The 141,037-nt window shown below is 46.6% G+C and overlaps 1 protein-coding gene across 6 annotated transcripts; it reads left to right on the forward strand.

Moving 5' to 3' along the window:
• The first annotated feature begins 5,978 nt into the window (after positions 1–5,978).
• On the forward strand, positions 5,979–115,410 carry LRRC25 (leucine rich repeat containing 25). 6 transcript variants are annotated; one of them, XM_078668229.1, is made up of 3 exons: positions 5,979–6,105; positions 109,400–110,327; positions 112,732–115,410. In XM_078668229.1, exons 2-3 carry the CDS (start codon positions 109,405–109,407, stop codon positions 112,880–112,882), a joined length of 1,074 nt encoding a protein of 357 aa, XP_078524355.1. In that variant the 5' UTR covers positions 5,979–6,105; positions 109,400–109,404; the 3' UTR covers positions 112,883–115,410. The 6 variants fall into 6 exon arrangements, with proteins under 6 accessions (XP_078524355.1, XP_078524353.1, XP_078524357.1 ...); XM_078668227.1 differs by having other exon boundaries at positions 6,073–6,145; XM_078668231.1 differs by lacking the exon at positions 5,979–6,105 and adding an exon at positions 60,022–60,235.
• The last annotated feature ends 25,627 nt before the right edge of the window (positions 115,411–141,037 follow it).

Consider the following 141,037-nt stretch of genomic DNA (forward strand, 5'->3'; position numbering starts at 1 on the left):
CCGCCGACCTGCACCATCCGCGCGTTCCACACCTGGGTCTTCTTACAGTCCAAAACAAATGCAGGGAAACAGGCAGACCCAAGAAGGAAACAAACAGCAGGCGGGTGTAACTTGTTCCCAGTGCACAAAGGTTTTGGGTTTTATCAGTTTTGGTCTTTTCAATTCAATGCAAAAGTGTATAGATCAAAACACGGCAGGTACAAGCAAAAGACCGCTCAACCGGCCCCTAACGCGCCATGAGACCCAAAGCTGAAAACAAACAAAAAAAAAGCCCTCCATGCACGCCGCGCGGAGACCGGCAGTAACAGGCAAGCAGCCGGCAGGGCAACAGTGGCAGCAGCGGTGGGCTGGAGGCGGTGGCGCGAACGTGAGCGTGGACTTAAACCGGCAGCCGATACAAGGAAATCGGTGAAAGAAAGGTGAGTCTAGCAGAGGAAAGTAAAGCTGAAAATGTGCCGAAGAAACCTCATTTAAAAAGCGTCTCAAAACAACATTTACGATAGCCTGCTGCAATGGTCGATCCACCTCCTCAGCCTCCTCACGCAACACATCTCAGGAGTTCAGGAGCACTCTGGCGCGGCCGTTCGCTACCGGCCGCCATGTTCCCCCCGCCATTCATTAATTTTAACTCCAATTCATCCCTCTTTCAGTCATGATCTTTATTAACTTTAGTTTTGTACAGCTCTATTGTGCTTCCAGTGCAAAGCTGCACCCTCTGTTCAGACTTCACTACATTGAACACCTACAGCTAATTGTTAATATCTCACTGTGCTGTCAGACAATGCCCCCTTTTACGGCCAGCCCATCTCTTATAGTGAATACAGCCTCATTAGTTCTCGTCCACAGTTTTCTTGCTGTTTAGTCCTGAAGAATTGTTTTGGACAATACCAATACTTACAGTGGGATTTGTGTCTGCCCATTGCTTTCCATTGGCTAGATTCTTTGTCAATCTCATGTGCTTGCTTGTTAGTCAATAATTTTCCTTCCTTTCCTCTTCCTGTGCATAGCGTCTTCAACATCCTTTCGATTGAATGACTTGTGTCCTTCCCTATACTCTGGGGACTTTTTATTTTTATTTTTTTTATTAATACTCCACATAGATTTCATGTGTTTTCTTGCTCTCGCTCTGCCTGTTCTTCCCACCATCAAATCTGTGTGCTGCTCAATTCTCCATGTTGTTTTTCTCTGAGAATCCCATGCTGCCACCTGCCTCCTGCTCTTCTGTTGCTTCCAACTCCCCTTACTGTTTGGCTTTTTTCTGCTCTGTCTTAATTTCATTTTTAAACAACCTCTGTTGCATTACTGATGCACTTGTAGTTCCTGCTGCTGGCCCCCGGTGACCTGCAATACGCCATCCCATCATCCATTCGGGTGTTACTTCCACCTTCTCGCCACGTTCTTTATTTTAAATTTGGTTTGTTTTATTTTGGAGGGCTCAGCAGTTGCAATTTGATACCAATGAGCTCATTTCACTTGGATGCGCCTGTACACATTTTTTTTTTAACTTACCACTCTAAGATTGCAATACGTCATCTTTTAAGGTACATTAAATGTATTTTTTTTTAATGGCCTTTGTGTCACAACGCTTGTTTGTGTACATGTGTTGTAATGCCTGTGCGCATATACGACGTTACGTTGCAGCATCTTTTTATATTGTTTTTGCCGATGCTGTGCCGCAGCTTTGAGTATCAAATACAGAATATTCAACTCTCTCTAAAGTATTTTATTCTCCTTTTTTTGCCAAAATCGTGTTCAATTGGAATTTACTTTTGGGGATAATGAAAAAAAGGACAGAATACCATTTCCATTTGACAAATATAACAACTGGCCTTTCCGATAATGTTTTATTACCGCTTTTCCATATCTTCAGTTTTGCGTAATTGTTGGTACGTCATTTTACTTGTCGTTTTTAGGTTTCGCCTAGCGAAGGCTGCGCTTGCGCAGTCTCCGCTGGGAGAAAACTGATGTTTTAGAGAACTGGGCTTGAACCCGCCCCTCTTCTCCATTGGCTGGCCTCGTAAATGTTGGCCAGCCATTGGAGGAGAGGGGCGTCACTCCGTTCAAGCTCCGTCTTTTTGGGATTGAGGGGTGTGTGTTTTCATTTCTTTCTCTTTTTCTTCCCTTTGGCTGGAATTTTACATTCCAGCCAAGTGGAGAGAAAGAAAAACATGCCCCTCAATCCCGAAAATGACGGGCGTTTCTCCGAGCCATTTCTGAATGACCTCGGAGAAACATGGTGGTGTGGAGCGCTCCTCTCTTGCCTTCCGATCTCCGGAAGGCAAGAGAGGAGCGTTCCACCCCACCATGTTTCTCCGAGGTCATTCAGAAATGGCTCGGAGAAACGCCCGTCATTTTCGGGGGGGGGGCGAGTGCTTTTTTAAAGTGTGTTTCTCAAAGGCCTGTTTCTATATAGTGTGCACAAAAAACGGCACTGCGTGTTTTTATCCACCTTAGGATAAAGTGGTTGTATCGGAGTCGGGCTGCTGGCTGGGCTGTGATTGCCCAAATTGCTTTTTTGAGGAAAACAACTGGGAGGGACTGCTAGTTGTTTCTTTGAAGTGTTCAGTAACTAGTCTGCTGACTTAGAGGAGCTAAATGACCCACCCCCTGGGCCGGGTTTTCGTCCAAATCCCTGATGGCATGGCTGCTGCCTTTCATGAGCCACCATCCCTTAATGACCAAAAGCAGCTTCTGGGCATCTTAAACAAGCAGAAAAACAAATAATGTCCGAGTGATCAGACTGTCCCGTCACAAGGACCCTCCACTGCTTAAAGCAGGACTTGGGCTGCATTTGTGAAGGCTATTATAGGCTCTTTCTGCAGGCAACACTTCCGTTTGGAGTTGCACTTTAAAACTTTCGGTATCGTTCTCGACGTCACATTTGTTCTCCTTTTATCGACATCGAGAGGATGAAAGACCGGTTCAGCCGCATCCACATTAGAAGCTGGGAACCCATTGCACGGGGTAACTACAGTATTCGAGTTTTATATTCCTGCAGCAATTTTCTGTGGGATAGCCTTTTTTTTATTAATACATGGGTCATGTCGTCAGGCTTGGTAGCCAAGATACACCGGAGTGAGGAATTTGACCAACTTATAAAATGTAGTAGAACAAAGTAAGTCCCCTTGGTTTACTGTCTTCTCATTGGCTGCCATCCCTGGCATTCGGGTGTTTTTAGATACTCCTCTTTTTGTGTTGCCAGTGTTTGCAGCAAGCACACACTATAGCTAGTTGAATGCATGGTGCTAAGTAGCATTGACTCTTAGAAATGTCATCGTATTCTCGCTAATCCCTCAACAGTTTGGTATGAGGATGCACATCAGTGGGCAGGCGCTGGTCCTGAGAGTCAGGTTTCACGTCTCTTCCTCTGCAGTGGAGCAGACAGCAGCTAATAGGTGAGCACCCCTGAGAGAAAGCTCTCAGCAGCTCTGTCTGCACCAGGCAGGCTCCATCTGGTCAGCAGGCTGGCAGCATGGCTAATTACCTCTAGGCGGAGCCCACTAGACCTGCAAGGGCCCCGCAGATGCAGGTTCAGGACTGCACCTACCGGCCTTCGGTAGTGATTGAAAGCTTTTGATGATTTAAGCCCGTTCTGATCAGGTCAGGTTGTATGCCCCCCAATGTTCTTTCCTGCCAGATATAACTACCCATTAGAAATGCTCTCTGTGTGTGGCTCTCTGTGTGTGGCTCTCTGTGTGTGGCTCTCTGTGTGTGGCTCTCTGTGTGTGGCTCTCTGTGTGCGGCTCTCTGTGTGCGTGTGGGTCTGTGTGTGTGCGTGTGGGTCTGTGTGTGTGCGTGTGGGTCTGTGTGTGTGCGTGTGGGTCTGTGTGTGTGCGTGTGGGTCTGTGTGTGTGCGTGTGGGTCTGTGTGTGTGTGTGCGTGTGGGTCTGTGTGTGTGCGTGCGTGTGGGTCTGTGTGTGTGGGTGTGGGTGTGTGTGTGTGGGTGTGGGTGTGTGTGTGTGGGTGTGTGTGTGTGGGTGTGTGTGTGTGTGTGGGTCTGTGTGTGTGGGGCTCTGTGTGTGTGTGGGGCTCTGTGTGTGTGTGGGGCTCTGTGTGTGGGGGGGCTCTGTGTGTGTGTGGTGGGGCTCTGTGTGTGTGTGGTGGGGCTCTGTGTGTGTGGTGGGGCTCTGTGTGTGTGGTGGGGCTCTGTGTGTGTGGTGGGGCTCTGTGTGTGTGGTGGGGCTCTGTGTGTGTGGGGGGCTCTGTGTGTGTGGGGGGGCTCTGTGTGTGTGGGGGGGCTCTGTGTGTGTGGGGGGCTCTATGTGGGGGGCTCTGTGTGGGGGGGCTCTGTGTGTGTGGGGGGCTCTGTGTGTGTGGGGGGCTCTGTGTGTGTGGGGGGCTCTGTGTGTGGGGGGCTCTGTGTGTAGGGGGCTCTGTGTGTGTGTGGGGGGGCTCTGTGTGTGGGGGGGGCTCTGTGTGTGGGGCTCTGTGTGTGTGTGGGGCTCTGTGTGTGTGTGGGGGCTCTGTGTGTGTGGGGCTCTGTGTGTGTGGGGGGCTCTGTGTGTGTGGGGCTCTGTGTGTGTGGGGCTCTGTGTGTGTGGGGCTCTGTGTGTGTGGGGCTCTGTGTGTGTGGGGGGGCTCTCTGTGTGTGTGGGGCTCTGTGTGTGTGGGGGGGGCTCTGTGTGTGGGGGGCTGTGTGTGTGAGGGGGCTCTGTGTGTGGGGGGGGCTCTGTGTGGGGGGCTGTGTGTGGGGGGCTCTGTGTGTGTGGGGGGCTCTGTGTGTGTGGGGGGCTCTGTGTGTGGGGGGCTCTGTGTGTGGGGGGCTCTGTGTGTGTGGGGGCTCTGTGTGTGTGGGGCTCTGTGTGTGTGGGGGGGCTCTCTGTGTGTGTGTGGGGCTCTGTGTGTGTGGGGGGGGCTCTCTGTGTGTGTGGGGCTCTGTGTGTGTGGGGGGGCTCTCTGTGTGTGTGGGGCTCTGTGTGTGGGGGGGGCTCTCTGTGTGTGTGGGGCTCTGTGTGTGTGGGGGGGCTCTGTGTGTGGGGGGCTGTGTGTGTGTGAGGGGGTCTGTGTGTTTGTGTGTGGCATTTGCGAGAGATTAAGCTATTGGCATTGTAAATGACAATGCCATTTATTTATCTGTTTTCAAAAACAACACATAAATAAAAAAAATGGCATTTACAATGCCAATAGCTCTAAATTTTGCAAAGGCGAGATCGTTGCATTGTAAATGCTTGTTTCGAACTTGTCCTCCAAATACAGAAAGAAATAAAATATAGATCATGCCACGTCTCTGAATACCTCCATTTGATAGTCTTCTAAATTGCTCGATACTGCCTCTAGATGGCGTTCCAACACTGTGTATGCATGTGCCTTCAGATTGCCAGGAAAGGAGCATTTTTGGAAATTTGTAAAATAAGTTTTAAAGCCGCATCGTCACTTCCATTTTTGGGAGCCGCAAAGTCAGTACAAGTTAGGTAACCGATATATTCCGGACCTAAATACGTATTTCAGGGACACTCTTCCTGGAATGAATTCCGTGAATCTGCAGTATCATTTCAGCGCGCAAACGTGTAATGCTTGGAAATGCACAGATAACCGGTTCCGATACACTAAAGTAAGGCCTGAAAGCAGTTGGTTTTGCACGCGAGCTACATAGCGACCATAATGTAATTTTGTGCTGTGACTAATTTACTAATTTGTCACACTGCAAAATGCCTAATGAGGTCCTGCCTCATTAATATGTATGAAACAGAAGTAATTTTACGACACCATGTGTAAGGGCTGTAAGTGCAGACATGAGTGCCTTCGATGGACAGCCAACCTCCATCTCTGCTGTGTAAATCACTGAATGCCAACACTATCTTCAAAGCAGTCCTTTAAAGGGGCAAGACTGTTTTCAAAACTAAAACTTAGTTCAGTGAATGTCATATTTTGTGTTCTTGTTATCAGTCTTCTTTCTCTCCCTTTTCTGTTTCACCCTCCCACCATTTCCTCTCTGGTCTTCTGTGCACACTTTTTTGTTCTTTCCATTGTCTTTCTAAACTGTTCTTTCTCCGGTTTTCTCTCCAGCATATACCACTCGCTCTAGGAATATGGACACAAGATGTTTCACGCACTTTCGATTTTATTCTATCCTGAATGTATGTAAAGATGTGGAGTGAAAAACAGGTATCACACTTTGCACGCACTGTGAAATCTAAACTCCCAGGTAGAATTTGGGGCCTATGTAATTAACTAGCTTTTAAGTTTCGGGTGAGAAATAAAGGCTATGTATATTCTGTAGTAAAGCAAAATTCCTAATGTTCTCCTTCTTAAGAGATGAAAGTGTACCAGCCCCCACCCTTAGATTAAACAGCTCAGCAGAAGACTATTTATCCTTGGGAGAGCTTTGGCTTGCAAAAGAGTTCTTTGTCCTGAAGAAACGCAGACTCATTCTGTAGACAATAACTGCTTCTGTTTCACAGAATGAGTCAGTTCCGAAGAAATGTAATTGCATGCTTCGCTTCTATATAGTTTAGTAAATGTAGCCTCCTGCATAGTATATTAGAGCTCGTCTCCTTATATCGCAAATTCTTTCCTACAGAAAAACTGGCCAGTTCTCACTTGCATAATAATCCTTTGAAACTTAAAAATGTGTGGAAAAATTAAGAGGATATCAAGGATCCAGTGCTAATGAATCCACATGCTACTTTTCTGTAGTTCTCAATGATAGTTTATTGGGGAAAAATAATTTTTTTTTTGGTCCATTAAAGAGGGGGAGTAGCCAATGCTTGTTGTCCCTGGCCCCAATCTTTCCTAGGCCCATGCTGCCACTGCTAAAAGTACTTACATATCACAAATGCAGGCCTGGAATGCTTTTATGATGATTTCACGATAGGGGAGGGGGGCATATGCTGTAGCTGCCTCCAACAGGGTCCCATGGCATTATTTTTATTTTGATCTCGGTGCTCCTAGTACCAGAAAATCAGAGATGGGCCCTGCAAGACTCTTGTGAGTAGTTCCACACGAAAGCTTTCGGTCGGCCTACTTTTTGGTTTTCTCCCACACCCTCTGTTATTTTTCCTTACAATTTTGATGTACATTTATATGCACCGAAGCCAAGTTACAATGACTGCAACTTATGTTTCCTGTGTCTACTGTGGCTCACATTTACTAAACCATATTATCATGTCTTCACCATGTTGCGCATGAGTAGCATGCTAGTGGAGGTATCTGTGTAATATGTGTATGCTAAATAAATTGTGCATGGTGGGCATGACAAAGGCATGGAAATATGCATAGATAATTTAGTTTGATTAGTCGCAGCAAAAAGAGTTTTTATTAAGATCTGCATTTATATGAAATTTGGGGTGATTCACATTAAAATGGTCCAAATTCTGGTTTAGGTCTTGGGTTAATGATTTCATTTTTAACCGGCTCTTTCTTTGAGCAGACTAGGGTTATTTTTTAGAAAAATTATAAACCTGCGCAAATGGGGTGTTGCTGCAGAATGTACTTGAAAAACAAAATATTGCACCTGTGAATGCCAATGGGCCCAATGTACTAATCTCATTTGGATTCGCAAATCATTTTATTTGCACAATTACTTGGTTTGCAAACACAAGAGTGTAAAGTACATTGTACTAAACCCATGTTTTGTTTGTCGGATATGGCGTTCGGACTAGTAAAATGTGTTTTATGATCCATTCTAAACTGCAGTTAGAGGGTGTGAAGGATGGCGACCTTTGACCCTGGCACCAGGCAGGTCGCTCCCCCCATCCGCCACGCAGCCCCCTGTGGGTTGATCCGCTGTTGCCGTTTTTCCTCCTGTCTGCTCGCTCCCTCTTTTTCTTGTACCCCTGCGCTTGGCATCCAGTGCCACCTTGTTGTATTTGCTTTCTCTGCCCCTGCTTTTGCCTTCTGTACCCCTGTGCTCTGTTGTCCCCCCCTCCTGCCATCTTTTCCCGCCGTTTCCCTGGTTCTTCGCCAGCCGCTGAGCCCCCGCGGCCCGCCCCCTTCACTCCCATTGGCCACCCCGCTCCCAGCTGCTCCTCCCTCCCTCTGCCCTCATATAGAGGCCGCGAGGCGGTGGTAGAGAGCGACCTTTGACCCTGGCACCAGGCAGGTCGCTCCCCCCATCCGCCACGCAGCACCCTGTGGGTTGATCCGCTGTTGCCGTTTTTCCTCCTATCTGCTCGCTCCCTCTTTCTTTTGTACCCCTGCGATTGGCATCCAGTGCCACCTTGTTGTATTTGCTTTCTCTGCCCTTGCTATTGCCTTCTGTACCCCTGTGCTCTGTTGTCCCCCCCTCCTGCCGTCTTTTCCTGCCGTTTCCCCGGTTCTTCGTCCGCCGCTGACCCCCGCGGCCCGCCCCCTTCACTCTCATTGGCCACCCCGCTCCCACCTCCCAGCTGCTCCTCCCTCCCTCTGCCCTCATATGGAGACAGCGAAGGGGCCTTGCAGCGGGCGCGCCGAAGGCTCGCCAAAGGCAAGCCCATCCGTGCCGGGACTGCGCCCAGCGCCAGGACCCCTGGCCCTCGACGATGCCAACCCACCCGATGGACTTTCAACGCCACCACCCTCCACGCAATCAACCCCGCCTGCTACCAAGCCATCCCGAAACGCACCCATGGACCGTTCACCTGCCAAGCCTGCAAATTCACCTGCCTCCGAACCTGCACCGCACCCGCCAAGCACCAGCAACAATCACCTCAAGTGCATCCTGCTCAACACCCGCTCCGTCCACAGGCATGCCGTCGAACTCTGGAACCTCCTCGATACAACATCACCGGACGTCGCCTTCCTGACGGAAACCTGGATGAACGCCTCCTCAGCCCCCGACATTGCCATAGCCATCCCGGAGGACTACAAGATCACCCGGAGGGACCGCATCAACCAAACCGGAGGAGGCATCGCCATCGTCCACAGAAACACCATCCGCATCACGACCAACTCCGAAGACACCCTCACCGCCGCTGAGCACCTTCACTTCCAGATTCACACCGACCCCAAGACCACCCTCAGAGGCATCCTCATCTACAGACCACCGGGACCACGCACACAATTCAGCGAAGCCATCGCAGACTTCGTCAGTCCACACGCCCTCACCTCCTCAGACTACATCCTCCTAGGGGACCTCAACTTCCACCAATGACAGGAACACCGCCACCCTACTGGACAACCTCGCCAACCTCGGACTCAAGCAACTGGTGAACACCCCCACTCACTACGCCGGCCACACGCTTGACCCAGTCTTCTCAGCCAGCAAGCACATGTCCTTCAGCCACTCCACCGGACTACATTGGACAGATCACAGCTGCGTCCACTTCAACTTCAGGAAACCCACGACCCACCACCACCCGCAACTGACTCCCCGCAGAAGCTAGAGCAAGATCACCGCCGACCAGCTCACCACCGCCCTCAGCCAGAACCCCCCCGCCAACACGACGGACCCCAACGAAGCAGCCCGCAACCTCACACAGTGGCTTACCAACTGCGCCGACGACCTCGCACCACTGAAGAACACCCCCAGCAGACCCGGCAGCAAGAAAGCCGCGTGGTTCACCAACGACCTCAAAACTCCAAGAAAAACTGCCGCACCCTCGAGAAAGCCTGGCGCCACGACCAGACATCAGAAAACATGACCGCCCTCAAGAACGCCACCTGCAAACACCACCAGCTGATCCGCACCACCAAAAGGACAACATTCAGAGAACGACTGGACAACAACACACACAGCAGCAAGGAACTCTTCAGCATCGTTAAAGAGCTCTCCAACCCCAGCGCCTGCAACAAGGACATCACACCCTCGCAAGACCTCTTCGACTCACTCGCCTCATTCTTCCACCGCAAGATCGCCGACATACACAACAGCTTCGGCGCACAGACCACGCACCCAACCACCGAAACAACGCCCACCACCACCCTCCGCACCTGGACCCTGGTCAGCACTGAAGACACCACCCGCATGATGAACACCATCCACTCTGGCTCCCCAACCGACCCCTGTCCACACCACATCTTTAACAAAGCTGACTCCATCATCGCACCCCAACTCCGGGACATCATTAACAGCTCCTTCGCATCCGCCACCTTCCCGGAGAGCTGGAAACATGCCGAGCTGAGCGCCCTCCTGAAGAAACCCACCGCAGACCCCACGGACCTCAAAAACTTCCGACCCATCTCGCTCCTCCCTTTTCCTGCCAAAGACAGCGAGAAGACCGTCAACAAACAACTCTCCGCCTTCCTCAAGACAAACGGACCCCTCGCTGTCCGGTTTCCGAGCCAACCACAGCACAGAGACCGCACTCATCGCAGCTACCGACAACATCAGGTCCCTGCTCGACAACGGTGAAAACAGCCCCCCTCATCCTCCTGGACCTCTCAGCAGCCTTCGACACTGTATGCCACCGCACCCTGATACAGCGCCTCAGCAACACCGGCATCCAAGGATCGGCCTTGGAGTGGATCATCTCGTTCCTCGCCGGAAGAACCCAGAGAGTCCGCCTCCCCCCGTTCCGATCCGCGGCCACCGAAGTCATCTGCGGTGTCCCGCAAGGATCCTCGCTCAGCCCCACCCTCTTCAACGTCTACATGAGCCCCCTCGCAGCCATCGCACGCCAACACAACCTAAACATCATTTCCTACGCTGACGACACCCAGCTGATCCTCTCCCTCACCAACGACCCCGCCAGAGCCAGCCTCCAGGAAGGAATGAAAGACGTCACGGAATGGATGAAGCTCAGCCGCCTGAAACTGAACTCTGACAAGACGGAAGTCCTCATCCTGGAACCATCCCCCTCGGCCTGGGACGACTCCTGGTGGCCCCCTGCCCTGGGCACCAACCCCAAACCAACGGACCATGCTCGCAACCTGGGCTCCATCCTGGACTCCTCCCTCAGATGACCAAGCAAGTCAACGCCGTCTCGTCATCCTGTTTCCAACACCCTGCGCATGCTCCGAAAGATCTTCCGGTGGATCCCCACCGAAACCAGGAAGACGGTCACCCAGGCCCTTGCCACCAGCCGACTGGACTACGGGAACACCCTCTACGCTGGCACAAGAGCCAAACTCCAGAAAAGACTCCAACGGATACAGAACGCTTCTGCACGACTCATCCTGGACATCCCCCGTCACAGCCACATCTCTGCCCATCTGAGAGACCTGCACTGGCTCCCCGTCAGCAAGAGGATCACGTTCAGACTCCTCACCCACGCACACAAGGCTTTCCACGACATGGGCCCCAGATACCTCAACAGCCGCCTGACATTCTACACACCCACCCGCCAGCTCCGTTTTGCCAGCCTCGCCCTCGCCACCGTCCCACGTATTCGCAGAACAACCGCCGGAGGAAGATCCTTCTTCTACCTGGAGGCCAAGACATGGAACTCCCTCCCCACCCACCTACGGCTGACCCAGGACCACCTCTCCTTCAGGAAACAACTCAAGACCTGGCTGTTCGATCAGTAAAGACTCCCCCCCCCCCCCCCCCCCCCCTCCCAGCGCCTTGAGACCCTCGCGGGTGAGTAGTGCGCTTTACAAATTTGTATGATTTGATTTGAATGGTCGCTTATATCAATGATTTACATCTGCAAAGTGGTTTCAAACCATTGATCAGTCACCTGAAAGGAAGTGGGAACTGATTTGCAAAGCAAAGGCGTCTCTAGGGTCACCTTCTCCTTTCTGAATATTGTTGGGTCACCACTGCCTGCCCCCGCCCCCCCCCCCCTGTATTTAAAAAAAAAAAGAAAATCCTGTTTGTGACTTGAAACACACGAATGGTGCTGCAGTTCTTTGTAGGCCACTTTGCTTGTGTTTGTAGTTAATCACAGGGGATCGCAAACTGTAATCTGCCTCATTAATATTCATTAATTCTGCAACCTCTTGTGACTTGAGATTTTGTGACATGATCTATTAGTATGTAGGTGCATCACAAAATCAGAGACAGGCCGCAAAAAGATGGTGCATAATTTCCAACCAGTTTTTGCAACTTGTCCCATAGAACATTGGCTAAAGGCCCTTTAAATAAAGAACATCTGAGACAATAAGCTTAGAGAAATGCTAGTCCTGGGTCTTCCTCTCTATTTTGGTCTTGCCTACATGGCATCCTATTCCATTGGATCCATTAATGGATGAAATGGAGCAGCACTCACCAACCTTTCCATTGGGGACTTCGCCGTCATTCTCCATCTGGGCTCGCTCTCTTTGAATCACTGACCTGACTACTTTCTGTCCATCTGTGTATCCTTATCAGTTTCCTGATCTGTAGGAGCCCCTTTCAGTGAACATTTTGACTGTGTGAAGTGCCATGTACAGATGAATTGCTCTGGTCAGTTCCAGACAATTCTGTATCCCTCAAAGAAATGTTCTGTAATTGATTGCAGCCCAGTTGGTGCCAATACCTGTGACCCACACCTTCAGCTAATTATATCCCAACCACCCCATCCAGGGCAACACCATGAGCTTTATCCTACTCTATATCTTTCTACCATCTAGTGACATTTTGTTGATTGTTCATTTGACCTTTGTGGCGATAATGAGCTTGACTACTAGTGCTAGTTTAGGGGGTACCGTGCATTGGGAGAACGAGGGGATATCTGAGATGTCGTAATGTTAGGCTCCGCAGTGCATGGGCAATGATGCATGGTGGAATTTAAAAGTAACAATGACTGTCTTAAGCTTGGATGTTGGACCAAGAAGCTCGTTGGTAAGACATGCATTGGCCGTTTGTGGAGGGTCTGCCATGTGTGACTGGAATACCAATTGAGCCTGACATAGCTTTGTGGGGTTGGTACGGCCATGCCTGTATTGAGTTAGGTAGTGCAGGAGCATATTGTGCCTAGATTCCGTGCCTGCACTTTCATTGTGAATGGAGCTACAAGGCACTGGATGGTTGTCCATGCCGATAGAGGACTTGTCTGCAGGCAGAAGAGGTGAGCATGTGTTAGTGACAATTTTATCTTACACAAGAGATGAATCATACAGCTGGTCAAAGTGTGCTGTGCATTAGTATCTCTGTGGACACAACAGAGTGCCCATCAGGTACATTATATAAGCTTCTTAGATCACATGGATGTTCCAGCAGATAAACACCCCATTCAGATGCATACCCCCAATTGGATATTTGTGTCTAGACTAGAGGCTATGCTCTACCAAAGTCTGTCGCCCATACACGTGTGATATTTAGATTTCATTCTCACCATGTTGATGGGCCTTCTGATACATGTGCCTATTTAGTATGGCAAATGTGCATAGCATGGTTAGATGCACATCTTCTTGGTTTTACCAATGGCAGAATGGGCTATTTCAAACTACACCCTGAACTGTAGGATTGGGAGGTATTTAGGATGACTGCCCGACTCAAGGCCATTGCAGACACTGTCTGCAGTCTGTTCGTTTAATTAGTGCATTGGAAGCAAAACAAGACTACAACACCCAAAATGCATTGGGCTATCACACAAAGTCCAGGACTGGAAACATTGTCTATAATAACCTGGCACGAGGTGGTCATCATATGGGTATTATGAAACTGCACTGTCCTAGATGTTCCTCAGCTGCAACCCCTCCTAACCACCATAGTGAGAAGAGGGCTCTTTACTCAGGCTTCATCATCAGTCTGACAACCCAGTGACAAGAATTTCACCATACCTACTTACAGTTTTTGTCTGCGTGTGGGTCATTTATGGGTCCAAGATGCAATGCCACTGCCAAGGAAATGAGTGACTGAATTTATTGAGCAGGTATTTAGCACCTCTGAAAGTAATCGGCTCAATCTGCTGTAGGTTTTCATTGTAGGTAAATCTGTTGAAGAATGCTTTCCATTGCACTGTCCTTCTACGTTGCTCTATAACAGATTCTGTCCCTACCCATGCCACAAATACACGGTGTATGGTGGCAGTTCCATGATGATGCACCAGTAGGCCAAGGCCACCAAGGTACAATTGTATAGAGGTAGTTGTGAAGATGTGCCTAATACCTTGTGCCTTGTAAAGACCACGCTGTCTTTAGACAAATGGGTTTATAAGTATACGGTTCCCAGGTGTAGAACCCCTCAGATTAAGTTAGGAAAGGAAGGCACTCCATTGGGATAATAAGAGGGGAGACTTCTGGCACACTTTGTCAGCAGTAATTACTCAAAAGTGGATGGACTGGAAGCCTTTCATAACTAATGGTAAAGCCTCAAGGGCTATCACTCCAAATGAGCCATCTTTAGCTCAATGGCTGAGCATCTGGCCTTTTGGCTTTAAATAACTAGTAGATTACAGAAGTGAGTATGACTGGAGACAGCAATATGTATACATTAATTGAATGTCCATTGCCAGAAGACCCAGGACTGTTACGCTCCACCAGGTTAGACATGTGTGTCCTGCCAGCTTTTAACAGGTCCTACTCATGTAGCCTTGTTTGTTTCTGTTCCATTTTCAGTGATTGATTACTTCTGTCCTTAGATGTGTTACTCTCTTTTGTAATGCTTCTTCTACATATACCCCTTCTCCTCATTCCAGTCAGTTTGACCCATCCTAAAAAACAATGTTCCTCAATGCACTCTTGGTCAGACAGTGTTATTAGAAATTTGACTTGTATAGACTCCTCCAACTAGCTGCTGACCAAGCTGTCCCCTTGATGGGAATGAAAAGCTTATTCAATCCCAAAAGTACCACATTTTGCACAAAGAGCAGTTTTTACGTGTCAGCTGCATCGAAACTAAAAAAAGAAGAACAAGTATGTCTCGGCTGCCTAACACATCCTATTTAAATTTGTGGCTCACTAGGCTTGATTGTGGTTTATTCCCTCTCAGAAAGTAGTCATAAAACAGAGCAGTGAATTAGTGTAGATTTGTGTTGGTCTTATTCACCGCTTGTAAAGACTATAAGCAAACGTACTTGTCAGTTTGTTTAATCGCGTATCTTTGGTGTAACAATATGACTCCTCATCATTGAAACTGCTGCTAGATCACATATGGAAAGCTCAGCATGCCAGTGGTTGTTTACCATTTCACCTGTTGCACGCTCAACAGTTCCGGCCTCTTTGTGGTGGTTAGTTTTTCTCCTACACACATGGAGGTTCCCTGAATTAGTGCCCCTTACCGCACACCCCATTGACAATGTTTAGCCAGCTCTACACTCCTTTCACCTTCTCACCCAAGCCGCTGAAGTATTATTCGATTCTGAAGCCCAAGTGGCCTTCTTTCCATTTCCTCGTCTGTGGGTCGCACGCCTGCTATATGATTGTCATCTCCTTGTGTTTGCTTTGTTCGCCCTAAGTTGGCGGGGTATGCCCAGACATGGGTCCCTTGCTCACTCATATAGCTGGGTCTGAACTGAGGTGTCGAAGTGAGTTAAAGAATGATGATGGATTCAACCCAGATCTGTGACTGGGGGTGAGTGTCTAAAAAGTTTTAGCGCTCCGTCCATCATATCCTTGTGTTTGCTTTGTTCGCCCTAAGTTGGTAGGGTATACCCAGACGTGGGTCCCTTGCTCACTTTGTCACTGGATTCAAGCTAGCCTGGCTGATGAAGGGTGTTACCCAGAAACCGGTCCCAGGATGCTTGTTTCTGGTTCATGGAAGACCTTGGCAGTTCAGGCTGGACTGTTCCCATGAGGCACAGGGTCAAGACTGATTTGCATATAGCTGGGTCTGGACTGAGGTGGCGAAGTGAGCTAAAGAACGATGATGGATTCAACCCATATCTGTTACGGGGGTGAGTGTCTGAAAAGTTTCAGCGCTCTGTCCATCATCTCCTTGTGTTTGCTATGATTGTCTCTGCCACCCCTTTTCTTAAGCCACCACTGCCTACCAGTGCCTTGCATAGGTGTATTTTGCTATTACACTATTAAGAGTTATGTTCACCTCTACTCCTGTGTCTCACCGCTGCCCCATAACACCCTTGCTTTTCCAGACCAGAGTCCTGCATATGCAAGTTTGTCAATGCAACTTGACTCCAGTATACAGTAATCCTAGCAGTCCCATTACTGGCATATCCGAGCTCTACCAATACTCTGCACCTTAAATGTGGTTTGTGGTACCCCCTATTTGTTCCAGTAATGAGATCAACACCTCATTCAGCTAGCGTAATGTAGGTATTCGAATGTACCTCAAGTGTCGCCTTCAGCACTCCTGTTAATCTACTGTTGGCATCATCATATAGATCTTCCGAAGCAACTTATCCCTAACCAGTGGCAGTCTTTCCATTCTAAACACAGAACCTAAACATGAAAACTCTGACAATGCCTGCCAGTTGTGCCTTGGTGCGCCCAAGCGATTCCTCAACTTTCACCGACATAGAGATGTTCCTGCGATGACATCTCTTTGCTGGGACCCACATGCAACCAGTACACGTGAACCCTGACCTCGGGCGCCCATGACATGGCGAAAAAACACAACTCTGCCTTTGCACCTGCTCCCTGATCTGCAGGCACCCCTGCTGTACCAGCACAGGCAACAACCCACAGATCTTCCAAACCATAGCAGTCATGCCCCACTGTAATCTATTGTTTTCAGCAGCTAACCTAGATAAACCAGCTCTACCAATGCTCTCCATCCTGCCTCGCCAACCTCATACTATCGCAATTCTTTTACTCATTGCCATCTCTTCAGATGTACCTCCATCTCAATAGCAGCACCCGGGCTGTCACAGCAAATCTATCAATGCACCTCGATCCCGATGCACAGCGATCACTTGTGCTGCTTATTCTGAGACCGACAAAAAGTTAAGACAAAGCAACTGAATTTTGATCTGCAGCACCTGGCTATCTCTTGAAACACTGTGTCCAAAGTAGCTGTGACAAAGCACTTCAACAATGACCTACCCAATAAATTGATATTTCAGTTTTGTAGCACACATGTGAAACTGAACATGCACCCCAGTACTACCCTGTCTCGCGCCACATCTTTTCTACTCACCTGCAAGCCCCAAGCCTTTTCTTTTATTCAATGTATTTTATTACATTTTGAATTGGGTGTGCATATCAGACATCTTCACAATAAGACACATTATGAAAAGGAAAGAGTTCTCTCTCTCCCTAGAAGCACATTTACATACTTTTGATTCGATGTAGAGAGCTTCTCAAAATGTAAACGCTTGGAGCTAAAGATTTAGCTCAACCCTGACTTGCAACAATCCCTGCTGTTTCATTATGGATGCCCTTAACAAGGACGGCCAGTGCATCTTATCCTGACCTGTGGCAGTCCCTGGTAGTCCAGAACTTTGATCAAGACATAGCTCTGCCAATGCACCTCAAATTCGCCCATGTTTAGTAATAATGATAATCATTTGTTTTTAACAGAACTCTTCATACTGCACTTTTAATTTCTCTCAGCGCTCTAAATAACAGGTGTTACTATTAGCCACTTTAATGGTGCTCAGTTTACCGGCCTCAGAGGAATGGGAGGCCTCAAAGTCCTCGCTAGGAGTAGAAATGTTGATTTGCAGATATTGGTGCAAAAGTGATTTTTTTTGTACATGTCGGTACACCAGCCGACACGATAACACAGCATGTGGACTGTACTACTGAATATCGAGGCTATGAATATCATGGTACAAGAATATTGTGGCCAAAGTACTGAGGACCGAAATATCGAAAAGTAAGTGCATCTAGAGTAAGTATTGATTTACTATTCCCAACACCACATTTGCGTACCTTGAAGATATATGTATCTTCAAAGTACATAAATGCGGAGTTAGGTATAGAAGATCAATACCTACCTTTCGATATTTTGTTTTCCATATGTTGTCCTCAATGTATGTTTCCCTTGATATTTGCCTTCTTTGATATTCCATCTTTGATGTTCAGGGTGTACAACCTGCATATACAACTCCTGTCACCCCACTTTATAATGTTTAAAGATATCATATCCCTGTATTTAATGTTCAAATTTGGTCTGATCAAACTCACATTGCCTTTTTGTCTACCTTTCTCCATATCCGATACGTATTCACCTGCACCTCCTTACCTCTTGCTTGTGCCTTACTCACTAGCTCTTGGGGCCATCCAGAAAAAGGGGGACTGGCTTTCCAATTGCTACTATACTTATATGAGCAGCAGAGCTGAGAATACTGCTACATCACTAGTAAGGGTCACACTGCAATGTAACGCACAAAACAGTGCACACAGGGTGGTGCTACATTAAGGTTCATGGTGGCCACTGCCTTACTGTGCCACTACAAGAAGTGGTTGTATTGAAACATGCACACTCCAAACTGTCCCTGTTGCGAATGGAAAGAAAGCACCTAGGGATCCCAAACACATTGCACCTGAGCTTAGTTTGCACATCTGTCAGAACTGCTCTCTGCGGGGAGTGGACCTGGTTGGAGCCCACCAGAAGTAGTCCTGTCATCCTTCTCTTATTCACTGTCCTCTATATCTAAAATTTACCACATCACTTGTTTTTTTTTGCCTGTCCAAGGTGGCTCCTGTCAATCAATCCGGGATTTGTTGAGCGCACTACTCACCCCTGAGGGTCTCAAGGTGCTGGGGGGACGGGGGATTCGGGCAGCTCCAGTCATTCGAAGAGCCAGGTCTTGAGGCTCTTCCTGAATGCTTGCAGTGTGGGGCTTCGCCTGATGTTGAGGGGGAGTTTGTTCCAGATCTTGGCCGTGACGTAGGAGAAGGATCTTCCTCCCGTTCTTGCTCTGTGGATCCAAGGAATTTCGGCCAGGGCTAGGTCAGCGGAGGTTTCTTTTGGGAGCGTAGAAGGAGATTTGTTCGTTGAGGTATGGTGTTGTGGAGGGCTTTGTAGGGTCTGGGTCCCCAAAAATCTGGAAAGAATGGCATTAGAGGGCCACCTGTCGATTGTGATGCCTCTTTGATGCATATTTAATGGGGAGATCAGCACAACTTCTTCCCAACAACAGATGCTGGTGGTGTCTCCACCACCAGGAAAACCACCGTCTCCTCCACGCAAACTGAACCGGGGGTGGGGTGAGCAGCATAGTCGCCTCCAATATTGTTGGTGGTTATAGCGTTACTGCCCATCTCTAAATGTGTGTCTTAGTTTGATGCCTACCTGATGAATGGGGTCTTGATGTAAAGCCAAGGGGAAACATCCTTTACAATGCACAAGTTACAACGCGTGTCATTACAACGCATGTCATTACATCGCATAATCCATTACAACGCATTCCCCAAAATAACGCCCAAGCAGAGTTAGAGTAGTAATTGCGTTGTAATGGATTGTGCGTTGTAACGACATGCGTTGTAATGGATTTTGCGATGTAAAAAATGAGTTGTAATGACACGTGTTGTAACGTGTACGTTGGAAAGTGTCCCATTCAAAGCCAAGAAGAAGCCTTTTCACAAAAGTCCCCAGAGAGGCTTGAAAAAACTCCCCAAAAAGTCTTAAAATGTTCATGATTTTGTATCAGTCCATGGGCCGGTTCTGAGTTTGTGCTCGCCTTGCGAATGAGTGAATCATACTCACAGTGAGAACTCGTGCCTTTATTGCCTAATAACACGGTTCAAATTCTTTTTTTTTTCAAAAACCACACTGCAACTGTTTTAGCACAATTTTATCAGATGCATTTTGTGTGGGAAGAATAAGGAACACGCACTATTGCTGACTGGAGAAATGTTTAAGCATTGCGACTCATCTACAGTCGTGTTGGTCACGGGACATTTAATCTCTCCAATAGAAACATCAAAGTGGCGCCTAGCCAACAATCTTTGGGACTAGACTGTAACTCTTGAAAACTCTTTTGAAATGGTCAGCATTCATTATTTTTTATTTTTAAGATAAATCACCCTCTTGTGGGTTTATAAAAACGCTTAATAGAGGAGGGGGAGAGTACTGTAACAGACCAACCTTGTATGGTGTTGTATTTTCATGGTAGAGGAGCTGCAACAGAGACAGTTTATGGTGTTGCATTGTATTGCATTTTTATTTTGTCTCATACCCCTGGCACGGCCTCAGGTGCATGTTTGTGGGTAAGCAGCACTTTTCTGTATTTGCTGTGCCTGGTTCTTAGACTGTGCCTTGTGTGGGACGCGCCTTGTGGTGGTGTGTAATGACCAGCAGGGCGCTTATATCATTTTGCTGTGCTTACCAATGGTGTGTTATTAATTGTGCTCAAATCTGCTCACTTGGCAGATTCTGGGTACTCCAGGGTGAGGGTGTCTTACTAAGTAGAGAATACTCACAAGCTTCCAAGTTTATAGGCATTACACAAGTTTAGTAGGCAAACCCTTACCCTGGTTGCGGCAAGAGATTTACTCCAATCAAGGGTAGAAGTAAATCCCTAATCTCTCCCACCAAATAAAGTGTGCTCTATAGGACTTCACTAGAGCGGAGAAAAAAAATGAAAGTTTGCAAATGCACTCATGCATGAGTAAACGAGTCCCTGTTACATTTGTGTACCCGTAAGTATGAGTGCACAGATGAGTACTCCTGGAAAGTTATGACTGTATTCCCTTGATAATTCAAATGATTCCACAATTACTCAGCAATTTACGTTCATAGGTAACTTTCTGTTTTTTTATCTAAACACCTGGTGCTTCTCAAAGCTCACAAACAGAGCCAACCTTAAACTTTTCTCCATGGCCAAATGCAGATGCAAGGCCGGCAAACCAAACACACTATTGGAACAGCTGTCTGAGTACGCACCGGCTCATAATATGTGAGTGAAATACATCTAAAAGACGCCTCGAGGCCTGCTGTGTCCTTTCTACCTGAATGCTATTCCTTACTCAGACTTATTCCATAGTTAAGTGGACATAAGGCTGCAGCTTGCCGACATTTTTCGAATTGCCTGTAATAATAAATAAATAACTACTGTCTTACTTCATGACTGCACTTAGCATGCAAAGCCGCTCATCTATTTCTGGCAACAGGTAGGTTTGTTCATTCTTCACACTGACTCATTGCACTGCTGGCCTGTTCTAACAAGCATTTGCAATGCAATAGGTCTCGCATTAGGAAAGTTTGAGCTATTGGTCTTGTAAATGACAATTTTTTTATTAATGTGTTGGTTTTTGAAAATATCGACATTAATAGCTTTGTCATTGACAATGCCAATAGTTTTAACTTTTGCAAATGTGACACCTATAGCATTTGTACTGCAATATGTGTAGTATTTACGTGACTTAGATGTATTGATATTACAAATAACAATGGCTTTTAATTTTTTTAAATAATTAATACTTAAATGAAAGTTATTGTAATTTATAATGGCAATAGCTTAAACTTTTGTAAATGACTTTTGTGAAGATTATGTTCAGTGTATTTTATTGTGACGAAAATCCAAGAACAGAAGTGAAATATTAACATCTTTTTGTGACATTTGTAATAAAGCTTGAAACATTGAGAGAGCATTTTCGAACCAATTGTTGTTATGGAGAGGGAGGGGGGGTGGGCTGCCTACTAATGCGTGTGGCAACAGAGAGAGACTGGGGTGTGCGCTGGAGAGGGAGGGGGTGGGCTGCCTGGTTAGGCCGAGACCTAAAAAGATGGATTTATGCCCAGATCTCTGTACTGGGGTGAATGTATGACATTGTCCTGCATTCTGTCCTTCAACTGTTCTTTTCGCGATAGATATTCTACGACATCGCTCACCTTACACAAACTGAATGTATCACCAGGGAGAGTAATTGGATGCTGCCTGCCAAGAGTTCTGGAAAACATTAAATGCGAAATGAATTCACAAGGGTGAGAGAGGGTGGAGCGTTCAAGGTTCCATGTTACAATTCTACTCAAGGTTACAAGCAGGCAGTTAGGATGAAAGTTTCTCTCCAGAAGATGCAAATAAACGTAGCTAGTATTTTCAGAGTTTCAAATGCGGGGGTGGGGTGGAGGGATGGAGAGGAGGGGTGGGGGGTGGGGGGTGGAGGGAGGAGGGATGGAGAGGAGGGGGGGGATTAACACCAAAGCAGGCGAACGCGGCAACACGTTTTATGTTTGTAGACACGCTCCGTCATACTTCCAATGGCCTGAATGAGCCAGTTTCCACCTTAAATATGATGAAGCCTTGTCGTATTTGTTTGGGTAAATGCTACGGGAGAGCGGCGATTACTGTACGGGATATTCCCAAAAAGAAGTTTGGGCGGCAGGCAATTTAAATGCAGCTAGCTGTAAGGAGGCTGAATCACCTGAAACATTAAGGTCTGCATTCTTGTGGGGTCGTTAGTATATTAGTCCCTAAAATTGCTGCCACTTCGAATTAAAACAATTTTTTTCCTAACTACAGAATTAAGATTGTTTATTTACATAAAAAAAGATAATCTGAGACCACAGTCTTTCTAATGCAAACATATTTTTCTTCTGGGCTTCTTTAAAAGGAGCAAGCTGAAGTCAGATTAATTGCTGCATGCTGTAAGAGGGGAGTATGAATAACCAGGAAACGCAGCCGCCGGCCCTTTAAAACAGTATCCACGCTGTATGCACAAGAACACATCTTCAGATAGCAAAGATTGCATCTTTATATAATATTGCTTGGCGTTCTCGCAATGTGGCGCCTAAACTGCAGCCCTCCGCGCTGCTGAACTAGCCACAGTAAGAAATGCCAACTGAGAAAGTCACTGGCCAAACTCCCATCAGACGCTGTAACCTGGTCATATATAAAGCCTGTACCCACAGCGATCGCTGTAATAGAACTGCCTCAGAGTTCTCTGCGTGACACATATACGGCCCTTTGGCACGCATTCGAAAATAACTGCTTTAATGAATAATTCAAAGAGGAACAATATTTTTAGCAGCCTGGTCACCTCACCCTTTGGCAGGGGATCCCAGGCAGTGCACAAACACTCTGGAAAAATAGCAACTAAATATTTTGTAAGTTATTAGTACACTTTACAGATGTTAATAAACTACAAGGCCCCTTTCAAAAATGCCAAAGGAAATAGTAGAGCAAGTGAGATCGGCTAAGGCATATTTCTTTAATGGCCAAGTCATTAAATACAAAAATTGAAAAATCTTACTTGGATAGCATGAGCACATGCACCAAAACTATAAGAATAAAATCGCCGTACGAAGACGATCGCAGGTAACACAGCGACAAGAAACACATTCATGTTTTAAACAAGGGCCCGCTGCCAAGGCCCGGGGGAGAGCTTTCTGCAAGAAACAGGAGGAGGATGCTTCGGGAGACGCGCTCGGGAGCCAGGATCAAAGGAGGGCCCAAAATATGCAGGAATGGAGGAACCAGGGGGCGGAGTGCGGAGGGAACCATCAAAGAAAGGGTTCAAAAATGCAAGGTCCCAAGCAAAGGCTTGACAAAAGCAGAGAGCCAGGGCAGAAGGAAAAGAAAGACACACAAATTTAGGGACAAAGGGAGGAAATGAAAAACAAAATGCAAGGTGCAAAGGGAGCGAGGGAATAAAATGCTGCGCAATGCGAAGTGCAGCAAACAATTGATTTCTCTAAGCGAGAGCCTACCTGGCTGTACTGTGGACGGGAGACGCTGTGCCCGCCTCCCTGCTCGGGGCCGCGCTGTCATTGGCGGCCGCCGAGGCAGGAAGACAGGCAAACACGGAGGAGACGTGAAGCCACTTCCTTTGGGCGGGACTTCCGTCTTCTGAAGTCCCGCGCACGCGCCCACGGAGTACCTGAGAGCGGGGCTCCCATGCCCGAGGGAGAGCTCCGGCTACCAAAGTCCCGAATGGCGGTAAGTGGGGCTTAGTTCTATGGGGGAGGGGGGTGCGCTTGTGTGTGTGTGTGTGTGTGTATGTGTGCGATGGCGGCGGCGGGGGGAGGGGAGTCTTTGTATGTGTGCGTGTGTGTAGGTGTGCTGGTGTGTGTGTGTGTGGGGGGTCTCTGTGTGTGCGTGTAGGTGCGCTAGTGTGTGTGTAGGTGCAGCAGCGACGGGGGGGTGTGTGCCTGTGTATGCGTGTGGCTGTGTATGCGTGTGGCTGTGATGTGCGCATGCGTGAGTGTGGGTGGCATGCACGCAGTGTAATCCAGCCGAAGAGGAGCGCGTGGCAGTTTCTTGTCCTTCATTCCCCCGAGTCAGCTAGCTATAAGTCTCCACCTGGACGCATCGTTTGGATGGCAAGAGGTAGTTTACATTGCAGTTTCACTGGTTTAATTGGTCTGAGTCAAACACGATTAAAGATCACCACTTGGCCACTCTGCAAAACGGGTTTAGAGTGATTTTATTCATCTCGAGTACACAGAGGACAGCCACCAGCAACAGCATGCTGCTAAACGCTTCAGACAGACATAACCTTGTTTACCTCGAAGGACTTTCAGAAGACCTCGTTTTATGCAAATAAACGTTTTATTTTCCCCTTCACCCTGCAACTCACACATATAAGCATCCATACATAGCCTTAACAAATTCTTCTTAATATTATTAAATTAAAAAAAATCTGCGGGTGGAAAAAGCTATAGCTAATTCTCAAGGAAGAAGGAGCTCTTGATAAGTTTCTTGGGTTGATAATCTTCCCTGAGCTACTTCCGACACCACCGGGCTCATTAGCAGAGAGTCGCAGTTGCAGAGTTTGGGCAGCTAATGTGTTCGTTTGGTCTGCTGAGGTGTTGGTTTCGGGGATTGTGAGCTCACATCCGAGTGGCAAGTTCCAGGAGTGACGCCAACCCTCGCCCCCTCGGGGAGTGACACGGGGAGGGCCGGACAATGCCGCCGGTCGCCTGGTTTGACAATGGCCGATGGGCTGTCCGCATTTACATGTTAATCCAGACAAGTATCTGGAGGGCCGCTTTGAAATGCTCAATTTGTCTAGGACTGCCTGTGAAGTACGCCCCACACAGGTCGCCAGCACACGGCACCCGCAGGCCACCACCCTTTCTTTGCATTATTACCATGTAAGGTTGCCACACGCCACTAGTGCAGGTGCACATCACCGCTTATGGGTGACTAGGCTCCTTTCTCCCCTGCGCCATTGTTTCACTTTTCAATATCTGACGACATGGTGCCAATGTCAATCCAGGTTTACCGCCTTAGCTGCCATGTTTGCCCACTAGCTCTCTGCACGCACCGCAGAGAGGTGCTTACGTTAGGCTTCCATCTTTCACGTCAAGCTTGTATTTACGGGCTCTCATTTTCTTCAGGTCTCCCTTCACCAGCACTTCTCAAGATGGCCTATTCACCCTTGCCAGCCTTTGGCCCAGGCTGGGCCTACTGCACTCACGTCCTCAATGCACGATCCATCTTACATCTGCATTGGTATGTACCCCTCTGTTTTATTTACCCCACCAGGGCCATGCGTGGTCTGTCATTATGCCTGTTCCGCCTCAGAAGCACCACGGAGTCATGTATCCAATTGTATATGACAAGCGCATATGGGGTCCCGTAGGCAATCAGCTGTACATATCCTCTGTAGCCCTTTGTATGTCATTACATCACTCAGTGCCACCACAGCATTAATCTGTGCACCCATTCAACAACAACTGGTTCAAATATGTTCTCTCAATGTTTGAAGCTTCATTACAAATGTCACAAAAAGATGTTAATATTTCACTTCTGTTCTTGGATTTTCGTCACAAAAAAATACACTGAACATAATCTTCACAAAAGTTAGTTACAAAAGTTTAAGCTATAGCCATTATAAATTACAATAACTTTTATTTAAGTATTAATTATTAAAAAAATGTTTAAGCCATTGTTATTTGTAATATCAATACATCTAAGTCTCGTAAATACAACACATATTGCATTACAAATGCTATAGGTGTCACATTTGCGAAAGTTAAAACTATTGGCATTGTAAATGACAAAGCTATTAATTTCGCTATTTTCAAAACCAACACATAAATAAAAACTTTGTCATTTACAATACCAATAGATCAAACTTTCCTAATGCGAGACTTATTGCATTGCAAATGCTTGTTGGTTAAGCACTCCACGAGAGTGGATGTGTTTTCCAGCTGTCTGCCTCATGTACTTCTCTTCCAGCCTTCTCTGAGGTCTGTGCCACTCTCTTATGCCTCTGTGCTTTTACCCCACCACCTCCGTGTTGTGCTCGTCCTCTTGTGCATCCTCCCTTCGTTGCTTTCTCGCTTCGTTGCCTCTCTCTCAAATGCTGCTCCCCCTCGCCCGTTTTTCTCCCGTGAGTGCAGCTTCTACCTCCCACAGACTTATATAGTTATTAATTTTTTGTGCAGAAGCCCAGACAGAAAATTGCTGGGGGCCCGTCCTTTTTGAAGTACATGTGCACTACTTCTTTTTCTTTTATTTATTTATTACCAATCCATCTTGGACCGGTAAATAAAAACATGACACCCGTTTCAATATGCTGCAAAGCATCTTGCCAATGCTCTACAGCATGGCTAAAAGGCATTCACAAAGCCAATAGGTTTGCCAATGCTTGTTTTTATCTAACAGAAGGAAGCATACAATGCTTCGCCCCGTAAGGAAAAAAACGTCCCGTCCCCAGTCATATTCCAGCCAGCAGACACCCCGCACCATCTCCCTCACCACACACTCGACGCCCTGCTCCGTGCAGGCGGTAAATATATGGAGGAAAAGTCCATGGGATGGTATAAAGCCCCTACCCATGGCAATTCCCCATTCCATGCGGTTTGGCTTATAATTGCCCGGAGCTGGCCAGATTTACTGCATGGTAAAGGTAAATTCACATGCTGATTTATTATTAATATTGCTGCTTATAGACCACACGGCTACCTCCAATGGAAGTGTCCCGGCGCTAGCAGCGGATGCAGAGAGGTATGGGCTGGAAGCATTGCTTTAAGGTAGGCCAAAAAGCCAGGTCTTCAGAGCCTTCCTAAATGTAGGTTCTGACTTGGCTTTCCGTATGTGCTTCGGCGTGGAATTCCAAAGAAGGCGGTTTTAACGGAGAACAATCGGCCGCCAAGCCTGGCTTCTGTGAAGCGGGGAATGACTAGGAGTTCCTGGTGATCAGGGCACAAGTCCTAAAAAAAGAAGCGGGGAGACGCTACAAGTTAGGTGGTGTCACTGGAAGTGATGTCACAACAGGAAGTGACATCACGAAATTTGCCTGTCTCCGTCTAAAATGTGTGAGTACATAGAAGATACAAGTTGAGGGTTAATACTGCAATAAGTGGCAGTCACTACACAAGAACACACTATACACAGGACCCATTCCTCGGATAACACGGTTAATACAGACTCTGGCTGAGGCACTATGGGCATATGTTGGGGTCCTGGAAGTGACATGCTCGGCGTGTTGACAGCGCATCTCCTTGAAGCCTTGGCGTCTCGGCTGTGCTCTGTGGAAGGCTGGCAAGAGGGCGTGAGGTGGAAGGGGAGATTAGTCTGAGCCTCTGGTACAATTGAAAGGCTATTATTCGCGCGTAGGTGCAGACTCTGGTACCGGTTCCATCTTTTGGGCAGGGGCGACGGCGTCCACCCGGTAAAAACCTGGTAAAATAAGCGGAGGGACGCCGTCTAACCGCGTGGTACCCCGACTCGAGCCCTGCTGGTGAATTACAGAGCGGTATATCCACTCCAGTGGTACGCTGCTGATCATTAGGGCCTAAGGGTTGCTGTATTCAACCTTGATAGCTGCTAAGATCTTACCTCCACTCTGATCTTTCGTATTACCTGTAGCAAATATGAAGCTGTATTCGGGGCTTTAATTGGGGCAGGTCTTGCCAATGTGACCTCCTAAGCCCTGTTCATGGCCTTTTAGCAAAAAAACACTGTAGCTGGTAGAGATACAAACCTTTAGTGGCAGTAAGAAAGGGGTTAGGTGACTCCCCTCACACATTGAGATAGCTGTGATGCTCGGAGCTTTTTAAATGGGCGAGTATATCCTTTTTAAGTGCTAGTGTTAGCTTGAATCTTTTTTTTTTTCTTAAAAAACTTAAGGGGGGGAGGAGCCAAGCCGGCGACCATGATGGTCGCGTAGAAACTCTGCTCCGCCGATCTCCGCTCCCATGCTATATATCCTGTTGACTATCCTGCACTCAGAAAACATTCCCTGCTTTGGGAAACGAAGCGACGCCTGTGAGTGGTGCCCCGGATCGCCTCGGTGCTTCAGGTGCAACGTGAGTCCGTCTGGACATTTGGGGCCTGGTCGGGTTTAAAGCCGGGACCTCTAGTGATTCTAAAGCCCGCCATCCAATTAAATAACAACGGGGGTTGTGGACCGGAGTGGACAGGTCCGATCCGACAGTAAACTTTGTTACCCCCGGAGTTTTTACGGTGTCCCGCTGCCTTTGCATGGACGATTGCTGTGCGGGAGGAGCAGCGCGGGCGACTCTCACTCTCCGCCCGGCTCCGGGAATAAATTGCGAGACTCCGAGGCGCTGTGGCCGTCTCGGATCACGTACGGCAGAAGGCGGTACAGGCGGGCCCCCCGCACACCGAATATGAGCAGAGATCACTATATTTTGCCCCCGGACCTTAAAAGACTCCACCCTGATTGTTGCGGTGATACCAAGGCATATCTGCATTATTAAATGACCTGCGTCGCCCCGAGACTCCCTCTGATGCTGGTGACCCGTGCCTAGTGGAGGGGCTCTCGGGAGGGGGCCAGAGGGAGCTGCGGATTGTGTCAAAGGTCTAATAACTATCGGCCTCCCCTTGGCCTGAATGAAAGGAGCTTCTTTGTGCTCTGGGAGCTGCGGTGCTAGAACCCGAGAGGGTCTACCGAATTCCTGTTTTGGGCTCGCCGACCTGCCGCCTAAATCTGTGACGCACTCTCCGGCCGGACGAAGAGTTGCGAAGGGGTCCTTATGTTGGAGGTGACCTGGCCGATACAAAATTGAATAACCCTTAGCATCCCTGTTTACGTCCGAAATGTCGTGAAGGTGCGGGACCGGGTGAGCGGATCTGGACTGAGTGGCGCCAGGGAGGGCTGTAGCAGTGTGTTACCTGCCGAAGACCTTCTGGGGAGACGGAGATATTGGTGGCCCCTTTTTTTTTGCTCAACTAATTACAGACGCTGTAGTCAATCACAAGTGAGAATTCTAAAAGGTTTAGTTGAGTTGTCCAACAAAGAAGATAATAATGTTATTTGCTCTGGCACAGTTAAAATTAATTCCTCCTGCCCGTGCGACACTACATATGGGTGTGATATACGCATCCAAAATTAATAGGTAATAATATTTGACAAATACCTTAGTATAAAATTCTAGAACTGTAGAATCTCCTAGAGAGACCAGTCTATGAAAAATGTTACGCCCTTTTCTATTATATGAGCATCCTCGGGATTTTTCCCGTGTTTTTTGTCAAATGTGAGATTTATCAAATATGTCAATGTTTTCCAACTGTGTGTTTTTACATCATTGTTGTTCTTGGATATAAAGCCTGGCTATGTAAAGAAAAAGGAATTTTTTATATAAAAAAGAAAAGAAGAAGCATGCTCTAAACAGAATCATCGCTTATACATGTGAATAGCTGCACTTGCAATGTACTGTTATGTGGTTGTGATTTTCTTTTATCTTTTTTTAGAAATAATGGCTGCTATCAACCTGTCCTGAGGAAGACAAATGTGTTTGTCGAAACGCGTAGACTTACAGCCTTATACACTTCCCACATTGGAGAAATTATTTTTAAGAAAAATTCTTCTAAATCAATTTTTATGTATACTGATATGTTTGTTTGATATGTATTATTCGAATTAACCCATGTCTATTTATATCATGCAATTATCTTTTTATTGAATCGGATGTATCCTCATTTATATATATATTTTTTATAATTATATTAAAAATCACCCCCTTTTGATATCATTACAGTCTATTGCTTTTTTAATGAGTTGTCTATGAACATATGTCTCTTTCAATAGCCTCCGCTTGTCCCTAATTGTCTGCCTGGGTTGATACCTTCGCACAAAAAAGATATTGGTGGCCCCACCATCGGGCGCAAATTTACTCTGATTTGCTCTTGGGAGAACCAGCGACACAATGGCGATGAGACCGGAATCGGACAGGTCCCTACCACAGTCGTCTAGGGGCCCTAAACCCATTCAATCAAATAAACTGGATAGATATACCTTACCTAAGGGGACCCCGGGAGACTCTAAGAAAACACCGTCGGTGGGTGAAGAAGTGGAATCTGCCCCTACAGAACCAACACTAAATGATCTTATGGTGGCTATCAACGGGGTACAAATGTCGCTGGGCCAGAAGATGGAAGCCCTGGACACCAAATTAGATACTGTCACAATTGAGATGGGGCTACTCCGAGCAGACCTAGCAAAGACTAACGAAAAGGTAAAACCACTTGAGCTTAATTCCGTGCAGGACCTTGGGGCCTCACAAGCTCTCACAGACCGCAAACTGGACGAATATGAAGGGAGAGTAAGACGTAATAATATTCGCATTCTTGGAGTACCTGAGAAAACAGAGGGCCAAGCACCGGATCTGTTCATTGAAACTCTAGTCCTGGACCATCTCCAGCCAAAAGGCCTTAGTAACTTGTTCACAGTTGAACGAGCACATCGAGTCCCGGGGGAAAGCCGAGGCCGGGAGCGCCCCCACGTCCCATGATTGCAAGAATCCTTAATTTTCGAGATAGGGACGCGATTTTCCAGGCTGCAAGGAATGACCCTCTTTGAAGTATGACAATGTGACTCTCCTTTTTCCCAGACTTTACCCAGATGGTTCAGAGAAAACGTCAAAACTTTTTAGCAGTGAAGAAGAAATTGAGGGATAAAGGCTAAAGTACGCCATGATGTTTCTGGCCCGTCTCCAAGTTGAACTGAATGGGAAGGCTTGGTTTTTTGACAATCCTAAGGTGGCTGCGGATTGGCTGGATAACGTGACTGCGGCGGAGAAGGAAGGCCGCAGCCGGGACAAGACGGAGGAACAATGATGACACTTTGCCCAGATAGTTCAGACACAGTGTCAACACTTCTTCTTCGTAGAGGAGAAATTGAGAGACAAGGATCTAAATATGCGACAATGTTTCCAGCCTGACTCTGAGTGGAACTCAATGGCAAGGCCTGATTCTTTGACAGTTTTGAGGTGGCGACGGATTGTCTGGATATTGTGGCTGTAACCGAGATGGAGGGCCAGAATAGGGGCTAGACTGTACAAAAATAATATAGCGTAGATGGTGTCGCTAAGCTTAAAAAGTAATACATTTTTATTGAGGAGTGACATGGATAGGTAACGTTCTTCTTGATCCGCCACATCTGTAAATGGGTCGCTTTATATTAACCTGAAAGGTCGTGGCGGCGATGGAGCGGGGTGGGGTGGCGGGCTGTGTGGGTCCTCCCTCTGTTTTCTACTTCTAGTTAGTTGTAGATTAGTGTTGGGGTGAACAGGGGCGACAGGCACACTGCTAGTTGGGGATGCGTGTAAGCGATATGCAGGGGTGAAGGGTGGGAGGAGAAGGGTTGGGGGATTTTTCGTATTATTGTTTGTCACATTATTGACGATTTATTTATATGTTTTAAGGTTTTGTATGTTTGATCGCATCCGTGCATTGTATTTGATTAACATGAAACAGACACAGGAGGAACACTTTTCTATGACGATGGGGGGTAGTGAGCTCAAAGTTTTAAGATTGAATGTGAATGGATTGGGGGACAAGGTTAAACGCAGTGTGGTGCTCCAATATCTCAAGCACAAGGCACCAGACGTGGTCATGCTGCAAGAAACGCATTTAGTCGGGAATTCATGTATGGCGATGCATTGAATGGGGTATAGGTTGGTGGCTCATGCAGGGTTCACGTCAGGCTCCAGGGGGTTAGGTATCCTGGTTCGGAAGACGCTCCCCTTAGTTATAGATGCTACATGGACGGATGATAGGGGGAGGTATGTCGGGATCTCAGGTCGCTGGGAAGGGCATGTACTTACTCTTGTATCAGCCTACATCTCCCCGGGTTTGCAGTCTACCTCATTTTTTGATCTAGGGAAAATGTTGCTCGAATTGCAGGAGGGGCTTTTAATCCTAGGTGGAGATTTTAATGCTGTGGTTTCGGGACTCCTAGACAGATATCCCCCCCCCCCCCGAGAAGTAGGTCGGGCCCAGAAATGGATGCCGGAATTTCTTGATGCAATGGGTCTTGTAGATGGTTGGCGACTGTACCACCCAGACAAGAAGCAATACACATTTCACTCGGGTGCACACGGTAGCCTCTCCCATCTGGATTATTGTCTGGTTCTAGCAGCTCAAGCATCTTATGTAACTGAAGCGGTTCACCTTGCGAGGGGTATTTCCGATCATTCCCCACTTTGGATCCGGTTCCGTGTTGCTCCGTGTTCTGCTGGTAGGGTCGCCCCTATTAACCCCTGGCATATGCGAAATCCCAAAACCAGAAAATCTCTCAAGGCCCTAGATGACTATTTCACAAATAACGAGGGATCGGTGTCCTCATCGGTGTCTCTGTGGGAGGCCTTCAAAACGGTTGTTAGCGGTCAAGCCCTATCATTGATAGCTGGAATAAAAAAAAGAGCGGAATAAAGAAATTGTGGAAGCAGAGATGGAGATTGGTAGACTAGAGGAGGAATTGGAGCAGGGGGTGACGCAGGCTAGCTTGCATATCCTGAACCTTAAGCAACACGATTATAAATCATTAGTCACTGATATGGCAAGCGCTCTTGGAAGGGAGCAAAGGGGCAGGCTTTATGATCTAGGGGATAAGGCAGGGAAGCTTCTTGCTTGGTTGGACAAAAGAGATGGTGCCGGGCGTATTGTTCCGGAACTTATTTCAGATGAAGGAGAGTTGATTACCGACCCCCAGAGTATTGTTGATGCCTTTGCAGGGTATTTTCAAATGGTCTATACCTCGGTCTCAGATAGGCCTGAGGAGGACTCCCATTTGCTGCTTCGAGATATACGACTCTCCTGTCTGTTCAAAGAGGATTGTGATTTTATGAATAGCGATCGGACAATAGATGAAATAGCCCAAGCCATCCGTACTTTGAACCCGGGTAAGACGCTAGGACCCAACGGGCTTCCGATTGAGCTTTATAAGCTCAGACCGGACAAATTAGCTCGGCACCTGAAGAATATGTTCGAAAAGGCCCGGGAAAAAGGAATTCTGCCCAGGGATCAGAGAGTGGCGTCGGTAGTTGTAATCCATAAGGAGGGTAAGCCAAAGGCTAAATGTGCCTCATATAGGCCTATTTCCTTATTAAATGCTGAACCTAAAATATTGGCTAAGCTTCTCTCAAATAGGTTGGTAAAAGTGATTGGTGGACTCATCCACCCGGACCAATCGGGCTTTATTCCCCATTGAAATACGGCCCTGAATCTGCGCAGACTGCATGGCGTAATAGCAAAAACGCACACTTTGCATGAACCAGCTGGTTGATACCGTAGAATGGTCCTATTTGTGGGCGGTGTTGGCTAATTTCGGATTCGGATCTGATTTTATTGGATGGGTGCGTCTATTATACGCTGAACCACTCGCTCAGGTAGTGGTTAATGGTCGGGTCTCGGCGCCGTTTTGTCTGAGTCGGTGCACTCGGCAGGGTTGTCCCCTCTTCCCCCCCTTCTTTTTTCACTGGCGCTGGAACCCCTGGCGGCTGGGAACCATCGATCCGGGGAATACGGTGGTCCCCTGAGTGGGAAGATAGGATTTCCTTGTATGCAGATGATATCCTGCTTTACCTGACCTCCCCGTGGAAATCCCTTACGGTGGTATGCGACGTCCTGGCCTCCTTTGGTAAAAACTCCATCCTCTCCATAAACTGGGGGAAATCTTTGTTATATGTCCTTATAGGGGAAACGCCAGTTCCCCTCAGTAATTGCCCTATTCAGATCAATACGACTGGATTTAGATATTTGGGTATTTTTGTATCACTTGATCTGGCAGCTAGATATAGTGAAAATCGTCTTCCCTCCTTGCAGAGGCTCAGGAGTGTTTCCGCTCACTGACGGAAACTTCCGATCTCTTTGTTGGGCTGAGCGGCCCTCTTTAAGATGATGGCCCTACCCCGCTTTCTTTATGCCCTTCAGAATACTCTGGATGCAGTCCCTGCCAGTTATTTCTGCGAGATAGCCTGTTATGGGAAGGAAAGCCCCGTATTGCTTTGGCCAAGCTGATCCTCCCATGGTATGATGGAGGTATTGCCCTCCCAGATATCAAACGATATTATTGGTCTTCCCAGCTGGCTGCAATTAATCATGCAACATACGGGCCCGCAGCTGATCCAGGGTACGCAATGGACAGGTGGCTTCTTCCGGGGGGCAGTTACAATAGGGCGCTGTACTCCAAGCCAACGAAGCTGAATTTGACAGGACCAACCAAGCATGCAGTGAAGATCTGGCATGATGCTACGAACTCCTTGGGATGGAGGGACATGTTGACACTGGATACCCCTCTTTTTGACTCCGAAAAACTGGGCAAGCTGTGGAACACAAAGGGCTTTGATAAATGGGAACTGATAGGAATCTTGACTATTAAGGATGTATGGAACAGGGGGCGGATTAAAACATTCGCGGAAATGCAGGATGAATTTGAACTATCCAGCTCTGAATATTTCTGCTACGTGCAAGTTTGGCTCTCGTTGCAAACGGCCCTGTCTGCAGAGGTAGAGTTGCCGGAGGCGTCACCCCTTGAAGATAGAATCTTAGATGGTCATCTCCCGGATAAAACGATTTCCCTGATTTATAAAAAATTAATTAATAATAGAACTGATCTGCTTAGGGATTTGAGAGATAAGTGGATACGAGATGGAATAGAACTGGATGATGAAGACTGGCAATCAGCCAGGTAAGGCACCGCATTACTGTGCGCAGCGCTTGGCTTTGTAGGCGCTTCTTGCAATTTTAAATACCCGTTTTCTCTTCATTATTTTAATTGTGTTTGAAAATTATCCCCTGATTTTAAAACTCACCCGCCCCATTCTTGCACCTTAATAGTGCCCTGCACCGCTGCTTTGGCGGACTGCCCAGCGCGCCTTCCTCGAGCTTGAGCGCCATCTTGGGGGGATTCAGGGACGCTGACGCCTTTCATTGAGCGCTCTAGCAGTCAGGTTGACTGGCTAGAGGCAACTCGGCGCACATATTTAAAAGCCTGAAAGAGGTAGGGTCTGCCTGTAAGGCACCGCATTACTGCGCGCAGCGCTTGGCTTTGTAGGCGCTTCTTGCAATTTTAAATACCCGTTTTCTGTTCTTTATTTTAATTGTGTTTGAAAATTATCCCCTGATTTTAAAACTCACCCGCCGCATTCTTGCACCTTAATAGTGCCCTGCACCGCTGCTTTGGCGGACTGCCCAGCGCGCCTTCCTCGAGCTTGAGCGCCATCTTGGGGGTTTCAGGGACGCTGACGCCTTTCATTGAGCGCTCTAGCAGTCAGGTTGACTAGCTAGAGCCCTATATAGCTCCGGTATTATGGCGCGCAGCGCGTGCGTGCTGCGTGAGTGCCGGAGCGCCGCCAGAGTCACGCCAGAGTCACGCCAGAGTCACGCCAGAGTCCAGCCCGTCTGCGCTGAGGACGGGCTGGACGGCTGGTCGGCTGGAAATGCTGATAGTGATTCCACAGGCTTCAGGTACTCTAACCACGACCTGCTAAAGCTAAAGCCATCTGTCCTTCCATGCCATTATAGTTCTACTCCTGAGGTTCTTTTATTTCAACATCTTTTTTTATTAAGTCCCATTCTGAGACACACATAATAAAAGGGTCACATTGACACAGCGGTAAGCCTACAACCCTCATGGGGCCGGCCGCGTTGTATAACTCGTGGCGTAGACTCTGCGTGAGCTGGTACGTTCAATCATAATCGTCGTCGTGCGCATCAAGGTCAGTCCAGAACCCCAGTAAGTCGCTTAAAGGGGAGGTCCGTAAGCGCAGTCCACCACGCCCCAGTGATACCCCGCCTTATACACCACCCCGAAAGGTGGGCCGGTACGAACCGTTCAAACAGAAACAAACAACGGGCCGTAGAGGCCCAACACTCAACCAGAAGCCTATCAGAAGGCAGCAAAAAGAGTAGAGACAGAGACTAGAGGGAGCAGAAAGGAAGAGCAGAGGGAGCTAGGGGGGACAGCCAGGGCAGCGAGGACGAAAAGAGCCCAGGGAGGGGGGGGGGTGGCGCAGCCAGCTGAGCACCCTTCAGAAGGTCCACTCCAGTGACACAGGTTGCGAGGGGTAAAGGGGAGCACCGCATCCTCCACCAGCTGCAATGCTCGCAGCGCCGGGGGCATATTCCTAGCATATTCGCTCCTGCAAAGATAAGTCACTAGGGGCCGCCAAACCTTATCAAAGCGGGTCGTGCGAGACTGTAGCCTAGCCGAGAGTAGCTCCATAGTGATGACCTGCCACAATCTGCCAAACCATATAGCTAGAGGGGGAGCCTCCATCTTCTTCCAATACAGGGCGATAAGTTGTCTGGCGGCACCCAACATTTGCATCGCTATGGTCCAGTCACTGCGGGTCAGGGCCAGCAAGTCGGCAGGTTTAATTCCCAGCAACATTGTACTAGCAGCATCAGGCAGAGGAAATCCCAGCACCCCCCGAATGTGGCTCAACACCTCCTTCCAAAAGATAGCGATCACGGGGCAAGTCCACCAGATGTGTAGGAAGTATCCAGGCACATGATGGCACCTCCAGCAACCGGGCGGCACAGAGGGGAACATCCTGTGCAGACGTTGTGGCGTGTAGTACCACTGCGTCATTACCTTATATGCGTTTTCTTGTTGTGGCACGCTGCGATATATCTTAGGGACATCCCTCCAGAGGCGGGCCCATTGTGCCTGATCGATATCAGAGCCCAGCATCTCCTGCCATCGCCGCTGATACGGATGAGCAGGGGGAGTATGCGGATGTTGCAGAATTCGATAGATCTTAGATATAAGGCCAGTCGTGCCCGCACCAGAACGGGCTAGCCGCTCGAACGGGGTGAAGGCCCGGGTGGCCCCCGGGTATACCGCATCCGATAAGGCCCAATGACGCAGTTGGAGAAACTGCAATTCGGCCTCTGGGGGAAGATGGAACTCGTCCCGACAATGGGCAAAGGACTTAAAGGAGCTTCCATCAAAAAGATCCGTAAGGACTTTGCAGTCCTCTCGCGTCCACCTGCGAAAGGCGGTAGTGTGGTTGGCCGGTGGAAACCATGGGTTATCCTCTATGGGGGTGTGTGGTGAGGGAAAAGTCGTCAGGCCTCTCCGTACCGCCACCCCGTCCCACACGTTCAGAACCGTCTTCGTGGGGGCCGCCAAATAAGCACTAGGGGACCGTCCCGCCCTATGGATCCAGGCCAAGTTCCAGATGGTGCGACCTGTGACCGCCCGATCCAGATGTAGCCACCCCTTCTCACTCCGCCGAATACCCCACTCAATCACAAACCGCAAGTGAGCAGCCCAATAATAGTCCACCAGATTTGGGCATCCCAGTCCTCCGCGATCTCGCGGGGCCATAAGGAGTGCCTGAGAGAAGCGGGGTCTCTTGCCCCCCCAAATGAATTTAGTACAGTCCCTTTGCAAGGCTTCAATCTTCGGCAGAGGGATCGGCGTAGCAAGGCATTGAAACAGGTAGAGTACTTTGGGTAGTATAGACATTTTGATTGCGTTCAATCTACCCAGCCAAGAGGGGATAAGAGGCTTCCACTGCTGCAGATCATTGAGGACAGATTTGCGACATTCTGCCCAGTTGAGTGCCGACCAACCCTCCAAAGAGGGAGTCAGGGAGAGACCGAGGTATCGGATATGTTGGTCCGTCCATCGATAGGGGCACAATCGCTCTAGGAGAGGGATATCGGCCCGAAGGATCGTAAGGTTGAGTACCCTATTCTTATCGTGATTAATTTTCAAGCCGGAGGCGCCTTCGAAGGAGCAGAGCACTACGTGGAGCGCCGGTAAGGACTGTCGGGGCTCCGTGAGAGTGAGGATGAGGTCGTCCGCATATAATGCCACCTTATGGACTTGCCCACCCATCCGAACGCCGCGGATGTCTGGGTTTCGCCTGATCAAGTCCGCCAGAGGCTCAATCGCCAGAGCGAACAGCAGGGGCGAGAGGGGGCAGCCCTGCCTCGTCCCTCTGCCAATGGCGAACGGTTCCGTCAACCTCCCATTCACCCTGACCCGTGCCCGCGGCGCAACATAAGGTGCCATGATCCTGGCAATCATCTTTGGACCGAGCCCCATCTTCCAGAGGACCGCTTGGAGGAACACCCAGTCCACGCGATCAAACACTTTCTCAGCGTCCAATGACAGGAGGCACGCCGGAATGTGCCAGTGATGCACTTTCCCCACCAAGTGTGCCAATCTCCGCACATTATCGGCCCCTTGGCGGCCCCGGATGAAGCCCACTTGATCAGGGTCAACAAGGTCCGGCATGTGGGGATCAAGTCTTTTAGCCAGCACCTTCGTGTAAATTTTAAAATCAGTATTAAGCAGCGCAATCGGGAGATACGACAAGCAAAGTGCTGGATCTTTCCCAGGCTTAGGAACTAGAGCTATTTCCGCCATCCCCATGTCCGGGGAGGGACCCTGGCCCTCATCGAAGGAGGCAAAGAGTCTGAGAAGATAAGGACTCAATAGCCCCTGGAAAAGGCGGTAAAAGGAGAGCGGCAAGCCGTCAGGGCCTGGCGTCTTCCCCAAGTTCAGATCTTTGATGGCCTCAGTCACCTCAGCAAGCGAGAGTGGCTCTTCTAACCGTTCCGCCGCTTCGGAATGTAAGCGCGTCCCGCCGTAATGCTCCAGAACCTCCTCCGACTGGGCAGGGGCCAGCGGAGCCGCCGCGTACAAGGAGGCGTAGTAGTCTCGAAACGCCTCCATTTTAGTCTCCATCGCCGTCGCCCGGGACCCGTCTGGGAGCAGCACGTTCGCAATGTGGGATTTGGCCGCCTTGACCCTCAGTCGTCTCGCCAAAAGTTTCCCCACCTTATCCCCCCCGTCAAAGTGCAAGCGCTTCAGTGCCAAGAGAGATTTCTCCGCCCGGTTCGCTCATAGCATGCGCAACTGCCCCCGCAGATTAGCCAGGCGTCTCCGCGTCGTTAGTGTGGACTCCTCCTGATTCTGCGCCTCCGCCACCCGCAGGTCCGTTACCAGGCTTTCCTCCACCGCCCTCCTCTCCCGTGCCCTCGCAATCTCGAGGGAGGTGATATGGCCCCGAATTGTAGCCTTAAAGGCGTCCCACACCACTGGGAACGGCGTTTCCGGCAGATCGTTGAACTCAAAGTAGGAGGTAATGGCCATGCGGATGTCGTCAACCGACGCTGCATCTCTGAGGAGGTACGGGGGCAGATGCCATTTCCGTTCCCTAGGAGGGCCGCTCCGCAGATCTCTAAGAAGCAGCTCCACATGCGCATGGTCCGAGATGGATATGTCCGACATCTCCACATCCACCACATCACAAAGCAGATCGTGAGATATGAACATATGATCGATGCGGGAGTAAGAGCGGTGAGCACCAGAATAAAAAGAGTATTCCCTTTTTTCGGGGGAGAAGTAGCGCCACGCGTCGAAGAGACCTAAGTCGCCTATTTGCTTGCGTAGAGCCGAGGACATCGCCCCTGCTCCATGAAAGGAGCCCGCACTCCGGTCCATCGTAGGGCACCATACCAGGTTAAAGTCGCCCCCGAGAACAATCGAGGGCCCACCCCGGAGGACGTGATCGCGCTGAAGATCCCGAAGGAAGCGATCCTGTGCCAGGTTGGGCGCATACACATTGCACAGCGTAAGACGGCGGGAACCCACCTCGACCGACACCTTGAGGAAACGGCCGTCACCACCCCGGAAGAGCTTGTCAGAACCCCGCCTGATGCCAGCCTTGCACAAAATTGCCACCCCTGCCGTTTTCGTGTCCGCAGCCGCCCAGTATTGGAGGGGGTATCTAGGGTGCGCCATGCGCCTTGTATCAGCCCGGAGAAGGTGGGTCTCTTGTATGAAAATGATGTCCGGGTCATGTCGCAGGAAATAATGCCAGAGCTGTTGGCGCTTATTAGGTGAATTAAGGCCCTTAACATTGAGTGATAAAATCTTAAGGGATCTGGTTGCATCATTCATCATCGTAGGGATCCCTGAAATAGGAACGCAAAGCTACGCGCAGCAGAGCACCCACTGGCCAAGAGCCCCACCCAGAGAGCCCGCCCCCCCCACCCCACCACCCCCCACCCCCAGCCCCCATAATAGACAGAAAAAGGAAGGAAAGAGAGAAAGGAGAGGAGAAAGAAAGCCAAATGAAGAAGCCAAACTTTCAGCAGCCTGTAGGGCTGACGGCATAGACCGTTAAGGTGTGGCCAACAGGGCCAAATTACACTGTCTCCAGAGTAGGGCATCCTACACCCACGGGTTTGAATGTCCATCGGGATGTCACTCCCAGGAGACAGTTCTGGTAGAACATGACTGGCCGGAAACACTAGGAGGTATGGAGCCCCCACCCTCCCAGGCCCGGCACAAGGGGATCAGGAGTCCAAGCAACCTCCCTCCCGCCACACAGCCATCCCCTGCCCGCCGGAGGGGTGTGAGGGAACAGTACCTCAAGTAGTGTGCCGCATGTGCGCTGTCCATCTCACGGTGTAGAGGGCCGCCCCGCAGGGGAGCGTTCCGCATGGTCGATCTCCGCTTCCTCTAGCGCTCTAATGTGGGCGATAACGTCCTGCCTGGCTTGGCTGGTTGTTGGTGCGTCAACAGGTGACGCTCGCTGTCTCCTCGGCACCGTGGTCCAGTCCGGGTCAAGCGGTGTCCTCTTGCGTGGAGGGTGACGAGAGGGGCTCACCGGAGGAGAGCCCGCAATGTTGAGGAGCCGCGCCGCCTCGTTGTAGGACCGCAAGAATTTACGCTTACCCTCCCATTGAAAGATAAGTGCAAAGGGATGGCCCCATTGATATGGGATGTTCATGGACCGCAGCTTCTCCGTTACTGGGCGAAAAGCGCGTCGTCGCTTCAGAGTATTGGGTGCTAGGTCTTGGAAGAGTTGTATCTTGTGGCCCTTGTATTGTAGGTCCGGCTTGTCTCGTGCGCGCTTCCAAATCTCCTCCTTCTCCACAAAGAAATGCACCCGCGTAATAATGTCCGGGAGAAGCCCCGATCTCCCCACAGGCGCCGCCACCCGGTGAGCCCGGTCTAGTGTGGGAGGTGATACATCCTTGTCGCCCCGCACCTCGTGGAGGAGTTGCGCCACAAAGTCCATTACGTCCTCCCCTTCTTCGCCGAGTGGCACGCCGCGGATGCGGAGGTTGTTTCGTCGACCCCGATTCTCCAAGTCCTCCTGCTTGATTTGGAGTTCAATATTTTGTTCCTCCAGGGCGGTTAAGCGCTGCCATAGGTGTTCCTGGTCCTCGGTGCGCGTGTCCGCGGTTCTCTCCAGACTGTCCACGCGGTCCCCCAGTTCCGCGACCTCCTTCCTGAGTTCTGTGACGCAGGAGTGGACCTCTGTCCTCAGGGATCCGATCTCGGCCTTAAGGTCAGTCATGAAGGCGGCCATGAACGCTTGTGTGACCGGAGGGGAATCCACCATTTCCGCAGGTGGGCCCCCACTGGCCGCTGGTACTCCCACTTTGCCCCACATGGCCGTCACCGGGTTTCCCTTGGGGGTCAGCGCCGGTTCCGCCTTGCTGCTCCTGTTCGTGCGCGTCATCCTCCGCGCGGTCTAAAGAGTGCCGCCTAAGCCGTGTCAGGGCCCCTGCCCGTTGTAGGTCGTGCGGGCAAAGTCAAAAAAGGGGGGGGGGAACACTGGCGCGAAATCCCAACGCACCCAGGGGTTCCGGGCTCTGCACTGTCACCCCCCGCAGCGGTGAGCTCCCTGCACACCCCCCGTGGCAGAGCAGGTAGACCAGGGATCACCAGGCAACAGCACCTCACTTTCGAACGCACCGACGCGGATCAGACCTTCCGCAGGAATCTTCCAGCTCAGGGGTATGCCTCAGGTATGAGAGGCCGGTCAGGCCAGGGAACAGACCTCCCTCAGCAGTGGGGACCCACGCAGTGCTCGCATTCAACTCCCACTGGTAACGGTCAGAGGAGGTCACTATCTCCCCAGGGGGGGGGCCGGCACCGGATAGCGCCACCCACAGCAGTTCCAAGTCTTCACTCACCCCCAGGGAGGAGCCGCTGTATTGCCGCGCTGTCACGGCGTCTCTATGCGGGCCTGTATCGTGGCTGGCGCCGTCCGCTCTTCAAAGTGCCCCAGGGGCACCGTCCGCACCAGAGCTCCGCTCCGATCCTCACCGCCGCTCCCCGCCGCAGTTCCGCTTCTCCTCCGCAGCACGCTGGGGAGGCGAGATCAGGAGCACCTCCGACCCCCGTTGGGTCCGGGCAGCAGGTCCCGCTGCCTCCCAGCTCCGCCTTGACACGCGGGGGCCTGAGCGCACCGGACACAGAAGCCACCCAGGGGTCTCAGCCCGGTCACCACCTCTCACCTCAGCGGCCACAGGTAAGGGCGCGGTAGTCTCCCCGTGTGGGAAGGGCGGGGGTAGCTTCAGCTGGTGGCCGCCGACGCTCACAGCGTCCGCTGGGCTCCGCCGTAGGCCGCTCCCTCAGGGTCGCAAGATGGCGGACGGGCCGGCCGGTCCCGCCTGGAGTGAGCCGTCCGCTCGCTTCTGCCTTCCACTAGGCGTAGCACGGAGGCACCAAACACAAAAGTACTGCCCAGCTTGTCGGGGGCTCCGGGGAGGTGTGTAGCGGGTCTGGACACCCCGAGATCCGCTTTAATCGCCAATGAAAGGCCCAACGGCGGCGGGAGCTCCGCAGCAGTGCGTCAGCTCACATCGCCGGTCAAGCCACGCCCCCCTGAGGTTCTTTTAAATATACCCCGTTGTGGTTGCTTCCAGGAGGGCCATGGGGTTTCTGGTTTTCCCTCGGCTCCTTGTCAGTCGGGACAGAGCCGTAACATGGGAGGTAGTGTCTTGAGGGAAAATGGTTTCCTTATCAATGCTCGTTCTTTAATTAAGCACAATGTCGCTTTTAGGGATTTTGTTCTAGACAGAAAACCCACTTGGGTTTTCGTCACAGAAACCTGGGCAAAAGATTCCTCGGGTCCAGACCTAGTGGAAGCAGTTCCAGAAGGCTACTTCTTTGCGAGGCTGGATAGAGCAGGACGTAGAGGAGGAGGGTTGGGCATCCTATATAGGGATAGTCTCCTATGTCACATTTCACCGCTATCTGACCCTCTGGATGCTGTTCAGGCCCTACACTTTTCTTTAAAAGGCTCCTTTGAGATTCCATTCACTGGGGTCCTAATTTACCGCCCCCCTGGGTCTAGAACTGAGTTTAGACATACTATGCTAAATATCCTAGAACCATATTTTGGCTGCGAGCATCTTATGGTCCTGGGAGATCTGAACTATCATCTAGAGAATTTGGAGTCCAGTGATACCATCTCCCTGCTCGATGCTCTGTCTGCCTGTGGGCTGAACCAGCTTGTGAGGGGTGCCACCCATCAAGCGGGCCATACGCTTGATGGAGTTTTTTCAAACGATGGAAGGTTGACAGTTAATGATCCTTTCCGCCTCTCATGGTCTGACCACTATGCTGTTCCAATAGAAATGTCCTGTCTTACTATGGATAGCAATGCAAGGGGTTTAAGTAAGATGGAATCTCGGCGAACCCTTAAGAACATCTCTAATAGCACCCTTGCCCCTAGGATTCCCAGTATGACAATTTCTCAGGAGGAAGACGTATGTCTGGCGGTCTCTGAGCTAGAAAAGGCCATCACTACGGCGCTTGATGAACTTGCCCCCGTCCGCATGCGTTACTCTGCCAGGAAAAAGCCGTCGGCCCCTTGGTTCTCAGAGCCATTAAGACTCCTCAGGCAGGGAGTCAGGAGGCAGGAACGTCTCTGGTTGCCCAGTTGGGATCTGAGGGAAAAAGAGGCTCATAAAATCCTATTGAGGGGCTATAAGGCGGAGGTAATAAGAGCTAAGCAACAATATTTTACTGCTTGTACCACCTCACTTTCCTCCCCGAAAGAGCTCTTCAAGATTGTTGATTCCCTGACTTCCCTTCAGATTCCTGATCCCGTTATTGGCTCTCAGCAGCTGTGTAATAACATTGCCTTTTTCTTCCAGGCCACGATTGCTGATATCTATTCGGCCCTAGAGCTTCAGAAGGCCTCGATCTCTGATTCCTCTGGTCCCTCTGTGTCTGCCCTCGGGGCGCCTGGCCTCTTTTCCTCCTCTTTTACTACTTCAGGAACTAGAGAATCTTCTAACTAAGACCAGATCAGGCTCCCCCCTGGATCCTTGTCCTCTTAAGCTCCTCAAGCAGTGTAAGGAAACTCTTCTGCCCCCCCCTTTTAGATATCATGAATAGGGCAATGAGGGTTGGCACTTTTCCTCAGCAATGGAAGAGGGCAGTGGTAAAGCCACTGCTTAAGAAGCCAACATTGGACCCAGGGGTACTTAAAAACTTTCGCCCTATTTCGCTGCTCCCTGCCCCAGCGAAGATGCTGGAAACACATCTCAACAAGCATCTCACGGCCTTTCTGGAAAACTCTGGTCATTTGGATCATTCGCAGCACGGATTCAGGAGGGAACATAGCACCGAGTCGGCCCTTACCATAGTGGTGGACAACATCCGCACCCAAGTTGATAAGGGCCAGACCACCCTCCTCATCCTGTTAGACCTTACGGCTGCATTTGACACCCTTTCTCCCTCGGTTTTAATATCTCGCCTGAGGGAGATTGGGGTGGAGGGGTCCACTCTTAGTCTGCTGACCTCCTTCATTGACCAGAGGGAACAGAGAGTGAAGCTTGGGGAGTTTCTATCTCCATCCCTGTCTGTGCACTGTGGGGTCCCTCAGGGGTCGGCATTAAGTCCGACCCTTTTCAACATCTATGTGACCCCACTTGCCAGACTGATAAGATCTTTTGGGATGGAGGTAGTCTCCTACGCCGACGATACCCAGATCCTGGTCTCCCTCTCCCAGCCTGTCAGCGCGGCTGCCTCCAATTTTAGATTCTGTATGGAGGCAGTCGCTCAATGGATGATTCACAATTCATTGAAACTTAATGGTGAGAAGACGGAGATCTTGGTGTTTGGAGGAAAGGAGGATATCTGGTCGGCAAACTGGTGGCCCGTTTCTCTGGGTGCCTGCCCGGTACCTGCTGCTCTGGCTAAAAACCTAGGAGTCTTGATCGACCCTACTCTCAGTATGCGTCAGCAGGTGAATAGAACAGTCTCCACCTGCTGGGGCATAATTCACATCTTGAGGAAGATTAAACACTATCTATCCCAACAGGCGAGAAAGCAAGTTGTGGTTGCACTCATAGGCTCCCGACTTGATTACTGTAATGCGCTGTATGCAGGACCCAACAGGGGGTTGCTGCAGCGTATACAAATGGTCCAGAACGCGGCGGCCAAGTTTGTGCTAGATTTACCCAAACGTGCGTCAGCCACTTCCGCAAGGAAATCGTTACACTGGCTCCCCATTGAGGACAGGATTTCCTTTAAAATCATGTGCCTGACCTATGGCGCCTTAGCGAGAAATAGGTCAGCAGGGATTGGTGCTCTCCTGGCCCCCTACAGCCCTTCTAGAAATTTGCGTTCCGCCAACAAGTCTCTGCTATCAGTACCACGCATTCGCAGAGCTAAATGGGGTGGCAGAGCTTTTTCTACCATAGCACCAAAAATGTGGAACGCTCTTCCTGTGGAAACTAAGTCCCTTCCCACTATGCAGTCCTTTAGAAAGGCCCTGAAGACTCGGCTATTTGCTAAAGCATACCTGTAGTTCTGTTTTGCCTTTTTTGTGATTTATTTTGATAGGCGCCTTGATGCCTTCGGGTTTTAGTTGCGCATTATAAATTTTCTTTCATTCATTTCTTTCAGCCATCTCTTTCCCGAAGGTTGTTGCTATTCCCGCAAGGTTACAGCTCATACAGTTGAAGATTTTACACAGGGTTTATGTCACCGGCCCCCGATTAGTTCAGATGGGGTTGGCGGATGAAGGACTGTGTAGACGCAAATGTGGTCTCATGGGTACATTCTCTCATATTATTTGGGAGTGCCGAGAAATAGCCCAGTATTGGGGGGAGATTCACAATATTATTCATGAAGTCACGGGTGTAGCCTTGCTGCCAGAGGCGCGTAGATGCCTCCTTAACATATGGGAACCCACTGATCTTACTACTGCGCAAACACAATGGGTCACATTGGGCTGTATGGTAGCTAAAAGAAATATTGCCAAGAAGTGGTGCTCGGACTCGCCGCCCACCCTTAGGGAATGGAAACGGACATGGACTGGAGTATGTTTTGAGAAAAAACAGTGTATGTGGCGAGGGGACACCCCCGAAAATGGACATTAATCTGGGGTCAGTGTAACGAGTACAGAGGGGGGATTTGTGTACCACATAGAGATTCTGTTATTGATGTTTCCTCATCCCCGTGAAGTCTCTTGGCAACTATGCACTTTTGTTCCTCACCTCCCCCCCCTTCTACAAATGTAATGCTGAATGTAATGTGATTTTTCCGTATTGTGTCTTTTGTTGATGCCTTGTTCAATAAAAAGAATTGTAAAAAAAAAGACTCTTAAAAAAATATTCGGGGTATTCATTCTGGCCTTGTCACCCATCGGTCTGTTGTAGAGTCATTCACATTGCTCTTTCACTCAGCGCCGAAACCACATGGGGAAATAGGTCTGCCCACTTCAGCCATGGTTCCCTTCCGTGTAAGTGATGGCACGATGCCCAGCACAATGTCATCACCCACATAGGAAAAAGTCCCCTTCAGTGCGACAATCGGTCCTCTTTTTAAAATTTTTTTTTTTTTTTTTATATTAACTACTTTATTGTGCAAGGGCAAATAGCTCCACAAACACTAATACTGGCTCCATGCACCGCTTTGAAATGTGATACATCCTGTGCAGTCACTGTAAGTGTCACACATCTTTGCTCACACACAGGTGGCCTTCTTTGAATGGTTTTTGGGGATGATTTTCATCATTCAAAGATTGCCGACACCACGTACATGCACCGGCAGTCATCTTTGAATGGTTTTTGTGATGATTTTCATAATTTAAAGACTGCCGACACTATGTACATGCACCAGCAGCCATCTTTGAAGACTGCTGACATCATCTTCATGCACCCCGCAGCCATCTTTGAATGGTTTTTGTGATAATTTTCATCATTCAAAGACTGCCGACACTGTGTACATGCACCGGCAGCCATCTTTGAATACGTTTGGCTATACTGTAAAAACCATTCAAATTCAAAGACAGACGTCCTAACTTGGTATTTTCTATGTGGGTGATAACATTGTGCTTGTGTAGAATGTGCACGCACAGGTGGCCATCTGTGATTTTTCTTGTTTTACAAAAGTAAGACAAAAATGTTATTGTCCCACCTTGCATATAAACCTTCATTACAAAAACCATTCAAAGATGGCTAGGCATGCATATGCATGCACGTTCACACATGAACCTCCATCATTGAGTGGTCTTTTCAAAAACGTTTTACAAAAACCATTTCCAAAGAAAACGAACATCGGCAAATACAAATGGTAGGCAGCCAACTCAAAACCTACTGGCTTTGCCAGTGCTTGTTCTTGATGTTTTGTTAGTGTTGTTTTGTTTTTCACCCAACACATGACTCTTGTATATCCCCACTGTGAACTACGTCCCCTCTTGGTAGTAGTAGTAGTAGAAACAGCTTTATTTCGATATATTGAACATATCTTAAAAAGCATTACAGAGCAAAATAAGAACATTAAAATCACGATACAATCAGAGAGCACTCTGTTCCTTGATACAAATATACAAATTAGTCATTGATTAATACCATACAAATAAAACATTGGCACAAGTACAATAGGTATTTATGGGAGACTCAGTAGCCTAGAGGATCTAACCCGCCACGCCCAACCAAGGAATTTGGCCAGGCAACAGGCAAACAGGGGGCGGGGATCTAATCTTAAAATTCGTATGGCCTCCAGATGAGATCTGGTGCCAAGGGTCCTGCAGAGTGGCTTCAGCCAAACGCGGCGAGGGACTGCATAGACTGGGCATTCAAACAGTAAGTGAGAGACTGTCTCGGGCCTATTTACACAGAAAGGGCAATTCGATGTTGTTTGCGCCGGTATTTTCCAGCTGACAGTCAATTCCCCCTCTGGCAGTGAGCCCACCCTGAACTTGAAATAAAGTGCCCTATCCCAGGATTTGGAAATCATATCTAAGTATGGTTCGCAAAAGGGGACCTCCTTAACCATCAAAAATTCTACAGTGGTTCTGCACAGTTTAGAGCTGCAGTTCCTGCCATGCGTCACCCATGACCAATATAGCTTCTTTAGGATCTGTTTAGGCGGGGCAGTTCTATTAGCCCAGGAATCCTCAAGGCCCAGGTCACAAAGAAGGCACTTAACTTCTCTTAACCACCGGACCTTATACCAGCCAGATGTTGAGAGTAGTTCACTTAGGCCTTCGGCATAACTAGATAGTTCAGGTACCCTCCAGATTCGTGCCCATAGGAGGAGGGGGCGCAACCTCGCCTGATCACTTATTGGGCGAGTGCCCGCATCTAAGAGAAGTGGGAGAGATGGTGTGCTATGCGGTAAGCCCATAAGATCTTTGTGGAATTTATTTTCAGAGTGGGTCAGAAAGTCTACTTTCTGAACACCCCGCAGTTCAGACCCATACAAAGCTGCGCTCACCCCCCTTGCCCTGTAGATGTCCAGAACAGGACCAACGGGTTTAAGTGCAAAGGTACGTTGTTCCTTCAAAAGTGCCCCTACCACCCTCTTATGAGTCAACAATATCTTTTGGTGGTGAGGTTTCCAACTCATGGAATGACATAGGCGAATACCTAAATAATCGAACTCTTTTACCCTCTCGAGTGGGACAGAGTCCAAGGAAGGTGGAATAACAGTTTTCCTTGGGGGGTTTAGGACCAGGAACTTAGTTTTGCCTACATTAATAGCAAGACCCCTAGATTCACAGAAGTCCTTGAAGCTGGTGAGTAGGCGTTGCAAGCCTACTGGGGTTTTTGAGATCAGGAGGGTGTCATCTGCAAATAGGAGGGTGGGGATTTTCCTACCAGCCAGGGTAGGTGCATCTGCTGGTTGGTTGAGAAGGTGCTCCACCACTCCATTTACATATAGTGAAAACAGAGTGGGGGCTAGCACACAACCCTGGCGGACACCCCTATTTACAGGGATACGTGATGTTTTTTGACCCTGATCACCCCACCTAATCTGTGCAAAGTTGCTCTCGTGTAACTTTAGGAGCAAATTTAGTAGGTATGGAGGGATTCCCAGTGCTTCGAGGACACTCCACAATTGGACACGCGGAACCAGGTCAAAGGCAGTCCATAAATCTATGAACGCAAGGTACAGACTGCCCTTGCCCAGTACAACCACTTTCCAGTAGATCATTAATAGCCGGAAAGTCTGTTCAATGGTCCCCGTTCCGGATCTGAAACCAGCCTGGTAGTCTGAAAGAATTTGTTTTTCCTCGACCCACTGCAAAACTCTTCCTAGCAAAACCTTGCCAGCTACCTTCTGCGTGGAGTCCAGCAAGCTAATTGGGCGGTAGTTTGCGGGATCGTCCTGGCTCCCTTTTTTAAAAATTGGGACGACCTCCGCGCCCCTCCATGAGTCGGGCAGGTGCCCACCCAACAAGACAGCGTTTAGAAGTAAGGCAATAAGTCTGCTCCACTCTTCTGGGTTAGCCCGTAGTAGGTCACCTGGGATTCCGTCGGGTCCCGCAGCCTTATTCGGGACCAGGCACTTAATCGCCCCCTCTACTTCCTTGGCAAGAAAGCAATTATCCTCATTATGATGATCAGGACATTCAATGTACGGCAGATCCAACGGACTGACTGGAGGACCCCCAGATAGGGAGTAAAGTTGAAGAAAATGGGCGTACCACGCCTCCTCAGTTATATTACATGTCAATAGGGAGTCCGCGGGTTTATCCCTTGCTCTCATCAATTCCCAGAAGCCCTTCGAGTCTTTCTTGGAGCTGGCCGCCATTAGATCATTCCAGAATTTAGTTTCGTGGTCGGCCCTTGCCGTGACTAGTGCTTTTTTGTAGCCTTTCCTAGCAAGGCTGATGAGTCCAGCAACTTTGGATTTCACTGCTCTGATGAGTTCACGTTTTGCAGAGCGGCAGGCTGGGGAAAGCCAACTCGCGCCGCTCTTTGGCACGCCTCTTTTCTTATCCCTTGCACCTGTTGAGTGGATAGTGAACAATTCACCTAGTGCTTTAGTTGTATCTATAAACAGTTTCGGGGCATCAGAACTACTGAGTCCCGGGGAGTCCAACCGCACCTTCACAGAAGACATTATAGATTTAGCTAGTGTCATCCTTCCCTCATCCGCAGCAACCTTCTTCCATTTTAGCCGCCTACCACAGTTCGAGGGGCGTACTTCATGCGTTGATTTCCATGTATGTGATGGTGGAATTGGGGTCATACCCTTCCAGGGGGGGGTCAGAATCAGGGCTATTGGATTGTGGTCACTATCAGTAGTTGGCAGGACCTCCATGTCATGGAAATGTGCCCAAAGGCTATGGTTCAACAATATATAGTCGATCCGTGAGGTATGGCCCACCCTGTTGTATGTATGAGCCCCATGGGAGTCGGACTTGGATCTACTGTTAGTTGCTCTAAGGCCAAATTCTAGACATAGAGCATTCAGATCTATGGCGCTCTGAGTCCATTTTTTGATGGGGGAGAGAGAGAGCGCTGGAATACCTCTCGTAGCATCTTCTTCCCAGATATCTAGGATATCCTCACTGGCAAGTGGTTCAAAGGAACAGTTAAGGTCCCCCGCCAGTAGAACAAGGGAGTCAGCCTTACAGGATCCGAGCTCCTCCTCAATACCTGTAAGTGGTAGCATGGAGACACCACCCCTTGCACCTCTTAAATAGATGTTAAAGACTTCTAGCTTTTTCCCCCCATGGCATTTGATTGAGACTCTCTGTAGATCGGGAGATTTTGTGGGTATGTGTCTGGTAGTTAGCCCCAGCGAAATACTAACCCAGATTAAGAGGCCACCGGACGGGCGGCCTTTACTTCCAGGTGGTTGGGACGCAGGCACAAAGTAGGTAGTATAACCCACCCTGTGTCTTGGTTCCAAGCACCATGTTTCCTGCAACAGACAAATCCCGAAGGATTCGACAAAGGAGTTCCAGTCAGGAATGTCGGTGTTACGAGCAAGTCCTGCTACATTCCAGCTGAGAACCCTCAACGCTGGCCTACTTACGTCCCTCGACCCTGATGTGGAGGCAGACACAAGGGGTTTGGGAGCGGGGCTAGGACTTCTCGCTACAAAAAGCGACGATGGGTCCTCATCATCTTCCCCCAATAGGGATTGTTTTTCCTTCACCCTTACAAAATTAATTTCCTGCGGATCATAATCACTGGCAACATTATTTCTATGGCCAAATAGGGAGACTAGTGACTGTATTGTTGCGGAGGTCTGTAGCAAAGTACTTGGAGCATGGGCTGCCTTGTTAGTAAGGTGAACTACGTCCCCTCTTGGTATCTTGGTGAGCGTGTGGTGTGAATGGGTGTTCATGACAAGGCGCTTGAAAGCCCTGGTGGAGAGGCGGGAAGACAGTGTGAGTGTCTCAAAGGGCCTGTCCCTGAGTTACAAAGGAGTTCAGTCCACATGCTCATTCAGTCCTTGGCCTTTTGGTAGAGCGCATAGAGCGATTGATACATATTTCTTAATAGTTGTTATGAGTGTATTGGAAATTGTATGATGGGGATACAAAGTTATAGTATACTCTATTTCACCCTTTCTTTCCTATTCTCTCTCTTTCTATCATCCTTTGCCTAATTTTCCAGCAAGTCAATGTAGAGGGGATTAGCTAAACATGTACACCAATGTACCTGTATTTACTGCAACACAAGTTAAGTTTGGCTAAACCTCGTAACAGGAATGCTAATGTACTTGTTTATAAAAATCTATAAAATACTTTGAAATTAAAAAGAAATATAACCGGTACCAACAAAAAAGAAAATGCTTTGAGCCATTTAAAAAAATTTAAGTGTGGGGTTTAGAGGGACTGCCCAAATGAACCAGGACAAAAATGAATACTGCTCTAAGAGAGAAGGAAGCACCACAGTATCATGCCCTTGCCTGTTACAAACATCCAGGGTGGCATAGCAGACAGACAGGGTCGCAGGAGTGAAACGCAGGCCACCCCAGTCTCAGCCCTGCAGGGGGCCCCCCACAACCCTTCAGCGGGCCCCAAGTCATCGGAAGGCCCAAATTGGGCTCAACTCCAGTGAATATCTACGTTACCCCATTGCAGGGTTAGACTGACACAGAAAATAGGCACAGGCACTAACAAGCATTTGCAATGCAATAGGTCTCGCATTAGGAAAGTTTGAGCTATTGGTATTGTAAATGACACATTTTTTATTTATGTGTTGGTTTTGAAAATAGTGAAATTAATAGCTTTGTCATTTACAATGCCAATAGTTATAACTTTTGCAAATGTGACACCTATAGCATTTGTAATGCAATATGTGTTGTATTTACGTGACTTACATGCATTGATATTACAAATAACAATGGATTTTATTATTTTTAATAATACTTAAATAAAAGTTATTGTAATTTATAATGGCAATAGCTTAAACTTTTGTAAATAACGTTTGTGAAGATTATGTTCAGTGTATTTTATTGTGACAAAATCCAAGAACATAAGTGAAATATTAACATCTTTTTGTGACATTTGTAATAAAGCTTGAAACATTGAAAGAACATATTTGAACCAGTTGTTGTTGAATGGCTGCACAGATTGATGCTGTGGTGGTGCTAAGTGATGTTGTGGTGGCGAATGAGTGATGCTGTGGTGTTCAGTGATGCTGTGGTAGCGCATAGTAATGTTGTGGTGCCCCTGAGTGATGCTGTGGTGGTGCTGAGTGATGCTATATGCTATGCTATGTTTTGTTTTGCTATCCTATGCTTTGATTTTGTATGCCATGCTGTGTTGTGTTATACTATGCTATGTTTTGTTTTGTCATGCTATGTTTTGCTATGCTATGCTTTGTTATGCTGTGCTATGTTATGTTATGCGTACTATGCTTTGCTATGCTATGTTTTGTAATGCCATGCGGTTTTGTTGTGTTTTGTTATGCTATGTTTTGTTGTGTTTTGCTATGTTTTGTTATGCTATGTTTTGTTATGCTATGCTTTGTTTTGTTATGTTATGCTATGTTGTGTTATGTTATGCTATGTTTTGTTCTGCTATGTTTTGTTGTGTTTTGTTATGTTATGCTATGTTTTGTTATACTATGCTATGTTTTGTTTTGCTATGCTTTATGTTATGCTATGCTTTGTTTTGTTATGTTTTGTTATGCTATGTTTTGTTGTGTTTTCTTATGCTATGCTATGTTTTGTTATGCTATGCTATGTTTTGTTATGCTATGCTTTGTTTTGTTATGCTATGTTTTGTTATGCCAGCTATGTTTTGTTGTGTTTTGTTATGCTATGCTATGATTTGTTGTTTTTAGCTATCCTATGCTTTGTTTTGTTATGCTATGCTATGCTATGTTTTGCTATTCTATGCTTTGTTATGCTATGCTGTGTTTTGTTATGTGTGTGTGTGTTTGTGTTTGTGTGTGGTTGTGTGTGTGTGTGTGTTTGTGTGTGGGGTTTTGCGTGTGTGCGGTTTTGCGTGTGTGTGGTTGTTTTTGTGTGTGTGGGGGTGTGTGTGGGGGTGTGTGTGTGGGTGTGTGTGTGTGGGGGTGTGTGTGTGGGGGTGTGTGTGTGGGGGGTGTGTGTGTGGGGGGGTGTGTGTGGGGGGGGTGGGTGTGGGGGGTGTGTGTGTGGGGGGTGTGTGTGTGGGGGGGGTGTGTGTGTGGGGGGGGGTGTGTGGGGGGTGTGGGTGTGAGGGGGCGTGTGTGTGAGGGGGCAGTGTGTGAGGGGCAGTGTGTGAGGGGGCAGTGTGTGAGGGGGTTGTGTATTTGTGTGTGGTTGGGTGTGTGTGGTTGGGTATGTGTGTGTGGTTGAGTATGTGTGTGTGGTTGGTTGTGTGTGTGGGGTTGGTTGTGTTTGGGGTTGTGTGTGTGTATGGGGTTGTGTGTGGGGGGGTTGTGTGTGTGGTGTTGCGTGTGTGTGTGTGTTTTGGTGTTTGTGTGTGTGGGGGTTGTGTGGGAGTGTGTGTGAGGGGGTAGCGTGTGAGGGGGCAGTGTGTGGGGGCAGCGTGTGAGGGGGCAGTGTGTGAGGGGGCAGTGTGTGTGGGTGTGTGTGGTTGGGTATGTGTATGGGGTTGGGTATGTGTGTGGGGTTGTGTGTGTGGGGCGTTGTGTGTGGGGCGTTGTGTGTGGGGTTGTGTGTGTGGGGGGTTGTGTGTGGGGGGGTTGTGTGTGTGTGTGGGGTTGTGTGTGGTTTTGCATGTGTGTGCGGTTTTGTGTGTGTTTGTGGGTGGGGGGGTGTGAGGGGGCAGTGTGTGAGGGGGCAGTGTGTGAGTAGGTTGTGTGGGTGTGTGTGTGGGAAGGTGTTGGGGGGGTTGTGTGTGTGTGTGTGGGGTTGTGTGTGTGTTTGTGGGGTTGTGTGGGTGTGTGTGTGGGGTTGTGTGTGTGGGTGTGGTTTTGTGTGTGTGGGGTTGTGGGTGTGTGTGTGAGGGGTTGTGTGTGTGTGTGTTATATAGCTCCTATATATCCTTATATCGTGTTAAGTTAGCATAGGTACATTTGAGATTTAAACGCCATTTTTCCTTTCTTGCAACTTCTGCACACGACCCTTAATTGTTGACTTAGCTTTCAACCTAGTTGTTTGCCGTGGTGTATGTGAGAATAATATGTTATTGCTCTGATATCAGTTTTGTTTAATAAACCATGTCTGCACGGAGAGTGCTGAAGTTTCAGGAGCAACACGATATGGAATTGTTATGAGGTCTGATCTCCACGCCTTCATAGTCATAACACAAGTGCAGCCTTTGCCAACTTGGGCTTGAGGCGGGATTGATATTGCTTTGCACGAGAATTGTTAACACACTTGATGCGGTGCACATGCAGAGAGAGCTGGTGTATGCTGATGTGATTCCTTCATGCTAGGACACTACGGTATGGGCCCGCCCTAAAACAACCCAAAGAGACCTTCTTAGCTAATAATATAATATATGTGTTAGGGAGGGTGAGAGATAAGTGTTGTTAACTCTTATTCATTACAGCATGTTAACATGCTGTCACCATTCGCTTTTTATGTCTTAGTAACTATGCTGATAATTTTGCTACTGATAATAAGTATACTTGTATTATCTAAGATACTGCGCCTGAGAAGACGGCATTAGTAAATAAACATTTCAAATGCACATGTGTCTTCTTTACTCCATGTTCTGGTTTGTAATGATAATATAACGAAAGAGTGTTCATGAGTTCCACGTACCCTGAGGTACTGTAAGTTCATGTTCTGGTTTGTCTAAACATTGGGAGTTTGATATGTCCAATGAGACACTGTAGCTAGCTCGGTAAGGGGTGAGTTGGTTGCTAAGGTAAGTTTTGGGACACCCTAATTTGCCGAGGTTCCACTCCTCTGTGCACAGTTCTGTGTGAGTACAGAAACCCTGCAACATGGCGCCCAACGGTTTCGGTGGTCTTGTATCATGACACTCGAGTAGTTTATCGTTCATGCCTTAACCCCTTCACATCCGTTTCCGGAAAACGGGGTGTCGGTGAAACCTACCTATTTTTTGAAATAGGTCTTTATTCAAGCTTGATTCTTCCTTAAACGGTTTCTTTGAATTACTACCCAGTTGTGCTACAAAGTGTTCTTTGTGTGTTCTTGTTTCCAGTGTTGTCATGGCGGCGGTGGCTATTGCGCAGCATAGTCGCGTAGCGGTACGCAACCATCTTCAGACGTACCAAGTCCCAGTAGATGGGATGGCTGTGATTTTCGTGGTATGTGCAGATCCGGCGTTTCCTTACGAGTTGTTTTACTCTTGGGTTACGTTTCCGGCTGTGGACGCTAATTCTGGTTTGTTCCACTCCTACACCGCCTCGGATGTCCCGGCTGAATATACGCCGTACAGGGCATTGGAAATACCTATTGATCATTGGCAGCATCGAGTTTGGTTTGATGGCGCCCTCCCCCACTCTTTGTCCGCAGCGAGGTTAGGTCCGCTCTCAATTCCAGGTACGAATTGGCCTGCGTTGGGTGGCTTTACCCCGCACCCGAATCACGGGGCTTGTACCCTAGCTGAAATTCGCAGGTTACATGTTGTTTCAATTTCCGTGATTCGTGCTTTAGTGCAATACATCGGTCGACATCTTCCTGGTGGTCCCCAGGGGGGTGCGGCCGCTCCCATGGAACGAGGCGGAATGCGTCTCAATCCAGTGATGGTTAATTCGGTTTTTGGTGCGCGTCCAGTTGACAACGATGACTTCCCATTCTGGCTAGCAGAGAAGTTTGATCAACTGGAGGCGGTTTTTCCGAATTCTACTCCTGCTGATAAACATAGAATGTTAACGATTACTCTACCGAAGGATATAACTCCTGAACTTGTTGACTGTGAGAGCTGGGGAAAAACATTTGCGGCAGTTTATACAAGGTGCTTCGGCACCCCGTCTATGACTGCCCTGCCTGAAATAATTAGACGTGTTCAGAATGATCACGGTCCAGAGGCAGCGGTTGAATTGGGTATGCGCCTGTGTGGTTCTTTTGAGATTGTAAGTGATCTCATTCTCTCCAATGTTGAAGGAGATGCAGTAAACTTTCAGGTGTCGAATGCTTTGGCTGCTCTGCCCGATGCCGACAAACCCCGCCAGTTAGCAAAGATTGTGGTGGCCGCTTATAAGACAATTGGCCGCACAAGTAGAGGTCTGAAATATTTTCCAGTAAAGGAGAAAAAACAACCTCAGGGACAATCTGCAGTGACAGATGTCCAACCCAAGTCCAAGAAACAAAATTGGCCTAAGAAACAAACTCAGGGGAAGACGAATACACAGACTCAGGATTCTTTTCCTGCAGTACAAGCACCTGCGCCGCCGGAAAAAGTTTATGATTTGCGCGATCGCGCGATGATTAAATCACCTGATCGATTTCAGGGTTCTGATCAACGCTCTCCTCGTTCCTTTCAGGAAACATCGGCCCCGAAGACCGGTGGAGGAGGAGGGGGTGGACGTGGACGTGGTGGCCAACAAGGACGTGGTCAGTCCCGCCAGACGGACGGCGCAGTGAAGCAGGAGGATTCTACGCCTAAGCGTCCGCAGTTTGCGAAGAAGAAAGTCGCAGCCTTAACAGCGCATAGATATGCCACAGATAGTGAGAACGCGGCTTCGGAATCTGACGTGGGCTCTGACCTTGCTGGACAGCGCGGCGGAGATTACCATAGTCAGGGAGGCGCTCCGTCCACTACTGAGGGTGACAGCGACTGAAGTGTTTGTTGTAATAGAAACAGCCGATACGAGATTAGCTCCCCCTGAAAGACTTTTTGAAATTGTCCTGTTAATTGAAGGTGACATACAACGTACTGTCAGAGGGGTATTTTGGGAGAACCTTTCGTCTACGTACGACATTTTGCTTTCCGAGGCTGACTGGCCCCCACCTTTTGTGCTCGCAGCGCCGCGAGGGGAGGAGGTAATCCTTCCCAGTTTCGCGCACACTGTCTCGACTGAGCATGCGCAACATTTTGCAGAAGAGTGGGCTCTGGCTCTTGCACCGGCTCTCTACCGCAACCAATGTGGTTGGGACAAATTGTCCCCATGCCACGAAATTCCTTTGCGGTCTGAGCCGCAGCCTCAGCCTCAATATCCCATACGGCGTGAAGCTAAAGCTGCCGTCGCAGAAATCCTTGAACAATTGGAATATCAGGGAGTTATTGAAACGTGTGTGTCACCAATGAATAATCCCCTTTTTACTGTGACCAAACCTGACGGATCATATCGTTTGGTATTGGATTACCGGCATTTGAACTCGCATTGCCGTAACTGTGCAGTACAGAATACTCACGGCTCTGCCCTAGTGGATAGTCTAGTGCGTAAGCGTTTCAAGACAACGCTTGACATTTCCAATGGTTTTTATGCCCACAGACTGGATGACTTTAGCTCCCAGTGGACAAGTTTTACGTCCGCTGGGGTGCAAAAACGCTTCCGGCGACTCCCAATGGGCTACAAAAATAGTCCTGGAGTCTTCACCTCCAGAATAGTCACTCTGTTGGAGGGAATCGATCCAGATGCATGTTCTTATGTGGATGATATTTATCTCACAGACGACGAGATTTGGATGCATCTGTGTCGAGTGAATTCTATAATTTGTACCTTTGCTGATATGGGTTACAAATTTAATTTTGCAAAATCGCACATTGCAGAACACACGGTGTTGTTCCTCGGCTATGAGCTGAACAATGAAGGTAGAGGCTTGGCTCCTCACTTCTTGGAGAAATGCGCACAATTGCGCGCTCCTACAACACTGAAAAAATTACAGTCTTTGCTGGGTTTTTTTAATTTCGGCAGAACTTACATTCCGGAATATGCCCAGCGTATCAAGCCTTTGTATGCTTTGATACAACCAACTTTCTCAAAATCATGCTGGCTGCCTGAGCATTCAGCCATTTTGCAATCCTTGCAGGCTGATCTGCTCGCTTCTAAATATTTACTGACTCGTGATAACCACACCAACCTGGTAATAAGAATAATTCCTGGGACGGTGGGTTTCACTTACCTCACTTTTAATGAAGGTGACACAGTACCTATTGCTTACAAGTCACACTTGTACACTTCGGCTGAGATGCGGTTTCCCACAGTGGAAAAGGTTTTAACTGCTGTACAGATGGCAATTCTTAAGGAACGAGCACTGTCTCAGGGGAAACGCATGCTAGTGGTAACACCCTGTCCTCACTTGGAGGCAGTCACAAAAGCCAGTGTACCAAATTCAAAAGCTTTGCACCCTCGGTGGATTCAGTGGGCTGCGTCATTGTCATCCACGGATGTCATGTTTATTTTTGACGCCTCCTTACGGTCGCAAGAGTACTTGCAGTATGAATTCGTTCATCCTGCTCCTCTGGCTATGCGACCTTTGGAGGACTTCCATTGCATCATTTACACTGATGGGTCGGCGCAGGTTGCGCATGGCTCTAAACATGCCTACGTTTCCGCATGCGCCATTGTGGTAGGTGCAATGTTGGATGATGAGTTCATTTCCAGGGAAGTGCACACGTTGCCCCTGGGCGATTGCACCGCACAATTGGCAGAGCTTCGTGCTCTCTTACTAGCTTTGGAGTACGCAGATCCAAGTGTTACTACTCTAATTGTAAGTGATTCTTACTACTGTGTCCAGTCTTACAATGAAAACTTGTTCTTTTGGATTCAAAATGATTTTCATGATTCCAAGGGTAGCACAATAAAACATAAAATGATCTGGGTTCGAGTAGCAGAGCTTAAGGCTATGTTGCCACTCGTTTATGTGATTCATACTCTCGGTCATCAGCGCGTAGGAGTTCACGCTGTTGGCAACTCGCTTGCTGATGAAGCAGCGAAATCAGCAGTATCTACATACTTAGTTGCAGCAGTTACTAGGTCTAAAACCAAGATTGATAGCGACATCTTGGCAGCGATTGCTGCCTCTGAGAAGGGAAGTAAACATCCTGCGGGATTCCCTTCGAAGTATAAATACCACTTAAGTCCCGAAAAGGTTCCTTTTGTGACAATTCCTGATGTTGGGGAACGGCTGATTCCCAACTCGGATCGCAGAGCAGACTTGATTACAGCGGCTCATGAAGGTGTGGCGTCTGCGCATGCGGGCGTCTCAGCCACTGTAACGCAACTACAACAACGTTTCTGGTGGCGGGGACTGTACAAACAGACGCGTGATTATGTCCTTCTTTGTGACATATGCCAGCAGATTAAACCTTCAACTGCTGCGCGTCCGCCACAGACTCAGTTGTACATTTCTAATAAACCACTGGGCTGTGTTTATTTAGATCACTGCGGTCCTTTTTCATCTGATACTGCGTATAAGTACATCTTAGTAGCAGTTGACTCATGCACACGCTTTGTGTGGGTATGGCCACATCGCAGCGCTGATTCACGGACTGTCATTAGAGATTTGCGTATCTTTATAGGGATTTTTGCCTGTGGTACCTTCCATTCGGATCAGGGTCCGGCTTTCGCCTCTAAGGCGTATAAGGATGCCATGACTTCGATGGGGGTCCAAGTCAAGTTTTCGTCACCCTACAGACCTGAGGGTAATAGTGTAGTTGAACGAATGAACCGTGATTTAAAGCAATCTTTGACAGCCCGAGTTATAGGCACTGGCAGAAACTGGCTGGCTCACCTCTATGGCGTGCAGCGTGCTCTTAATAATCTCCCTAGAAGGTCTCTGGGTGGGCGGACCCCATACGAAATGCTCTTTGGCATCAAGATGTACGTCCCTGACCTTGACGGTCTAGACTCTGTGGTTCGCGCCACTTCCTTTGACGCAGATGAACATTGCAATGTTTTACAGAATCTACAAAAGACCAGAGACAGTCTTGCAAAGGAACATTTGCCCTCCACATCGGATGATGCGTTGCAGATCCCGGTGGTTGGCTGGCTACCCCAAGTTGGAGAACTGGTTCGAGAGAAGATCGACAACAAGAAAGAGTTTGGTCCCTCCTATCGAGCTCCAGTCCCAGTGCTTGGAGTGAAGGGCACAAGAACAGTCATTTTACCACCACTTCCAGGTCGTAAGGAAAACAGGTTTATTTCTATTGACAATGTCAAGATACACAGAGTGGCCGATTCTTCTTAGCATGACACCAGCTGTTTCCTGTCCTACCATTGTGAGAAATTCAATTATGCCCACTGCTTCTAATATTGAACCTGAAGTGGCCATCGAATTACCTGCTGTTTCCAGTCCTTTATTAAATAATTTACCAGGAACTAACATTGATGAGACAGACTATAAATACCCCACTGATTTGTCCATGCCTGACCTGCAAGCTCGTTTAGCCACGGAATCCAGATTTTCATTTGACTCTGCTTCCCTTGCCTCGAAAAAACCCTCTCAAATTGCGGTATATGCTAGCCTGTTTAAAAAACATTTTTTGATTCCTCCTTGGATATACATTTGGCTGGTCCTTTTTTCGGTTTACCTTTTTATGTCAATTGGTTTTGTGTTTTATTTTTTTTGAATTATGAATGGACACTATGTCGAGGAGAGAACTTGCATTACTCATTTAAATGGAACTTTGGCCCCACTTTCCTCTTCACATTCTACACACAGATTAAAAAGAGACTTGACTTTGGTTAACATCACAGCATGGCCAGTTCTGGATGGAATCGCGTGGGATGCAGTTCGATTTCAAATTCATGGCCCAACGGAAGTCGTTAATGTTCCTAATGTGCTTAGAGTGAATATGGGGGATGTGGTGATACAAAACATTCGTTCTGATGATTGGGATGTTAATGCTGTGGAAAGTTTGTTTTCTGATTTGAAGTACTATGCTGCTTTTGATGCTGAGGATTTATATTTAGAATCTGCTAATTATGGTGAATTGTTCTGTTACCAACATTATGGCAATCACTTCTTACACAAGACATCTTCCCGAAGGGATGCTGTTAATTTTACACAGTGGGAACATTGCCCGGCACCTACACAAGGGAGTTCAGAAACGTTTCTTAAAAAGTATACTTATTTCACTGACTTTAACCAGTCCAATCCCGAGTCCTTTTATTTTAAATTTCACAAACAGCCACTGTCCAAGGTTAGACTTACCGATACAAAATTGTTGTATTCGAAGGCCTTCCTAGATCAATTAGTTACTGGGGGCTATGAGTTATGGAAGGAAACAATAGACCTTAAATCGGTTTGGGGTTCAAGGGCCTGGCAGGTACGAGGCACTGAGGCTTTGCACCGTGCATGTCTCATCCCGAATCATATGTTGTTTTTAAATGAAACCATTTCCCAGACCACATGCTTGGGATTGGCTACATCTAAAAGGTTAAACACCCCGTCTTTCCCGGAGTTGGAGGAATATGAGGATTGGAGTAATTTTACTCAATTGTCCATTAAAGATATACAGGCTCTGCTTCTTAATTCCTCCTTTAACATTTCCAGTATGAATCCCAAGGGTTGGCTGCTTTGGCACCGTAGTGCTGATTCTTGCCAAAAAAGGTTTTTAAATATAACTGACGGTTTTAAGACTGTTAGATCTGATCCCCGGTTTGATTTGAGTCATACTGTCACCTCTTACTCTGTGGGCAAGTTGTGTCAAGCTTGGCTGAAACATTCAACTTTACCTGCGGTTAAGTATCACCTTTCCAAACTGAATGCAGACGTGGATTTGAATGATTTCATTAAAGGCCCAGCTAGTGGCAGGTCGAAAAGGTGGTTATATGGGGTTTACAATGAAATTTGGAAACTCTCACAGATTGAGGCTGCTTCACGCCTTAGGGCTATTGATCAGGCGAATCTTGAGAAAGTGCTTGCAGTTGTTGACAATAGCATTAACGTGCTTTCCTCTAGAATTTACACATTAGATAATATTGTGTCGTCTGTTGTTGATATTGTGCATGATGAAGTGTCAGTATTATACCATGGTCAAAATCAATTACGGTCAATCATGCAGTTTGCATGGACACTTCAGACTCTGAAAATGGGTAAAGTTCCCTGGGGATACATGAACGTTTCCTCTTTATTTGCACCGTTTAATTTGACAGACAAACAACGCTTGCTTTCAATGCGTGATGCTTCCTTTTCTATGCTACATATTGAAAGGTTGGAATCTTTACCTTTTTCTGTGGCAGAAGCCACTGCTGCTACGTGGCTTATCCACGGTTTAATAACACTGCCTTTTGCTTTATATAAGTTTTCAAATTATATGAAATATGTGCCAATAGGTCGTTTTGAACCCTTAGGTAGCGGTTTTCTTCATGAGGTCTGGTCACTCCCATACACATACAGATGTTTCAAGGATGAACAAGAAGTTTATCTAACAGGGGATGAGTGTACTGAGACGCCAGATCATTCTTTAATGTGCAGACACATACAGTTACACGGTTCATGTAACAAGGACCGACCGAATATGGCTTGCGTTTTACAGGGCACGCCAGTTCCTGCTATCATCCCCACGTTTAAATTGTTAGAGAATGGTAGTTATTTAATGCTCAATAATGAAAACTGTTGTGGTTTAATTAAAGGTATAGCTTTCATAGTAACAGTAAGTGAGCGAGTTATTTGCTGCAGAAATGTTCTTTATCCTCCCACACGTGAACATAGGGAGTCTTCCATTTGGCCACAGATACCGACCTTGGGAGCAGAATTCAGCGGCATGGCTAGAATAAGAGCTCTATTGTCCCAGAAAGAGGTGGCCTTGAGCTCGGCCCGTGAAACTTTCGTGCTTCACATTGCTAACACACGTACGGAGGTTCAGGCTCTTTTAAATACTGATTTGCCTTTGCATTTCGGAGCCATGGTTCGTTCTATCTTTAACGCATCCTCCACAACGGGCCTAGCACATTTTTTTAAAGTTGTTAGCGGTGGTCTCGTGACTTCCTTTGAGAAGATTTTTGGAGTCATCCCTGCCTTCTTCCATTCTATTTTTTCATCCTTATTTGGAGGGTTCCCGTTTTTACTTGCATTAGCGGCTGGCGCTTTAGTGGTTTTCTGCCTTTTTAAATATGGATGCCCTTCCTGTGCAAGACCACGCTCAACTGCTACTGACGCGGTTTCGCAACCGCATGCTTGATTATTATGGCACACTGCCGTTGGCGACTCTAAGCACGGCGTTTGGATTATCTTTTCGGTTCTCCTATTTCACCTGTGTCCAGCCTGTATTTCGCTGCCTGACCTGTGATTTCCTTTGGGCCATTGATTTGTGTCTCTGCGGACCGATTTCTTCTGACGTCGATTTTGATCAACTGATGAGTCCTATCATTGCTCACGAGTTGGTTTGTTCTGACGAAAGGATTATGGCCTTGGCAGTGGCACATGGACTAATGGGTCCCTGGGATGTGTTGTCGGCAGCGCAAAATTTCTTGGAACGGAGTTTTCTTGAAAACCCACCGAGCTGTCCTCTGATGGTTATAGAGGATCCGGTGCTGGGAGATCACGTATGTTCCTTTCATCTTTTAAATTGGATGGCTGAACTGTTTTCGGATGAGGACAGTGACTTCCTCCTGGAGGCTGTTGCAGCTTACTTTTCATATACAGTCTTATCATAAACACTGCCTCGAATTGACATGCTGATTAATAGCATTTCCTTGATTTTATTGACTTTTGGTCAAGACATTTTATTTTTGCTTGCCTATTGGCTTGAGCCACATTATACTTGTGGGCTATTTTTTAGCATTAGTTTTTATAATTGAATTTTTATTCATGCTCGTTTATAGTTGGATTCTGCTCTCATGTGATGGCACTTCTGTTATCTTATTTAGTCCGTTCTCGGATCATGGGGAGGTGTTATATAGCTCCTATATATCCTTATATCGTGTTAAGTTAGCATAGGTACATTTGAGATTTAAACGCCATTTTTCCTTTCTTGCAACTTCTGCACACGACCCTTAATTGTTGACTTAGCTTTCAACCTAGTTGTTTGCCGTGGTGTATGTGAGAATAATATGTTATTGCTCTGATATCAGTTTTGTTTAATAAACCATGTCTGCACGGAGAGTGCTGAAGTTTCAGGAGCAACACGATATGGAATTGTTATGAGGTCTGATCTCCACGCCTTCATAGTCATAACACAAGTGCAGCCTTTGCCAACTTGGGCTTGAGGCGGGATTGATATTGCTTTGCACGAGAATTGTTAACACACTTGATGCGGTGCACATGCAGAGAGAGCTGGTGTATGCTGATGTGATTCCTTCATGCTAGGACACTAAGGTATGGGCCCGCCCTAAAACAACCCAAAGAGACCTTCTTAGCTAATAATATAATATATGTGTTAGGGAGGGTGAGAGATAAGTGTTGTTAACTCTTATTCATTACAGCATGTTAACATGCTGTCACCATTCGCTTTTTATGTCTTAGTAACTATGCTGATAATTTTGCTACTGATAATAAGTATACTTGTATTATCTAAGATACTGCGCCTGAGAAGACGGCATTAGTAAATAAACATTTCAAATGCACATGTGTCTTCTTTACTCCATGTTCTGGTTTGTAATGATAATATAACGAAAGAGTGTTCATGAGTTCCACGTACCCTGAGGTACTGTAAGTTCATGTTCTGGTTTGTCTAAACATTGGGAGTTTGATATGTCCAATGAGACACTGTAGCTAGCTCGGTAAGGGGTGAGTTGGTTGCTAAGGTAAGTTTTGGGACACCCTAATTTGCCGAGGTTCCACTCCTCTGTGCACAGTTCTGTGTGAGTACAGAAACCCTGCAACATGTGAGGGGTTGTGTGTGAGGGGTTGTGTGTGTGTGAGGGGGCCGTGTGTGAGGGGCCAGTGTGTGAGTGGGTTGTGTGTAAGTGTGTGTGTGTCTGTGTGTGGTTGTGTGTGTGGGGGGTTGCATGTGTGTGTGGTTTTGTGTGGGTGTGTCTTTGTGTGTGAGGGGGCAGTGTGTGAGGGGGCAGTGTGTGAGGGGGCAGTGTGTGAGGGGGCAGTGTATGGGGGAGCAGTGTGTGAGTGCGCAGTGTGTGAGTGCGCAGTGTGTGAGTGCGCAGTGTGTGAGGGGGCAGTGTGTGAGGGGGCAGTGTGTGTGTGCAGTGTGTGAGTGCACAGTGTGTGAGGGGGCAGTAGTTGCAAGCAAGCTGGATGGAAGGGTGAAAAGTTTGCCAGGTGAAAGGGTGAATAGATGGAATGACAGAAGAATAGACAGATGGGGAAACAGTGAATGAGAGGATATATATATGTAAGGATGAATGGACGGAGAAAGGAACAAGCATTGAAAATGCAATAGGTCTCGCCTTAGATTAAGTTAAAGCCATTTACTTTGCTAATGGTATTGAATTGTAGCTTTGCATTATTTAGTGTACATTTGTGATATGTGCATATATGTGCACATATTTGCTCTTCCCTCGCCCCTTTTGTGTGTCTTTTGCTATTGTAATCTCACTACGAAATTAACACACATGCTATTCTTCTATTCATTCACCTCCCAAATCTGAAACACTGCTCTTTTCCTAATAACGCTATGCTTTAAACTACAACACAGCAATTTTAACTACATACAACTACATCATATCCAAAATATACACTAAATAATGCAAAACGAGAATACAATACCATTAGCAAAGCAAATGGCTTTAAACTTAATAAAAATCGACACCTATTGCATTTTCAATGCGTGTTTATTAAGGCAGCTGCCCCCAGTCAGTTCTCTGCTGCTCCACATTTACTGCCCAACTAGAATGTTAAGATCCGCTGATCTCAACCTAGCTGCTATTCTACACTTCAAGCTGGCTAGACAGGGAGGTAGGTAATGCCGCGTCTTGGCTCCCAGACTCTGGAATAAAGTTCCCATTTACCTAAGCAACGTCCCTAACCATCTCAGTTTCAGAAAACAGTTAAAGACTTGGCTGTTCTAGGCGGGAGTACCTGTTTTAGTGACTGAGGCTTCTGACGCGATGGGAAGCACTTGCCTGGGCAGCCATTAGCAGTGTAAATTATTATAGCATAACATAATTGTCTGTCTGTAACTGTGCTGGCAAGCCACACCATAAAAACACCCCAATGTCATGGCAGAAATTCAATAAAATATGTTATGAAAAAAAAAAACCAATACAAATACCCGTTCAAGTCTGTTTTTGCATTTGATTGCTACTTTTGCTGGAAACAATTAGGAGTAAAGTCGGCAAACGTTTTTGGGACATTTTTGGGCACAGCTCTACTCTTCATGATTGCATGTCAGCATGTTACTGAGGGGAATATTGTCTGACATTATATCCTAAATAGGGTTTACAGAGATATTGTCCCAACGGGTGTAGATTTTTTATGAACTCAAATGGGGTGAGATTTTGGTAAATTATATTTGGAACCCAATATTAATGACAAATAATATTCTGACACTATTGTTGGACCACACCCCCTTCACACAGATTTGCATGCTGTATCCCGTAGGTGGATCTTGCAGCAATGGCCTTCACAGAAATTGTGAGAGTGACAATCAAACCAGACACGTAGCTGGGAGAGGAGGGGCAGACCACCATGGGTGGCACTTTTTGGGGGGCGGTGGCGGGCGCAAGCTAAGTTTTCTTTTTTTTATATTTTATTCTGTCTCATAGTCTGTTGCCTCCCGCCGCTCGTCGTACTCTGTCAACCCTCCCCCTCTTACCTGCACAGCTGTCATAAGCAGCCAAATGAAAGATCGACCCAGCGGCAAAAGCTCTAGCTACCCCACCATATAGAACTGTGCTCCGAATTGGCGCAAAGTGCAAAACTGGGGACAAAAATATTTACGATCATCAATTCTCTATGCGTCAATTTTACAATGAGGCAATAAGCCCACAAAATGGGTAATGAGCCCACAAAATAAGTGAAAATCCTTCCAAAATTCTAGGCATGGAAATTTAAAATGTCTCCTCTCAAAAAGACAATTGAAGTTCTTCAAAGTTTAAGCAAATGTGAAGACAAACAAGAGAGCCAACAAAAAGAGAGAAGAAGGTGAACAAAAGACAGAGCAAGGCAGAAGGGACAAAATACGCAGCAATATGGAGAGGGACCGGAATGTGATAAAGAGATCCGGAGAGACGGCGAGAAACCTGCAAAGCGTATAGCGGGAAGGAGAGGGGCTGCAGAGACATCGAATATTTATTTATAGGCAGCACTTTTACCCAGAGGTCTCGAGGGATGTGAACCTGGAGAATAATTACAGCTGCATCCACACAGTAAGAGACACAGCAGGAGCAGAGGCTAACCAAGGTGCGGAAAATACCGCAATCATTAACTGCGAAAGGAAGCCACGGAAGGGATAGAGAGGGCAGGGAGGGTCGGGTGAGGGAGGGTTGACGGATGGAGAGAGACGGGGACGGAGGGGGTAAACAGAAGAAGAAAGCGAGCTAGAGGTGGGGCGAGAGGTTGACAGATAAAAAGCAGGTGGCACGAGTAGACAGGAATTTGGTTTGAGGGCTAAATGTACGGAAAACGAATGAAGAGGTAGGGAGAAAGATTGGCAGATGACAACATATGAACAAATGGGAAGAGAGCGGGAGAGACATGGATAGATGTAACGAGGTACACATTGAGAGAGATGCGTGAGACAAGGAAAGCGAGAGAAAGACTAGGGAAAGGGGTAGAAAGAAAACAAGCTCGGCATTGCGTGGCGGGAGGGGGCGGGGGGAACGTCGGAGGGGGGGAGGAGAAGTCTGGGCAGGCAGGATGACTCAGGGGAGGGGGCGGAGCGGGGCAGAGCGGCATGTGGGTGTGAAGAAGCCGGCCCTTTGAAGTGAAGCTAAGCTTCACTTCAAAAGGTGTCGGAGGAATGCGGGCGGCTGTGCACGCGCTTTTAAGCTCAATGCACATGCGCATTGAGCTTAAAAGTCACGGGCACTGCAAGGAATCGCCACGATTCCTTGCAAGTTAGATAAAGTCTGGATGAGCCCCTATAGTCTCGCTTGCTCGATGCGCATGCGCATCGACAGGCGAGACCTAAAAAGGTTGGATGGGGCAGCGGGTGGGCTGATAGAAATGTGAAGCAATGGCAAATAGATTAATAGATCAAAGGGTGAAAGCAGTGATGGATGAAAGGAGTGACAGACTTACTCGCATTCCGAACTCGGTAATATTTTTATTTTCTGACTAGTGCCCTTTGTAGCTTTAATTTACAGACACGAGCATGCACAAATGTTGCATTGAAGCATGCACTTACCAGAATGATATGCTGTCTGAAAAACGTATCGTGGCACAACAGCTTGAAAATAGCTAACACTGTTAGGAAATGCAATATTAAGGAAAGTATGTGAAATATAAATACGAATGACATAGATTACCTTTTTTACATGCACTTTAAACAAAAGTCTAAACCAGACAAAGTCGATAGACTGAATCACCTTTATTCCTCCACTGTAATTCGCTTGAATGAAAAACAAAAAAAGCAAACACATGGGCCCGGAATTGGACTCATGTGGACGTGCCATCACTCTGCTCCTCCCTTTCTGCCTCCTGCCCCAACCTTCAAGATCTCCCTTTCCATTGTCAAATGGACTCTCTAAATAATTGGCTCAGTAGAGGCTTCGATCAGGTGGCCCCTCTCAGACGAGTTTCTGCCAGGCGCAATTATGACGCCAATAGGTGTTTCAATACCGCATTGAAAGAGGAAAAACTGACCCTCCGGCAAGCGGAGCGTGCCTGGCGACGTGCCTATTGTCCCACTCTTAAAACTGAGTACACAACTCGTCTGAACCAATATAAGAAGTCCATCCTTCTGGCCAAAATGGAGTACTTCTCTTCTAAAATCTTGCTTGCTGAAAATCAGCCTAGAGAAATTTTCTCTATTGTACAAGATCTGGCCTTCTCTGACAGAGTAACCCTCAAGCCCTCCCCTTCCCAGACCCTCTGCGATTCACTTAATAGCTATTTTTTAGACGAAGTCTTAGCTATTAAGTCTAACGTTGTCCCTCCCCCTCCCCCTCCCTCTTACTCGGATCCACAGCCCTTCTCTCCTCAGATGCATCTTGATCACTTTCCCCGTCTGACTACAGAAGCTTTCCTGTCTTTCATCTCGACGGTTAAGTCAGGCTCTCCATCTGACATCTGCCCTGCACACATTTTAAAACCAATTTATCTGGCTTGTCCTTCCCCTCAGCTCACTCTTCTTAATAACTCCCTGGCTCATGGTGTTGTTCCCCAGACTCACAAATCGGCAATCATTATTCCCATTTTAAAAAAGCCTGGTTCTGACCCGTCCTCACTTACTAACTACCGCCCTATTTCCCTCCTCCCTTTCCTTGGTAAAATTTTGGAACGTCATATCACTAGAACGCTCAGTATCTTCGTGGAGGAGAACGGCTGCCTAGCCTCTCGTCAGGCTGGGTTTCGCCCGGCGCACTCTACAGAGTCTGTTGTCCTCTCTGTGCTGGACAATCTCCGAGAGGGCATGGATGCTGGCCGGCCCCAGGCTTTGGTCCTCCTTGATTTATCCGCCGCCTTCGACACGGTGGATCACTCTATCCTTCTCTCCCGTGTCGAGGCGGTCGGCATCAGGGGGTCCGCCCTGGCCTGGCTTGCATCCTTTTTAAAGGACCGCACTCAGGCTGTCCATCTGGCCAATTTCTCTGCTCCCCTTCAATTGGTCCACTGCGGAGTGCCGCAAGGTTCTTCTTTGTCTCCTTTATTGTTTAATCTGTACATTTCCCCTCTTATTTTTGCACTTCAGCAGATGGACGTCACCATCTACAACTATGCTGACGATCTCCAATTGGTTTTTAATTTATCCTCCTCCCCTGAGTCCATTCACAATTTTCACTCTACTATGTTGTTTATCAGGGACTGGATGAGCTTTAATCATCTGAAGCTTAACCCCGACAAAACCGAGCTGGTGTTGACGGGAGGCTCCTCCAGTCCCTGGTCCTCTTCCTTTTGGCCTTCTTCCCTGGGTCCCCCTCCCACCCTTTCTTTTTCGGTTAAAACCCTAAGGATTAAACTCAATGCGCACCTCTCACTGCACTCTCAGATCAGTTCAGTTGTTTCTTCGTGCTTCCTCACTCTTCGCACTATCCGTAAGGTGTCCCGTTTTTAGGTTTCGACCTGGCGATCTGCGCAAGCAGTTCGCGCAGGCGAAATCTATTGTTTACAATATTGGCTTCAGGAACGTCCCCCGGCTCCCATTGGCTAGCTCCATAAATGGAGGCTAGCCATTGGGAGCCGGATCTGTCCGTCAAGGCATGACCAGATTCGGGGGCGTTCCCGCAATTTTTTCTCCCTCCACCTCTGCGATGTCGTCATCGCGGCGGTGGGCGGAGTTTCGTTTTTTTTTTTCTGTTTGTTTTGGTCATTTCATGCCTGCCGACCACGGCCGCCGGAGGAAGCCCAGGTGAGTGCTTGTTCTGTGTAAACAACAAAAGCTGTCTGAGAAGGCGCAGATTGTCGAAGCTGCTCATTGCAAGGTGCTGCGAAGCCCTGGCGGCAGCACAGCGCCTGCCCCTTGCTCACGGATGTGTCGTTGATTAAACACTGTGCAATGCTGAGGCTGCTGACACTGTGCAGCGAGGCTCAGGGGTGTCATTGTGAAGATGAAACACATATTTCACTGGGAACTGAGAGATGTTTCCGTATTTCGTAGGTTCTGTGAATTATCTGTGCAATGTGTGTAATAAAAGTACCAACACGTCACGTGTGTGCGCATGTATGTGCCTGTACTACAAACACGCAGACATTATGTGCATTTTTTGCTACTTTTGTCGCATGGAAACAGCACTTTGTATAGACACATTTCGAGAGAATGGCGCCTTAATTCGCAGAAACTGCAATCCTGCAAATTCATTCCATCAGGACCCAAGCTGCAATCGTTTTTTACCCCCCCCCGTCCCTCCCTCACCCCTCAGGCTAGTTAGACTCCCCCTCCCCCCCCCGCACCCTTACGCAATGACGCCCAACCCCTACGCTGCACGTCACGCCTGCCCTCGTCCACAAACCCCGGCCCAAGCGGACCCTCCGACGACTACAACGCAATCAGGGACGTTGTTAGCTCTCGCAGCCCCAAAACCCCTTCTTCGCTCCGTAGAGCTGGCCCAGTCCAGATGTCTGCAGCAGGAGAAACTTGACACAGTTTGCGAATTTTCAATTTAACGAAATGTGCCCTATTTCGCCCCCTTCATTCCCCAGGTGAAATGCCCCATTACAGCTCCTCGAAGCCTGACTGCGGTGGAGCGCCTCGGCCAGAGACGTTACTATCCTCGAATGAGACATGTCCTTCTCGGACCGGGCTCCTGCCGGTGTCTCACGTGACAGTGAAACACCAGCAACAGGAGACGCCGGCAGCAACCGGATCACGCAGGTCCGACTCCAGCAACCACATCACTCGTCCTTTTACACAGTGTCAGGAAAACGATTCAACACAAAATGTGATGAATTTCGCACACGCACTAATTAAACGAGCCCTTCTGGACAACATAAATATCCCCCTTACTTAATCTGTTAGATACTAGGACGTTCAGTATTGTACTTTCTGTAGTTTATGAATATTCGCCTATTTGAAATGAAGCGTCATGGCTGTGGGTTTGGAGTGCGTGTGATATAAACAGATAACGTCTGACACGTGTAGTATAGCGCAACCTAACCATCTACCGCTTTTGGGGCCACCATCACCCTCCATGTGCTTGGATTATTTCCTTCCTGTGAATTGTGGGTTTTGAACCCACCGCTTTTAGTAGAACAGAAAAAAATAACTATGTTAGAGATATGTGTACATATGTGTGAGTATTTATACATACATGTGCTCACTGGTGTGTGCGTGTGAAGTGTGTTTTTCTTTAAATACTAAACTATGACCTCTAAATCCCGGATATTATCTGTCTTTGATCACACGTGCTCGACAGACGGCGCTAGCTCCAGTGTCCGACTCAAGGCGCTGGAGCACACTTGTAGTGTGTTTGTAATGGTGCTCCGGGATTTTTACAGGGTGGGAAGAAAACAGGAGAACAACCACATCAGTGAAAGGTATCGGAATAATAACACAGCATATTAAGAACAACGAAACCAAGAACATTAACGACAACAAAGACAACCATCATGGTAATAATTGCATTCTCACAAAAGTGCTAAAAATTACTATAATAATACAATGCTGTTCATATTGTTTCAAAGTCGAAGCTTCTCCAGCATGGGCGCCTTGCAGCTGCTTTAATGAAGATTTACATCTCGCAGACTAGGGAGTGTTTGCTTTTCAGCAGTAACAATAAGTGTTGTCATGGCGGGGCTCATTGGTACGCATGTTATCTTTCCTAGAAGCATGAAAGGCCGTGCCAACCTCGTATGACGTGGAACTGTCAGTCCTGCCCGTTCTCTGCCTCCGGCACAAAACACACCGAGTAGGAGCAGAGGTCGGGGTGTGATCATCCAGATTGGACTATGGAAAATGCCTTTATTATTATCTTGGCCTGTCAAAGTACCTAATTAGACGTCTTCAGATGGTACCAAATGCAGCTGCGAGACTGATTCGGCGTGTCCCTCTCCGCAAACGTGGCTAAAAGAATCGAGTCCAAGGCCTTGACGCTTGCGTTTCGAGCCACACATGGTAAATGCCTCAGCGACCAAAAACAAAGACTACACGGTTACACGCAGTCTAGATCCTTACGGTCCAATTCGCCAAAGCTTCTCTGCGCGCCTCGGTTCAAGAAGGCTCGCATGGGGCAGATCCTTCACGGTCGGGGCGGCAAAATGATGGAACTCCTTGCCAAGTGATTTCAGCAACATAGATACAGAACCCCTTTTAAGGAAAATGGTTAAAACTTGGCTCTTTAGGGCAGAATAATTGGGCGAGGACGTGGCTGTCCGGTTTGCTATCTACTGATCGCTTTAGCGTCGGGACACCTCTGTTTGAGGTAGCTGTCGCGCTCTTTAAGTGTCTGTATTATTATTATCATCATGGCACCTACCCATCCGGGGTCTAATGTGACGTCACAGCATGAGACTGTAGCCTGGGTGTGACGTCACAGAGCATGAGGCAGCAGGCCTAGTGTGACGTCACAGAGCATGAGACTGTAGCCTGAGTGTGACATCACAGAGCACGAGGCTGCAGGCCGAGTGACGGCACAGAGCACGAGGCTGCTGGCCGAGTGTGACGTCACAGAGCACGAGGCTGCACGCCGAGTGACGGCACCGAGCACGAGGCTGCAGGCCGAGTGTGACGTCACAGAGAATGAGGCCGCAGGCCAAGTCTGATGTCACAGAGCACGAGGCTGCAGGCCGAGTGTGACGTCACAGAGCATGCGACTGCAGGCCGAGTGTGACGTCACAGAGCATGCGACTGCAGGCCGAGTGGCATGAAAGCGAACAAGGCCACAGGTGGAAAGTCACTTCACAGAAGGTAAGGGTGTTTCAACTCAAGGAGGGCGAGGCTGAGTGTGACAGGTGGGGCAATGGGAGGCAGGCAGACAGACAGACAGGCCAGCAGACAGGCAGGTAGATAGTGGTAGACAGGCAACAGGCAGATCGACAGGCAGACAGACAAAAAGGCAGTCAGCCAGTCAGTCATTCGGACAGACAAGTCAGACAGACAGGCAGGCAGGCAGATAGAGATAGACAGAGAGGGAGGCAGGCAGTTAGAGATAGACAGACAGACAGGCAGGCAGGCAGGCAGATAGAGATAGACAGAGAGGCAAGGCAGGCAGGCAGATAGAGAGTCAGTCAGACAGAGAGGCAGGCAGATAGATAGATACCCTTCGTACAAGAAGCTGTACTCAGAGTGGCACCCTTGGTTCTGGTGGTCAGAGGGTAATAAGGGGTTCTTCACTAAGTGTGACGTTCGGAGCCTGTCACCTCTGGGTTCTTGGGGGCACCTTCCCGCTGACTCTCAAACTGAGCCCGAAGTGCACCCCTTTAGACCCTACTCGCGAGGCAGAGCCGTCGGGACCCCCCAGGAAGGGTGTGTGGGCTGGAAACTTAGATCTCAGCGAATCACACAACAAAACGCAATGACTCAAAGTCAGCCGCTGACTTTACTTGGAAAAAATCAAATAATATATATTTAATATACATACATGCAGCTGATCAGTAAACATAAAATACAGCTCCGTTTCATTTAAAGCAGGTCCTTCTAGCCTCTTCCTAACTCGAGAAAAGTCTTTGACACTGTTGAAATCCATATTAATTCACTTCAAACCTTACCTAGTCTGTGTGGCCCAGTGACGGGTCGCCCCTAGCTCTCTCTAGCCTTTCCCTAGCTAGAGATCTGGCTTCCTGCCTCAGAGACAGTTGAAAGTTTCAGCCAAATCTGGCTCCTGCCGGCAGGTGGAGACTCTGCTGGAAGTTTCAGTCACATTTAGCTTCTGCCAGCAGGAGGATCCACTGCTGGAAGTTTCAGTTACTTCTAGATTTGGAAAACCAGGAGGTGACACTGAGAAAAAAAATGATGCCACTTCTGACTTCTGTCAGCAGGCTGAGACACTGTTGAGCGTTTTAGTAACTTCCAGCTTGCTCCAGCAGGTGGCGACGGTGTCGAAAGTTTTAGTCACTTCCTTTTCCTGCTTCTGCCAGCAGGGGGCAACACCGTTGAAAATTTCAGCCAAGCAAACACAACGCTGACCTTACTGGTTACTATGCCACTGTTGAGTCATTGATATTTATAGAAGCTTTCCGAATATTGGATATATATATATATATACTGTTGAAACTATACGACCATCTAATGAACAGATTTTTAGGTTTCGCCTGGGCCGGAGCACTAGCTCCGCCCAGGAGAAATCTTATGTTCCTACAGTGTGGGGCTTAGTCCCGCCTCTGCTTCCATTGGCTAGCTCCATAAATGGAGGCTAGCCATTGGAAGCTGGATCTGTCCGTCAAGGCCGGACCAGATTCGGGGGCGTTCCCGTGATTTTTTTCCCTCTCCACCCTTTTTGCATCGTCATCGGGCGGTGGGCGGAGTTTCGTTTTTTTTTTTTAGGTGTTTGTTTTCGTCATTCCATGCCGACCACGGCCGCCGGAAGAAGTCCAGGTGAGTGCCCGTTCCCGCCCCCCTCCCGCTGACCGTGTGCTGTTCCCGCCGCCCCCCCTCCCGCTGTCCGTGTGCCCGTAGGTGCTTGTTTTTATTTCATTTCGCCACCGCTAATGCTTGTTTCCAGAGCTGCCCATGCTGAAGCCCGGCCCTGCCCTTCCCACACGTTTCCCTTTAAGTACTCGTTTTGGTTTTGGTTTTAGCTGAACTGATGACTGGCGCTTACCACAATCTGATTACAGGGCCTGGCATCGGGGTCTGGCAGAGAGGACGGCTGCGGGGCTCTGCTACTGTTCCCATGCTCCCCTGCTGCCCGCTACCTGGTGCAGCACAGAAGGCCACCTTATTTTCTGAAGTGCAGTCACAACACACATGGATTGCAGTCTCTGCTTCGGGTAGCCTGCAGGGGAGACAGCACCTCGCAGCACAGGTACTGAAGTATTCGGATAACACACTAACACTCTGATGAGCTCTGTATATTGCGAGAGATATTTGAAGTTACCACGCGAACAACTGCAATGCTTTGTGAAGTTAGCAGATTAACATCGACATTACTGGCCTGGCAAACGTGTAATTCAGTTCATTCGAGTGCAGCCTGAAGCACAAAGGTCTGGAGTATGAGGACAGTCAAATCCAGACCACCACCCCTTGACCATCGCATACAGGAGAGTCACTCGAGTGTTCTTCAGTCCTTGCCGGTGCCTAATATTTTATGAAAAGGTGAATTGCTCACTTACTGTTTTCACCCATACTAAAAGTCGGGGGTCCTCGTTGTTAGATTCCTCTCTGTGCGCACCCTGAGAGATCCCTGTGAGTCTCTGCTGTAGTGGTCTCCATACTGGGGGTTGTGGCCACTCTGGGGGTCTCAGTCCATGACAAGAACCCGTGCAGCATGGGCAGCCCGTCTGCTGATGAACCAAACCCCTGCTGCGCTTTACACTGCGAGTGGTATAGTTGAACCCTACTTTTAGACAAATGGTCATTTACTGGAGGCCCCACGTCCCAAATACATGCATTTTATATTTGTTTAGTTAATACCTTATGCTGGTGCAGCTCTCCATGTAGAATATTTAAGATAGTCACAATACAATGACCTTACCCCAAGCAATAATGGACAACAAAGAAATTAACAGGTATTTAAAAACGGATATCAATTTCATCAAACGGGAAGCTGCCAACAAATTCCAGCATGGCTTCACTTGTTGGGTAGAAAGTCTCTTCCCTTAAAACAACTAGTAGAAGCAGTTGTTCCTTCTTTACGAAAGTACAAAAATAATCACTTCAGCAGTCTCTGTATAGAAATAAAATTTACGAATCTCAGGGACAGCATAGGTCTATGTTCGTTTATTTACGTTCTTTTTTCGGAATCTGTGTTTCCGAGGTTATTAGCCTTTCCTGTACTCTTCCCCCACCCTTGTGCTCCGCCCGGCGGCCGGGCTTTGCTCCGTCGTCCGGCTGGACACAGCCTGGTGTTTTTACCTCCTTGATTCACGGACCGGAGCTATCTCCCGTTTGGTGAATCCTTTCCCATTGGCAGTGGTACAGATCCAGAGGTGATCTTGCGTGAACCAGAGGTGGTGTGTTTTCAGGACGCTACTACATAGAATCACGGTAACAGCGTATTACGCTGCCTTAACTTACCTTATGTTGGGGAGATTATTGGGACGTATGACTAATATTACCAATTATATGTAGATGACCAGAGCAGACAGCAAGATAGAGACTCGCACTTCTCTGCCCTCTGTCTCTACAATCGCAATCTGCCCGCTTTTCCTCTCTCACCCTCTTTGGTTATTTTACTTCGTCCTTGCCTTCTCTTTATTGCCTTTTTCTCTCCCACTCCTTCTTTTCCCTCTTTGTTTGCCTGCAGTCATTCTGTTCTCTTCTCTCTCCTGCCTCCCCTCTCGTGCTTTTCTTTGCCTCCTACTTTATTCCTCTCTTTCTCCCTCTCTCACTGCCACACGGGCCTGTGCCTCCTTGAAGGGCCCTACTTGACACACGGCTCTGACGGTTGCAACACACAAAACCTCCCCCTTTCAGTGGAAAAGACTAAGGTTTTGTTCCTAAAGCAGAAGGGGGGTCTCAAATCTATGATTTCGCTTTTATTTTTTGCAAGCTTAAGATAGTCAGCGGGGTGGGGTGACGCCGGCGTTCTTCTAATACGGGCCCTGAAATGATAGCTCTGTTCTGTGGTCGAGGCCTCCTGATTTGCATGAAAACGCCTTGTGGGTTTTAATGAGTGTCTGGGCTCGCGGGCCTCAGCCCTGGAAACCCCAAAGTGCACATACATCTTGTAAGGAGAGATTAAGCTAATGGCAATGTAAATGACCATGACATTTATTTATCTGTTTTCAAAACCAACACATAAATACAATTGTTGCCATTTACAATGCCAATAGCTCAAACTTTTCCAAAGGCGAAACCATTGCATTGTAAATGCTTGTTTTTCTTTCTATGCCCTCAAACTTATTCTGTCTGTGATGGTGATCTCCCGCTTGGACTATTGAAACACCTTGTATAACGGTGTCCCCGCCTACCATCTTCGGAGACTCCAACTAGTGCAGAATCAAGCAGCCCGACTTGTCTACAATCTGTCCAAGTCCTATCATGTTACCCCGCTGCTCAAAGCTCTGCACTGGTTGCCTATCCGGGAGCGTGCCTTGTTTAAGATGGGCTGTATCACCTTCCAGGCAAGGGCAGGGACAGCCCCTCACTTTATCTCCTCTGAGATCAAGGCATATTGTCCTAGCAGAGAGTTGCGTTCCTCTTCACAATCTCTTCTGGTTGTCCCTCGTTTTAAGAAGAAGAGGTCAGGTGGCGCAAAATTCACTACGCTTGCGCCTACCTTTTGGAATGCCCTTCCTCCCTCCCTTAGATTTTCCACTCATTACTCAGAATTTCGCAAATCCTTAAAAACATTTTTGTTCACCCAAGCTTTCCCATGTTAGTTGGCCGGTTCTTCTCTCCCTCCTGGTTTTATGTCCTAGCGCCAAGAAACCGCGTGGTGTATGTGCGCTTTATAAATATTTTAATTTCAATTTCAATTTCAAGCAATGTGTTATCTTGGGCTAATCAGTTTGTCAACTCCCTCATATCTCAGTGACTTTGGTAGCGCCAATATGGGGCTGCGAACTATATATGTACAATTGTACATTACCTTAACAGTGAATCTATATTCGGGTAAACTCTGGTGGGTATACAAAAAGTTCCTAGTTTTATAAAAGAGGCCCTTGGTAATAAAATGGATCCCATTGCCTGAGTGTTTATTTCCAGCAGAGAGGTGTCAGGGGGGTGGTGTGCTCCCTGAGTGGAAGGACCTCTGCTGGGGAGGGGGGATCAGCGCGTGCTTGTCATAAGGCAGAAACAAGCGGATGACACGAAGCAATACATTCAAGAGCGGTGTCTGCAGCGTCAGGGACTGGGGGTGAGCATCACGGCTCGGAACCCTGAGGGAGGCGGGGGTAGGGGCTTCACAGAGAACAGCCGGTGGAGAGAATTCAGGATGGGGTGGAAGCAACAGTATCAGGAAAAGAGGGGAAGAGAAGGGGTAGAGTAAGCCTGATGTGACGAGGGGGGTGGGGGGGGAACACGAGCCAGGTGGGGGAAGGGGAAGAGAGGTGAGCGGTAGGAGGTGGGACCGGAGCAGAGACATTGTTGGGTGAAGGAGAGACGGGACTGGTTGCAAGACGGTCTGAGGCGGACAGTGCTTAATGTGTAAACAAGTGAACCACGCAGCTACGGGTCACCCACAATTAATTAAGAGGCAGAGGGTTCGGATGTCAGTGTTGAGTTGCGGAAAAAAGGAGGATACAGAAAACTCACAAGTTGCACTTTAACTACAGTAGTCGTTTCCTGTAACTCATGAAGTGAATGAATGAGTTCAGTGCTGATTCGCTGAGGTGCTTTGAAGAAGGAATTCCGTTTTACAATGAACAAATTGTATCACAGACATAACTATGTACTGTCAGGACTTAAAAACAACACGTTGTTTTCTGTATAAGTGAATGCAATTTCAACAAGCATTGGGGTGGGGGCGGGGGAGAAGGGGAGTGAGCGAGTGGGAGGGAAGCGCTGGCTCTCGGCATTGCGTGGGCAGGGGGCGCATTCCTTTGAAGTATGAAGCAGGCAGGCGGTCCGGGGAGCAAATGTTAAGCGCGTGCACAAGCACATGCACTCTAAGAAATCCGCGATGGTTTCAGAGCTTGGATGAGCCTCTATACTCTCGTCGTATTATCGCTTGTGCGATTAATAGGACGAGACCTAAAAAGTGGCCCCATTAGTGAATCAGATAGCTAGAAAAGTGGCCCAAATTTGCAAATCAGGTTGATTTTAAACTTGTATGTGTGAGTGCAAGGACCTGTGCTCCCTGCAGGCAATGTTTGTGGTAATATCAGAGAATTCAACAGCAAAAACCGGCAAATCAGAAATTAAATCAGTCCCCGGGACAGCCAGAAAACACAGCCCATCCAGTGATCTGTCTGACCATCCCTTCCGGCACCGCCTTGACCAGTCCATCCTGCAGACAGCAGGTGTGTAAGACCCCTCACAGCTGAGCCGGCCTCTGCAGCACCTGCCAAGTCTTACAGGACGAGAGATGCCCCCACTGCTGACGTCACCAGCCACTGGCCCCTAATCACTGTTTCTGGTGGTAGAAAAGCAGAAGTCGGACTTGCTTCACTGGCTGTTTTGGCTTCTCTGTTTTTTCGAGGCGAGGGGGGGGGGGGGGGGGGGGGGGGCGAGGGAGGGCTCAGATGGGAAGTGATAGCCTCTCTCTCCCTCCCTCCCTCCAAGGGTATTTTGTTTGTGAATTTGCATCCACAGCCACTAAGCGTGCAGCCAGGGCAGGCGGCTGGCCACGGGTGCGAGAGGTGAGTCTGCCCTTTTATCGGATTTCACTGTCCTTTCTGCGGCCTCTGGGTTCACGCGGGGCCACAGCGTTTCACCCACATGCAAGGTTTTGGGGTGCTGCTGTGAGACCTTTCTTTCAGGCGGTGAGCCTGTCCTCAGGAAGTGAAAGTGACAGAAGGTGTGGATAACAAGACTGAAGGAGAGAGATAACGGAAGCGAAAATAAGTAAGACGGGTATAAAATCTATTTTTATAGTTTTTGTCTTAGTGTTTTGTGGGGTTCACAACACCTTAAAGGGAAGCAAAGAGAAGAACTTGAAATAGAGAGCCGTGTGTGATGTGACTTACAAAGGGAAGGGGGCACACACCACAGTGGCAGACAAGTGAGTAGGGGAGATTGGGAGAAAAGAGGGAAGGGAGGTGGAAATTTAGAGCAAATTCAACTAGAAAAGTGTTACGGCCGATGTAGTAGGGCGGTGCGTATTCTTGCGTGTGGTGTTGAACCTTGCCGGACACTTGAAATCCCAGCTCTCACACCTGAGCGCAGCGTGTGATCCTGGGCTAGCATTCCCGTTGATGGCAATACCTTATCTCCCCAGATTGGGAGGGCTTAACAAATTTACCATCTAGTGTGAAGGAAAGTATTAGCACCTACTTGTAAATAGGTTTGGCATTATGTTATCAGGGAATCATTCTGTCTCTGAAAACAGGTCTGGCTAAGGTAAAACTGACATATATTGATGTTACTGCTTTTGGCTATACACCGTTCTCGGGTATTCTTGCCGAAAGCTTTTTTTTGCTTTCTTTTCTGGTGCAAATAATTCTACCGTTTTCATTTTTTTAAGCCAAGTGTCGGACAAGCATCTTTAGACTATATAAGCTGCAGGAGCACGTGCGCGGCTGCCCCCCTCTGATTTACTTGGGCGTCATTTTGTAGTTTTATAAAGCGCTCAAAGTGCACGGCCACTGCCTCACGGCGCTGAGGGACTGCTGTTGTATTGCGGTTAGCTTGCAGTGGTTAAGTGCTGCTCCAGCTCTTGGTTCCCAGGCTCGGTCCGGTATGCAAGACAGCCCTGCTGTTAAAGCGATACACGATACAGCGCCAGAGCGCACGGAGCTGTTTCTAGGCGCTTAGCGGTGTTATCGTGACCCATCGCACTGGTACTTCCTTGTACCAACCTTGGGATGATGAGAGGATGAGTGCAGCAGGTTGGTTCGGACTACACCCTGCACTTTGCTATTTTGCGTAGTGTCAAACTCAGCTCTCCACACTGTGCGCTTTGTGCAGGGGTGAATGTTCACGAGGAGGGGGCCGGAGAGACCCCTACAGTCTGCATTCCGAGGTTGGTGTCTGTTCTGGGGGTTTCAGTAGTGTTTGCCGTTACTGGCTGCGCTGGTGCATGTAGCCATGAATAGTGTATGTGGTCTTTCTGACCAACCGACCCACCCCTTCCCCGGCCCCTTAAACAAAAGGAAAACAGAGCCAGTGACACGTCATTTGTGAGGTGCCCCTGTGTCGGCTGATAACGTAGTTCCATGCATAGAATTCAATGGAGCCGAACCAGTGATGAACTCGTGATGCAAAGGTTTGTGCCCACTAGGCCCTGGAGGGAAATCCTTCCAGGGGGGTTATGCCAGCCTCCTGGAGGCTAGGGCCTCTGCAGTTCATTGAGGTCAGCCATTGTTGGACTGAGGTCAGTGGAGGTGAGCCATTGTTGGACTGAGGTCAGTGGAGGTGAGCCTTTGTTGGACTGAGGTCAAGGGAGTTGACCCATTGTTGAACGGAGGTCAGTGGAGGTCAGCCATTGTTGGACTGAAGTCTGTGGAGGTCAGCCATTGTTGGACGGAGGTCAGCCATGTTGGACTGAGGTCAGTGGAGGTCAGCCATTGTTGGACTGAGGTCAGTGGAAGTCAGCCATTTTTGGACTGAAGTCAGTGGAGGTGAGCCATTGTTGGACTGAAGTCAGTGCAGGTGAGCCATTGTTGGACTGAAGTCAGTGGAGGTGAGCCATTGTTGGACTGAAGTCAGTGGAGGTCAGCCATTGTTGGACTGAGGTCAGTGGAAGTCAGCCATTGTTGGACTGAAGTCAGTGGATGTGAGCCATTGTTGGACTGAAGTCAGTGGAGGTGAGCCATTATTGGACTGAAGTCAGTGGAGGTGAGCTGTTGTTGGACTGAAGTCAGCGGAGGTGAGCCATTGTTGGCCCGAAGTCACCCAGACAGGATACAAGAAAACTGGGGGTAAGTTTTATATGAAAGCCCAATAGGAGGACAGAGACAATTACTGACAGTGTTTTGTTAACCCCTTTGCTGCGGCGGCAATTCCGCCGCAGCGCTAGGGGTGCGGGGGGGCCGAGCGGCGCTCGCATGCTCGTGACGGAGCCGCTCCGTCACGAGCCGAGGTTGAGCTGTGCTCATGACGGAGCGGTTCCGTCATGGCCCCGCCCGCTCAATGGAACGTCCAGCGCAGGTGCGGAATTCGCGCCGCGCAGGCGCGCCGAGCGGGCCATGACGGAACCGCTCCGTCATGAGCACAGCTCAACCGAGGCTCATGACGGAGCGGCTCCGTCATGAGCATGGAAGCGGTTAAGGCGTGATTTATGTTCTTTTCTGTCTCCTTTTTGCATGTGTGGTTTTAGAGACTGACACACTTGAGTTACACAAGAGGGTCACTGACCCTGAAGATTAAAGGTAGGGAAGGTGAAATTGAGGGGCGCTGATTTTGGTGTGGGCTGTGTTAGAAAAGATCAGAAATGCCTAAAATTTAGTTTGTCTTGTTTTTTCTGTAGAGTCTGTTGGTCCTGAGGAGAACCCCATTAATTCTCGGGTTCGAAACGCGTCGACCTGGTCCCAGGTCACATAAAATAATTTTGTAAATAGGAGGGCAAAATTTTGATTTGGATCATGTGGTAAAATACGCAAACCTAAGGAAATTGTTGTATTTGAAAATCTGTTTTAGTCTCTTGTTTTGTTGACACTGGGACCTTTATGTAGGATGGTTGTTTGATGTTTGAATGAGGATTGTTTGTTTTGGCCAAATTTGTGGAAAAGGGATGTTGTGTCAGTGTGTCGATTGAGGGTAGTCTGGATTGAAATTTATATATTTTTTCTGTATATAATCTGTTTCAAGTGCTTTCTTTGTATTTCCATGCACACAAAATCACGTTTTTGGCAAAAATATTGAAGACAAAAAAAGTTGAATAAACCATTGGATGGTGCAATTTAAAAAGTAGACTATTATGTTTTATTCATAAAGTCGTTTGAAAAAGATTTCCAGGAGTTGAGCTCAGTATTGGCAGTTGTGTTGTTCTATTGTTGGACTGAAGTCAGTGGAGGTGAGCCATTGTTGCACTGAAGTCAGTGGAGGTGAGCCATTGTTGCACTGAAGTCAGTGGAGGTGAGCCGTTGTTGGACTGAAGTCAGTGGAGGTGAGCCGTTGTTGGACTGAAGTCAGTGGAGATGAGCCGTTCTTAGACTGAAGTCAGTGGAGGTAAGCCGTTGTTGGACTGAAGTGAGTGGAGGTGAGCCGTTGTTGGACTGAAGTCAGTGGAGGTGAGCCGTTCTTGGACGGAAGTCAGTGGAGGTGAGCCATTGTTGGACTGAAGTCAGTGGAGGTGAGCCGTTCTTAGACTGAAGTCAGTGGAGGTAAGCCGTTGTTGGACTGAAGTGAGTGGAGGTGAGCCGTTGTTGGACTGAAGTCAGTGGAGGTAAGCCGTTCTTGGACGGAAGTCAGTGGAGGTGAGCCATTGTTGGACTGAAGTCAGTGGAGGTGAGCCATTGTTGCACTGAAGTCAGTGGAGGTGAGCCATTGTTGCACTGAAGTCAGTGGAGGTGAGCCGTTGTTGGACTGAAGTCAGTGGAGGTGAGCCGTTGTTGGACTGAAGTCAGTGGAGATGAGCCGTTCTTAGACTGAAGTCAGTGGAGGTAAGCCGTTGTTGGACTGAAGTCAGTGGAGGTTAGCCGTTGTTGGACTGAAGTCAGTGGAGGTAAGCCGTTGTTGGACGGAAGTCAGTGGAGGAGAGCCATTGTTGGACTGAAGTTAGTGGAGGTCAGCCATTGTTGGACTGAAGTCAGTGGAGGTGAGCCGTTGTTGGACTGAAGTCAGTGGAGGTGAGCCGTTGTTGGACTGAAGTCAGTGGAGGTGAGCCGTTGTTGGACTGAAGTCAGTGGAGGTGAGCCATTCTTGGACTGAAGTCAGTGGAGGTGAGCCGTTGTTGGACTGAAGTCAGTGGAGGTAAGCCGTTGTTGGACTGAAGTCAGTGGAGGTGAGCCATTCTTGGACTGAAGTCAGTGGAGGTGAGCCATTCTTGGACTGAAGTCAGTGGAGGTGAGCCATTCTTGGACTGAAGTCAGTGGAGGTGAGCCGTTTTCGGACTGAAGTCAGTGGAGGTGAGACGTTGTTGGACTGAAGTCTGTGGAGGTAAGCCGTTGTTGGATTGAAATCAGTGGAGATGAGCCGTTCATAGACTGAAGTCAGTGGAGGTCAGCCGTTGTTACACTGAAGTCAGTGGAGGTAAGCCGTTGTTGGACTGAAGTCAGTGGAGGTGAGCCATTCTTGGACTGAAGTCAGTGGAGGTGAGCCGTTTTCGGACTGAAGTCAGTGGAGGTGAGACGTTGTTGGACTGAAGTCTGTGGAGGTAAGCCGTTGTTGGATTGAAATCAGTGGAGATGAGCCGTTCTTGGACTGAAGTCAGTGGAGGTGAGCCGTTTTCGGACTGAAGTCAGTGGAGGTGAGCCATTGTTGGACTGAAGTCTGTGGAGGTCAGCCATTGTTGGACTGAAGTCAGTGGAGGTCAGCCATTGTTGGACTGAAGTCAGTGGAGGTGAGACGTTGTTGGACTGAAGTCTGTGGAGGTCAGCCATTGTTGGACTGAAGTCAGTGGAAGTCAGCCATTGTTGGACTGAAGTCAGTGGAAGTCAGCCATTGTTGGACTGAAGTCAGTGGAGGTGAGCCGTTGGTGGACTGAAGTCTGTGGAGGTCAGCCATTGTTGGACTGAAGTCAGTGGAGGTGAGATGTTGTTGGACTGAAGTCTGTGGAGGTCAGCCATTGTTGGACTGAAGTCTGTGGAGGTCAGCCATTGTTGGACTGAAGTCTGTGGAGGTCAGCCATTGTTGGACTGAAGTCAGTGGAGGTCAGCCATTGTTGGACTGAAGTCAGTGGAGGTCAGCCGTTGTTGGACTGAAGTCAGTGGAGGTCAGCCATTGTTGGACTGAAGTCAGTGGAGGTCAGCCATTGTTGGACTGAAGTCAGTGGAGGTCAGCCGTTGTTGGACTGAAGTCTGTGGAGGTCAGCCATTGTTGGACTGAAGTCTGTGGAGGTCAGCCGTTGTTGGACTGAAGTCAGTGGAGGTCAGCCGTTGTTGGACTGAAGTCTGTGGAGGTGAGCCGTTGTTTGACTGAAGTCAGTGGAGGTCAGCCATTGTTGGACTGAAGTCAGTGGAGGTCAGCCGTTGTTACACTGAAGTCATCCTCTCTTCTACAACAGCAAGCCCACCCCCCCTGCCAGGCTGAGCAGATCTTACCTCACACCCCAGGAGTACTGAGCTGCAGACATTCTACACCTCCTGCCCTGGCCCTATTCTGGTGCCCGCTTCCGGCCGCACTCTGCGGTGATGGAGGTTTCCAGGGTCATACATGAATGGCGTGTGTGTCTTCATGCATGGAGGGGTGGAGTATTTTTGGCAGCAGTAGGTTGGAATGGAAATGTAGGTGGACTGATGACGTAGTAATGCCGACTGAGAATGTTTTCAGCATTCACAACAGCGAGCTATTTCCCCTGAAAATGGCTCTTTACTGGGCCAGGATTTTTTTCAAGGAAAATATGTGCATAATGTTTGCTGTCAGACAACTGAAATAAAGAGATACAGTGCGATTTTCCAGTTGTAAAATTTTTCTCGGCTGGACTTTAGGGATACGGGGGCATCACAAGAGAAAGTGATCAGTGCCGGTGATTGTTGCGTCATCGTAGCCTCGTCTTCTGTCTCTTGTTGGGACACCATTTCCTGAGTGAGGTTCATGATAAATGATTGCTTATGGAGTCACGTCCTTCTTGGTTACTCACTGCTGCACGGTACTCTGGCAGGGAAGTCATTGACTCACTTGAGGTTTGCCTTTGCTATCATGAGATCTTGTTGAATCTCCTTTACTAGTTAAGACATCGACAGAGATTTCCGATGTCCAGAAAAGGGCAATAATGTGCTACGGTTTCTTCAAAGGCTTCTGCAGTCCCATTTTACGGTCAATGCATTGAGCAAGACAGGAGTGTGAATCCAAGATAGAAGGCTTAGAACTGGGGTTTATATTTTCCCAACTGGAGAAAGAAATGCCGAGCCCAGATGAGGCTACAGAACTTTGGAGGGAAAAAGCTGATGAGAGACCACACAATAGATCGATAATAGTATAGTATACAAAAAGAAGAGTTCATTTAGCCAGTGTTGTCGGTTTCTGTTGCAAGTCTTTTTTATTTTCAAAGTCCGTTGTACAAATGTGGAAACAGCCAACATGTTTCACCCTTCATAAGGGCTTCTTCAGGGCTGTAATGTCGTACAACATGAAACGTATTTAGAAACTACTAATTCCTGGAAGTTTTATTTAGAATGGTAAAAGAAAAATGTTAGAGAGAAAGATGAAGTGAACGAAAGGATTAGATGATTTTTACACTATTTCTTATCCAAAACACGAGAGGTGATCATATATTTGTTAACATCTCTATAATAAGCAATGGAGCTGAGGACAATGACATAACACAAAGCAAAATAACAAGACAACATAAGCATAATAAAGTAAAAACATAACAGGGCACGACAGCTAACAGTAGAAACAAAATGCAACACACAACCACAGTACAACAAAATGCAATAGTGCACAACAAAACTGAACTACATAAAAAACAACTCCGCACAACACCTCCATATCCAAATGCAAAATATGAACAAACATTCGGGTCAAATATTACCACCTACACTAATCTGCTTTCATAATACAGTGGCAAAAGGTATTTGCATCAAGGACTGCCTTACATTCCTTAAAGGAAATGCATTAGGACCAGTCAAAAATGTTTTGTAATCTGGCACAGGAAATGCAGTGGTGAAAGAAACAGGCATGAGGCAGAATTAAGTCCAGGCAGCCTCAGGATTCATGAGATAAAGAGACATGAAGTTTAGGGTGGTGACAGAAAGAAACATGAGGTGGAATCGAGACCAGGCATCCTTGGTATTCATGAGATAAAGGCAGGAAGCGTAGGACAGTGGAAGAAAGAGGCATGAGGTGGAATCGAGATCAGGCATCCTTGGTATTCATGATATAAAGGCAGGAAGTGTTGGGTGGTGGAGGAAAGATGCACAAGGTGGAATCAAGACTAGGCAGTGTCAGTAATCATGAGATAAAGAGACAGGAAGTGTAGGGTGTTGGAAGAAAGGGGCATGAGATGGAATCAAGAATAGGCAGCTTTGGTAATGTAATCATAATCCTCACATTCTACAACAACTACTCCTAAGAAAACCTTGTGACCCTTTATTTACTTTTATACAATTTAAGTACAGCTGGACTGGAAAGTAAGATTTGATAGAATTGCTTCTGTCATCTTAAATTGACTTTCGGGAATAATAGTTCCTGTTACGAAGTCCTGCTCAGTGTGGGAAGTTTGGAGATGCAAAGTCAGAGAAGAGTTTCCCACGCTGAATTACCAGCTATGTACTTCTGCTTTTGAACTAGTTAATATATATTTAAACTTACATTGTCAGCATTTCTATGCATGCACCTCTGGTATTTTTGTGTTTTGCCTATTTAGAAGCCCTTTTTTAAAGAAAAGAAACAATACAAATAAAGCAAGTTATACATACAACATATATGAATACTGGTAGACAGGCTGTGTACACGAATAAGCCTGGTACAGGATTCAGACAACCTTTCACCTTTGTGAATTTTTATGTAAATTTGTAGTTTGTGGTGGTTTCCTTTGAAAGGTTAGTGTGAAAGTAAGTGCCTGATAACAGTCACACCTAATATTAAAAGGTAAAGGCAGCTACTGCTGTTTGGGGCCTTAACAGGAAACAGTGTGGCAATAGCAGAGCATGCAAAGCCAGACAGGCGCCTGATCATCTGACCAGTCAGCCTGTTCCTAGTGCCCTTCATGTTCAGAAGGTTCAATGAAAGTCTTTACAGTTGCGAATAGGCGCTTGAGCCCACATTTCTCAACACTGCCTCCTCACTACATATATCCACATACCACTTGACCCAGCAATGAGCAACCTGCCCGCTACACCTCACCTTGACCTGTCCCCAAACCCCCCATCAAGTGCACCATATGCCATCAGAGCGAAAGCGGCACACCACACAATACATAATCCTTTACATCGTCCCAGCCAACATCAAAGTCAATCGCACCGCCACCTACCAAGTACCACCACACATGACGCCCCAGTCCACCACACTTCACACCACCACCATCCAGCACACCACACTCCACCGCGACAGAACATCTACCACCACCAACCAAATGCGGCCACACTTCATTCTCTTGACTCCAAAATTACTATTCAAGTTTTCCAACTCTTTCCATTGCTAGGTTTGTTTCTGTTGATGGTTCTATTTTGGTACTTTTTTCAGTAGGCCTATTTGTTACTAATTTTGACAGTGCCTGTTTTACTGTCCTCCGAATAAAAAAAAAAGTTGGGTCGGCCTTTCCTGAATTGTCTCTCACGTGCTGATTACACACTGCTATGTGGAGCAGACAGTATGTGACGGTAAAGAGTCAGCAAGTTGCACACCGCCACCTTTCCCAAGCAGTGTAAGAGGTGCTACATTTAAGGTGAAGAGACTATTATGGTATAATATTAAATTGCACATCCAGGCTCTTTTATTTTAAAAAAAACTTTAGGTGTTCCTGCCACATAAAGATGGATCCAGAAACTGCTCTTGAAGGTGAGATACTATCTGTCTCAGGAGGGCTAAATTATCCTTGCAAATGGTACAAATACCTCCATGGAAGGTAAAATTACCTGGTACACAGACAAATCTATCTCCTTATACCTGTTGACTTGTTCCAGTTGGATGCTATATTCAATTTCTTGGGAAAGAGAGTACAGCGGCAAAGCATGCGGAGGCTTCGGGATTTACACCACCTTGCTCTAGAAAATCTTTTGCACCATAGACCTAGCTTAGCTCCTTGTCTGGAAACAGATTCTCCAAACTGCCTTTGTGTTCAAGATTGGAAAAGGTTTCTCCATAGAAGTACAGAGCTGCAGATATGTTGCAATAAACGGGTGAGTTCACCTCCCTCTCTGTGTTTTAATCAGGTGCCCGAATCTCCATCTGCATGGGTAACTCCAAATAATCTGACAGAGTAGTGATATCCCTGGCTCACCCTCTAACCTGTTGCGGTGTCTGAATCCTGCACTGTGTAAGCGGGTGTTTTCGAGGGGAGTGCCACTCAGAAAATGTGGAATAAACCCCAAACTGCAGTCCCATCATGACACTAATGCACAGCCAGGGAATGAGGGTATCTCTGCCTGTGTGGTTGCAAGAAATACCTACCTTCCGTCAACACCCATAGAGCCTAAAGACTGTTGCGTCTTGTTATCAGGAATCGTCCCCGGCTTATTCCATGATGGTGAAGACAGCGACCCGTCTGGGTCCTCCATCCCCGAAGGAGGACATTAAAAGCCTGGGAGTATGGCTGGACAAAACCCTCACCTTTAACACTCAGGCAACCAAAACAGCAGCAACCTGCTTCAGGATTATCCGAATGTTGAGAAAAATCCTGCCTATTCTGCCCATGGAAGCTAGACAGGTCGTTATTCAGGGCCTCATCCAATCTCGGCTCGACTTCAACAACGCCCTCTACTTAGGAGCCCCTGACTACGTGCTGCAGAAACTTCAGCGCACACAAAATTGTGCAGCTCGCACGCTACTCCAAATCCCACGCAGAGAATCCGCTAAGCCAGGGATTAGGTCACTCCATTGGCTCCCGATTAGGGACAGAATAAAATTCAAGACCCTGTGCATATCGCACCAAGCCTTCCATAGAGCTAGTCCTGAGATTAACCACACACTTCTCCCTCCCTACTGTCCCGGCAAACCACTTCGCTCAGAGAACTCATTTCTTGCTGCAGTTCCCAGAGTCAAAAGAGCCAGAGCAGGCGGCAGGTCCTTCACGCTCAACGCGGCTAAGCTATGGAACTCCCTTCCCTTCTCACTTAGGTCCATCCCTACCCTTCCATCCTTCCGCAAAGAGTTAAAAACATACCTTTTCAGAAATTAGTTCCCCTCCTGATTTCTCGTCTCCTCCCTCAGAGCTCTGTTAGTTTTACTTAGCGCTTGGACGCCCTTGGGCAGCAGCTGCGCTTTACAAAACCCCTTCACTTCACTTCACACCCTTCCACATGGACAAAGAGGTGATACTTCTGCAGAATTTGACAGATAAAATACACCAGTCTGGGGGTCTCTTTCAGTGGCATACCAATGTCAATTCTGTTATGGTCAGTTAAAGTCTCCAGTACTCGTGAAAGCTTGCCGGTTATGCTTCCTTGCACTGTGGAGTATTGAGTCCAATGGCATAACGAAACTTGAGTGCCCCCCTGCAAGGTACGTGGAGATTCCCCCTCCGAACTCAACCAGGAGCTCTCCGGCCAGGGCACTGTGCTGAGGTGCCCTCCTGGAGCTTGTGGCCCCCTCACTGCAGGGGCTGCGGGGCCTATGTTACGCCACTCATTGGGAATAACGACTGTACAACGAGATAAGAAATAGCCGTTACCACACACTCTTGTGAGAAAATCCAGAGTTTTAATCCGTGCACGATTAGATGACAGTTTGCGTCCTCGAACGCTTCCCAAGATAATAAGCCCCTGATGAAGGGTTTGGCCCGAAATGCATTGGGCACAGGAAACCAAAGTATGAATTAATGGAATATGTCATATCACTGAAGAAAGTTATATGTCATAAAAGATGAACGACCAATAATAAAAACTCGTGAAAAATTCCTTTTGAAGAGTGATTACATTATTGTAAGCATAAAAGAGTGCAATTGGAGACGTCGTCCCGCCCAGGGAGCAACGCAAACCAAGTACGCCACTCATTGAGTCGTGCTTTACGTAGGAAAGGATGCTGCAAAGAAAAGCAGAAACTTGCAGAACTTGAAGCACAGCCTCACCCACTGTAAGTTTCATTTCATTCTGTACTTCCTCACTCATTTGGCACATGTCCAACACCTTGCTACACAATGTTTCAGATTTGGTGTGGCCTTGAAGCACAGTTCCAGTCACTTTTACTTCTTGTAGCACAGTTTCCCTCATTGTAAGTGTCACATTGGTCCACAGACGTGCTCTCCCTGCGCAAGGCTGATGCCTTTCTGAAGTCTTTTTCAGTGACAAAAGTCACCCACCCCGTAAGAATAATAACCAGCGACTGCTGGCGCGCCATGGCAGGAACGGTCTCTGCAGCAGCTGTACGGTGATATGGGGTAGATGGGAAGATGCAGAGCCATGTTGGCATCAGATTAAAAAAACAACCAGTGGCCACTGACACACCATGCTGAACCTAGCATGCAGGAATAGGCAGAGGAGGCTTGTGTGCTAGGGGCCCAGCTACCAACAATGACGCATGTGCAGTGCAGCGGGCCCCAAGGACCGACTCCATCTCAAATATGGCTGTACTTTATTATCCAAACTGCAGGCTGTCTGTTTTCCTTGCTTGCACCAGGGCCCATGACACTGCTACCGCACAACTACTATTGGGAAGATGAGGGGTTGCTGAGGAGCGATAGAGGGTTGGCGATACATGGGGAATATGAAAAAAACAGTATTCCCTCTTCAAATGGTGAGCCTAGTATACGGGGACAGGCCGAGAGAGCCTGTGGAGAGGGAGACATGTAACAGGATTGATATGGAGAGATTTAGTGTTGTAGAGTGGATTGGAGCCAAGTGGAGAGGGGTGGAGTAGAATGTTGTAGACAGAGTGTCGTAGAGTGGAGTGGTGTAGAGTGGAATGGCATAGAGCGCAGTAAGGTGGAGTAGCAAAGAGTGGAGTTGAGTGTCGTAGAATGGAGTGTCGTAGAATGGAGTGTCGTAGAATGGAGTGTCGTAGAATGGAGTGTCGTAGAATGGAGTGTCGTAGAATGGAGTGTCGTAGAATGGAGTGTCGTAGAATGGAGTGTCGTAGAGTGTCGTGGAGTGTCGTGTCGTAGAGTGTCGTGGAGTGGAGTGTCGTGGAGTGTCGTAGAGTGGAGTGGAGTGTCGTAGAGTGGTGTAGAGTGGAGTGGCATAGAGCTGAGTGGCTTAGAGTGCCGTAGAGTGAAGTAGTGTAGAGTGTCGTACACTATTGTGGTGTAGAGTGGCAGAGAGTTGAGTGGCGGTGAGTGGAGTGAAGTGTAGAGTGAAGTAAAGTGGAGTGGCATATAGTGGCACAGAGTGGAGTTGCATAGAGTGGATTATTCTCATATGTTTAAATTTCGTCTGCAGGTTACAGTAATTCAAAGTCAACAGTACCTTTTCTTTGCACCAATAAGAATCATATTTTCCTGTGATGTGCACTGAAATTAAACATCAGCCGTGAAGACAAACATTAGGGAGGAATCAATTCTCTTCTTGTAGTGGCACAGCCTGCCTTCTATGGCTGGGTGAGTTCGCAACTGTTGTCCCTCACAAACATCCTGTAATTTTCACAGGTTTAACGATATTCGTAGCTTGCAGTTTCTTGGAAGTCGGTTTTCACACTTAAAATTGTGACTTTCACACTTCTTTTAAATTGTTGTGAGAAAAAATATTGGCAACTTCAATCCTGTTTCAAAGTCACTGCGAAACCGGTTTTAAAGTTAACTCACTTGAAAATGGCAAATCCACTTTCAGCACCAACTAGAACGCAAATGAAACTATTGCCAGTTTCTACAGGAAAATGACGCGAAGGGGTAAAACGTAGAAAACTGAGCAAACAGCCAGCCCAATAATTGTCATCTAAACAAGACTTTGCTCAAATGCAACTACTATATAACTAAGCTGGTGTCTCAAAACACCTGTGTGTCATCCATTTTTGTGGCAGAAATGTGTTATTTTTGCTTAAAGCTTTTTTCGGCTTCTCTTCACTGCCCCTACACCAAACTATCATCCAAGATGGCTGCCACCTGCTTTTGATGCTGGAAAACGTGGGATACAAGCTAAAAAAAAGAGCAAAGGCAGGCTCCAGCCAAAATTACATTCATGTAATGCCATGATCCAATATTATGGAGTGTGATATGTGTCTCTAAGAGTGCTACAGTACAACCAAGGCACTTTAGGCACAGAAACCAGAAGAAAAAGAAAGACTGAGAGGATAACAAAGAGCAGGATAACTAATTAAGCGAATGAAGTTGAAGACTGGACCTCACAAGGAAAGAGCTATGATCAGCAGTATTTGGAGTGTGGTTAAGCAGTTTGCTCCAGAGCTTGTTAGACAGGTATGGAAAGGCCATGCCACCCATTCCCAAATTAGTGGAATGATGAAATAGTACTTCTTGGCTAAATCCAGCCTTCAAGTTGAGACATGCTTGGATAATGTACCTATTGTAGAGGAGAGCCCAATGCCATAGTGAGCTCAATGCACAAGGCGAATAGTTCATGATAATGTCCAATAGGCACCAAAGGGCATACTGGTAGCGACTGCGACTGCTCGTACAGGTCAATATGTTGGTATCTACCTTTGTAAACGGATGGGAGAACTAACACTCATCATCAAGTATGGACACCATGTCATGCATAAAGGAGAATGGATGACAAATAACCCAGTATTTTCACCTTTAACCTTGCATGTCTTAGCAAACCCATGTCATTTTGTGGAACAAAGGTGCAACGTTACATGAAGACGTTAACAGCATCCTCACTGTCATTCATGTACACAAGTAGTCCACGCATATTCAGAATGTGTGCACCTCTGGTCCCCTCAACATATTACTATTACTACACACAAAGCGAGCAGACTGTATCTTAAACTTAGTAAGGAATGCTGCAGAGTGCAATATTCCCAAATATGCTATCACCGTGAACTGGCTTCACGCAGTTCTCATTAGAAGACATTGGTCTCCGACCCTCAACACTCATTCGATAGCTGAATTTCCACAAGCGACAGCAAGCAAGACTTGGACTACTTAATGGAGACAGCCTCAGAGTTATCCAAAGAATCTTCTTGACCCTTCCTATTTGAACCTGTAGTTTTGGTACTTCTTGGCTGCCACTGCTCCTTTCCGTCCCTTATTTAGATAACTTAGACGATAATTCGCTTCTGATAACACATTACCGTATTAGAAATCACTGACTTCATTACCGACACATCCATCAAACACTCCAGTTGTGTTTTTTCTAGGTCATCAGCTTGACTAGGCCTTAATCTAGGAAGAAGCCAAAGGGACGGCTTTCCGAAGTCCTGGCCACACTGAACCCCAGGCATTAGATCATCTAAGGAATGAACTAGGAGAGGATGCAACCTAGACATTGTCTTCACTGCAATGCCAGCGTAACTCTTTTGAGGCTCTAGCCTTTGCTATTCTTGACCCAGAATCCACACACCATGAACAACACAAAACCTCTTCGCAAACAAAGGCGCGTTTTCTAGAACCTCCAATTGGACACACTAAAGAAGCCTTTGGTACTCCTACATCCTGAGCATAACTTTGAGTAAACAACAACACGGTCTACACACAGAATGTTAGCATCACTTGGAAAGAAAACATCATCTCCCATGCCTCCTGAAGATAAGGTGCACCAAAACTCTATCCTTCCAGGCCCTGTAAAAATTCAGCAAAAAGACCAGAAGACAAGCCTTCTCCAGATAATCTTTCATGACCTGGAACAACATCAACCGCATCTCACTAACTCTTCACACCTGTACTTCACACCTGTGTGGAGAAGTGTGGTTCAATGGTTAGAGCGGCAGACCCTGATGCAGAGGTCTGGCCCGGGACCAGGGTTCAATTCCCGCCTCGGCAGGACTTGGGCTCAATTTCCTCGAACCTGACAATTCTCGCTTCGGTGCCTATTCTAATGATGGGTCCCACGCTGCAATTCTGGCCAATAGCTTGCTTAATCTCCACAACGGCCCCAACAGCACTGGGATGCCTGGCTTCACCTTGGGGGTGCCCAGGAGTGGACATTTCACAGGGAAAAGCCAGGAAGGGTTCCACAGCGGTATGAGTGCAGCGCCGGGACGCCCCGTTGCTGAGGCAGCCGTGCGCTTTAAGTACAACACATTTACATTTACATTTGCTTCATAGAGGTGACAGCATCTATCTTCATCAGGCCACTCGTGTGCCACCAATAAACAGCCTGCTTGCTCCGTTAGCTGTGAGGTCCAACATCAAGAACATTTTCTCATCTACTCCATGATTTTGTGCGCAACCTTGAATTGTTCCAGATGTGATATACGGCGCTTTGTAAATACCTATCTAAGTTTGTGCTACAACAGCATCAATATATAGGCATTTCAACGCCTCATAATAAATCCCACAACTTACTATTTTTACACACTATCAGGGTTCACATTTAGAATTATAATTAAACTTTCTCAACAAAATCAAATAAGTGAATCACACCACTGCCTCTAGAAAAAAATATGCAGGTTGTAAACTGCGTGTAATGTATTCCTTGTAAATAAAGTATAAATCATTATCCTTTTAAATACAAGATTATTATAATCCCTTTATAGATCCAGTTTGACTATCATCGCTTTTGTGAAAAGACCTTTCTAAGCGCTAATATTTTTGCAAGACAGTGCTTCAGCCTTGTTTTCTCCTGTCTTTACCTAGTTTAAGGCACACCCAGTAGTGGCTGCTACCGAACAGGGGTGGCAGGCAGGAGAAGGGGGAATAAAAAAATTATAAAAGCACTTACATTTGTACAGCCAGCCGTTACCTCTCCTCCGACCTCTTCTCCCGCAGCAGGAAGCACACAGTCTCCCAGAATCCCCTAGCCAATCACAACGCTGTGTTACTGAGTGTTTGGTCTGAGTGCCGTGGTTTGGCGATAAGACACGGGCTGGGAGGCTGTGCATTTTCTCCTCCTAGGCTGTGTGATACAGCCTTGTGGAGAACATGCTAAGTGCACATGACTGTTTGGCCGGCCCAAGTGCATACCACTCCTCCCCCAGATCTGAACAGCCCAACCAACTGAGCCAGAATGTAAAATATAATGCTAATAACATTACTTTATTATCATTTTATTTTTCCTTTTTAAACTGCTCAGTGAGCAGTGGTGCGACGCTCCTCCGCCTTAGCGCAGGAGCAGCTGCTGGGCACACCCAGTGCTTTAAACGAACAGTTGTGCCAGGTATGGAGTAACTCCACTTATTTAATGTGAAAGGCGGTATAGTAGCACTTCTCCGATAGTGATGGAGTACTGTTAATGGAAGTGTTCAAGCACTTCTAAGTAGCAAAAACATACTCTGAAATACTGAGTACCTGAACCTCTGTACTTCCACTTGAAGCATGGGTTACCACCTTTGAACATATAACTCAACAAGCATCCTGGGCTCACAGACAGGCCGACTATACCATGATGTAAGACTCAAAATGTTCTAATGTAGAAACTAGTTGAAACACAGGAAATATGAATGACAAACTCAGGAAGTGAAACCGGGATTCCGTTTTTGCATAATGCTATTATTGCGCCATTAGGGGAAAATTGAGAGTTTCGGCAGCTAACAAGGCGGTCACAGAGAAGTTGCTCGTTGTTGAGTTTCCTGCCAGGGTGTAAGGTTTTTCCACCAATGTGGTGGTGGGCCCGATTCACAGAACTAACTTAAGGCAAAATCCTAAACTTACTACCTTTGGTATTCACAGAAGGCATTTATTAGTTGTAAAATTAGGATTTTGTTTGACTTAAGTTTGACTTAAGTTTGACTTAAGTTTGACTTAGGACAGACTCCTAACTTTACTACTACTAAATGCCTTCTGTGATACCAAAAGTAGTAAGTTTAGGATTTTGTCTTAAGTTAGTTCTGTGAATCATGCTTGGTGTCCCTTATTAGAGAAGTCACTTTGGCAAGTAAAGCTCTGGCGAACATTCAACCAAAAGAGGTCGATGATGGTGGAATGTTCACCACCAAATATGCGGGTATATGTACCGCCAAAGTCAGGGGACATTGTCAATGGCCAAATATCTGGTCAGGCTATCATCTTGTTTCTGTCCCAGAATGCTAAGGAGACCAGTCTTTGTTTTCTATGAAAGTCCAGAGTGCTTCAGATTTTTTCAGAGTTCATACAAGTGGATCAGCATTTGGATAATTGTAAATCAATACAATCAATACATTTGTAAAGCGCGCTACATACCCGTGATGGTCTCAAGGCTCTGCACAATTGGAGAAGTCGACTGGAGACATATTGCCTACACTAAATAGGTTAGGTATACCACTGGATGTACAGCTATGTAATCCATTGTTTTTGACAATTCTCCAGACAATGAACTCTTCTTTATCATAGTTTAAACAATGAAATACTTGGTATCCTTGTCGCTTCAGCTTATTAATTTTAAACAAACCACGCTATATTCCTTTCGTGATCGGGTTATTTATTCACCCTGTTTATTTTCAAATTCTCATCTTTTTTTTGGATAAAGGACTGTGGCCTTCACAAAGGGACGCAAACGGTTTTTGACATATACTGAACACATTTACATATATCACAATTATCACATATCACTACAAGACACAATGAATTTTCACAAATAGATAAGACTGTTGTGTTACTTCTTACAATATACCCACGTGAAAAATGCTGCTACTTCAATTGAAGTAGGAGCATTTTTCATGCCTCTATTCTCAAGATAAAACTTTATTGATTACAGACGTGAACGCTGAATAGTGTGTGTACGCTCACCATCCAAAACAGGAAAGAAAGGAGGAATAAAAAGTTTTTTTTACCATATTGGCAGGTATGTATAAAGAAAAGCCAAAGGTAAAAGCTGATAGAATTTAAGGTGACAGCTCAAATGAGTGATAGGTGTCTCAATTTTTGTTCATAGGTAAAAGCCAATGTGGGAGATTAAGATGCCCTGATGAGGAATATAGCGTGGTTTGTTTAAAATTAATAAACTGAAGTGACAAGGATACCAAGTATTTCCTTGTTTAAACTATATATAAGGGCCCTACTTGGTTCCGGTCTATTGGGCCCATCCCCCCATTTGTAACTCTTCTTTATCATGCCATTACTTTAAAAATCTATTTAATCAGTTGTATTCTCATGTCTTTTCAACTTGTCTCTAAATTTCGCAACAGCAGATTTAGGAGTGCACTCCAGGATTAGGCGTGTTTTATGATTCTTGTAATGAAAATTCCAAGCTTGGTAAATTAAAAAGTGTTGCTTATAGTACATATGCTTATTTCTCCTACTGTAGGTGCCCTTCCAGCTCATTAGATTGTTACTCATAAAATAGAGGTTCTGGTTGCTGCTGCAGGGCACATGCACTCCTCTTGGTTTGGGTAGGGAATATCAAAGCCAGAATATCGAAGGATCACAATATAGTGTCACTTGTCCTTACTTCAGAACCACTTGGAAAGATGTGAAGAACTGGACCCTATGCCCAGCTCTTGATAATGCTTATCGGCAAAACACACCCACTTGAGTTTCACCTGTACCAAGCATCACAGCTTCATTTCTTTTGGCTTCTCGGTTTGTTATAATTTCTGGCTATGGACTTGTTTACGTTGCTACATATGCCCTAGTTCCGGGAACAAGAAAATATGGTATCCACCAGTTGTAAAGCCGAAAGAATCACCACCCAAGCAGGGAGCACTTTTTTCACGCCTGGAATGAACACAGAAAACTCAATAATTGGATTGATAGAGGTCAACAGTTTTTGTGTTTTTTTGGGGGAGTTTTATATAGCGCAAATTAGACCCGAAGGTGTCAGAGCTTCACATGAGCACCAGTTACTTTACAGAGGGACACATTCATTTTTAGGCACAGGGAGATTACGTGATTTGCCCAGAATCACAGGATGTTGAGCGTCTCTGCCGAGACTCAAACCCGGTTCGAGGTTGACCACCCTAGCCGTTAGGCCACATCCTCTCCCCAACAGTTGATGACCACAAATTCATCTTCCATGACTACGTATCTCAAGAGAGAGATCACAGATGTGATCATTACGAAACACTGTTACCGGTCACCACTATCCCTTTTTTTTTAACAATGTGGCTCTATTTGATCATCACCAGATTTAAAACAAAAAAACAGACAATCACAGTTGGCTAATGCCAACAATGCGAACTTTGAATCAAGACAATCAATTTCACAACTTGGGTCAGCGCTGGGACGCTTACGGGCAGCTATGCGCTTTAGAAATCTTATAAATAAATAAATAAGACTTCACACACTGTTACTTTCTGTTATTGTTAGGTTTTAATTTCCTACATTCTGTTTACATCCCTAAATGGCATCATGCTGCATTTTGTTTCGTTTCCGCGAGACTGAGTACAATTGCGGAACCAAATTTTTATTGACTTTCAGAAATGAGACTTTCCATTATGCCCAATATCGAAACATAAGATGATTATTCTTTTAAAGTTCAGGTATTCTGAAAAAAGAGGACCATGCAGATTTGTGTCAGACTGTACTGCAGATTCTTCTACTGATCAGTGTTTATTTGCTTATCATGGATAGTGTCTCATTACTGTTGTGCTTTGCAAATGCTTATATATTCAACAATAAATACCTCCTCCACCAGACACCAATTCGTCATATGACCAAAGGCAGAGTTGCACAATCAGTCGTACTCCTGCCCCAGATGCGTTTGCTTAACACTAGTCTGTAGGTCGTGGTGTGTATACTAACAAGTTTGCGAAGGTCTAATCTAGCTCCCAATAGTGGAAAGAGTGAAAAAATGTGTGAACAAAGAGAGAGCGCCTCACGGTAGTAACACCCAAGGGGGTTCCTGGCATGCAATTGCCAGTTTACCCACTTCTCCTCATTGGTCGCTCTCTCTTCGTAGTGAATAAAGAACAGATAAAAACACAAAAGTAATAATAAAGGTGAAGTCCCAACTCGTATAAGTGCCGTGTATATAAACAACCTATCTATCCACTCATCTAAATTGAAAGTAACAAAGTTGGTGTGTGCACCTAAAACCCCTGCAATGGCCAAAAGGCGAAATGGCCACCACTGCTAAAATGTGGAGCAACTTACTGGCTATAGTGACTTTATTCTGCTGCTGCAAGTAGTCCAGAGTTAAAAATGGTTCATATTATACCATGTTTGTATGATGCTGACATGTTTCATTGCTATAACTTCAGCAAATTCGTCAGCGCAAACTCGGGGTTCTGATATCAAATTTTGTTTTTCTTAGTTCACTCGACCTGATGGCTGCCCGTTACTGCATACCAGCAACCATCAGAGGCTTTGAACACCGTGTCAAATGATCACGTGCTCACTGGCGGCGCAATTTAAATTGTTGCCCCCGCTACCGAGAGTGCTCGGTCAGAAACGCTTTGCAAATGCTTGCCAAATTTGACCGCCCATGCGCTTAAGAATGCATCCATCATCATCATATCTTCCCTCAGACTACAATTCATGGAACGGTTGTTTCCCAATTGCCAGAATACTGAAATAATTGTCACGATTCGCTCCCTGTGTTCTCGTGTCCACCACCAGGGGGCTGAACTGTGGGACTCTCCAGTGTTCTAATATGCTTCCTGACACTCCCCTGCATGCATATCTTGACTTACAGCCATTTGGACACTATTTGGGAATTGACATCCATTCCCAATCCATGCCGGGTTTTGTGAAAGCCAGCCTGCTTAGACTTAAAGCCAGCCTACTCATGCCTGAAACTCCATTACCCAGAATTCCCTGCTCACTGCTTTGTCTCCACCCCCTGCAGGCCAAGGATGGGTGGAGGAATTCAGCTCACCTGTGGCTGGCTGCTGCTAGCCTGCTCACACCAGCTGCATGTGATTACTGTGAGCTCTTTTAAGCCCCAGCTCCCTTCAGGCAAAGGTTGGTCATTGTAGCTGTTTACCGGTAAGACCAATCCTTGTTTCCAGAGTTCCCTGAGCTTTTGCTATTTTTGTTTCCAGAGTTCCCTGAGCTTTAATTATGCCTTGTTCCTGACCTGCTGCTGTTTTCCCTGTTCCTGAATTAGCACTGCCTGCAGTGCTACCCTGACCCCATAGCCTTAGTATTCCTTGTTCCTGAACTGTAGCAGTTTCCCTTCTCCTGAATTAGCACTGCTTGCAGTGCTACCTTGTTTCCTGATTTCCTGAGCTATAGTTATTCTTTGTTCCTGGGCTTATCTATTTCTTGTTCCTGATTTGCACTGCTTGCAGCGCTCTCTTGACTCCTTGTTTCCTGAGCTGGAGCTATGTACTGTTTCCTTGAACCAGTATTGCCTGCAGTGCTATCTTGACTCCTGAGCTCTAATAATTTCCATGTTCCTGAACTAGCACTGCCTGCAGTGCTACCTTTACTCCTGAAACTTTGGTAGTTCCCTGTTCCTGAACCAGCACTGTCTGCAGTGCTGCCTTGACTCCTGAGCCTTAGCTCACTTCTTGTTCCTGCCCCAGCACTGCCTTCTATGCTACTTTGTTTTCTTGATTCCTTAACCTGCACTATTTTAGTATACGCTTGTAGCCTCCCCTTCTCTATATTTGTTTCCAGTCCCTGCCTTTCTTCCCATTTCCTTGGTTCCAGTTCTAGTTTGCTGCCTTTTTATTCTGCTGTCTTACTTCTGTTACCTTGTATATTTGTTACCTGCTTTCTGCCAAGTGTGCCCTGTCATTTCCTTCCTTTCCTGTTAAGCATTCCTCCTTGCTAGCTCCTTGTCTATTGTGCTTGTGTTTAGTTCTACCCCTTTGCCGTTACTGCCTTGCGCGTTCCTGTTTGATCGCCAGGATCCGTGGGCTCCGCTGACTACCTAGGTGGTGTTTCTTGTTCACTGTGAGTTTTGTCTTTGAGTTACATTTATAACATCACTATAGGTATAAGCTCCACAGACCCTGCCTTTGCATGCATCTCCTACATGTGGGTATTTGCAGTCAGTATCTGTAACCGCAATTGCGGGTAAGAAACTTACTGAGCTTTAGTCTTACCATGTGGAGCTCCTGAGTGCTTTACCCCACACCCCCCTTTATTGTTAATGTTGTATTTTATATATGTCTTGCACGTCCGTCCTGGGTGTAGTTAGTCTGAATGCTAAATTGCCTTGTGAGTGCCCTTCCTTTATGAGTCTTACCCATCTTGTTCACTTGTACAGGCTTCCCCTTTGGATCCCTCTTTCTCCTCTGACTCCCTGTATGATCCTGGGCAGTGCTGTACTCCTCTTCCTGTGTAAGTTTTCTGCCCAGTCCTTGCCCAAGTCCCTGACTGTGTTCCCCACATAGTCCCGGACAGTCCCTGACCAATTCAATGCCTTTAATTCGAAGTGCGCAATACCATCTGAGACTCTTGGGAGGCAATTTTATACCCTGGAATAGGATTTCAGAATTTTCCCACAGCCATTGGAGAGTTGAACATGGAATTGCTCTGTTGACAGCATCACGTAAGATACATTGAGCTTAGTGTTTAATATGTAAAAATATATGGGCCAGGACCCATGTCAGGAGGCCCCTGCTGCTTGCGCCACCCATTGCTCCGGCCAGCGCTCCCTATCAATGGTACCAACACAACTACTAACGATCACACTCCCTCAAGTGTGATAATTCAGACTTTTCCAGGCCCCATAGATATAAGAATGGCTTGGGTGGTAGGTATTAGTCAATCCTAACGTACATTTTATTAATAAACAACTCTTGTGGTGCATAGCTCTAAATCCATACTAATATTATAAAGAGACAGCCCAAACCTTTGAGGCGGGTAATCTCAGTAACCACAGCACCAATCACAACACCCAATACAGCATTGGAAAGGGCAGTTGCAGCAGAAGGACGTAGGCTATGCAGACACCCACCATATACATTTAAAAGGTAAAAGAACCGTGCCAGCAAAGTAGTCCCTTGTGGGCGTGTCTGCGTTGTGCTGGGGGCGTGACAAATGCTGGGGGCGTGACAAACGCTGGGGGCGTGTGCTACGTTCCGCCCTTCATGCCATGTGGGCTGTAGATACAAAATAATCATATCGTGTGCTGGGGGCGTGACAAACTCTGGGGGCGTGTGCTATGTTCGGCCCTTCATGCCATGTGGGTCGTACATACAAAATAATCATATCGGAAAAATAATACAAGGCTCACATTCGCAGCTTGCGCCGGGCCTCAAGCGAGACCACACGCGAATCAGCGTGTCTGCGGGGAAAATTACTGCAGCGCCTCCAGCGCGCTGTCACTCAACTGTGTGCATAAATTCATTTACACACAGCGACCAAAAAATGCACGGGAGCAAGAGCGTTCAATGGGCGTCTGCGTTCAGCTGGAGGTGCGCCAATTACGCAATTGCGCCGCATCAATGGGCGTCAAACAGTGGGCAAGGCAATTTCGGATTGCACGGGAGCAAGATGCGTACACAATGTGCGCGGCAATCGGCAGCCACCAATCACCACACATTCTAAAAATAGGATACCAATCGCGCACCTGGACGTATGCCTTCAATGGGCGTCTGCGTTCACCTGGAGGCGTGGTAAGTAACCGTTCGCTCGACTCCCTTGGGGGACTGCCCATTGTTTCACACATACTGGGGACGAATGCAGTGTGTGCCTTGGCCTGGGTGCGTCTCAAAGGGCCGGATGTGTGTGCCTTGGACTGGGTGCGTCTGAAAGGGCCGAATGCAGTGTGGGCCTTGCCCTGGGTGCGTGTCAAAAACACTCGGGCCGAAGACAGTCGGTGTGGGTCCTAAACAAATAATAAGAGTGGGTAAAAACTTTCAAGGCTCACACTATTCTAATTGTTATACGTTCGCCGCTGGGCCTCAAGCGGGGGCACATGCAACTGAGCGTGTCTGCGGGGACAATTACTGCAGCCTCTCCTGCGTGCTGTCACTCAACTCTCTCATTAAATGTAAATTGCCCTTGCCAAATACACACATTGCACACATTCTATTTCATACCCGGACAACGTCGGGACGGGCTGCTAGTTAGATAAACAGCGCCACCATGTGGCAGACCGTCTGTTAGAAAGGCGACCCCGGGGGAGGCAGAAGATGTCTGACTGACCACCCCTAGGTCCACCTCTCCGTCAAGAAGTAGCCGAGCGTTACTGAGAGGCCTCCTGGGTGAGGGCCCTCTCCTAGGATCGTACAGCAGAGTAACCACAACACTACAAATGGACACCACACCAGAGGTCGAGTTTGTAAGCTTTGTCAGGAAATAAAGGCTGCTGGTTCTCAGCGATATGTACAAGTAGATCGAGGGATCTTTAAAGTCTCGTAAAAGGGGGTCAGGGTAGCGGGACAGTCTCGGTTGGGGAGTAGGACGGGATACCCTGCGCACAGCTCTCAATCCTCGAGCCGGGGGTTCCGAGAGGTCGAGCCGCGGCAGCGCCAGCAGGCTCTCTAGATGGTTCGGCAAAGGTGGGCCGCGGCAGCGCCAGCAGGCTCTCAAGATGGTTCGGCAAAGGTGGGCCGCGGCAGCGCCAGCAGGCTCTCAAGATGGTTCGGCAAAGGTGGGCCGCGGCAGCGCCAGCAGGCTCTCAAGATGGTTCGGCAAAGGTGGGCCGCGGCAGCGCCAGCAGGCTCTCAAGATGGTTCGGCAAAGGTGGGCCGCGGCAGCGCCAGCAGGCTCTCAAGATGGTTCGGCAAAGGTGGGCCGCGGCAGCGCCAGCAGGCTCTCAAGATGGTTCGGGAAAGGTGTGCCGCGGCAGCGCCAGCAGGCTCTCAGGGTCTCTTCAGGTTACAGGCAAGGAGTTCTTCTGGTGTCGGCCGTGACAGCGTCAGCAGGGCTTCCAGTCCAGGATACAACTGCCGTCCTACTCCGGGGCTGGCCCAGATATAGGACTGGAGTCCTTTGATGTCCGGACCCTCGCGCCTGTGGGGCCAGAGGGGCCGGGAAGAGGGTGTCCAGACACCCAGCAGGGGGGTGGAGCCAGCACCCAGGGATGCCGGGGGCGATCGATACCAGGCGTCCGGGGACGGTTGGAGGCCCATCGAAACTCCCCTTCCTCCGGGATCTGTCGAGTGGCCACTCGACCACCTGGGTAGATCTTGGCGCCTCGATGTCGGGGCTTCGCTGGGGCCTGGGCCGGGGCCGAGGCCACGTGTTCGTGACGTGGTGGTCCCAAGATGGAGTCGGGCGAGGCCTCGTGCTCAGGACGTGATGGGCCCATGATGGAGTCAGGCCGGTGTGGTGGCCCGTGGTGGTAACCGGACCGGTAGTGTTGGGGCGTGCAGGATCGGGCGGAAGGGGCCGCCCGGGGCTCTGTGGAGGGCCGATGTCGTCCGGGGCCCGCCACGCGGGAGGGGTAGGACCACGCCACGAGGCCGGGTCCAACACCGTCTTAAGTGCCCATGCTGAAAATTGAGTGCGGGTGCTGAGCATCGGAAACCACTGGCTCAAATTAAGCACTTATGTAGCTCCTATGAGTTTGACCGCATTACTCTTATCCACAACACTCTCCACCACTGGCTCAAATTAAGCACTTATGTAGCTCCTATGAGTTTGACCGCATTACTCTTATCCACAACACTCTCCAGTGACTTCCCATTGAAGTCAGGAGGTATTTACCACAGAACTGCTCTAGTGTACAATCCTCCTCATCCTGGAGTCTCCAATTTTCGTACTCAGAATTAGACATCTCAAGGAATGTCGATTCAAAGCTCCAATACTCTTGTCTTGGAGCCTCCTGCGTTTATTAATCAAGGCATTCAAGGCATTCAGTCCTTTTCTGGTAGTGTGCTCAAGATATGGATTACTTCTCAACGTCACAACTCTGCAGAACAGCACATCTTGCCATATCTTCGAAACGTAACTAATCACCAATGTGACTCTGGGCAATAGCTCGCTTAACCTTCCCGACGGCCCCCAGTGCCGGGACACCTCTCCGGAGGTAGCTGTGTGCTTTACAAATGCTGGTATTTCATTTCATGTCTTCTGCGGAACCAACATCTACAAGTCTAAGTAGCTAAACAGTCTATCGCCTTTTCCTGGTGCTGAGAGCCCCGTATCGGCTCTTACTCATTTAGGGTGGAGACTTATATTAGCTATAGTCTTTATTATATTTCCTGAAGTATTATATTTAATTCATAGTCATCAAGCCATCTCGAACACTAAGATCAAGCAATAATCTGCTCCTAGTGGTGCCCCGCGCCAAGAAAGCGAGGCATGGGAATAAAGCGTTGTCAATTGCAGGGCCCACATTATGGAACAGACTTCCTCTGTCCTTAAGACAGTGTACTGAGCACTTAAAATTCAGAAGGCAACTGAAAACTGTTTTATTTAAAAATGAGATCTAGCATCTGCTCCAATTTCTCATCTTCTGTTTAGCCGGCACCAAAAGCGCAGAGATACTCCATCTGGAGTCGATTCAAGCGCTATAAAAACCAGCAAATAAATAAATAAATAAATAGTGTTTAACATATTTAGGTGGTTATATCAATCTTTTTGTTACATTGTTCCCGTATATATTTACCTAGCTACCTACTTGATTTATATTTTATGTCTTTATATTGTTTATGGTTTGCTCACAATGTTGCTCTTGCAAAATGGCCCTTTTAGTAACATTTAAATGCCTTTTTAATTTGGATTCTTTTTAGAGGTTAGCATTAAAAGAGCATCCACCAGAACTTGACGGACGCTGAGTCCTTCATCCTTTCAGTTTTCCTACCTCTTTTAAAGGTGGGGAAGCTCTGTGTTTCTGAGAGCAGTCATATCCGGCTCTCCCACCGGAGACCTCTTTACTGATGGTATACTGCCAAATGTTATGCCGTCAGAAGGTGTGCCCATTTAGACAGTCTTTCCACACCATGTTAGCCCTTTTTTCAGGTCTGGCATTGGCCAAGTCTTTTGATTTTGCTAAATATGTATAATACACTTATTTGCAGGGTGTTTTAGATAGCCCTCTTCATCCAGAGGTCTGGACAGGAGAATAGAAAACAATCCCCCCTGCGTCAGGGATGCCGCTTTCTTGTTTCCCAAAAGCAAAAATATACTTTGGGGGCTTGTATATGGAAAGGGATAATGCTGACTGGCCCACCATGGCATGGCAGACAGGCAGGCATTGCATATTTTCAGTAAAAAGGCTCCTGCTCTGTTGTCGTGAGCTCTTTGACGAATTAACCTTCCAGAACTCTTACAAATTAAAGGTTTTTAATCTTTTATCACTAGTTGTTATGCTACGAATGCTCTGTGAAGCACTTGGGCTAGGTTCCTTACCCAAACTATATAAAACTACAAAACTAAGTAAAAAAAAATAGAGTAGGTTGAGTGGTTTGATCTCCTAACTAATCAATATAGGCCACTTTAGAAGTATGCATTTGAACTCTTAGCCAAGTCTCTCAATCTACCCAGTTCTGAGTAGGCAATTAATTAGAAATTTACTTCATTACTGTCACTAGTGTCCCATTGCTTTTTGGTTTGCAGAGCATATACTGTCAAACAGTGGAACAGATTTAAAACCTGTTCACACTCTTGCGTGGTGAAGATCACATGTCAATATGAGAATCATTGTCAATACTAGAATCTAAATGTAAACTATTATGTTACTGATGAAAAAGGTTTCACAATTTGAAACTGAGATTTAAAAGAGTTCAGAATAGACACTGGATTTTAGATTCGTATAATCTTCTTCTTCTTAAATCTGTTTCGGAACGGTATATAAATTATGTTCCTACTGGAAATAATCTCTAAATGTGTTTGTCAGAATATGGTATTCAGAAATAGTCGGAAATAAATATTGTGTACTAAACATTGTTTACAAAAATATAATTTCATCAGTTGTAGATTTAGATTTTCTGCTATTAGCTCCAATGTGGAGAAATTTTTGTAAACAAAGTTTAGGACATGTTGTTTTAGTTAAATGATATTTAGACCACGAGATGCTGGTTCCATACTGATCTGACCATCAACATAACATGTCATCAGCATCATTGATGAAAGTTGGCAACACTGGCAGCGTGGGCCATTTCTCTAAGTAAAATATTGGCCCCATGCACTTGTCGATTTTTAAAATCATGCACTAATGGTAAGTATTCATTTTAAAATAGTGATTGTGCCATGCAAAGAGTTTGGGGCCATATGTATCAAGGAACCAATTTGCGATTCTGTAATAGCGATTTTTAAGAAATCGCTATTTCAGAATCGCAAATTGGTATGTATCAAGAAAATCGCAATTTTGTAGCGATTTCTTGATATTCCTTAATTGCGAATTCGCAAATTGCGAATTTGCAATTAAGGAGTACTTTCCCATTCATTTATATGGGCCAGGAGGCCCATAGGAAGGAATGGGAATTTTTTCTCAATTTGCGATTCGCAATTTGCTAATCGCAAATTGAGAATAATTTTAAGGGTGCAGGGGTGTCCAAAGGACACCCTGTTGCACCCCTGAAATAAGCATAGGTGCACATGTGATGCACATACATGCCCTAAGGACATGTATGTGCGTCACATGGCACTTTGAAAAATGCAAAAATGTGCATTTTTCAAGGAATTCGCAACTTACCACCAACGAGAAGTTGGTGGTAATTTGCAATTCCTTAAGGCCATTCAGCACATTTTTTTGGCTTCTTACATTGCATTTAAGGAATCACAAAATTTGCGATTCCTTAAATGCAATCGCAAAATAAGGAATAGCAAATTTTGTGATTCTTTATTTTGCATGCAGATTTGTGTGATACATACCATTTTGCGAAAATGCGTTTGCAAACGCCGAAATTCTGCGAATTTCAGCGTTTGCAAACGCATTTGGGCATGATACATATGGCCGTTGGTATTTTAACGGATTTTATTTCTTTTTCAGCATTTTACTTATAATATTTCTATTTCTATTAATAAACCTACATTGCAGGAAAGCGACAAGCAAATGTATTATGTTCAGCTAGGTGGTTGAATTTTACCACACCTATTCTTAAGAGCAGTGACATTTGAGTTGTCTATAATGTAACTCAGAACCCTAGGTGAAAAACAAACCTGTTGTTCACTTTTTAATCATCTATAATGTTATGTAATGTATAGTCCCTGAAAAGGTCACCCACTGCATCAACAGCTATACAAGAGGGGAGGGGCTAATGGGGAAACCAAACATAACAAGGTCTCTCCTCCCTGTCCCAAATGTAAAAGAAATACCTGTCCCCTACTGAACCCCTCCCTTGCCTTCCCACTCTCTTCTCAAAACTGTTCTCTCTGCATCATAGTTAAAAGCCAGTGCTGCTCTGATAGGCTCACAAAGAGTCTAGTCAGAGCTGCCTGGAATTCCAATATTAAGTACTTTTACTATTAACAATGTTTGTTTCCCACTGTTGGTACATCATTGCTGTGAATGACCAGATTTAGAATCTAATATCCTCGTTAGTAGGGCACGGTGACAGCCACAGATAACAATGACTTTATTTTCAATATATACATTGCTAATTCATGTTTTTCTTATTTGTATCTTACAGATAAGATGATGGCGGTATTGATACTGGTGGTTTTAATTCATCTGATAACATATACCAATGGAAACTGTTTCACAGACATTGTTTGTGTTGAGAAGTTGAACTTAAATAACATGGCCAAAAACTGCCCAATTTTGGATTGGTCAGAATTTTACAGATGTGTAAACATTTCAGAATTAATTATTAGTAGTAATAACATCACACAAATTGAAGGTTACCACAAAACGAACCTCAAGCGACTCTCCCATCTCGATTTGTCCTTTAATAAACTGAAACATCTGCCAAAAGGGTTTTTGTTCCAGGCCAAAGAGCTGACAAAACTCAACCTCATGAACAACTATCTTTTAGATCTGCCAGAAGATTTTTTTAATGCTTCAACTAAACTTCAGATCTTACATCTGGAAGGAAATCCAATATCATCTGTCCCCAGTACCATCATCAAAACCAACTTGGTCAACTTGACAGTGGATTGCAGATGTGACGTAACAAAGAGCGTTGTGGGATTATTTTCACGGTCTTGTCAAAGTGCCACATTTAATGAGTGCAAGAAAGGTTCATTCTACTGCAAGTCAACAAACGAGTGGCTCGATATCAATATTTTCTACACTGAGAACTGTTACTCCTCAAGGCTTCTTGCAGCTTACATCTTTATACCCCTTGTGATAGTGGGGATCATTGCTGTGGTTGTTCTCATTGTTGTTGTAAGGAAGAAGCGAAAGTTATCAACGTTTGAAGCCAAGTCAGACCTCAATGCGTCTCCGGCTCAAGCTCAGCCCAGGTATACAAGCAGAAATTTGGAATACCTCCCAAAAGAAGGTTCAAGCAACTCCAAAGCCCCGGGTAAAGCATATGAAAATGTTTTTATTGGCCAGCTCCACCCTCCTCCTACAGGGCAGTATGAATGCCTCGACAGATCCCAACAAGACACAAGGTAAGAAACATGGATGTAGGTTTTTATACCCGGCTTTTTTAAAATGTGATGGGTCCTGCCAGCTCTAATGCCATGTACCTAAATTGTAACTTCATTAGCATAAAAATATTTTAATATTGTATGCCACTCACATTCAAGTTGGTCTTGTTTACAATATATTTTAGTACAATGTGGTCATTGCAGATATGTCCAATGTTTTTCTCCTGAGTGCGTCTCGCAAAGGGCCGGACAGCAAAATATTGAGATTAAAACATTGACCTAGAAGAATATTGACTGTAGAATTTCAACTTCCACGATAACATCTAAGTAGGTGTATATATAGGTAAATGTAGATTATCTATTCTTATTTCCACATCTAATAAATAAATATATATATATATATATGCACACACACGCATGCGTGTGTATATATATATATATATATATATATATGTGTAATTTCAAGGGAAGCAGATATGGAGTTAGGAATAGTAAATCTATACCATATATATATATATATATATATATATATATATATGTATATATATGTATATGTGTATATATATATATATATATATATATATATATATATATATATATACACACACACACCTTGATGATGTATTGCAGCTGGATGTCCAGTACAAAACAAATGGGTCTTTAGGCGGCAGAGGAATGGCTGCGGAGCAGAGTTTTCCCTGTTACAACACTGGGCTGCCTTTAACTGCCAGTCTTAAAAAAACATAGGTCTATAACTATTTACCACTGCTAGAGGCCTCAACCAGGGAGTTCTCTTGTAAGCAGGGGACAAACCGCACTGAGAAGAAGCAATAATTGTTTCCCACTGCAGGATCCCATTTTAACTTTCATTATTTAAAAATATTTTATATCTGGGAGTTTAAAAAAAGGTTTACAAAGTTTCAAACCATATGAATTGCAACTTTACACACCCCTAGCCTACACCAAAAACCTTAAGATGCTTGTTATTAGAAACAAGGCATATGAGAACATTAGAATGGCTTGGATCAAATCAAGAATCTTATATGGCAGAGTGAGAATAGTGGCAGGTCCAACATTGCAGCATTGATATTTTTGCTTTTCCCAGTTTAGAAAACACTGCCTTCAATGAGCGTTAAGTTGTATTAGCCAAATAGCCCTTCGGCTCAGTTTATTCCAGTCACAACATTTTCTCTTGCCCTTTACATGCCTTCCCCTGTAAGACAGTCTTAGGATTCAAGTGAGGGTCTGTAATGTCAGATGGAGTCCAAGACAGAAGACCTATCTATAGGGGACTAGATACCGTGTGAAGCCATAAGAGCCTGCTCCCTGTTCCTGCTAGCAAAGCAGTGGCGACAAATATATATCATGATAGCAAGCCCCGCTCAGAACATAACCTGCCAAAGGCTTTTTCACATATTCATATCACAAGTTAGGAGCTTGGGAGAAAGTAAAAACAAGGCATTAGAATTTTTTATTATTGTATTACTTTAGGCAGAAAGGTTCTTCCGCCTTTAGTTTTAAGTTTCAGAGCTCTAAGATACACCACAAAATACAGATGTAGCTCTCAACAAAGAACGTACAAGAGAAATCTGCAACTAGATTAATGCATCACAAACGTGTTGCCTGTACAGCGCTGAGGTTCATCCAAGGCTTCCGTTACCGCAGTCGCTGTACTGCAGCTGGCAAGAAAGCTGGCCTGCGTAGGCTGCAAAAGATTATGTTGATCGACATGCATAGAGAGCTGGTTAAAAAAACATGTTTTAGTAATTTAGCCAGATAAAGGAGCTGTGAGATTGATCTGTAATTCTCTGAATTTTCAGAATCTATAGATGTTTTCAGAAGCGCAATAATGTAGACTTAGTTTAATTCACCTGAAATAATACAAAACAAAAAAGGAAGAATTTCTAATGGACATCCCACTCCTATGTTCAACCAGTAACGGACACTATGGAACTTGTAAGAAGTGTTCACTGTAGAGCCTGATAGTTTACAGCCCTTTCATATTGGATGGAAGTCACCGCTAGAAATATTCCTTTGCTCTGATCTTGATGTCTGTAGTGTGTACTACTCTTCAAGATATATATTGTTGGGAGGAGCAGGCACACCGAATGCAAGGCCATAAAAAGTTGCTTATCTTGAAGTACAGTTCTCCAGCATTTGCATCTTTCCTAGACTTGCATGTTTAAATGATTCCCCTTAATCAGGTTAGGAATTCTTTCCAACCTGACAACAGAAAATGATTCAAGCTGTGATTCTATGAAAGATCCAATGCTGGAGAATCATTTTTAGCTGGTATATCATGGCGGAGGTGACGGTGCTGTAGGGTTTGTATAAAGCATGCATATTCATAGTGAGTCTTTGCATTTCTCCATTATGCCCCTTTTGTACTTATACTTCTGTCTGTTTTCTCCACTTTCTACAATAGAAGCCATAGTGTCGAAGAAGACTATTATATGCAGTGTGATACCAACGAAGGCAACCATCCTATTTACGGAAATACAGAGCAGATGTACTACAATTATTCTGGCCCGCAAAATCAGCCAGACGATGATGTCTACATTTTGCCTGACACCTAATCCTGGCAAAACTTTCAAGCAGAAACTCTGATGCTTATAGTCCGCGCCAATGAGGAATTCCAGTTTGCCAATACTCTGCTCTTTTCTTTACCAGAAACTTGGAAGAACCTTCAATGACTGTATTCCGTTTATCTTACAATTGACCAAAAATGGTGCAGATCTGTCAAAGGGGGAGAAGTATTGACCATATCGCCTAGATTCTGTTTTCAAGCCTATACGGTCAAACCAATTGTCTTTTTTTTTTTGTCACTTCTGGGACAACTCGAATTATGAAAACAAGTCGGTCTTCGAAACAGCAATCTTCTGTAGGAAATTTATGAAGGTATTATATTGGTGATTCTGAAAAGATCGGCTTCTGGAGTGATGATGAGAAGGACATGCAGTATGGCCCTATTTTAGGATGTAATGCTTTTGCCCAACCGTTTGAGTGTTTGCTGTATGTCTAAATACACAATGTTATCCGGGGAAACAACTTCCCCTCTTTGTGCCACAATGTCTCAATACTAGGGTGCTCAGGAGATCCAGCGAATATGTAAATTTATGAATCAATGATCAAGGCTTCTCCATACAGAACCAGATAATCTACATGGCAATAAAAATATAATTCAATTGCAATTTAAATGGACATCTGTGGGTCTACTGGACCAGCTTTAGTTTGAGTTTTAGGCCCTTTTCAAGCCTCAAACCATTGTAGAAAAGTGTTAACTTTTAGGGAACTGAACTATTTAGGCAAACTCTGCTTTAGAGGTTAAAACAGCTTGTCACGCACAGTGGCATGTATAAAGCTAACTGAAAAAAGAGCAATTAGGGAAAACATGCAAAGCTTTCAATTTTGGAAGGGGAGAGTGGTTTACGATATCTCCACTGGGAGTCCTTAAAAGCTGAACATTAATGCTTCCATTTCGTTTTCTGGCACTTGCCTTCTCTCCACACTCACCCTGTTTTCAGTTATCGGCCAATGTCAATGGCATTATGAACTGTTTGTTGTTTGAGATGCAAGACTAAATAAATAAAAATTATAAAACCAAACACCCACGAGAAGTTTACATCTACTGCATTGTTCTGAAAGTGAAAGATCTTCTGTGTCCTCAAGATATCCCCATACCATGATATCCCAATCTCATGATATCCCCATCTCATGATATCCCCATCTCAAGCGGTATGGCTTGGCATTGTATGAGGCTGTGTTCTATTTTGTAATGGCTTCGATGAGATATGTCGCGATATAGTCTTCGATATAGAGTGGCGTCATGCAGCGTGACGACATATGAATTATGTTGTGTGGGATATAGTGAGAGGCTTGCTGTGATGGGTTGTGTTATATGGAAGAGGAAAGGTGGCATTGTCAGTGATCCTGTGGTTAATAGGTCTGCATGACATCATCTGCACGACTTTGTTTTACATAGTGGTTATAGCCACATAGGTGGTCTATTCTGGAAGCTGTACTGAGTTTGGTGGTTAAGGGTTGTTTGTTGTGGTTTAATAGTTTTGAGCAATTATTTTGAGAAAGTATGGTGTTGTATTTGGTGAGATAGTGATTTGTGCTGGTGTACGGTGGGACGTGTTGAGATGTTTTTTGTCTGTGACAAAATGCACCTTCTCGCTTGTAATAAATAGTCTGGTATGATGTAGTGCGAAGAAAGCTGGTCAGAAGACGATATGGCACTTATTGTATTGTAATTGCATTTATAAGGCGCTTACTACCCCTGATGAGGTGTCGAAGAGCTTTTTCGGCGAGTAGCACGCTACTCCGGGACCCATAGAGGATTAGTGTTGAATGAGAGGAGAACGCAGAAGGAGAAAAACAGTAAGAGCTGAGGAAAGTGAGGGCAGGGAAGGAAAAGAGTGTATGTATGATGACAAATAGGAGAGCCAGGACTAAGGGAGTGCGGAGAGAGATGAGACTTGGGGAAGAGAGAGAATTGGCAGAGCTTATCTTAGTGTGAGGAGAAATGAGATAAAGGGGGAAAGGAGAACAAAAGGAGAGAGGAGGTAAGGGAAGCAAAAGGGGAGAGAGCGAAAGGCTGGAGGGTGAGGTATCGATCAGGACAGAAAAGAAGGTGTAAAGAAGATAGAAACGAGGTTAAGGGGAAAAGGAAAGAGAAGGGGATACGAAAGGATGGTCTGAAAGGGGAAGGCACAAGGAGGTGAAAGGAGACTGGAAATTGGGAGCAGGGTGGAAATTAGGGCACGGGAAGATTGACCGAGTGGAGGGAAGAAGGAGACGAAAGAGAGGAGAGGTTATATGGTGGAATTGGAAGGAAGTAGGAGATGAGAGATGGGAGACAGAGGAGAGAAAGATGAGCTGGGGAAGAGAGAAGAGGTGAGGCAGCAGATAAAGTGGTTAAAAGAGAGGAGAAGATAGCCTAAAGGAGGAGGGAACGGAAGAGTTAAGAAGACAGAGAAAGAGATACATGAGTATTAAGATACAAGAGGGCGGAAAGAAGAAAAGAGATGAGCAATGTGAGAAAAGGAGGATGAAGCAGTCAGTGAATTTCATGGAGTGGTACCCTGTCTTAGATCAAGAGCTGGCTGGCGTGATGCCATGAGGCGTGGCTGCATGGATGTTGTCTAGGGTGGCAATGTGTGATTGGTGATTTGGGGTGCGAGAGGATTTGTGATGTGCGGTAGAGTGATGTCCTGTTGCGTGATGTGGAGGGAAAAATGTGTTGAAGAATGCGCTTGGTGCAAATAATGTTGATAGACTTGTTGTGAATGTATGTGTAGTGTTTTATCCTTTTCCAATGTACAATGTGTTTGTAATTTTGTCGACCCAAGCAATAAAATAGTCACTTTTCTTATTGAAATGATATAATCCTCTTTTCGTCGCTGCCTGTACCTCAAAATATTTCGGTATAAAAACAATGTTCCTAGACTGTTTCTAGTTGATTTTACTTCTGAACGTTATTCATTAAGTCAATATTTATATGCATGGTACACATCGAAATCAAAGTGCATCCCCGCCTGCAAAGGATATAAACTACCCTCCATGCGCCAGGGTCGAATTCACGAGCACTCTTCTTCTTCACACTACCCTTGGAGCAACCCTTCTTTCTGTTTTGAAGCATTGTTTACAGTGATCTGTTATAATAACTGTGAAATTAAACAGTCACTATTGGAACTATTTTTGGTGATTGTGTGTCATTTTGAGGATATATATTTAATTCAATTGAGACTTGAATTCGAGTATATTTAGGATGTAAATTGACTTCTCTGTGTACCGTGCATATACATTTTTACTTAATGAATAACGTTCAGAAGTAACATCAACTAGAAACAGTCTAGGACCATTGCTTTTTATACCGAACATTACCATGTCCGTGGTAAATATGGGTCACCCCATTATTTCATAATGGTCCTCAAAATATTTCAGCAGGTATTTGTCTGTCATACTTGATTTAATGAATGAATTACAAGTAATCTTTTGACACATTAAAGTGCTCTACAATAGAGATAAATGTAATATAATGTTGTATATATTTGTAAATAAACAGGACACATCCCATCTGTAACTACTTTAATTAAAGCAGTCCTGAGTTTGATCATTTTCTAAACCTTACAATGTTCCACAGTCTCAAGCTTTGCATTTTCAGCATTCCTGCTCCATAAAAGTGTCCGAATAGAGCTTTCTTATAGCTGTAGTATCTGGAGAGGCCTGTGGTAGCAGAGATCTGAGAATGCTGCCGGCTAGGTGTGATATGTTTACACAGATCTGTTTTTTCAGGCCACACTGCTTTGCATTCTGGTATCATTAGCTTCTGTTGTAACGCTGTGAAATACAAATTCTGGTGTAAGCAGAGGGTGAATGGGCCTGGTCATGCAGGTTCAACATGCTCACAGTGAACCAACTGGCCGGAGCCATGTTCTGCCTGTGGTACTGTTGAACAGGGAGTGCTCGAGTGTCATGGGTTGTATGTCTTGTCAGAAGGTTGCAAGTCTGTGTGTTCTGCTGAACATGTCAATCACAACAGTGCAAAAAAGGTTCAATACAAGAATTCACAGAAATCTTGACTCATCAGAAGTGCGGTACTTACCTTGCGACAAATTCTTGCGACCTCTTTTGCATACAGAGGTGGAACTTGCAAGGGACAGAAGACCTCCAACTCCACATTTGGACTCACAAAATGTGGGTCTGCAAATGCCATAAGAAGTGCCACATTATGAGATGGGCCTGGGGGGGTGGCGAGTGGAGTTGTATGTTGGCTGCTAAGCTGGCCTAGGTAATCAGCTGCCATTAGCACGGCGTAAAGTGTTTACGAAGGGTAGTGTGAATGTCTCTTTTAACTTACACCACTGACTCCTTCTTGCTAAGTATTTTCTACTCATTCTTTAGCTCTATCTTACTATTTATAGCATCCCCCTCTCTCTGTGTCTGCCTCGCTTTCCCCTCCACTCTCACCAGGGCACAAGCCCTAAAAAAAGAAGTGGGGGTACGCTAACATCACGACAGGAAGTGATGTCACGAAAGGTGGCTTGCACCATCCGACTCATTGCCTCCCCTCGCTCACCCCTTATATGCGATTGCATCAGAGAAGCCGGCGCGTGAGCAGCGTTCTGAATGAGCTCCGATCTCGCCCCCGAGAGGCCAAAGAGGGAATGTGTGGCTCCAGTTATCGAGCTCCCGTTAAAATAAGTGAGGGGACACTGTCCACCCGCGTGGTACCCCGACTCGAGCCCTGACTCTCACTCTTGCCCTCTCATTTCCTCTAACTGACTCTCTCTCGCTCTCTTCTGCCTCTCACTCCCTTTTTCCCATTGCCTTCGGCTCTCTCGTCACTTCTACGCCTTCCCCTCCTACACCTCTCAGGCCCCCTCTCTGCTCCACAGATCACTCTGCTAGTTCAGTGTAGACCCCCTTGGTGTTGCAGGTGTTTGTAACTGCAAACCCACTTCCTGCTGCATTTACTGTGTGCTTTCACTATGCAAAGCTCCTTCCTGCTGAATTTAAGGCAGGGTCTGCTTTAAGAACAGGTACCAAATCAACTGCCTATAAGAAGATCAACACAGGGTGGGCCCAGAGATCCACTTTCCACACTGTTTAACCTTTAATGTGACCACATGAGTGCAGGCAGACAGCTGAAGCTGCCAAGCCAGACCTAACAATAAAACAAGAGTTTCCAGTACGTCTGTGTACATGTGTATTTGCCAAGAAACCCAATAAATATTGAGAAAGAAAGACATAAGGAAAAATTGGATTTAGAGAACAGTGAAAGCTAAAGCCTTATAAAAGTCAAATGTGTAAAAAAAAGTTGACAGATAAAATAGGCGTTGCATAAGAAACATGACAAGTATTGGTAAGGGTACCAGATGCTCCATGTCGCCAAGGATTTTCGGTGCGTAATTTGAGCCGGTGGTTTCTGGTGCTGGGCATCAGCACTTAATTATCAATACCGGGGTTTATAACAGTCTACCACATGGTGGCGCTGTTTGCCTAATTTAAAGATGAGCACAACAGTTGTTAATTAATTTAATATACATTGTAAATGACCATTGACTGCTGCCTAAGCCATTCTTATAGCTTTGGGGGCCTGGAATATGCTGAACTGTCACACTTAAAGAAGTGAGATAGTAAGTAATTGTGTTGGTACTGCCACTGGTAGTGCTGGGCGGGGCAATGTGTGGTGTAAACTGCAGTAGCCTCCTGACCAGGACCCGTGCACTTATTTTCTTACAAATGAAGCACAGGATGTAATTTCCAGTTCTTGTCTTGTCCGTTACAAATCATTGTTTTCTGGTTTATTCATTCAAATATCTCAACCACAAGTGAAGCAGGACTACAACTTCCAGAACGCATTACGGTGTTAATTGAAAACCCAGGACTGGAGCACTGCCTCCTCAGACGTGGAGTCATCTAGTAACCTCAGGCTTTAAGTGGGCCGGGTCTCATGGGGTCTGAGCACCGGCAGTTTTTTAAAGGGGGGGCTCGAAATGGGTCCCTATCAGGCTCTGTTTTGTGCCCTGGCACAGGCGGTCTGTTTTTTCGAGCGTTGTAGGAGAAGGGAAATCCTTTAAAGCGAGCCATTTTCTCTCTGGATTTCCCTTCTCTTTTTGAAACTCAGGAGCAACAACATTGTCCTGGTGTCACCAGGGTTTTAAGTGGAAGCTTTTTCAATATTATATACAAGCCATAGTTGCTGCTTATGTATCCTATGCAACTAACAACCATTGACAAAGGCAATAGTCCTGACTTGTTGTAGGTATGATGTTACTTGTTATATCATATATCTGGATGCAATGACAAAAACAGCAAAATACAAGTCGGGGGCACACTATGCTAAGCACAGATTTTTAGCTTACATGTTTAAAGCCACGCCCTTAATTATACTGGCCACGCCCCTTTGAGAGACCCCCCAGTTTTTTCCGCCCCATTAAAGCCGTGAGTAACCTTACTTAGTGGTTAGTGCACTGTGCCTTGTGCTTGTGCTCGTGCTCCCACAGTAATGTCAAAGGTGAGGGGATTGTGGGGCTTGAGGTAGTGGGACTTGCAACAAGCCAAGATAGACACAGAGAATAACACATTGGCCCCCGGCATGACCTATCTATCATAACTAGAGTGAGAAGTGGTGATCTGAAGGAGGTGATTTCCATACCTACTTCATCTCCTTCCTTGGTTTATTTGAGGAAGGCTGTGACATTATTTATTTCTTTGAGAAGTTTTATAAAGGGCGAACAAGACCTAAACAGGTATCAGAGCGCTGTACAGATTTGGCGAAAACATGGGTAACTATAACACAATGGGACAGGTTGTAAATAAGGGGGGTAAATAGATCCGGTCAAGGGTTGGAGGGTTAAGCTCGACAATAGCAGTAGTAGAAGTGCCCTCGAGCACGATGACAATTAAATAGACAAGCATACAATATACCATTTATAAAATAAATGATTGAAGCTTGATGGCCGTGTTATCATTGGGTGCAGGATCAGGACCGCGAGGGGGTTCAGGCTGAGGTGCGATGATGTAAGAGAGAGGGAAGGTGGTCAACTCCCTGACCCAGGGAGGGCTCCCTTCTTTCCAGGGCTGTTCTCTGGTCTCCCTACTAGGGCAACTCAGGTTTGCGGGGTCCCTCTCTGGCCACTTCTCTGACTCCTGGCATGAATTTGCCGGGCTGACGAAGCCATGAGTTTGTGTCGTTTGTCCCCTGACCTCCCCATGACATGTCCTTCTTCTATCTCCTGCTGCCTATTCTGCTTCCATGGAGACCCCTTTGTGTCCTTCCTGTCACACCATGAGCAAAAACACAACTACCCTTATGTCCCACTCCTGTGCACCCCCGACTTGTTAAGTGTTTCACTGAGCTCAACTGGAGGACCGTACGTATGTATTTGCAACTCTGCAAGCAGAGACCAGGGGCCCTTGGCGTGCAGACGTCTCACGCAGGCTCCAGCATCCAGTTCCCCTTTCCCACAAACCAGAACCTAGAGTCTCAACACCAACTAGAGGAGAAGCGAAACACCAGAGTTCAGCTTCCCTTCTAATCGGAGACCTTTCCAGGAGTGATTCCTCTCATTCGTTTTGTCGCTCAGTATAACTTTGTTCTGGCTCATTATTAAAAATATATGCATGATTATTAATCATTAAGAATCTTCTCCTCATGATTATTATAAAATTATACATTTTAAAATGTTTATATACTCCTAAACACTTATAAAAGAATTTATGTAGAATAAATAATTATTTATCATGTCTATAAACCTTATTCATTATTAAAATTGACAATTTTTTTAATACATTTCTTGTTCTTAAAATCTTTAAATGATCACTTCTTATTAAATCAATTAGGAGAAGTACTTATCTATTTGAGCAGCAGCAATAAAAGAAGGAAGAGGAGATAAGGAGGTGTTTTGTTGTTATTGAAATGTTCTTAGAGGTTCTGTATTCTTTATTCTAAGAACATGTTTTTTCTTGCTTCTGAGTAGTAGCAATAAAGGATTTATTGCATAATGTTGGCCTCTGTGTCGTGCCATAAAATAAATTATCATTAGTATCCTTATTTTAGATATGGTTTGCTACTCCTCACCAGCTGGGGTAAGGCACGAAGCAAATTCCGTTATTTGCCCTGTTGTAGGCACTACCAGGCTTGTTTGAAGTTAGTGCGATACCTGGGATATTAATGTAATGGAGTTGGCCCCATGGATGCCGCATCGGGTTTATAATGTGCGAAACGCCTCACCTATTTCTAAGCCTTAAAAAATGAACTTCAGACAAAAAGAAAACATGACGCCTGGTGCTAGCTAGAGTTCTGGCCACATAATGTGCCGTGTTATTAATGAAGATGACAGGCTTGCTTGCAAATAAAAATGTTTAAATGTTGCAAAATGAGAGTGGACCCTGGAAAGGGTGAGGGTTTAGGGGCATAATTTCCCCTATCGTCCCCTCCCCGGTGTGACAGCCATGGTTACTTGGGACTTCTGCTTGAGAAAGCGCATTATCTTCTGGGTATTTTTCAACGTCCATAAATGTCGTCAATGTTGGACATTAGCTAGTCAGGCTCGGCTGATTTGAGAAAAAGAACGATTTTAGGAGAAACAGAACACCCCCATGGACAGCAATTGAACTATTACGAGAAAACAAAGAGTTCTTGTAGCTTCCGCAGAGTTTATTCTTATGTTTAGCCCTTCAAGGAGATGCTTGCGGAGAGCAGCATCATTCCATCTGGGCATGTTCAGCCACTGTCTCTGGTGTCTGTGGAAACATCCCAAACCGAAAAGTATCACTTTTTAAATCTCATGACTACTCACGTGTGTAAGTGTGCCTAGTGTCAGGTTGATTTAAGGTGTGATAAGTGTCTTTATTGCACTCTATGCACAAACACTGATTGGCTAACTATAATCATAGAAGAGAGAAGGATGTAACCCTACAGTCACTGACCTACACAATATGAAATGCTGCACTTAAATCTCAGCTTCACCACTTGACCAAATTGTGTCATCTGCAGCTCATCGTTTTACTCACTTTGTATCATTATCCTTCGCCATCCAACCTGAGAGCATATTGAAGTAAGTCAGTACACAATCTGCACTCTACACTACAAAAAAAAATATGTATATGTATGCTTAATATAAACTAGCCATGCTTCACAATCAATAACAATGTAGGCTATATAAGTACTGAACCTGACAAACTGATACATTTAGGTAACTTGTAGCAATGTCACCAGGGCATGGAGGGATTCTTGAATATATGAAATGAAAAGAAGTTTTATTGAGCGCTACAGCTGCCCTGAGGCGTCCAGGCGCTGGAACTAGAACTGTGTGTTCCAGGGAGACGGGCCAGGGAAAGTCATAACTTAGTTAAACAGAAAGGTCTTAAGCTGTTTGCGAAAACTCGACAGATTGGCATTGGTTCTCAGATGACAGGGGAGAGTGTTCCATAGTTTGGAAGCGTTATAGGCAAAGGATCGGCCTCCTGCTCTAGCTCTGCTCTATCATGATTCATGATCAAAAAATACTTTTTAAAAGTTGTTTAATTCAGTGATATAATAGTATGTACTTAATGAGACACCTAGAAATGTATTTTGCTTATTTTATAATGGCATTTGTTGACTGATTTACATCTTTTGAGGGCTCAGCCCATTCTTTGTCTCCTAGATTCAAGCCAGACCCTAGGTCCGGCCCCCCTCAAGGCTGCCCCCCCTCACCCCCCCCCCCCCCAGAAGAATTTTAGACAGGGCTGCTATGGAAATAAATCCCTTAAAAACACAAAGAACATAACTCTGAAATAGTACCTGTTATTTGGCTTTTCAAAACGGGAAGTGGGCACCTACGCGTTTCAGCATGCCAAGATAATAACTGGGCTGCATCAGCTGTTTGTTCTGGCTCTGAGGAGGAACCTGTGATCTGGGTTGATTTTGGCATACAGCAAAAGCGAAACGAAAGTCTCAAAATTCCCGAAAACTATGATGCAACCTTTAAATACCACGGTATCTACATTGCTCAATGTATTTGTCTACTTTAGAAGGCACGATCCACGCCTTTGTGGGCTTCAGGGCGCTGTCCACACATTGAACGGGAAATAAAAAGTGAATACAGAATCTACTACACATACAGCATTAAAACACTGAATTTTATTTTGATAGATAGCATTTGGAAGACAACAGATTTGGCTGATAATCTGGGGATAGATCATAAGTGGTTCATAGATGCAGAAGAAGGCGTAGAAAAGTACAGCTGTGAGGAAACCTATATTGTCGGGGGGAGTGTGCGTTTATAGGGTCAGTTGGTAAGAATCAAGACTACAACTCCCAGAATGCATTGCTTAAGTTTCAATGGCAGCCTGTCCCAGCGATATGCAGCCAGCTGCCCCATCACTTTAAATAAAACAAGCTGGAAGTAATCAATGGGTTCTGATCGAAACTTGCTGCAGAGGCCTGCGAAGAGAAGTCACTTTCTGTGTCTTTTCACAATATGAGTCCTGGGCCTCTTCTTGTCGAGGGGTTCATCAAAGCGCTAACCTTTTCCTTCTATTTATGAAGAGACCTGTAAATTACATGCCTGGCAGTGTTATGTGAATTATTTGGTGTGAGCTGTGTTCTCAGACATTATTGCAACTACATGCACAGTTATGAGCCTTGTGGCAGTAATTGCATGTTGTTATATATATATATATATATATATATATATATATATATATATAGGCTTCTAGGAGCTACATGTGCAACTGTGACAGAGCTTTTACACTTGTGTGCCTTCTACCGACTGGGAAAAAACCGGAAGTAAATCATAAACACAAGAAAAATGTGCTTCAATATTTATTACATGTAAACGTTGAGCTGATCTGTTAAGCAGTGCTGTATAGCTCCAGCAGGGGGTGCTGTTACACAACAACAACAACGAGTTGAGAAAAAAGCATTCACTGTTCTTTTTGAATCTGGATCTTTCGGATTCAAATTGCATTAAAATGCAAGCAATAAAAATAATGGTTAATCAAAATGTATAGGTATGCACGACCTGCTTTTCACGACGACCATAAATTAGCTTCCGTCCTTTGACCAGGTAATCCCAGTTTTTTCAGGTGAGCAGCGTGTATCAGGATGCCCGTGACTGTTGTAGTGGCTGTATGAATTTCCAAGGACACCCACTGAATACAGATAGAACTGATTCAAACTTTCATTTTTCTCTGTTTTGATGAAGTGAGTTCAACTGAAAGCCAAAATATAACACCTGTAGCTACTAAAACCTGTCTACTTCAAGTAACTAACACACATGTATGCTGAAGGTGCCTTGGGCACACTGATGGACCTCACACAGATTGGAGCCGGTGAAGGAAAAGTGACCTGCTTGTAATCTTAATCCTTCACCGTGGGTCCTCTCTCCGACCTCGTAAAACCCCAAATATCCCCTCACCTGTGAGATCCTGGAACACATCTTAGCAAAATAGGTTTTTCAGAAAAAAAGCATGCCTGTGCATGCAACATTTACTGTTTGGGATTTACAACAAGAGGCTGTGGCAAAGCACCTATCTCTCAAGCAGGAAACGTATATGGGAAAAATTAATTTTTTGTATATTAATTTCCAGTGCTTAATTTGTGCTGGTGGTTTCCAGTGCTCGGCACCGGCAATTAATTGTCAGACACTGCTCTAGTGACAGCCCACCTCATGGTAGTGTTGTCTTCTTTATTTTTTTATTTCAAAGTATTTTATTAATTTTTATAAGCAAATACATTAGCATTTCTGTTACAACGCTAGCCAAACGTAGTTCGTAGAGCAGCGTTTATAGGCACTTTGAAATATGTGTTTAGCTAATCCCCTCTGATTTGACTTCCTGAAAATTAGGCAAAGGATGATATAGAGAAGCAGGAGAGAAAGGGGTGAAAGGAGGATACAAGAAAGATTCTGTAGTAATGAGACTATTGAGACTTATAGCTGTGTGTCAAAGCCGTCATCCCACTGGCTTGCTTGTGGCGAGATTGGTAGCCTAGTCATCCCATCCGTCGCACCGTAGGGCCATGGTAGTAGCGCTCCATCTCGCTCGCCCTACCGCCCATGGAGGGGGGGACAGGGGGAGTGTCGCTGAGAGGAAATGGTTTCATGGGGGTTCGCAAGAGTCTAGGTACGTGTCGAGTGACTTCCACACCCCTCTGGTTGCTGGCCTCCTGGGTGAGTTCTGTAGTGCAATGTTATCCGCATCTCTGAGGTGCATTTGAGACAAGCACAACAATTGTGTTTACTAAGTCAATATACACTGGAAATGAATAATACCAGCCTTTCATGCCAATTATTATAGCTTTGTGTGGCCGGTAGTCATCTGAACTGTAAAACTTGTAGGATTTAGATGTTTAGGTGTTATGTTGGTACTGTCAATGGGAGCGCTTTCAGGGTATGGGTGGTGCAGGCTGCAGAAACTTTCCAAGAAGGGCCCTGGCACTTAATCTTTTACAAATTAAGCACTGATAATTTCATAAGTGCGTGAGTCAGAAGGGCCAATCTCCTAACCCTCGCCACAGGAGAAAACTCTACAAATTTTATCAAGCTTTTGACTCAGCTCAGTTAATTTTTCTGTCACTTTTAATAGTTCATCGAACAGTCCAAAGAAAATATCATATCTCAAAGTATCAAATACTGCACAGACTCCATCTTTTTAATTTGGTAAATGACTTATTTACTGAACAAAAATCTTTAAAAAAATAAATCGTCTTCTCGTGCTCGCTCGTAGCCAGCAGGTTTCGTCCATATGGACTTCTTCAGGGCTTTACGATCAACTCTTGAAAACACAATTAAATTCAAGATCATCCAAGTGTCTTATTACTGGCAATCAGAAGATGACATCCAGGACTCCATAGTAAAGACATTCAACACTGTAGTGTATCACTCATATTTTCAGTTTCAATGTGTGGAGTCTCTTTAGTTGTCTTGTGCTTTCTTTTTATTTTCATGTAATTTTCTGCCTGTTATTTTTCTTTACATTTTTTATTTTTTTTTATCTTTCCTCAATGTCACATTTTCTTTTCCTGTTATGCTCCTTTGTTGTGAGCTCTCTCCTTTTATCTCTTGGCCTTCGTTTTTATGCTGAAATCTTTCTATTTTGTTATGTTATGTTATATATGATTTGTAATGCGCACAACTACTCAGGAGTATCCTGGCGCGAATGGACGTAAACAGAGAGGGCACTAATGAAATTAACCAGGAGGGTTGAAAAGATGAGTTTTGAGGAGTTTCTTGAAGATACGGAGGTCCTGTGTATATCGCAACAGGCCAGGAAGCTTGTTCCATAGCATGGCCACTTTTACTGACCACGATTGGCCGCCCATCCTGGAGCGGCGAAATCGAGGAATGGCCAGTAGGCGGCGAGAGGAGGAGCGGAGCGAGCGGCCAGGCTTGTAAAAGGCCATGCGCTTCCTAATGTACAAGGGTCCAGAGTCATGCAAGGCTTTGTGTGCCATGCGGTATTTTGTTTTTTCCCTTGTTCTCCAAATGCGCTCCTCTTGTCTAGCTCTTCTAGCTTCTTTATTTTCAGAGGCTCTAAAATGGCACCTGTCAATCTGGCTAGAAATTAATTCGCTTCTGAAGAAGTTTTTGGTGTCCGGAGTCGTTTGCTCTTGATATCACCTTGGATATTTTTTCTTGCTAATGTAAGAAGTGTGATGTGTTCTGTGAAAACATTCTGTGGAGCTCTGTCGAAACCATGGTCCTGCTTGTCTGGTCATTGCTGGCTATTTGAGTAAATCCCAGCTCTTGACTACATCAGCGCACTAGACTTCCTACAAGGCTCTTATGTGCTTGCCACGCCACCTAACCTTTAGATACACATTCGTGCAGAGATGTTTTAATGCATGGGCAAAGTGGGCTCTGGCCCAGGGCCCCAGCCTTCCAGGGGGCCCCTGACAGAGTCAGCTCCATTCTCCAGAGTTTTGCCCCAATGACCTTGAATATTTCTTAAACAGATTATTTAAATACTGTTTTCCTTTAATTTATTTTTTATGTACCTGATGTGTGAGAGTCTAGTACAGCCATTTTGCAGAGAAATGTTGTGTTTATGTTTCATGTAATATACATTAAAAACGTTTCTTTTAAATCAAAACAAGGTCTAACATATAAGAATTGGGAGGGCGTCACAGAGATTATTTGCAGTAATATTGATGAGCTGCTGCTGTGTTACAAAATTAAAAAACACATAATTATCCCTGGATATTAGATGTATACACATTTAGGGCCTTATTTATGAGAAGTGATGCATCGCTGTGTGAAAACAGGGATGCAACACTTCTTAGTGCACCCTCCTTGCGACATGATGGAAGCATCATATTTACTGTATGATGCATCATGTTGCAAGGAGTTACAGATGCGTCAGTATTTCTGACGTATCTGTAGGCGCAAAAGTGATGCTTTGCTGGGGTGTGTCTAAAAATAGACAAAACTCCATCAACGTGCCCTTTCACATGGGGCAAGCCCCATGTGAAAGGCCTGCCATTAGTCTTACGCCTGCTGTGAGGCAGGTGTCAGATATTGATGCAATGCATCCTAGAAGTGGCACACTGATTTCGCCTAGATTTCAATGCACCACTTCCCGAGGCTTTTTGCAGGGGGAACACCCACCCTGCATACATTATACCTGGTGCAGGTATAATGTGGTGCAGGGGTTTAAATTCTTCCTGAAAGAGAGTAGTTCTGTGGTTAGTCGCAGAGACTCAGGGAGTCTATTCCACAATTTTGTGCTCAGGATGCTGAGGGATATGCCTCCAGTGCAGGCACGGCATATTTCAGGCACGATGGCCAGGTTGGCATTGGAAGATATTAGGGGTCTGGATGTTGTATACCTATTAACGAGCTTATTTAGGTAGCCAGCTCCTAAACTGTGGAAAACTTTAAAGAAGATGGTTATCGCTTTGAAGTCGATCCGTTCTTTTATGTGGAGCCAGTGTAGAGACTGAAGAATAGGGGTCATACTTGATCTGGGTTTAGGTCTCAGGATGGCTCTGGCCGCCGTATTTTGTACTACTTGTAGGTGCTGGATAAGGGATTTTGAAAGACCGAGGTACAAGCTGTTGACATAGTCAAGCTTTAATGTCAACAAGGCCTGCACCATGATCTTTCTGCTCTCAAGCGGTAACAGTGGCAGGAATTTCTTTTGCATCCGGAGTATGCCAAAGCAAGCGCCAGTTAGGTTTTGGATTTGAAAGCGCATAGAGAGTGTCTTGTCTATGACAATTCCTATATTTTTTACGTTATCCTTTTCCGCTTGCGGGAGCGGCAGATCTTTTGGACACCAAGAGCTCCAGTCAGGCGTTTCTGGATTCCCAAAGAAAACAACTTCTGTTTTGTCAGGATTGCACTTCAGCTGATTGATCTTAAGCCAGTTAAAAACCTTTGTGAGGCAAGACCTGATCAATGCCCTGTCAAAGTCGGTTCTTTTTTCGCATGTAAAAATCAGCTGAGTGTCATCAGCATAGAAAACAATTTTGGCGCCCTCTTCCTCTACCAGAAATGTAAGGGGGATAGATATATATTAAAAAGGGTAGGACTGAGAATGGAGCCCTGAGGGACACGTACATTCACGGCCAGAACCTGGGTTGAGAAAGGGGGAAGTCAGATATCATGAGATCTATTTGCCAAGAAGGATGACATCCATGTTAAGGCAGTCCCCCTCAGGCCGATGTTAACAAGTCTCTCCAGGAGCCTCTCAAGTGGGACTGTATCGAAGGCCGCCGACAGATCGAGCAGTATCAGAACAGCCTTGCCTCCCTGGTCCAGCTTACCTTTGAGAAATTCAGTCACTTCCAGCAGAGGTGATCCGTACTGTAGTTAGCCCTAAAACCGGATTGGGACTCATGAAGGAGCTTCCCATCTTCAATGTTTTTTGGAGGGCCTTGTTTACATGCTTCCCTAATACTTTGGAGAGGGCAGGAAGAAGGGAGATTGGCCTATAGTTGGCAGGGTCCCTCGGTTTGGCGTTAGTCTTTTTTATCAGTGGAAGAATCTTAGCATTCTTCCATAATTTTGGCATGTTGCCTGAGGAGAGGAAAGCATTAAAGAGTTGGTTTACCGTGGGGTTTATGGTGGGAACTAATAGGTTCAGGATATTCGCTGGACATGGGTTGGTAGGAGAGCCAGACTTTATGCTTTGGAGAAGGGTCAGTGACTCTTCAAGCTGAAACTCAGGGAAAGTTAGTAAAGAAGGAGGATCCAAGAGGTAAAATGTGCTGTTAGAACTAAGGTAGAAGGTCAGTTCTTCCTCTGAGATGTTAGTGAAGGCTTGTTGGATCACGGAGATCTTTTTGTGGAAGAATTGAGCTATTTGTTTAGCCCATTCTTGCGTGCATGGTCCTTCCTTTGTGCCGGCTTTCGAGGCGGTAAAGGATTTAAATATGCTAAAGATTTCCTTACTCTTATTTTGGGCATTTTCTATCTTGGTTTGAAAGACATTTTTCTTGTTTGCCTTCACAAGAATGTAATGAGCTTTTAAGGGGTCTTTATACACCTTCCTGTCCTCAGGTAGATAGGATTTACACCATTTCCGTTCCATTTTTCTACAATTTCTTTGACTAGATCTGAGGGAATCGTTAAACCATGGAGCTGGTGGGGCCGACCTCTTTGAGGAGCGCAAAACAACCGGTACCGCCTCACCAATGTTGGTTCGGAGCCATGAATCTATTGAGAGGGCGTCCGAGCCGGGGCAACCAGAAAAGATCCGGTGAGGAATGACTAAGGGCGTCTGCTAAGATCGGGATGGATATTTTATGAAACGTCCTGTAATTAGGGACCCTCTCTCCTGCGTTAGCCCGAGGGGCTGTGGAAGGGTTGGCAATGATGAATTTTAATAGGAGGTGGCCAGACCAAGGAATGGGAAGAGGTAGGCTTACTGATATGTCAAAGTTGTGAAAGATTTGGTCTAGTGTATGGCCCTTCTCATGGGTGGCAGAAGAAATAGATGGAAACATTTTGCAGGCCTGCAGCGTCTCCAACAAGGAAATTGTTTGAGGGTCTTTTCCATTGTCCATATGTATATTGAAATCTCCCATAATAAGGCAGTTGTTGTATTTTAAGGCCAGGGAGGTGGTGGCTGTATTAAGCATAGTAATACAATTTCCAATTGCACCGGGAGGTCTGTAAATCAGAAAACCAGCTGTGCTATGGTGGGGGGATATGGTACAGCGGAAGCCTAAGGACTCTGCGCCCTCAATGTTTTCCATCAGGATGGGAGAGCAGCCTAGTTTTTTATTGTAAATTATGGCGACACTGCCCCCTTTCCCACTCGGTCGGTCCCTCCTAATGATTTTATAATCCGTAGGGATGGCCGAGGTGATAGTAGGGTTGGAGGCTTCAGACAGCCAGGTCTCAGTGAAAAATAAAAGATCCGGCTGTTCGTCTAAAAGTAGGTCATAAATGTGTGGTTCATGTTGTTGCATAAGGCTACAATTTAAAAGGGTGGCCTTTAAGTCCTCTGTTTTCCTATTGTTTTTACACTTATTGTTGCGTGGGAGGATCTGGGGTGTGATTTTCCTGGGCTGGAGGAGAGACCAGTTGCAGGTATTGCATCGAAAGTCTACCTCCAAGTTTGGATCAGCCGCTGTACACTGACATAACGGTAGCCGCCTAAGGCTAAGCAGTTTTTCCCTATTGTAATATAGTGGAAGAAACTCATTGGAGGGGAATTGGGCAGCATGGCTAGCGCCAGATGCCTCTGGGTTGCTGACGGGTGCAGATGGGTGCAGACGGGCTTGTCTTTGGCGCGTCGAAGGCATGCCCGCTGCACGCGTCCGTTTGCATCAGGAATATATAGGCTAATGCCTATGATTCAAACTGGATCGCTAATGCAGCTGAGGAAGCGAAAACTGAATGGGCGGAAGTAAGGGACCCAATAGTAGCGCAGCCCTCCTCACAATCGGTGTATAAGCCGTGGCGGACCAGGACTAGAGGAAAGGCGAGATGCGAATCCAAGGAGCTAAGGAGGTGTAGGCAAGCAAGAAAGAAATTGTTAAAAAGCACAGAGTAATTTAGCCGCACATATACAAGTTAAAAAGTATTAAAAACCTAGTAGCAATGCAGGAAACACTAAATCCTACCGCTGTCAGCTGCGCGTGTCCATTTGCATAGGAAATATATAGGCTAATGCCTATGATACAAACTGGATCGATAACACAGCTGAAGAAATGGAAACTGCATGGGCGGAAGTGAGGAGCCTGATAGTAGCCCCAGCCCTCCGCACAATGGGCATATCAGCCGCAGCGGACCAGGACTGGAGAAAAAGCGAGATGCGAATTGGAGCAGCTAAGGAGGTGTAGGCAGGCAGAATCAAGTAAAGTGCGAGTGCGCCTAGGTAGGAAAAATTGCTAAAAAGCACAGAGTATTTCAGCCACGCATTTACAATTTAAAAAGTATTAAAAACCTAGTAGCAGGCAGGAAACCCTAAATCCTACCGCTGTCAGCTGCGCAAGTCCATTTACATCGAGAATATATAGGCTAATACCTATGATGCAAACTAGATCGCTAACGCAGCTGTGGAAGCGGAAACGGCATGGGAAACAGGGTCTCAACTTGGCTAATAAATTCAAAGCTGTTCTGAACAGGGGCCCCCAAAAAATGTTTTGCCCAGGGCCCCCAAAATCCTAAATATGTCCCTGCATTCATGGTGCCTGTAGTGATGTAAATGAGACAGCCAGTATGAAGTTTTGACACTGTCTACAGTTCTACAAGTACGATACGAGGATTTCCACTATTGCAGGTTCAGTAGAATCTTACCTGCTGGAGCGCTCCCTCTACAACTAACAAAGTTGATTTTTCGGGGCGTTGTCATTAGTGATACTATTAGTGTGGGCTATTGATTTTCTTTACCTCATGCAAGCGCCAAATATATGAAGGCACATTTCTAGGTATAGGCATAACTTGCATAAGTTGCTGTAGCATAATTACATAAAATACCAGCAACATTATGCGCGATTATGTGAGAAGCGTAACCCTGCATTTACTGCAAAATGCCCACTCGCTTCCAAAATGGCCCTGAGGATCAATCGATCAATCAACTGGGATTTATAGAGCGTGGCTAATCACCTGAGAGGGTATCCAGGTGCTGGGTTCCTGCTGCGATCAGTCGGAGAGCCTGGGCTCTTGCTGGGATCAGTCGAAAAGCCAGGTCTTGAGTTCCTTTCTGAATCCTGGAAGAGAGGATGCTGTTCAGAGGTGAAGGGCATTCCAGGACTAGGCGGCGAGGGAGAAGAAAGATCGTCCTCTACTGTAGCTTCGGCGGATGAGGGGAGTGTGTGCGCGGCAGATGGAACGCAAGTGTCTGGAGGGTTGGTTCCAGCGGTGATTGATGTATGCTGGTCATTGGTTGTGGAAGGCCTTGCAGGTGTGTGTGAGCATTTTGAATTGGCATCTTTTCTGGATGGGGTGTCAATGGAGGTTCCTGAAGTTGGGGGTGATGTGGGCCCGTTTGGGGAGGTCAAGGACTAATCTGGCCGCTGCATTCTGAATCTTCTGGAGTCTCTTCAGGAGTTGGGTTGTGAGTCTTGTGATAGGGATGCATTTTGCCCTAAGGAAATTACACTAAATGCAACAGAAAATGAACAGCAGCGGCCGGTCGCACTCTCTTACCTTGCTCTTGCAGTATGCATTTTTTCCCAAATTATTCTAAATTACGTGAGCCGGCGTAATCAAGTAACATGATATTACCAAATGACTCTGATTACTTCTGCGTAATTAAAATGTAATTAAGGCCTACACATTTCCCTCTGTAGATAAACCCTTTACGGTGGAATCTCATGCTGTGTAATTGCACTGGTCCCCTTTTGAAGAGTTCTTCCCCAGCTCGTAGTGTGTTCTGTGACTGGTGCGTTGCTGCTGTCAATATTGTGGCTGACATTGACTTGCTATTTGCCTCTATCACCTGACATAGCACCTCCTGTGTCCCCTTTATTTCGAGGGTCAAATGTATTTAATGATATTTTTAGCACTTTCATCTGAGACACAAAGCAAAGGATCTTACAGTCTATGGCCTTAAATATTTGCAACATTAAGGCATGATTTTCTTGGTGAAAGGCGAAATTTGCCGTCACAAAGAAAGGAAACTGAAATTCAGATATCTGAGGTTATGTTCAAATGAATCATTTCAACTTTATAAACCCTTAAATAATACCAATAATGGTTAGAAAGTTACATTGTTTGTTAGAGTATTTTTTGAAAAAGTGTTTTAAAAGCTAGGTGATTTATTTAATTGCTTTAATAGTTATTTATACATTAAAAAAGGTTGGCCTGTATTTGTGTGAAAGAAGCTGTAAGTATTATTATTATTCAGTATTTACAGAGCGCATAGCTACCTTAAGGCATCCCAGCGCAAGTAGCAGAACAGGGAGAGAGTGGAATGTTTATAGAGTAGTATTTTGAAACAGCCAAGTTTTAAGAAGCTTGTGTAAGGGAAGGTGGCGAGACTCGGTGCGAAGATGTAGGGGCAAGGTGTTCCAGAGTCTGGCTATATTGTAAGAGACGGACCTTCCTCCACTTCTTACCCTTTTAACTTTGGGGATTACCGCAAGGTTTAAGTTAGCTGAGCGAAGGCATTTCCTGGGACGGTAAAAGGTGATGAGAGAACTGTTGATTAACCCCTTCGACGCTCATGACGAGCTATGGAGTTTCCATTGATTTCAATGGAAATTGTTAATAAATCTTTCCAGGGCCTTAGCATCCAAGTGGGGCACCTTCCCCATAGAATGTTGTGAGCTATCCGCAAGGATTCTAATTTTATTCTTTCCAAAATTGGCAACCTGTGTAGGGTCTGCAGAGTCGGTCAAGCCGACTGAGTTTTAGGGATACCAAGCAACAGCCGAGCTGCGCAATTCTGAGCGATCTGGAGTTTCCTTATAGTTGATTTAGGTGATCCCAGATAGAGGGATTTGCCATAGTCCTGACGCGAAAGGACCAATTCCATGACCATAATTCTCCTTGCCCCCATGGGAAGAAGAGGAAGAACTTTTCAAGCAGTCTGAGAGTGCTGTGGGAAATTCCTGCCAATTTCACTGCCTGGTGATCAAATTTGAAAGACTTGTCCTGCCATAAGCCTAGGCTTTTAATCTTAGTGTTGGGTGTCAACATGTATTCATAAAATAGGTGTTGCTAATTTTAGTAGTGTTGTTAATTGAAAGGGAAGTAATGCTAGAAGCGGCAATTATCCAGTCCAATGCCCTTGTGTATACATCAATGGGATAAGCATAGGGCATCAGTGGCCATACACGGAGCATGCATTAGTGGGCCTAATAGCAGTGACCGCTCCTCATGCCCATAGCTTTAAAAAGTCAATACTTTTGCCAGCTTTGTAAATGAAAGCGAGACTGCAGTGATTGTCAAGTTGATGTCTGTGGTTGTGATGATGGGTGAGGAATTGGGTGAGTATAACATTGTGTCAATGGCTGGATTGACAAGTGAATGGATGGAGGAATGACTGAATAACTAAGTGCTTGCATAATTAACAGGTAGGTGAGCGTACGGAGGGGTGACTGCATGGATGAAAAAGTAAGTTTGGTGGACAGCTGGATGAGTGGGTGAGTGCTAAACTAGATGGGTGAATGCAGACATGCAGCAGCAATCCTAGGGGCAGAGATCTGAGACAGCAGCAGTAAGATTATAAAAACAAGCAATGGCAAAGCCAATGGGTATTCCCTATGCGCGGTCTATTGGCATTTGTAATGTTTTTTAAAGATGCTGCAACATGACATGACATAGTACATTTTAAACAAGCACTGGCGTTGCCAATAGGTCTCGCAGTAGGAAAGTTATAGCTATTGGTTTTGTAAATGACAAAGCCCTTTATGTTTTTAAAATGAAAAAAAAAATAAAAGGCATTGTTATTTGCAATTGTAATAGCTACAACTTTCCTACTGCGAGACCTATTGGCAATGCTAAAATAATGTAAAAAATGTGAATGAAACATAAATAAAGCAAGGCGTGTTGGGGGTTGATTAATGTTTTGGAGCAAAAGACCAGTAGGAAGGCCCTGTCGGGAATGCGCAGCTGTCGGGTATTCACAAAAATAAATAAATAAAAAATAACAGTGGGAGGAGTGAAGAAAGTAATGCCCTGCCATGGAGTGCTGAAACCTAAATTAAACCAGTGCTTACTGCATTAACCGGCAAATCCTAGTGGGACCAGCGCCACTTTTCTTTCAGCAGGATAGGAAGGTATGCCTATAATATCCACCAGCCGGGCAACTAGGTGAATAGACCAAGCCGCGTTCTCATAAGGGATACGTGGGGACAGCTTGCTAGGTGAAGTTGGTGGCTCAGGCCCGACCCAAAATGACAAAAAAATGGAGATATGAAGAAAATTGCCTTGGCTTCACGACTCCCCACGTGTAAAACCATTTACGAGCATGGAGAGACCCTATTTCAGCCTGACCATGGTGATTCTCTGACGAGGCCAGAGGAGTTCAACACTTGCAACGCTATAGTCACAGAGGCGACAGATGGTTAATAGGAAAAGGGCTTGGATCAGGCAGAGAGGAATGCCCGCAATCAGGTTAATGTTAGATGGCGGCCTGGGGGCAGGGGCGCCGTTTCCTGTGATAGTAATCGCTGCGGTATCCTCTTACTGCATAATAAATCTACCTGACTAATGAACTCCGCCTGAGCGCGGCTGGGTGCAAGGAGGAGCGAGGCGGCAGCAAACATGGCGTGAGTGAGCACGCGCTGCGAGGGGCTCTTCAGTGCACGAGCTCCGATGAGGGGAAGACGGACAAAGAGTGGGGAAATAAGTAACAGCACACAGGGTCTGTCTGAGTGTCGCAGGAAGCGAGAGATGAAAGGGACATAGGAATCAGACAACGCAAGGTTATTGCCCGGAGGTTCAATAGGTTATTTGCAGGCTGATCCGGGAGTGGTTTAATCCAATCTCCGGGACATAAGAGTGTACTCGGGAGAGACATATCTTCATGTATAGAACTCCCCGAGATTAGGGGACGGCATGACTGAGTTGCGGGCAGCAACTTTAAAAACCCGAAAGCAATATCAGGCATTTCGTGTAAAAAGGGTAATACTATTTTTCAAGCGTGTTATATATCTTTGCAAAGAAGGATTTCGCTCTAAAAGAGAGGGGGTTGGGGAGCACAAACATTGCTAACAAGCATTCACGTACTATTCATTGCGTGATTGCCGTGCTCGTGAGATAAGATTTTAACCCGAAAGCAATATCAGGCATTTCGTGTAAAAAGGGTAATGCAAAATACCAAAGATTGCGGCGGCATAAACAAACAAGGCGGGCAGGGGAGGGGGCGGAGATTTTAACCCGAAAGCAATATCAGGCATTTCGTGTAAAAAGGGTAATGCAAAATACCAAAGATTGCGGCGGCATAAACAAACAAGGCGGGCAGGGGAGGGGGCGGAGCGGGGAGAGCGGCATGTGGGTGTTAAGAAGCCGGGCCTTTGAAGTGAAGCTAAGCTTCACTTCAAAAGGTGTCGGAGGAATGCGGAAGAGAGGAACAGATGGCGATTGCGGCTGTGCACGCGCTTTTAAGCTCAATGCACATGCGCATTGAGCTTAAAAGTCACGGGCACTGCAAGGAATCGCCACGATTCCTTGCTTCTTAGTTAAAAGTTGTTTAAGCCGCAATAGGCTCGCAAGCTCGATGCGCATGCGCATCGACAGGCGAGACCTAAAAAGCACTATGGCGGGCCAGCGTCATAGCATTTGTTTGTTTACTTTAAGTCATGTTGGTTGGCACCCTGCGCTGGTGTGCAACATCTCTAAAGAACATTAACAAAGATAAATAGCTCTACAGCAGTGATTTGGCTTTGTTAATGTTTTTTATAGCTGGTACACAGCAGTGTGAGTAAATAAAACAAAGCACTGTGGCATGGCCACCACTGACCACGTGATAGTGCTTTCTTTTGTTTACTTGAAGTCATGTTGCTCAGAAGCCCACGGTGGTGTGCAACATATTCAAAAAACACTAACAAAGCCAAATAGCTCTGTCTGAGCTATTTGGCTTTGTTAATTTTTTTGAAAGGGGATGTGCTATTATGGCCAGAACTGTTGCCTGTGGACCTGGGGAACCAGGTTCGAGTCTCCAAATCTGCACATCTGAGATTCTGGGCAAACCACTTAAACGCACAGTGTCTAAAAAAAAATGACTGTGCCCATGTATTATGAAGCCTTCAGGTCGAGTTTGGCTATACAAATCTTCCCAAAAATAAATTTAAAATGCAACGAGAGGGTGGAGGGTGGGGAACAATGGCGTCAGGGTGAGTGGGTTACAAGAACAATGGGGGAGGTGATGAAAGTAAACAGAAAAAGAGTACCTAAGGGGCCTGTGGCCAGTCGAAGGACAATGGCCACAGGAAGCAGTACTTGGTCCATGTTCCACCAAAGGATGAAGACAGAGGCGAAGAGAGGTTCTGACCAATAGGACACAAGGAAACGAGAGTGACATGGGTCCCAACCAATGGTGAGTAAAAGTAAGTATTGGGTGGGCTCTATGCCTCTTTTAAGTTTTTTTCAAAGAAAAGTAATAAGAAGAGACATGGGACCAAGGCCAATGATAAGTAAACATAAGTAATGGATGAGTTCAAAGCCCTTTTTAAGCTTTCTCTAAAGAACAATAGCTTTCATTGTCAATGCATGCACGCTATAGGCATAGCCTAATGACAAATCTAAGCAAGATTAACCCAGTGCAAATGGTACATGAGTGCAGGTGCACTGTCTACCACTGCATTACACTGTAGTGCAATGTAGTACCCAGCATTTCATTGTGCAGGATTGCACTGCATACTATTTTTGCATTGTATAGTACTTTGCAATGCAATCCACTGCAGTATATAGTATTTTAAAATAAATATTGTACCCTATTGCATTTAGCATTGTATATTAGTAGATTTCACAGTATAGTTGTATTGCATAATAATGCTTGTATAGTATTGTTGTACTGCATTGTATTGTTCCATGAACTGCAATGTATTGTGTAGTATTTATATTTATGGATAGTATATAATTGTTGAATTGTATACTAATGCATGTATAGCATCATTGTACTGCATTGTATTGTTGTATAATATTGCATTGTTTAGTATTGTATAGCACTGTTTTGTTGCATACTAATGCTTGTATGGTATTGTGTACTGCATTGTATTGTTGTATAGTGTTTTATTATTTAGTATTATATAGTACTTGTTGGGGTTCGGGATCGGAAGGGACTGTAGGGAGTGAGTCAGACACGTGCAGTAAGGATTTTAACGACGGTTTTATTTTTAAGTAAGCCTTTCTTCTTCGGCTAGAGAGTCTTAACCGGGCAAACTCGTCCGGTTCCGTCTTGACGCCTCTGGGGAAGATGGGACGGTCCAGGGTGCTTCTCCCGCGTCGGGTATAGGTTCCCGCCAGTCCGGTGCTTCCGTGGACGTCGTCTGGGTTAGGAGACACCTCCCAGGTCAGGGCCAAAGCCGGAAAACAAAACAGAGAAGGAAGGAACGATTACTCCAAAGTTCCACTATATAGCGTTTTGGGGGCCAGGGACGTGAAGGAAACCAGGTGCTCCTGTGTTCTACCCACACAGCCGATTCAGTGCTCTTGGTGCTCGTGAGGGAAGGGGGGTTGTGGAGACTATACAATATGCACACTGGCCAATCACAGGGTCGGTTGGTTGCTACGAGTTATCCAGCCCGCCACTCTGCCCCGTACCTTTGTGAGCCACGCTCCTCCCGCGGGAACGTGGCTGAGCGGATCGCCTGTCCGTTGGCCTCCTGGCTTGTAGTCCACAGCTGGGCTCGTCAGGTACTCTTCTCCGCCGTACTCCGTCTCTGCTCTCCAGTCTCTCGCGCTTTCTCCTCCTCCTGCTCCGGAACTGCTGTTCAGCACCTTCCGGGTCGGGCTGCCTTTTGGCGTCGTCACGAACCAGGTGGGCGGGGTTTCGTCATCTTCGTCGGGTAATTTAAAGGGCCCGTGTGCCTCTTTGTCCATGTTCTCCCAACGTGTGCTACTGTCCGTCTGAGACCCCTCCTCTGGCCTGGCGGATGGAGGCTGTGAGTCGGAAACAGACAGGGGTGAACAGGGGGCTACAGCTGACCACCAGTCAACGTCAACACCCTTGACAATGCAGGAACGTCCCACCCCGTGACACACCTCCCCCCCTGGTTTCTCCCGATCGGGGAGAAAATGGGATCGGGACAGGAAGTCAGCATTCTCATTGTCTGCGCCCTTTTTATGCTGGACCGTAAAGGAGTAGGGCTGGAGGGATAAAAACCACCTCAGCACTCTAGCATTCAGGGTCCTATTACGATACATCCACGTTAAAGGACCGTGATCAGTCTGCAGCACAAAAGGTCTACCCTCAAGATAATATTGCAGTTTATCAACAGCCCATTTGATGGCCAGGCATTCGCGTTCCACAGTGGAATACCTACACTCCCTCGGAAACAGTTTGCGGCTGGTAAACAGTATTGGATGTTCAACCCCGTCGTCGCCCACCTGTGACAAAACAGCCCCTATCCCTACGTCAGAAGCGTCAGTGGCCAGTATGAATGTTTTGGAGAAGTCTGGAGATTCCAATATACGGGGGAGGAGGTTATGATGGTTTTCAACCCCTCGAAGGCGTCTCTGGCTTCATTGGAGGGAGTCAGTAGTTCTCTGGGTTTGACGTTCTGTCTTAGGAGATTCGTTAGGGGAGTGGCTACTTCGGCGAACTGAGGAATGAACCTCCTATAGTAGCCTATTAGTCCCAGGAAGGCCCGGAGTTCTCTTTTGGTGGTAGGGAAACGGGTGTTCTGAATGGCTTTGATCTTCTCGGCCTGAGGTGCAATGGTGCCCCTCCCAAGGACGTAACCCAGGTACTTGACGCTATTGAAGGCGACTCTTGACTTCTTCGAGTTGACATGCAGCCCAGCGTGTTTTAGCGCTGTCAGTATGGTATGAAGATGCTCTAGGTGGTCTTCCCACGTTTTGCTGTGAATGACGATATCGTCGAGGTATGCCGCACTGAAAGATGGAAAGGGTTTCAACACTTGATTCATGAGGCGTTGGAACGTGGCAGGTGCCCCGTGTAATCCAAATAGCAGGACCGTGAACTCGTAGAGCCCGTCGTCTGTGAAGAAGGCCGTTTTCTTTCTATCTTCTTCTCGAAGGGGCACCTGCCAATACCCCTTTGTCAGGTCTAGTGTACTGATGAAGATGGCGTCACCTAGTTTTTCCACCAGTTCGTCCACCCTGGGGATGGGATAGGCGTCAAAAGCGGATATAGAGTTCAGGGCCCTGAAATCCATACAGAATCTTTTCGTGCCATCCGGTTTCGGGACCATCACGATCGGGGAGGACCAACAGCTCTTGGAAAGCCGGATGACACCCAGTCGTAGCATGTCTGACACCTCTTTCCGGACTGCTTCTCGGCGGGAGGCTGGAATCCTATATGGCCGTTGTTTTATTGTTTTTCCTGGGGGCGTTTCGATGTGATGTTCCACCAGTGTGGTTTTCCCGGGGAAGTCGGAGAATACAGTGGTCAGGGGTTGTAGTACGTCCTGCAGTTCCTTCTTCCTTGAGTCGGACAGATGTGAGTTCATGACTAAGTGCTCCAGGGTGGTGTCCTTGTCAGGCAGGGTTGGGAGTACCAGGTTGTTACTTCTGGGTATCGGTCCTATCCACTTCTTCAATAGATTTATGTGGTAGCTTTGTGTCTTGTTAGGGGACAACCTGAGCTTGTAGGTGGTGTTCCCTATCGTCTCCAGGACCTCATATGGGCCAACCCACTCGTTCCTGTGCGTGACCGAAGGTAAAAGCAGCAGAGCCCAGTCCCCGACCCGCAGCTGGCATAGTCTCTTCCCTCTGTCGTAATATGTCTTCTGTTTATGCCTCTGGAGTTCAAGGTTCGTGTGTGCTAGCTCTCGGAGTTTTCCTAGTTTGGAACGGAGTCGAATGGTGTATTCCAGGAGGGACGACTGCTCCTGGGCTTCTTGTGTCTCCCAGCTGTCTTTGGTTATCTCTAGTAAGGATCTCGGGATTCGCCCATATAGGAGCTCGAAGGACGAATAGCCCAGGCTGCTCTGTTTCTGGGCCCTGAGCACATACAACGCCAAGGGAAGCAGGCGATCCCAGGCCTGACCCTCCGTAGAGAGCATTTTCTTTAATGTTGTTTTCAACGTTTGGCTATATCCCTCCACCAGACCATCGGTCTGGGGATGATAAACCAATGTTTTCAACTGATGGATGTTTAAGGACTTGCAGACTTCTTTCATCAGGCGCGATGTAAAGGGAGTCCCT

The sequence above is a fragment of the Lissotriton helveticus genome, chromosome 12 (genome assembly GCF_964261635.1).
Source record: "Lissotriton helveticus chromosome 12, aLisHel1.1, whole genome shotgun sequence".
In the NCBI taxonomy this organism is placed as follows: Eukaryota; Metazoa; Chordata; class Amphibia; order Caudata; family Salamandridae; genus Lissotriton; species Lissotriton helveticus.

Coding starts and splice junctions, on each gene's coding strand:
- LRRC25 (XM_078668227.1), top strand. CDS start 6,076: ATGTATGTAAAGATGTGGAGTGAAAAACAGGTATCACACTTTGCACGC. Junction 6,146..109,399: donor TGTGAAATCTAAACTCCCAG/GTAGAATTTGGG, acceptor TGTATCTTACAG/ATAAGATGATGGCGGTATTG. Junction 110,328..112,731: donor AGATCCCAACAAGACACAAG/GTAAGAAACATG, acceptor TTTCTACAATAG/AAGCCATAGTGTCGAAGAAG.